The following is a 122169-nucleotide window of genomic DNA, read 5'->3' as shown; positions in this document are numbered from 1 at the left end:
CCCTGAGGAAAACTTTGATTCATTCATTGCTATAGGAGAGGAAGAATTTACTAAACTCGTTAAATCATCTAAATCTACAACATGTATGTTAGACCCTATACCGACTAAGCTACTGAAAGAGATGCTTCCAGAGGTCATAGATCCTCTTCTTAATATCATTAATTCATCTTTGTCTCTAGGATACGTACCAAAAACTTTTAAGATGGCTTTGACCTATCATACACATAACACACTATAGACTTCTATAATTCAATGTTAGGCTGCATAGATTAGGTCAGCCGGAAGCGGGAACACTTCCCATAAATCCTGATGTACTCGTTACTTCATAAGAAGGATGGCGTCTACGCCAATATTAGTCTCTCTGTTTATCCGAGGTTTACCGCAGTCTGCCAGATCCAGGCTGTATCCAGATCCGATGGTGGACCTGCGTCTGGACCCATCCATGATGCACCCTGAAGTGCCAGCCTCATCAGCCCTGTGAAGGTCTCATCGACACGACAGCCATCGGCACTGATCCTCAACAAACCCGTCTCCATACCGCCGTGATGACTCCGATCTTCAACCAGATGAACTGGATAATATTCTGAATGTTCTGATCCAATCTGACCTCTGACCTGTAATGCTGCCTGAATCATAATCATACACTGTTCGCTCGTTGGCCAGAGGAGAACTGAGCGACTGAGCCTGGGTTCTCCCAAGGTTTATTTCTCCATTCTGTCACTGATGGGGTTTGGGTTCCTTGCCACTGTTGCCTTGGCTTTTGGCTTGCTTAGTTGGGGACATTTAATATTCAACAATATTATTGATCTGCCTTACTTTTCAGGTGGACGATGACGCAATTTTCTTCTAGAAAAAAACTTTGTTGTATTATTTTCATGTTATCACGGTGAAGCTGCTTTGATACCTGTCTGTATTGTAAATGTACTGTATTGTATCTGTATTGTAAAAAGCGCTATATAAATAAAGGTGACTTGACTTGACTTGACTTCAATGCTGACCAGGACATCTGTAATGCAGTACTGTAGATCACCGGTCACAAACCTGTTCTCCGCTTCCCACTGAAAGGCTACCTTATTCTCCTGTAACTGTTTATCACCCTTTAAAAATGCTTGTTATTTGGCTACAGTCACACGTGTAACCAGAGTAACGAACATATTGATATCATTTCCACATCTCTCAAAAATGTATATCCCAGTCTGGGACTTTAAATCATCCCTTTACTGTTTCTGTGGGTTCAAAATACGCCATCTTTTGAAACATTTCCATACGTGTCCATCGCAGTGTTGTGTCCAGTGACGGATGAAGAGTCTGCAGAAACAGGACAGCTGCTGATCTCTGACTCTGATCAGGGACATCATGAGCTAGAAAAACAAGAAACCATTTTATGTTATATTTGCTGTCGGCCATAGATTATAACACACTTTGGAACACTTTTTTTATTACTTCAAATCTCATAATTTCGGCTATAAATGCCATAAATTCGACTTAATATGTCATAATTATAATTTAACATGTCAAAAACTTCTACTTTTAATGTCATAATTATGACTTTTTATACCATCATTTCCGTACGTCAGAATTTTGACTTGTGTTGTGTCATAATTTCAGTTTTGTAGGTTGCCCACTGAAACATCACATGCCAAATTAAACATAAAGACACGCATAAAAACAAATACCTAATGGTGCAATATATATTTAACAATTTCTCTGTTAAGATTATTTATTTTAGTATTGTGCCTGTGTTGCAATGACACCTAGTGGCGTAGATGCAACATCGACCAAAAGAAAAAGTTTTCAGTGATTAAAAAATACGCCGTCAGATATAATTAAATTACAATAATTACATTTGAATACATGATTAAATTAGGGCATCACAAAAGTCTTGAAATATTTACAGAATCTAAAATATGGAGCGTGTAATTTATATATATATATATCCCAAACAAATTTTATATGTTATTATTTTTCTTCTGGCTCTTATTCACTTATGCGCCACGTTGTTATGAAATGATTGGTCCATGAGGCCGCGTGTGTCATTTCAATGGGGGATACTATAGCCAATTTAAACTGTTAATCCATTATTTTGTTTATAATTACCTTTATAACGTATTCTGTCATAAAATAAATGAATTCGAAATACACTTCAATCATTTAAATGATGTTGGTACGTCGTAAAATCTACCTTACTAAACGGAAAACGTCCAGAGTTTCCCTCGCAGCAACTGGTACGGTCCATTGACCCGTGACGTCACGCCGTAGTTCCAGCTCTGGCCCCGCCCTCACGCTGCCTCGTCATCACTGACAGTACGGAACTCAACTCACTTCATCAGAGAATATTACAGAGCCGTAAACCTGTCAGATAGACGCACCATTACAGAGTCATAGAGTTTATTTGTGGAAGTGAGTTTAAAATACATGTTTTGTTGATGTACTGAGCGTAATCGTCAAGTAAGAGCAGCAAGGTGAATCGTTTATTTGGGTGAGTTTATCATTCAATCTAATTAAACATGAGCTGTACAGTTTTACTGTTTAGTAATAATAATAATAATAGTATTAATAATTTGTTAAATTGTGTTAATTATATGTTATCATTTTTTTAAATAGGTAAATATTAAATGCTTAGAAATTCGTTTTTCAGACAAATATTATCATCAACATTTCTGAAATGAATGAGTTGCGGTGGCTAAGCACATAAACAGCTCAAAAGTGTCCATCATACATGGGAACTCCTTTGAAAACTGTGGAAATATTAATAATAAAGAATGAATTGGTGTGTCCAGACTTGACTGGTTGGCAAGCTCTTTGTAGTGTAAGATAGATGATATTCAGGTATTACAGGTGTGCCGCGTCACGTGGGTGTGTTCATACAGGTGTCAAATAGTGAACACTAGTGTCCGGGTGCCTTTATAAATATTGATATAATGAGGACCTGTTAGAGCTGATAGTTCCTGATGTTTGTGTCTGTGTTTCTCAGGTATTGTTCCCACATGATTGCTCCTGTCTGCTTGGACTGATCCCTGTTCTGCTGACCCATAATGAAAGCCCTGATTCTCGTCGGCGGCTACGGCACAAGGTTACGCCCGCTCACGCTCACTGTGCCCAAACCACTGGTGGAGTTCTGCAACAAACCCATCCTGCTCCATCAGGTGGAGGCGCTAGTCAAGGTACAGTCGACACACACTCCTCCATACAGGCGGATTGAGCCTTCTCTGAAGCGTTACATTCATATGATGTTGATTGCTGGTGTGTTTGTGTTCAGGCCGGAGTCCGTCATGTCATTCTGGCTGTGAGCTACATGTCTGATCTATTGGAGCGAGAGATGAGAGCTCAGGAGGAAAGGGTATTTGATGAACATTCGTGTTTATGATAGCCGGTCACATGTGGAGAATATCAAAGTAACACAATTTCATTTGTGATTTTGACAGCTTGGAATAAAAATCTCGCTTTCACATGAAAAAGAACCTCTAGGCACTGGTAGGTGAACATCTTCTCATCGCTGTACGGCGCAGTCCTCAGCCGACGTGACCCTGTGAATCTGTGTCTGTGCTTTCAGCTGGTCCTCTGGCTTTGGCTCGAGAGCTGCTGACCGACAGCGAGGAGCCTTTCTTCGTTCTCAACAGCGACGTCATCTGTGATTTCCCCTTCGAGGACATGCTGAAGTTCCACCAACAGCGTGGCAGAGAGGGCACGATTGTTGTAAGGAATCGATTTCATTTGCAAATCTCAAATGTTGTGTAAAACATGGGGCCCGATCATACACCCGGCGCAAGTGTTTTCTGCTAGTTTCAGCCCGACGCAGTTATCATTTTCACGTCTTACGCCACGTTGTTTAAATGGCAAATGCATTTGCGCCCATCTGTGGCCCATGGGCTGCTGGTCTGAAAACGAGTGTGTTCAGGCGCATTGCTGGAGCGTTGCTATTATGAGGAACTGATATAGACTGAGCCACTGACCAACTGAAACCTGCTCTAAAGTTATTGACTCTAAAGTCAATGGCACAATATTTTTTATGTTATTTAAAGTGAGCATTAGTAATATGAGCCTATAGGCGGCTCCACAACGCACTTACACTCTGCTTATTACACACACTCTCTGCTTATTACACACACACTCTGCTTATTACACACACAGGGCAGCAGCACACAAACATGCGAAATATTAAAAATGAAAGGATCACAATGGATTAATATTGTGTACATAAAGATAGGAATCCGTCTTGTCCCTTAGATGGTCTGCTTGCTCTTTAACCTCACACACACACACACACACACACACACACACAGCTTTAACCTTGCGCATGAGCAGATCTGTTTGCGCTCTGGAGACGCGTTCAGTCTTTCCACTTGCAAATTCCGCCATGTAAATAGCGAATCCGCCGTGGCGCGAGCGCAACTGGCTTTTAAAGGGAATGGGAGATGAGACTCTGATTGGTTTATTGCACGTTACGCCCAAAACACACCCATTATTCATTAACCCTCTGGGGTCTAAGGTGTTTTTGGGGTCCTTGAGATGTTCTGACATGCCCTGACATTTTTGCTTTTTTCAGTTGCTTATAAACATATTAATGGCAAAGGTGTAAATTCACTCTATATAGCACAAACAGGGCTACCATCATATGTGAGCACCATGCATGTACATGTTTGTATTTTTGAGAGAATAATGTTTATGCATGGTTATTGAAAAAACTAAAGTTTCTGAAATAAGGCCATAAAACACATTCTAAATATGTGTCAATAAGACTTTTGACTAATGGATGTCATCGCCTAGTGTTTTTTCTTCAAAATGATGTGAAAATCATCCTGCCTAATCATTCACATAACACAATGCATTGATTTAAATTTTGCAAAACACTTTCTGTCTGGAAAGGCAATATGCGGAGTGGGCGTCAATGATCATGCATATTGGTTCGCACCTGGAGACAATGGGGCCCGCATACTTAATGAGCCATTCATTCAGGTGTGTCACAAGAAAGAATGCAAGAGCAACAGTTGGAAGCATCTCGTGTTTTTTTTATTTTTCCACAAATTGTGCTTGCAAATTGGCCTATAATATCAAAAGGAAAACATGTCTAGTAATTGTGCAGTTAATTCTCATACTGTATTTTCAGTTTTGGAATATTTATCCTCTCCCCAAAAAAAAAAAGCACAACACTTTGTTTTTATTGTGAGTATACACAAAAATAATGCACACTTAACAGGATCGATTGATGTATAACACAAGCATATAAGATAAAAAGTAATATTTTATTTTATTTATTTGTTTTCACTGATAAGGAAAAAAACGAGCCTATCGCGCCGGCGCGATAGCCGACCTCAGGGGGTTAAGAGAATAGGGACAACACTTTTAGACCATGCACCGGGAGCGCCGGGAGCGCCAACCATTTTCCCGTCGTTAAACTAGCAAAAGTGGATTCAGACACTGTGCGTTTTAGACCCTGTGCTTAGATCCTTAAAATAGGGCCCATGGTCTCACTGTCAGAGATTTGAATATGACTTAAACCTGTATGAGAAGTTTCAGAGATTCTTTCAATGAACAACTACATTTTTAGATCTTAACGTGATATACATTTCTATCTCTCTGAATTCTTGCCTCATACATCTTACATCTGTAAAGGACATTTCTCACCTGACTCTCTGTCACTCACCCACATTAACATCTGGCTGATGTTTCAGGTGACGAAAGTGGAGGAACCGTCTAAGTATGGCGTGGTTGTTTATGAAGGGGACACCGGGCGAATACATCGCTTCGTTGAGAAACCTCAAGTGTTTGTCTCCAACAAGATCAACGCTGGGATGTACATCTTCAGCCCTGCCATGCTGAGGAGGATCCAGGTCAGGACCGACTCACTGCACCAGGGTTCCTCAAACTCGGTCCTGGAGGGCAACTGTCCTGCAGAGTTTAGCTCCAACCCTGATCAAACACACCTGAGCAAGCTAATCAATGTCTTCAGGATCACTAGAAACGCACAGCTAGGTGTGTTTGATCAGGGTTGGAGCTAAACTGTGCAGGACAGCGGCCCTCCAGGACCGAGTTTGAGGAACCCTGCTCTACACCATCATCAGTTTAAATGGGCTTTTCAAAAACATTTAGTTTTTATTAGTAAAAACTGCGATCAATATATGTACATACAGCTTAAAGTAAGTGAAGTATATTTTTAGTACTGTAAACTACATTATTTTGCATTGTTGCGACAATTTCATGGCAATTAGGCACAATTTCATTACCAACTCATTGTACTGCCTTTCATTTATAATATGCACAAAAGTAAGGACTGAGTAAAGACTCTAAACATGACATGAAAGCATTTAACTACAGTGAAATAATTTTCTTGATCGAAGATCGAGTTATGATCATTATAAAAAATTGCAAGGTCAAAAAAAGGTTTAAAATGAAACGCATACATGGATGAATTATTCATATTAACATCAATAACATGCATTTAGAAAATGGATGGGGTGAATTTGCATTATTCTCTCTCCAAATACATCAAATGCCACTTCGGATGCAGTTTTTCTGCTTCTTCTGCAGTGCAAAAGTGGGTTTTGTTGATACTGATTTCACAGTTGCCCTAATTTACTGATTAACTGTAAGAATTTAATATAAAAGATGAGACATTTAATAAGGTTAGAAAAAAATACCCTTATAAAGATAAAAATGCCACTGGAAATCAATTTAAGGGGCAAATATTTAAAAAGGAATTTACCCCTTAATGGAAAAGTTAACTTCTGAACTGAATATGAAGAACATGGAAAGCTTTGGCCTAAACCAGCCAATTATTGACAATATCAAGATTGTTCGTCAATACATGTTTTTTAAAATATTAGGGTGAAATGTGACATGTTTTGTGTGATGTGCTCTATAATTTCAGGGTTTAATAGCAGGACAATCACAATTCATAACTAGTTGAACATTGTAGTAAGCTATTAAATGTAGTGATTTAATGGTGCGTTAAACAAAGCTAGGAGTTCAGATGTAATCCTCGGCTCTCTCCAGCAATGAAGAGCTAATCTGATTTACAGTATTTACATTAATGTGTTTGGAAGAATCATTTATCCAAAAACGACACACACCACATTCAAGGTAACTGTTTTTATTAGTTCATGCATTCCCAGGGAAATGAACCCATAGCCATCGCTAGCCCCATGTCCTGCTGTTTGAGCTAAAGGAACACACTAGCTTTTAATGTGGGTCGGTTGCTGTGTGCGATGACCAAGCACTTGTGCAGTTGTATGTGAAGGAGAAGTGCTGTCCCCAGCACATAACTTTCTTTATTCTTTATTCTGTAAATCCATCCATCCATTCTCAAAGCGCTTGTCCTCCGTGGGTTCTGTAGGCGGGATGCTGGAGCTTTTCCCAGTGAACTATTGGCAGGGAAACACCCTGAATGGATGGCCAGTCCATCGCAGGGCATAAGCGCAATAATGTAGACCAACGGTATTTAGCAAAAATGTTGTCGAAGTTCAAATTTTTGCAAGAAATGGTATTTTTGTAAATGTAATTAGGTACCTAGCTAGATAGCTAACCAGCTTGCAGTCTTGACATACAGGACATACAGGCTCTAAAAGTGCATCTAGTACAGATTAAATATTTGGATTAAATATATGTTCTAGAAATATTAAGTATTTGGCTAATTAATAGTTTTGAGATTAAATTAAAAATGAATTGCTGATCCTCAAAACCTTGAATAGGGCTGATTGATTTACTTGCTTCAGCCTGGGAACCACAGTTGCCAGTCCTGTTATTTTCCTCTATTCCTGTTAAGACGTGTGACTATAAGCCATTGTTGACCAATGAGAAACCTTGAATATTTCACACTTCTCAAGTTCATCAAGCATACATCAGTGTAGCTCAAACAGTGCTTCTGTTTGAATTAAAATTATTTTGCTTGTTTTAAGCAAACTCACTTAATTTTGATTAATTCCCCCGGAGTACAAGACATAATAATTTATGTTCTAATTTTACTTCCCTAGTAAATGCATCTTGATTTAAGAGTTTTTTGATATTTGGACTGGAAACCAGACATAAAATACTAAGTAAGAAAAGCATTTTCTGCAGTGATTTCAGGGAATAGGATTATTTTCTGAAAATAATAAAAACTTGTTTTAATTTATTGCTGAAGTTTTTCCAACATTTTCCTGTATTTTGTACTTCAGTTGCGACCCACGTCCATTGAGAAGGAAATATTTCCAGTCATGGCAGAGGAGGGACAACTGTACGCCATGGAGCTGCAAGGTAAAGGATCACACACACGCCTGACACACGCTTAATTAGAGCCATTCATAAAGCATATATAATGATACATTTAAAGGCACAGTATGTAAGTTTTGAGGCTAGTTTTGCAGCTGATGGAGAGCAATCCGACGGGACTCGGGCAGAAATCATGTTCATGGATGAGCTTATGTATTAAAGTTTTCTGAACATTACTGTGGTATGAAGCAGGGCGGGCCGAGAGTCTGGGATATTTTACGTTGCTGATTTTATTATGCTTATATGCCACAGTCGCCGCAGTCCCAGTCCTGTCTTTTTGTTGTTTATGCATATTTTATGATTAAAGATTAATGTTTAATGTCCACCTCCTTCCCTGAACTTGAACTTTGTTACCCTTATTCTGTTTAATTCACATTATTTTATTTTATTTTATTCTAATGAAATTGTCGCAACTACTCATAGAGGTCACTTTATTTGATGAATTAAAACAAGAGATTCAAACAATAAAAGAAAACCTTGGGAAAACCCAGAAATAAACCTTGGGAGAACCCAGGCTCAGTCTCTCAGTTCTCCTCTGGCCAACGAGCGAACAGTGTATGATTATGATTCAGGAGCATTACAGGTCAGAGGTCAGGTTGGATCAGAACATTCTGAATATTATCCAGTTCATCTGGTTGATATGATTTGCACCTCAGCACCACCGACTAGAATGTCCAACAAAATGTCGGAATAATCAAAAACCAGAAAAATATTGTCTCTAAAAATAATGTTCAATAGTTTGTCTTTAGAAGACCTGATCGGAAAAGAATGACTAAAACACAGAACAAACAAACAAAAACAAAAACAGGAGAAGAATGGAGAGCCAAGGTGGCGCCAGAACGGTTTTGTTGCTTACTAAGCTAATCGTCTGTGTTCCAGGTTTCTGGATGGACATCGGCCAGCCCAAAGACTTCCTGACAGGCATGTGCATGTTCCTGCAGTCGGTCCGGCAGCAGGCGCCCGAGAGGCTGCGCACGGGGCCGGGCTTCCTCGGGAACGTCCTCGTGGTGCGACAAATCACTGACACATGCATTAACTGGAGTTTACTGCTCCTTCAGTCTGACATGTCGATATTAATTATGTAGTCTGTGTCCACAAGGTAGTTGTAGCACAAAATAATCTCACTTTACACACTTGTAATATTTTATAGCTCAAGTCAGTTCACTTGACATCCATATTCATAACACACCCTGGCAAATATTCTCACCAAACAGAGCTTCTTTAATGAGGAAAGACATCAATCTACTTAACTGTTTGTCAAAATTATGTTTTATTAACATTAAATCAAGAATAAACTCGGACAACAGTAACATAATAACAGTATTAGGCTTGTGAGACTTTCAAATGGAAATGGAAAGGTTATGGGATGCTCACACAAAATATAAAAAAAAAGATATATAAGCTCTTTAAAAAATAATTTCTTGAATCTTTTTGTTAGTATGGGGACATCTATTCCGGTAAACACTACAGTCTGAGTTTTCAGGAAATATTGTCACAGTGGAGATCCATAACTACACACAATATGTCCAATACTAACAACATGAGTAAAGAAAGAGGACAGTTTAGGGACAGTTGTCACTGCCTTCAGTTGCTCAGATTTTTGCTCACTTTAAAAAATGGACGCAATAAACAAAGAATTTTCATTTTGAAGTGAACTATTCACTTCAAAGTATATTGCTAGGCAGGGGTGTCCAGTCCGGCTCCTGCAGGGTTCAGCTCAGTTACACACACCTGAACAGCTCCTCAAGCTCTTCCAGGCAGGAGCTGAACTGGAAGCAGAACATGCAGTGCATGTACTAAACATATATGCCATTAACCTCCACCCAGGACCCAACGGCTGTGATCGGGGACAACTGCACCATCGGGCCTAACGTGACGATCGGCGCTGGGGTGGTTCTGGAGGACGGGGTGCGAGTGAAGCGCTGTACGGTTCTGAAGGGGGCGCACATTCGCTCACACTCCTGGCTGGAGTCCAGCATAGTGGGCTGGAGCTCTTCGGTGGGACAGTGGGTGAGTTCACTCTTTCAGCAAGAGAGCCAACAACTGGTTTGATTCAACCATTGATTTTCTCCATAGCAATTTCAAAGGAATCCTTCTATAAAGATTTTCAAGTCAAGAACTGAGCAAACTCCAAGATGAATAACAATATTAAAGACTTTAATTCAAAGCACAAAAGAAAAAAACAATTCAAGTCAGCTTCATTTCTATACTTTATACAATACAGATCATTTCAAAGCAGCTTTACAGTGATAACAGGAAAATAATGATTCAGCGATGCGAAGAGAATTGCATTGTGCTGTAAAGCAGCTCTAAAAAGACAATAGGAAACAGTCATTTATTCAGTTTGGTCATTAATTGCCATCCATTATACCTCGAGTAATGGAAACCAGGATCAGTCGCTCAGTTCTCCTCTGGCCAATAATCACTACTCATCTCATAAAACATTGTGAATGATGTAATGGGGGGAAAAAATGAGGGAAACAAGTATAGATTATAGCAATCCTTTTAAGGATCAAATAAATGTATTATAAACATATTATAACACAAACATGGGAATGGGTGGTTATTACTGAGATGTTTTGAACCCTACTCTTGTTTTCCGTAATCTGTTGTACAGTAAGTAGATTCTGTGTGTGATTTGTATGATGAGGTTTGGTTCTGTACTTGTGTTGGTCAGGTGCGGATGGAGAACGTCACAGTTCTGGGCGAGGATGTGATCGTGAACGATGAACTCTACATCAACGGTGCCAATGTTCTGCCTCATAAATCCATCACAGACTCTGTTCCCGAACCGCGAATCATCATGTGAAACACCTTTCACACCCCTCACGAAGTGCCCAAGTGTGTGTGTGTGAGAGGTTCAGGCTGAGAATGAGCATGATGGGAAAGGTGTTGATTGTATCTGGATATCTGATTGTGCTGTTTCTGCAGGTAAATCTCATCTATAGTAGATGTTCTCCAACTAAAGGCTGCATCACACATTAATGACCCGTAAAGTGCTGCTGTTATCTCCCTCTGCATTGTGTTCTGTGTTACTGACAATAAGACCAGGACTCCCCTTCCTTTGGTTCATCTTGTTGATTTTGAGATGCCATTAGGCTGTCTAGTAATTATGTTGGTATTCATTTTCATTGTTTTTTGTTTTTGTTTAGTTTTTTTTATAAAGGGAGCCATGTATTGCTTTCTGGATAAAACTCTGTGCCTGTAGAAAGAATGACAAGTATGTTTGTGTATCAGATAACGCAGTGGCTGATGACTGTGAAGACTTTCACACCTGTAGTATGTACTAAATTATGCAAACCACATTTTATTCATCACTCAAGGTCACGCAGAAATGTGATGGATACTTCCTGTGCAGATGAACAAAGATGAAACAGACTCGTGAAGTCATGTCTCTGTACAGAGATCAAGATTTTTGATGTCTTTTCTATCAAAAGAAAATTATATAAACCCATGAAACATCTTTTTGGCGTTTTCTTTTGAGTTGTTTTTACTTGAAAGCAGTTTAAATACTTTTAACTTTTAAATGTTTGTAGTTGCTGCAGCTTTTGGGAATGTAAACGGAAATAAGACGGCAGTGATTCATGCACATGAAATGTAGATAAACCATATGGAGATGTCTTGAATGTCCTAGCAGCATAAAGGGCATTAAAAATCAGGTTGAAATCATTAAAGTGTTCAGTTGAAACTATTATAAGAATTATTTACTATTAAATTGTGAAATACCAAAACAATGTCAAGTCACCTTCATATATAGAGCGCTTTTAACAATATAGATTGTTTTTAAAAGCAGCTTTACAGTGATAATAGGAAATTACAGTAACAGATTGTTTGGGCTTTATAGCAGCTCTAGAATAAAGTTATTGTCCAGCTAAAGTTAGTTTTGATTGATTAATTTCTGTTGCAAAGATCATTAGTTATTAACTTAGATAACACGACACAACTCTTTTAACGTGCTCTGGCCGCTCATCCGCACAACAACAGTGCCTGGGGTTCGAGAACGCAAACCCTGAAATAGATGGTGCAAGGTGCAAGCCTTGTAAAATTTTGAAAAAAGGTTCTCTCTGCACAAACCTGTGAAAAACGGTGACGGCGTGCACATGCGTATTACGTGTTTAGTCTATAGGTATGCGCTTTTGAATATATATGTGCGCAGGCGACAGCGTGTAGTCTTTCTTTAGAACTTGACCTCAACAAATTACTTGTCTGGTCTTAAAAATGTCTAATACAGAATATTTATCGCTTCCACGTAGAGTTAAAGGGAAGGGAAGGAGGCCTTCACAGGGGAGAGACTAGTGGACACTTCAGGACTGCGTTGTCGTCGTGTCCAGGCGCAGGTCCTTCATCAGATCTGGATACGGCCTGGATCCGGCGGACTGTGGTAAACCTCGAGATAAACAGAGAGACTAATATTAGCGTAGACGCCATCCTTCTTATGACGTTATCTAAGGATCTAAGGAAATAGGACACCAGCATTATACAGTAATAATACAGTTTAAAAGAATAACATTAAGCATGTATGTGCACATCAAAGTTCACAAAAAGTTGCTCATTCTTTTAAAAAGATTCCATAGAACTTGTTTTCAGGTCGATGCATTTGCCTTTTTGGCTGCTTCTACAATTAAATGCAGAATTTGGAGTAAATCTCAGTATTTTGAGTGTTAATCATGATGTATCATTCCTGCACGAGAGACCACGGGCATTTCTAGTAGTTTCACGAGTTCACACTTACAAATAAGTCAGATAGAATAAATGCGTATTTGGCGTGCTGTCCGAGGAGAGGGCTCCGGGCTCGGTATTTGGCCCGAACCCAGAGTACTCCCCCGTATTCCTGGCTGTGAAAGAACAAGCCAAGAGTGAGGAGTCGGGGTGGTGGAGGGATGCTGAAAACTGTCAAGGAAGTTAGGTGAGTTGACAGAGTGAATATATATGCTTCCTCTCATGCTGATAGGGTAGACATGGTAATTGTTTGATGAGTTGATTGATTGATTGATTGATTGATTATTTGAACGTGCTCCTCCCGAACTTTGTTAATAAAACATCATTTAAAGCGTCTGAAATAAATCTGAAGCACACACACACTGACAGAAGAACGCCAGGCGATGAAGTCCATCTTCCTGACACTGAACGGACATGTGCGCGAGTGACCAGGAGGAGGCAAGTTAATCTATTGCATTTGACATTATAGGAACTCTTGAGTACTGACATACAATGTCATTTTATTAACGTGGATTTATTGCAATTGCCACAATGGATGCTGTGCAACGACACGTTTATAAGGAGTACATCACACGAGCCAGAGTGCTGTTATATATCAGCACATTTCTTCTAATCACATCAGCTCTGTAAACAAAAAGTTGACACAGAGTACCGTTTTAGACTCAGTTCAGTTAGTTTCGTCTAATCTCACATTCACGGGTGATGTAATGTCTCATATTCCTGCACAGAGGAAGCGGCCAGTCAGTCAGACAGAGGCTCTCAGTTCGTCAAACACACACACACACACACCTCACCAAACACTGACTGAACTCAGCTCTACTCCACAAAACTGGACTGAACTCAGCGCTACTCCACAGAACTTAAGGCTTAAATAAATAAGACTTAGTTTCTAGCACAATGGATATGATCGCGAGGGATCAGAAGGTAAGTTATCTGACTCACAATTTTCAAACAATTCAGCTCAACTCGTCAATGCGCGCTGAGGTTTTAACTGTACAAAATGGTGTTTATTTTCATTGATGAATTCACATTTGTTGAATTGCTACCACCACATTTAAAACTCGAGCTTTCTGTTTTGACCTTTATAAAGCGAAAAGAAACGCGTTTGCGCAGTAATTATGTTTGTTTTGGCCTCAGACACTGGGTGGGGGCTTTTGATTTGAGTGTTGATTCCCGTGTACAGTAACAGCCATACGAAAACAATAATGCGCCGGGTGTGAAGTTTCGATAAGATTTTATTTACTCATAGTATAGCATTAGGAACTTCTATAAACGTCCCGTTTTTGGAATTCATTTTGCGCCGAAACGAGACGGCTGGCAACCCTGGAGCTGAGGTCCGAGATCAACTGGGAATGATTAATCATATTCATAATCATAACACATGCTTTTGTAGATTTTTATTTGCCGCTGAACATTTGTTTAGTTCTTGAGTTAATTGGCATCTGTAGGCAGTCCAGGACACTCATAAACTCTCTGAAAATGTATTGAATACAAGCCAGTGTTGGCTGGGATACATGCATGAATACATGAATATGCATTAGCATGAATGACTGGGATATACTGTATCATCCTTTTTAATACCAGAGCTAAAGTAGGAGTGCAGCAAAAGTGTGAATGTCATGACCCTCTTAGAGACCTGGGAAAAGGAGGTGTACATATTTTCTTTCTTTTTTTTTCCTTTTGAAGAGGAATGTCGGAAGAACAACTAATGTTGAAATGTATCTTATTTCCCTCCATCAAATCAATTGCATAGAGCATGGCAATTTTATTTTACAAAGTTTGCATGCCTGTAACTCAAGAAGTATTAAAGGTATCTCAATATCCTTTTACATTCTGGTTCTTAACAAACTTTTCTTTTGGCATCTTCATAAGCCCCTATATGGTCTAATCCTAGAGATATGGGGATCTAATGTTGCTCCATGAGTAAATTGCTGAAATATGCATACAGAAAACCACTTTTCATGCAGCTAATAGTTACTTTTTAAAGTAACTTGTTTTTAAAGAGGAATGTCTGAAGTCAAAAGAAATATGTTGAAACTAGAAGTGTACCTTTATTGACAAGCAATGATGTAAAATGTTTGATTGTCTATAGATTGTTATTAATAATAAAGAAAACATGGCAATTTAGCTGGTACAATACCTTTATTTCTCTTCTGGATTTCAGACAGGTAGATCTATAAAGCTCCGGAAAGTTAATGCTAAATAACGATAACTACACTAGTGCAAAATATCGTTCTGTTTATTATAAGCGCGCTGCCTTTATGTGTCTGTCACTTTAAATGCTTGAGCTCTTTAAAGCGGGCTGGATTCTGATTGGCTGTCTAGTGTTTTTATCGTTTGTCAGCTGAAAAAAATCGTTCTGAATATGAGTCCAACAATATCGTTCCTCTGTGCTGTTATTGTTATAGTTGTTGCTGTGGACTCTGCTATTCTGTTATATTTTAAATGATTTTTAAAACTACATCGTTAATTAAATGAAATAAGATATTCCAGGATTCCATTTACCCAAGGTTTAGAATGACCAAGGATTAACTATTTCAAGTGTAAAAATCCCTTAAATTTTGCAGTGATACAGGTAATTATATGTAAACACTTTGGTGCTCTTTAGTCATTTTTGACCAAAACATTTTATGTTTTGTTTTTTTGTAAAGAAATTTGGTAAAGATTTTGGCAATTGCTATGTGAACACACACAAAATCATGGACATTGAGCTGAAAAAAAAAAATGGACGCATTGGAAATTAATGGGAAACGAATTTCACGTTTCACAAAGTTTCCCACAGTTTGAGTAAAATATGTTTTGGAAAATATATATTTCATATACAAATTTAAACTTTAACTTCACCTTTTTTTTTATTTCAGAAATAATCTGCCAAGTGTTGTCTTTAGAAAGAGACCAAACTCCAGTCTGTGCCACAAAGCATTCAAGAAATATCACAGTTTTAGTTTGAACTGTAATTTTCAGGTCTATGCTCAAAAAGTGAATAAATGGATTATAACTATTACATAAATAAAATTTCGTGCCATAAAATCTCCTAAAAAAACTAACAAATATTAAACAAAAACACTGAACTAAAATATAGTACATTCATTTTATTGAAATAAAAACATTTCAGTCATTTTTTACCTTTATCCTTGAAACTGATTCAAATATAGGATGTTTTGAATGCAGCAAGTTAATGCGCTTGAGTCTGACCATTTCAGTGTATTTTTGGCACTCGGGTATGGTTCAGTGTAGTTGTTTTGCAAAGTGACCTACATTTGGGTTTTGGCTACTGAAAATGTGTACAATTTAACAATTCATGCATGGAGCCATGTTGAGATCTCCATATAGGGCTTTAAAAATGAAGATTTTAAAATAAATCTAAAAGGATATTAAGATATATGTAATATTTCTTAAGTTACAGGCATGCAAACTCTGGGGGAAAAACAACATTTTCCCATTTTTTTGAACTGTCACCATTGGTCAGAATATGAACAAAATCAGAAATGTTATTCTGCTTTATTCAATGCACTATTTCCACCAGTCTCTAAATCCAGAGTCAAGGCCGACTTTCTGCTTGACCTGCACTTCACAACAACACAACCACTTCCAGTAGGTGTCCTACAACACCTGACATGTTTATGTTTGATGTGCCATGAGAAAATGACACAAGCTAAAAACCTAGTGTACTTTCTACTTTTATTGACTGTAGTTTAACTATTTTGAAATAGTTTACCAAGCTACAAACTAGTCATGATTCAATGATCTCTAGCTTCACCAGAACTTGAACTTGAAAGTGACCAAGTTCATCAACTTGGTGATGAACCTTGTTCAGGAAGCAAAGCAACTTGCGTACACGTTTTTGGCCGATGACGATGTATTTAGTTTTTTTTTTTTTAAATACATGCAAGCAAAAGATGATTGATGATTAATCTTGGATACAAGCGAGAGTGAGCCTGCAGTGTTTATTGTTTAAATGAGGAATATTGTGACGTGTTCGTTCTCGGAAGAAACTCAAGACTACAATGGAGGCTTTTCAGGAGTTCAGAAACACTGACACTGATATAGAGAAGAACTCCCGCTGGAGGGACTCTGGAACTTAGCAGAGTTTTTTCATGCTCAAACAGCAACATTACACGCTAATGAATGTTTATAGCATAAAAGGTAATCTTAATTTTAATAAATAGTATATTTATTCCTAATGCATTAACTAAAGTTAGCAAACTCAGTTTTTACCATTAAAAAGTAAACGTGTACTCGCCAATGTCCTCTTTTTTTGAAAATAAATGATATGGTCACAAGGTCAAAAGGTTTTAAAGGGCTTTAACGCCATGGTTGCATGCTTTGTTGTGGTCTGTTTATCTCTGTGTGCTGTTATTTTTGTCATATTAAGCTCTGATGAAAGATAAGCCCTCTGTATCGAGTGAGAATTGTGGTGGACAGCTTGTTATTATGGATTGTGTTTCAAGCTATTGTTGAGTGATTTAAAGTGAATGGATGTGGTGTTTGTCATCACCTGATCAGAGTTTCTGCTGATAGTTTCTCGCCGATAGACAAACACAGCCGTGAGAAGGGCTCACCCTTTTATTCATGCCATCACTATAAAAATGCCATTTTACTGTATTACAGGAAAAGAAAAGTGTGATAGTGTTTTATTTATGTCAGGATAAAGCATTTTTTCTATATATTTTAAGTAGTAAGAATTTGCTCTTGACATGTCCTTGAACTGTTTTATAAGATTCACCCAGAAGTGTGCCCAAATTATTCATTTTCACCATCAGACATGTATGTATTTTGTCTTTTTTCGCTTATTATTTGATTATTTCATTTTTTTATTTGATATTTGGAGCTAGTTTGCTGAATACATGAATCGATAATGTTGTATCAGTAGTCTTTATTTAATGTTGTGTGAGAAATGTGATATGATTGTGACAAAATTGTTTCATATGTTTGACAAGCATTAGTCTCAGTGGATAAAATAGTCTACGCACCCCTGTTAAAACAGCTGGCTTGTGTCATGTAAAGAATTAAACAAGTATAAATCAGAACTTTTGCACATTTAATGTAAAAACTACAATCTATGCAATGCAACTGAAAACCAAAATGACATATTTAATAGAAAAACTTGAAATAACTATAACTGCATAAATGTGAACTACTTAGCTAAGTATTTCATGTATAGCACTCAGTCTGTGCATGTGGAAAGGAGTGTTTTAGCCCGTCTTGACTCTTCTTTGCTCAAAGCCTCCAGATGTGTATGATAGCGAGAGCATCTCCTCTTCAGGCCCTCACAGACTCTCTACAGGATCAGTTCTGGCCTCAGGCGGAGCTGGTCAACATTCATCATTAGCTGAAGCCATTCTTTTGTACATTAAGATGTTCTGGATCGTTGTGAAGCTGAAAGGTTCTGGTTCTGGTTCTTGAAGCACTAAAGCCCGAGTCCCGGCTGAAGAAAAGCAGCCTGAAGCGTGATGATGCTCCTCCACAGATTTGCTGTTCTTCTACTTATGAGCCAAACATACCTTTCACAGATTTGGACAAAAGATCTCATCAGACCATAACACATTTTTACACATGGTTTGGAAAGACTGGTTTTTCCTAATTTTACCCAGGGTTTTTTTTAGTCAGAAAGGTTTCTTTTCTTCCCACAGGCCCCATAGCTCAGACAGATGGAGAATATGGGTCCTGGTATTTGATATCTGTCCTGTACGAAGCAATCAGCCGACCATGTTGCCTGTTGACAGCCTCCCTGACCAGTTTTCTGTTTGGTACATCAAATGCCTTTTGAATTTTTCGTAGCCTTCACCTTTGAGTGACACCTTTCAACAGTGACGTTGATGCTTCGCAAGCTCTTTGTTGCCAATGGCTCTTGTAGTAGCAGCAACAAGATGTCAGACATATCTCACAAGTTATTTGGAGTTAATTCAGCTGAAGACAGGTGTGCACTGTTTTAGACAAGCTTGACGATTAGTTCATTCTGAACACAGCCACAAACCCAATTATAAAACGGTGCACACTTATGCAGTTAGGTTGAGTTAAGTTTTTATTTTTATGTTTTTTCTCTGATATGTCACTGGTTTTCAGTCGCATTGCATAGGTTTTAATTTCCACATTAAAAGTGCAAAATTTCTAAAATGATTTTTCTTTGTTTAATTTTTTTTATATCATTTTTTCTTTCACTATTTCAATACACATGCTGAGTGAGAGTAACTAGGTTTGCTTAGTTTATTTGGGCTGTTCTAACCAGACAAGCAGGATCATTTGTTTGGCCAAACAATGGAAAATGGGGGAAGCTTTGAGTAATCCTGCTTAAAAACATTGTTCTGTCTAGGGCTACAACTAACGATTATTTTGAGAATCAATTAGTTGGCTGATTATATATTTGGTTAAATTGATTAACCGGATTTTAAAAAGGTTTAAAAAAAATTTAAACAAACAAACATGCCAACTGAATGCTATGAAAACATATATTGTATATATGCAAAAGAGCTATAAAGCAAAAAGACTGTTTAAATCCCTATATTAAAAATTAAGATAATAACAAAGATAATAAAGAAAAAGAAAAACAAACTCAGTGTTAACGGTAAAAAGAGGAATGTTTTGCAGGAACGAACACATTCACTCTGGACATTCTTTATCCTGTAATTACATGCTGTTATCCCTTTAGTTACCTCTCATAAAATACTTGAATTACATAAATTTAACGACCAACAACAGATTTTTCAGCAAAATTTATATTTTTGCCCTGAATATTAATTGTCTCCCTAATGCGTCCTGTCTGATTGACATGCATGCGTGTGCCGGCGCTCATTCAGTAAAGTCTGGACAAGGCCTTCGTGCAAAATGGAAATACTCGCGTGAATTTGTAACACTTACAACCCCCATTGCAAATCTGGTTAATTGGCAAAATGTACAGACTTTCAGCTGTGTGCAATGAACAAATAACAAACAAAAGTAATTGAAATAGCTCAACACAACAAATATTTCAAGTGGTTTTCCCAAATTCAACTAAAAATTCAACTTTTAGTGACTTCTGCAGTATAAGCATTATTCAACCCCCTGAATAGAATCTCTCACAACAGCACAAATCTGCAAAACAGGTGTTGTCTTAAGCACACGTGATGCAACTAATCAAGGGCTTCATTAGTTGCACCAGGTGTGCTTGACACATTAAATATCTGAACTGGCTAGGTTTGTTGAGTGTCACGTTTGACTGCATGTTAGAAATATGGCAAATAAGTCAAAAGAATGGTCATCGCCCTTCACAAACAAGGAACAGGATATAAAAATATAGCGAAGTCATTAAATGTTCCTAGAGACACTGTTGGGAAGCATAGTTCGCAAGTTCAAAGTTAAAGGAACAGTGTTTACACTATCTGGACGGGGCAGAAAAAGGCAACTATCAATGCCTGCAACCAGATTTCTGAGAAGGCAGGTTCAGAAAAACCCTTGAGTGACTGCAAAAGACCTGCAGCAAGACTTGGTGGCAACAGGCTACTACACCACTACTGACCCAAAAGCACAAGAAAAGTGCTCAAAATCATATAAATGAGCCACAGAAGTTTTGGGATTCTGTTCTGTGGAGCGATAAAACTAAACTGGATCTTTTCGGCCCTCTGGATCAGTGGTGTGTCTGGAGGACATAGAATTAAGCATATGCTGAAATGAACACTCTGTCTACAGTTAAACATGGTGGGTCTTGGTGATGCTCTGCGGCTGATTTATATCCTCTGGCACTGGAAACCTGCAGCGTGTGGAAGGAGAGATGGTTTTATTGAAGTATCAGGAAATCCTAGGAGAAAATGTCATGCTGTCAGTGAGAAAGATGAAGCTTGGGTGTCATTGGACCTTCCAACAGGACAACAATCCCTAGCATACCTCAAATTCCACCAAGGCTTGGTTGCAGAAGATGTCCTGGAAGAGTCTACAGTGGCCATCACAGTCCCCTGACTTGAACCCCATATAAATCTCTGGTGGGATTTGAAGAAGGCGATTGCAGAACGCAAACCCAAGAATATTACTGAACTGGAGGCCTTTGCTCATGAGGAATGGGCTAAGATACCTCAGAAACGCTGCCAGAAGCTGGTGTCTGGTTATACATCTAGTTTGCAGCAGCTCATAACAGCAAAAGGATGTTCTACTAAGTTCAAAAGATGCTTGCCATAAAGGGGTTGAATAATTTTGAGACTGCAGAAGTAGCTTTTTCAGTTGAATTTGGGGAAACCACTTGAAACATTTGTTGTGTTGAGCTATTTCAATTATTTTGTTTGATTTGTTCATTGCAAATAGCTAAAAGTCTGTAAATTTAGCTAATAAGCCTGATTTGCAAAGGGGGTTGAATAAATTGGATTAAAACAGTACAGATAAGGATATAACCATAAAATGAAATTGCGCTGAGGAAACACATCACACATTAAACAGCACACACATTTGTCAACGCACCTGACAGGCAAGCCATGTTAAACATGACGCTTATGCATTACCTTGAAGCTTAAATTAAAGAATTCTCATGTTTTGAGCAGCGTGGATCACGTACCTTTCCAGCATCAGCTCACTTGGTTTCCGGTTTACTGTAAGCATTGAGACAGACCCTGTCACCCATTAATTTACCAATGTGTCTGCAGTGCTGAATGGTTGCTGTTTAATGCAGTTTGGAGAGAAGCGCCAACACAGGAAGGCAGACAAGGCCACCGTCCTTTACTCTGTGATGTGTTTTCAGTAGTCTAATGCTTGTGCAGCTTGCTCTTCTAGCCGCTATGCTGCTGAGCTTACGAGGTCTTCCGTTGCATGAGGTACTTTTGGCTGAGGTCAACGGCTGCTTGCAGCTGAACTGGACCTTCGCTATCAGCACGGCAGGATTTTATGAGATCCCCATAGCAACATCTCTGATGATGCAGCGTTGAGAGACCGACTCAAAAGGGAACATCTCCGGTAGCGTAACCTCGGTTCCCTGAGAGGAGGGAACGAGACACTGCGCACGCTGTCATGTTACATAGCTCAGTCTGTCAGCTGCACTGTGCTCCAGTCCAAAGACTCTGAGGCAATGGCGCTCAGTGCCGCTTTATAGTGCCGCGAGATTTCATAAGGCTTTAGTAAGGAGCAAGGAGGGGATAACCCCATAGCGAAATCTTCGTTGGCGCTGTGTCGAGAGGCAGATTCTCAGGGAACCAAGATTACGCTAGGTAACCGGAAACGTTTTCCATGCACGTTGGGCAGACGCTACTAATCGATAATGACATTTGTTGTCGATTTCATTATTGATTATTATCGATTAGTTGCTGAAGCCCTAGTTCTGGCTAATGGCACAGAAATTACACAATTCTTTAAACAAATTAAATTGAAAATGAATCTTAACCTCAGAATCATTTTAATTAATCTGTTTCATGAGATGTCTCTGCAGTGAGTTAAGTAATTTGCTATTCTGTGAATAACTGCTATTCTGTGAATACTTTGTCCTTTTCCTCTGACCTCTCTCTCTTTCTTCTTTTTTCCCAGATGTTGGTGGGGCCACTGCCAGTAGGAAAGGGTGCAGCATGTCTGACATGTAAAGGGATCTGCTCTGGATTCCAGCCACATTCCTGGAGGTAATTTATTCTCTTGACTAAAGATGAAAAAAGAGAGGAAAGGGCTTCCACGCCTGCCTCAGTTCTCTGGATGTGTATGTGGAAAACTGGATTAATGAGTGTGAGTTGTGAGTGCTTCTGTTTCAATTTTCATGGGCTCAATATTTTCAGAATGTCACGACTTTGGTGTTTGCCTAATCTGTCTAATATTAATTATATGATAAATATATAATACTATAAAGACTGTAATTTTTTAAATCAAAAAACAAATCTACTTTACTGCTATGGGGAGACTTTCCTGGGGCCTGTACCAGTGACTAGCTGAACAAAACCATGGTTGCAAGATTGGTTTTGATTTGACAAAACCAAACACATCCAATGCTGAAGGCGTTTCCCATTGCTTCAACGTTATGATGCAGCATTGAGTTCCCTCAATAAGGGACGATTCAATATATGCAAAGGGTCAATATTTACAGTGTTGACCCTTCTTCTTCATAACCTCTGCAATTCACTCAGGCATTGCAGCTTCTGGGCCAACCCTTATGGAACAAAAATATATGGGAATAACTGCAAAATATAATGCAACATATGACATAATATATTTCCATATATGGGAAACTAGTGCTTAGATTTTTCAATATACTGCAGAACAAAACATCAAAGGATGGTCAAGTTATGAGTTAAATGTAGAATTGAGTGTTTATATAGAGGTCTATGTTTTCAATTGGATGACTATTGGATGACACTTGGTTCCGGTGTGAGAACGCTGAGTGCGTCTGGCTCACGCTTCACGCTAACTGTTGTTTGTCCTTCTTTTTTGTTTGAGTTTCTTCTGCTTTGTTTTTTTAAAAAAAAAAAGTAATTCTTTTTGGCCAGTGGAGATTTTATCCCGCTTTCCAACCATTGGGATTCTCCGGTAACTTTGTCACTCTTCATCTCACCTGCTGCGAGCCTTTGCTGTGTCCGCTGGGTTATGGTCTGCCAGTTGTCTGCCTCGTTACTGTTGGTGAATGAGTCTCTGCTGACTGTGATGGTAGTGCAGACCCTCTGAACGTCCGACACCTCTGGCTGAGTGAGTCTCCACTCTCTCTGCTGACTGTGACGGTAGTGCAGACCCTCTGAACGTCCGACACCTCTGGCTGAGTCAGTCTCCACTCTCTCTGCTGACTGTGACGGCAGTGCAGACCCTCTGAACGTCCGACACCTCTGGCTGAGTCAGTCTCCACTCTCTCTGCTGGCTGTGACGGTAGTGCAGACCCTCTGAACGTCCGACACCTCTGGCTGAGTCAGTCTCCACTCTCTCTGCTGACTGTGACGGTAGTGCAGACCCTCTGAACGTCCGACACCTCTGGCTGAGTCAGTCTCCACTCTCTCTGCTGACTGTGACGGTAGTGCAGACCCTCTGAACGTCCGACACCTCTGGCTGAGTCAGTCTCCACTCTCTCTGCTGACTGTGACGGTAGAGCAGACCCTCTGAACGTCCGACACCTCTGGCTGAGTCGGTCTCCACTCTCTCTGCTGACTGTGACGGTAGTGCAGACCCTCTGAACGTCCGACACCTCTGGCTGAGTCGGTCTCCACTCTCTCTGCTGACTGTGACGGTAGTGCAGACCCTCTGAACATCCGACACCTCTGGCTGAGTGAGTCTCCACTCTCTCTGCTGACTGTGACGGTAGTGCAGACCCTCTGAACGTCCGACACCTCTGGCTGAGTGAGTCTCCACTCTCTCTGCTGACTGTGACGGTAGTGCAGACCCTCTGAACGTCCGACACCTCTGGCTGAGTCGGTCTCCACTCTCTCTGCTGACTGTGACGGTAGTGCAGACCCTCTGAACGTCCGACACCTCTGGCTGAGTGAGTCTCCACTCTCTCTGCTGACTGTGACGGCAGTGCAGACCCTCTGAACATCCGACACCTCTGGCTGAGTCAGTCTCCACTCTCTCTGCTGACTGTGATGGTAGTGCAGACCCTCTGAACGTCCGACACCTCTGGCTGAGTCGGTCTCCACTCTCTCTGCTGACTGTGATGGTAGTGCAGACCCTCTGAACGTCCGACACCTCTGGCTGAGTGAGTCTCCACTCTCTCTGCTGACTGTGACGGTAGTGCAGACCCTCGGAACGTCCGACACCTCTGGCTGAGTGAGTCTCCACTCTCTCTGCTGACTGTGACGGCAGTGCAGACCCTCTGAACATCCGACACCTCTGGCTGAGTCAGTCTCCACTCTCTCTGCTGACTGTGATGGTAGTGCAGACCCTCTGAACGTCCGACACCTCTGGCTGAGTCGGTCTCCACTCTCTCTGCTGACTGTGATGGTAGTGCAGACCCTCTGAACGTCCGACACCTCTGGCTGAGTCGGTCTCCACTCTCTCTGCTGACTGTGACGGTAGTGCAGACCCTCTGAACGTCCGACACCTCTGGCTGAGTCGGTCTCCACTCTCTCTGCTGGCTGTGACGGTAGTGCAGACCCTCTGAACGTCCGACACCTCTGGCTGAGTGAGTCTCCACTCTCTCTGCTGACTGTGACGGTAGTGCTGACCCTCTGAACGTCCGACACCTCTGGCTGAGTCGGTCTCCACTCTCTCTGCTGACTGTGACGGTAGTGCAGACCCTCTGAACGTCCGACACCTCTGGCTGAGTGAGTCTCCACTCTCTCTGCTGACTGTGACGGTAGTGCAGACCCTCGGAACGTCCGACACCTCTGGCTGAGTCAGTCTCCACTCTCTCTGCTGGCTGTGACGGTAGTGCAGACCCTCTGAACGTCCGACACCTCTGGCTGAGTCGGTCTCCACTCTCTCTGCTGACTGTGACGGCAGTGCAGACCCTCTGAACGTCCGACACCTCTGGCTGAGTGAGTCTCCACTCTCTCTGCTGACTGTGACGGCAGTGCAGACCCTCTGAACATCCGACACCTCTGGCTGAGTCAGTCTCCACTCTCTCTGCTGACTGTGATGGTAGTGCAGACCCTCTGAACGTCCGACACCTCTGGCTGAGTCGGTCTCCACTCTCTCTGCTGGCTGTGACGGCAGTGCAGACCCTCTGAACGTCCGACACCTCTGGCTGAGTCGGTCTCCACTCTCTCTACTGACTGTGACGGTAGAGCAGACCCTCTGAACATCCGACACCTCTGGCTGAGTCAGTCTCCACTCTCTCTGCTGGCTGTGACGGTAGTGCAGACCCTCTGAACGTCCGACACCTCTGGCTGAGTCGGTCTCCACTCTCTCTGCTGACTGTGACGGCAGTGCAGACCCTCTGAACGTCCGACACCTCTGGCTGAGTGAGTCTCCACTCTCTCTGCTGACTGTGACGGCAGTGCAGACCCTCTGAACATCCGACACCTCTGGCTGAGTCAGTCTCCACTCTCTCTGCTGACTGTGATGGTAGTGCAGACCCTCTGAACGTCCGACACCTCTGGCTGAGTCGGTCTCCACTCTCTCTGCTGACTGTGACGGTAGTGCTGACCCTCTGAACGTCCGACACCTCTGGCTGAGTCAGTCTCCACTCTCTCTGCTGACTGTGATGGTAGTGCAGACCCTCTGAACGTCCGACACCTCTGGCTGAGTGAGTCTCCACTCTCTCTGCTGACTGTGATGGTAGTGCAGACCCTCTGAACGTCCGACACCTCTGGCTGAGTCGGTCTCCACTCTCTCTGCTGACTGTGATGGTAGTGCAGACCCTCTGAACGTCCGACACCTCTGGCTGAGTCAGTCTCCACTCTCTCTGCTGACTGTGATGGTAGTGCAGACCCTCTGAACGTCCGACACCTCTGGCTGAGTCAGTCTCCACTCTCTCTGCTGACTGTGACGGTAGTGCAGACCCTCTGAACGTCCGACACCTCTGGCTGAGTGAGTCTCCACTCTCTCTGCTGACTGTGACGGCAGTGCAGACCCTCTGAACATCCGACACCTCTGGCTGAGTCAGTCTCCACTCTCTCTGCTGACTGTGATGGTAGTGCAGACCCTCTGAACGTCCGACACCTCTGGCTGAGTCGGTCTCCACTCTCTCTGCTGGCTGTGACGGTAGTGCAGACCCTCTGAACGTCCGACACCTCTGGCTGAGTCAGTCTCCACTCTCTCTGCTGACTGTGATGGTAGTGCAGACCCTCTGAACGTCCGACACCTCTGGCTGAGTCGGTCTCCACTCTCTCTGCTGACTGTGACGGCAGTGCAGACCCTCTGAACATCCGACACCTCTGGCTGAGTCAGTCTCCACTCTCTCTGCTGACTGTGATGGTAGTGCAGACCCTCTGAACGTCCGACACCTCTGGCTGAGTCGGTCTCCACTCTCTCTGCTGACTGTGACGGTAGAGCAGACCCTCTGAACGTCCGACACCTCTGGCTGAGTCAGTCTCCACTCTCTCTGCTGGCTGTGACGGTAGAGCAGACCCTCTGAACGTCCGACACCTCTGGCTGAGTGAGTCTCCACTCTCTCTGCTGGCTGTGACGGTAGTGCAGACCCTCTGAACGTCCGACACCTCTGGCTGAGTCAGTCTCCACTCTCTCTGCTGGCTGTGACGGTAGAGCAGACCCTCTGAACGTCCGACACCTCTGGCTGAGTCGGTCTCCACTCTCTCTGCTGGCTGTGACGGTAGAGCAGACCCTCTGAACGTCCGACACCTCTGGCTGAGTCAGTCTCCACTCTCTCTGTGACTGTGTCGTTGTTTGCGGGCCGCGTATTTGCTCCTTAGACGGGGTTAGCTGATTTTGTGGGTGTGTTCGCTACCCGGTTCAGCTGTTTTATGAGTGACAATAAGTCGGATAATGCTGGCCAAGAAGTTTGCTTTTCTTTTCCTCTTTTTCCTCTTATCCTCTTCGTTAGGGACATTTACAGCATGTCATTAATGCACTCATCATCTGGATTAACCCCCTGGGGTCGGCGGTATCGCCGGCGATACCAGCTCACTTTTTTTCTTATCAGAACAAAAGAAACTCAAAATAGTCTGTTGATTTTGATTTTATATGTAAGTTTTATACATCAATCAAAACACTTAAATGTCTTCTTTTATTTGTGTACACTCATAATAAAAACAAAATGTTGTGTTTTTTGTAAAATAAAGAAAATAAACATGATGCGCGTTCTGCCGTCTCTCTCAATGTGAAACTCATTCTGAAACGCAACAGAAAATGACCTGTAACTCAGCGAATGAAACGCATGTCTATACAATGCTTGGAGTCTCTATTTTTAAAGTATGTAAATTATATAAAAAACAAATATTCTCTGTTTAAGTAATCTGTATGAAAGCAGCAGCATGTACAGTTTCTCAAATGCTTCCTCATTAACTCTATGACCACGCCCACGCGCGCACGAGCGATTGACATGCAAATGATCCACGCGGAGAAACGCAGACCTGTAAACGCCCTCATCACCTCAAAACAAAAAATCAGAAACTTTGGTAACTTACTCCTCTCTGCTTTTCATGAGTTTGGAAGACTGTGTTTGTGCTGTGCTGTGCTGTTTCACTTGGATTTACCTCAGAAGAATTAGAAGAACGCGATTTGAAGATGAGACGATTTTTAAGGTAAGACATGTTAAACTGGTGGTGCCAGATTAAAATGTATGTTATGAAATGAGATTGTAGTAAAAACATGAACTAAGCCTAATATCGTACATGTGTGTATCTATAAATAGACAACATGTTGAAATGTGAACTAGACTGGTAGGCAATACATGTCTGACACAAGGATGTTTTTATATTCTATAATAAAACACAGCATGATAAAAGTAGGCTAGTATGAATGTATACTATGGTGAATATTATAATGTTTAGATCCGTGTTTACTGTTAAATACTGTGTTTGTGGATATCTGTTCAAACGTAGATGTATAATATGGTAACAATAATTAGTTTAATAGTTTTGAACGGCTTGATCACTTCAGTAAATGTTGTCTGCACGCGTTTGAAAAGCAAAATGTGCCAAACAATAGGCTTAATTTTTTTCTAGTTTTTTTCTAGTTCCCTATAGTTTCTCTTGATATCAGTATGTTCAAAGCGTTTTTTTTTTTTTTTTTTTTTTTTTTTTTTCAGGGACCAGATGCCCAACTGAGGAGTCCTGTTGACTTCAACATTCACATAAGTCTCTGTACATGAACATGGTAAAGTGAAAAATCAAACACCATGGAAATGAAAGGTATGTACTATGTTTCAGGAATGGCACAAAGGTGTGTGACTGGTTAAGTCTCTGTCTTTAGTTCAGTGTGTTAAATTATGTGCTTTTTTTGTAATTTGTTGTGTATATTTGGATTATGTTGTGTTGTAAATAAATCCAAACAATCAAAAAGCCATTCTTTTCTAAATCTCCTCATTCTTTGTGCAAGGTTGCTCAGAATGATAGGGCCTGATAGCTCCTAATAGGGCCATTAGGGGAGGGCCTTTGTCTTTCTCAGGTGTGAAAAACATACATATTAATAATGTGATCACACCTCCCGCATAAAGCTTTCTCACACAAAACACGTCTTACAGTTTTTAAATCAATATATTGTCTTATCTGAATGAGCAGTCAGGGTGATTTTCACATAGTTTTGGAGCAAATATTCTAGGCTACGTGATACAATTTTCAAAAGTCTTGTGAAGAAATAATCAGTATGGGTTTCATGGCCTTATTTCAGTGACAATTTGTTTTTGTATTTTCACAAACCACGCATAAATGTCATTATCTCAAAACTACAAACTTTTACATACATACTGCTGATATATTATTGTAGCAGAGTTTGTGCTGAATACAGTGTAATCAGACTTTAGCCATGAAAATGTCAAGTAACAGAAATAAGCACAAATGTCAGAGCATGTCAGAACACCTCCAGGGCCCAGAAAACACCTCAGACCCCAGAGGGTTAAGAATCCTAAACTGGGATTTATGAGTACTGTCGCTCACTTGGGATTCTTCGCCAACCTGTTTTCTGTCTATCTGGATCAGTATTCTGTCATTCACAGGACTTCGTCTTCGGGTCGCTTGAGAGACACTGCTTCATTAAGGTCCATGGTCGGGGAGGATTGTCACGATATTAAATCTGGTCTCTCCCAAAACTTTGTGCTTCTAAACTGCCGTTCACTTCCTCAGTGATTTAATTACTGATACTCAATTGGATATGTTGCTCTTCATGGAAACCTGGCAGCTACCAAATGACTACTTTCATCTAAACCTCCTTATTCCCTCTGGATATAAATGTTTATCTAAGCCACGTCTCTGTGGTAGGGGTGGTGGTCTAGCAGTTGTCTTTCGCAATGCTATGGAAATTGTCCACATGGAACACATGGCTTTTAAGTGCTTGCTCACACCTCTCTGCTGATCACATTAATATATCGTCCTCCTAAATCTCTGTCAGATCTTTTCTCTGAATTTAATGAACTAATCGCTCTGGCATATCCTCTTATGTTATCCTGCTCAGTGATTTCAATATCCATTTTTTATTAATTATCGCAATGTTAAATCTGTTGATCCTCTGTCATTCTCAGACTCCATTAAAGCTACAATATGTAATTTTTTTGGGTGCTAGGGTCCACTAACCTCTTAGGTCTTGAGATGCTACAAAGGCAGAGATTGATGACGCAGAGAATAAGCGGAATCATGGAATTTGTCGTCATGCTGTAGGATTACAAATTTAAGAATATGTTTTAGATCTGCTGATCCTACTTCCTTACATAACATCACATAACAAACTAAGGTGAACTATACTGTATTGGGCATTCAAGGTGAACATGAGGGCATCCATTTACTGATTAGATTTAACATAGTTTCCTTTGAAAGGGTTTTGTTAGTCTTTGATCTTCCTACTGAGAGTTGAACTCAGAAAAAAGAAAGGAAGCGGAAAGAAAGTCTGCAGTATGCGTGATGTTTGACGTGGTTGACGGGTAGGATTCATTTCAGCCTGCGAATATTAAAATTCAGCTCTAAGGTCCCCAGGAGGTTTTCAGCCTGAGAGGAAAATGGCGGAGGCAAGCAGTCGCTCGGCAGGTGCTGCTGCACCTTTCCTAAAACAAACTGGGAGACCGCCAGATAATGTTTTTGCAAATGGAATTTCTGCATCTTGGAATTCACGCATGAAACACACTAAAACAGAGAACTCATTACATCTCTGGGTAACTCTGTATGTGTTGTTTCTCCTACTGACACAATTGTGGGGAACTCGTGAACGCGAACGCCATACTTTGCTGCAGGCCACGGCACTCGCAAACATTGTCGTGCCAATGCCACTTGCTTCATGGTGCCAATACACCATATACTCAAACGTTTTAAATGACGGGCGTGCATGTACCCGTAGCGCGCTGCGCGAGCGGCGCTGCTCTAGAGGGACGGTACCAGCAAGTCGGACTCGAGGATATTCTGTCTTTCTCTGCACGGTTCTGCTTCTATGTGGGGATATTCATCTAAACCCCGGGCCTGTGGATTATCAAGATCGTGTGGACGCTCTACAATCAGCTGTTCCCATTCATGGGGTGGAAGCGCCGCTGACCCATATTCAAGGCTTCAGCGTGGGAAAACGAGGTAACCCCCTGACAAACTCTGCTCCTAAGTATCCTAAGAGAAAATATTAACATCAGTGATCCACGCTAAGCCAGCAGCAATTGCAAATACTGCCGCCTTACTTAAACAGCAGCAAATGAAACTGTTTCAGACTGTGAATCACGCGAGCGTGTTATGGAACCCGAAAATAAAGCCGAAGGGCATTTTCAGAGGACACTTAAACATCCGCAGCATTGTTTCAAAGACTGAGCAGATTGAACATTTGTTAACGGACTCAAATCTTGACTATCTTTGCTTAACGGAAACTTGGTTGACTCCTACTATCCCCTCTTCTATAGTGAAAGTGTCGGGATACACCTTGTATAGACGCGACAGAAACAAGGGTAAAGGCGGCGGTGTGCTGATTTACGTAAAAGATCACATCCAAAGTAAACAACTGGACATCAGTGATTGAAACTTGGAGTGTGTGGGGACTACTATTACTTTATCTCCTCAAATGACTTTCTGTGTATTAGCAATTTACCGACCTCCTAAAGCTACTAATGATTTCTTTATGTCTCTTGGTAACTTACTTAAATAATGTGATGGAAAAGAAGTCATTCTTTTAGGTGACTTTAATTTAAATAGGTTTGAGAAATCATGTAGAAACAAACTTAAAGAAATAACAAAACCTTTTCAAATGACACAACTATTAAGTAAACCAACTCGTATAACAAGATCTTCTCAAACCTTAATAGATTTAATATTGACAAATAAACCCGAGAGAATAATTAAAACTTATAATCTAATCACAGGCATGTCTGATCACAATTTAATCCTAGTAGCTAGAAAATTGATAAAAACAAGGTGTAAGAACGAAAATCCAATGAATAGTAAAATGTGTATCGCATTCATTCCAAAGAAAGATTTACAACTGGTTGAAAAAGATTTAAAACAAAGTGGGCAGACATCCTGGAGAAAAAATCTTGTGAACAGGGCTGTCGTGATATTATGTTTGCTGTAAATAACATCATAAGCAAATATACAAAAAATAAGCAAAGAAAGCGACATGCGAAACGAAATCTGCCATGGTTCAACAAAATTATTTGGGATATGATGAAAAGCGAGATGTGGCGCTAAAAACATTTATAAAATCAGGACTAACAATGGATCGATTTGCCTTTACAAGTCAAAGAAATAAAGTTACAGCTGAGCTTAGAAAGGCCAAAGCCAGTTTTTTTCTTGAAATCATTAGAAATGCACAAGGTAATAGTAGAATGATATGGAAAACTATTGATAAATTGATTGGAAAAGAAAAGTCAAAATGTGAGAATATTCGTCTCAACATTAATGGAAAAATTATTGATGATTCTTTTGCAATAGCAACGAATTTTAATGAATATTTTTTAAACATTGTCCAAAAACTGGCTCACAATTTTCAAATTGTTCATCCCCCTCTCATAATCAGTGACAAATCTGATTTTAATCTTAGCTCAATAACTAAAACTAAAGTTGAAAAAATAATTACTGACCTAAACAGCAGCAAAGCAAAAGATATTTATGGACTTGATACTTCTTTTCTGAAACAATATAAGGACATCTTCTCTGATCCGTTGACAATAATGATCAATCAATCGATCAGTGAGGGTATTTTCCCAGCAATCCTAAAACCGGCGATTGTCACCCCTATATTTAAGTCTGGAAACAAACATGACATGAACAATTATCGTCCAATAAGCATCCTCCCAGCTGCGTCAAAAGTGCTCGAGAAGACGGTGGCGGAGCAACTTACCACCCACTTTGACTCACAAGCTCTCTTAAATCCAATGCAATTTGGTTTCAGACGGAAATACTCGACAGACTCTGCCTGTTGCTACTTCCTGGAAACTATATATGTGGATCAGGGAAGGGTGGTGGGAGCAGTCTTCCTTGATCTGCGTAAAGCATTTGATACTGTCAATCACCAGATACTTTACAGTAAATTAAATCAATATAGTCTCTCTGAGCACACCCAAAACTGGATAAGATCTTATTTGAGCGACCGACATCAGTGTGTACAAGTGAATAACATCCAATCTGCGTTTAGAGCCACCTCGATGGGAGTGCCGCAAGGGTCTATTTTGGGACCCTTGCTTTTTAGCATCTATATAAATGACCTCCCTAGAGTGTGTTCGGACGTTGACGTAATCATGTACGCTGATGACACGGTGATCTTCACTTCTGGGGAAAACGAGCTGGAGGTTGCTGACAAATTATCAAAAGAGATGCAAAAAGTTGCAGAATGGATGCAGACGTCCTGTCTGACTTTAAACATAGATAAAACGGTCTCAATGTTTTTTTCAAATAAACGTAAATTACAACTAACTCAAGAAATTCAAGTTAATGGACAAAAAATTAAAAATGTAAATGAAACAAAATATTTAGGTCTAATACTTGATTCGAACCTTGGTTTTAAAAGTCACATAAAAAAACTTGGTAATAAATTGAAATTTAATTTGATGAACTATAAACATATCAGAAATTCATTAACTAGGGAAGCCTCAAATATATACCTTAATACTATGATTGTCCCACATCTTCTGTATTGCATGTCTAGTTGGTCTCAAGCGTGTAAAACATCGTTAAAATTACTTGAATCGTTATATAAAAGGGCAATAAAAATTCATGATAAAAAGCCTCGCCAGTACCATCATTGTAAAGTACAAAGTAAATATAACATATTGAGTTTTGAAAACCTCTTTAAATATAATCAAATTTCTGCTCTATTTAAAATTATCCATAATATCGCTGCTCCTCCTTTGAGAAAATTTGTCACACTAAATTCGGAGAAAATTTCTAGAGCCACAGGGTCGACAGCCAGAGGAGAGTGCAGCGTTCCAAGACGTAGAACCACATATGGTCAACAATCGTTCTCTTATAAAGTGAGCCTTTGGAACACTCTTCCAAACGAAATTATTTCATGCACTAACTATAGTACTTTTACACGCTTGACCAAACAGTGGTTATTATCAAAGCAAACCAGTGCGTACTGAATGACTGTGATATGAATGATGTAAACTGTGAGTGAATGAGTGATAGATTCCTGAAGTGGAGAGTGTTTTTATGATGTGAGTGAAGTAATGCTTCCATGTATTATTCTGTATATATTTTATGAATTTTTGTAAGTATAATATCAACCTGTACAGGGACATGCGGGTGGAAATTAGCATTTTTTGCTATAACCTGGCACATGACATCTCTTCTTTTTTAGACTAATGTTGTTTGTGCATTGTCCCTGATCAAATAAAAAATAAATTCAAATTCAAACTGTGTGAATGTTTACCTAGTCTTAGTTCTCGTGACCATGTGTTGTTTATACAATTTGGGGGGTACCATTATCTCAGTTGGGGGTAATTGCCTCTATTGTCTTTAGATGATTAGATTTAGTGGTCATCCCTAAGGCTGTGTGTAAGGTCAGCACCTTTAAGGACAGCCCACTGAAATGCCTTTAAGATACCATGTAAAGTTACATTAGTTAGACTTGATGAACTACAGACTCTGAAGAATAAATCTCTTCTGCTTATAAGATCCATCTCAAGTCTCCTGGTCTTGCTTCGATGAAGGAATAAAAGTTTCCAACAATGCCGATGGATCTAATAATGTTTATGGATGAGTGAATACATTCATGTTTTTTAACATGACTGTGGTATGAAGCAGGGTGCGATTGCTAATGAGAGACCAGCGTCACTGGTCAGCGCCATGCACGAGTCCCACGGATATGAAGGAATGAGGACATTTCATTCTACCGAACTACACGCAAGTGCTGAATTACTACTCACACAGGTCAGTTTATTTGACGAATGAAACTTGTGAGATAACACAGCGCTTTTTCACTTGGTCTAACGTTACACTAACATTGTAAAACAGCATTTGAGTGTGTTGAAAGTTATAATGTTATTCTATGTGTTAGTTTGTTGGCTGTATGAGACTAGCAGTTAGCTAGATCAACATTAGAATACAGTACTGATCAGACTGTAACATTTCATCATGTTGAGCTGTATAACATTTATTTGTTTTATGTACATTTGCTCACCTGTCTAATAAAGTACATACAAGAGCGGCATCTCCGTCAAGTCGTGAAGCTCTGTCAAGTCTAAATTTGACGCAAAACTCGAAAACGCCACACCGATATTGATCCTCGTTTTATTTTTCCTTTTGTCCCAAAGTCTGCTTGCCACGATCCATAATGTTTGAACGAAACAACAACAGCGTGACGCGGATATTAACGTCATTGACAGGCGACAAGTGACAAGGGACTGGCACTATTTAAAATTGTGAATTTCACAATTGAAAGAAATATATAACACTGTGCAAGTGGTTTTTGGATATTTTGATAAAAAAATCTTACATATTGTACCTTTAATGCATCTTCTCTCTCTTACTCTGATTTCTCTTGTCCTTCTGCTGTTTTCTCAACGTACAACTCTGCTATCTCTGAAGCCTTGATTACACCCCTATGATAACTAAGCTGCTACCTTCATCTCATGCATCACCCTGGTATACATCTGATCTCCGACTGCTTAAACAAATTGGCTGCTGTCTCGAGCACCAATATAGGAAACGTGGCCTGGAAGAGCATTACCAAGATTTCTGCGCTCACCAGCTGAAATACAAGTCTGTTCTTAATGCCCCACGTACAGCATACTGCTACTCCATAATTGACACTGCTAAAAGTCGATCTAAGTCGACATCATTTTCAACTGTTAACAAACTTATTAACCCTTCAACGCATCTTATTACTGGCTCAATTGACCTTTGCAACTCCTTCCTCCACTTTTTTGGAAAATAAAATCAAACCTATTAATGAATCTTTTTCATAAAACTCATCAGAAGTTTCCTCTAACTGGTCCTTACCCAAGCCCATAAAGCACATCCTCTAGCTTTACTCTCACCAGCCCATCCTCTGGTAGTAATTGCTCAAACTAGCTCATCTACTTGGCAGTTAGATCCAGCACCTACCTCACTTCTTAAAAGCTGCCTGTCTGTTATCACATCTCCTATTGCTCATTTGATCAACTGTTCTATTTCTTCCGGTCTGTCCCGCTATCATTAAAACGGCTGCGGTCACTCCTATTTTAAAGAAACCAGGGCTAGATTCTTCTGTTATGAATAACTTCAGACCTATATCTAATCCTCCATTCATTTTTAAGCTGCTTGAAAAAGTAGTTACCTCGCAGTTATAAGCTCATCTCTATGCTGACAATCTTCTTGATCCCTATCAATCTGGCTTTTGGTCACAGCACTGAAACGGCATTAGTAACAATTATTAATGACCTCCTGCTGATTATTAATGACCTCCTGCAGAATCTGCTGATTCTGGTTGTCTTACTGTTCTTATAATGCTTGACTTAACAGCAGCTTTTGACACTGTAGGTAGTGCTTTATCTTGGTTTATATCATATCTTACTGATAGACTTTTTTATTATTGTCCATAACTTCAAATCTTCTGTGTGTTCTCTCTCTCAAGGTGTCCCTCAAGGCTCTGTTCTTGGACCACTTCTGTTCAATATTTATTTGTTACCTCTTGGTCACATTATCCGTAGTCATGGTCTCAGCTATCACTGTTATGTTCCATCTCTGCTTGGCCACAGCTCGCTCCATCTCTGCTGTTCCTCTGGACATACTGAATACCTGTATTGCGGAAATTAAAATATGGTTACATAGCAACTTCCTAAAATGTAATAATGACAAAACTGAGGTTATTGTTTTTGGACCACCATCCCTTTTAAAAAGTCTGAAATGAGTTTATCTATTGATGGGCCACATTAATTCCATCTCATACTGTTAGAAATCTGGGTGTAATATTTGATTCGTCGCTTACATTTCAATCTCATATAAGTTCTATTTCCAAGACAGCGTTCTACCACCTTTGCAATATTGCCCGACTGCGACCTGCTCTCATCACTGAAGAGATTGAAACGAATTCATGCTTTGATAACCTCTTGTCTCGACTACTGTAACTCGCTTCTTGGGCTGCTTGCCTGCTAAAACAATCCCTAGACAACAATATGTTCATAATTCTGCTGCCAGAGTCATCAATCAAGTCAAGAAATCTGATCACATTACCCCTTTGCTCTATAATCTTCTTTAGAATAAACCTGTTCCTCTCCGCATTCAGTATAAAATTATCTTGTTAACTTTTAAATATCTTCATGGACTTGCTCCCATTTATTTATCTGAACTTCAGCACTATTATTCACCTCCTCACTCTATCTTATCCTCTTCTCATCATCTGACTTAAAACTTACTGTACCTCATTTTTGTCTTTCAATCCTTCAGTGCTCTGGCTCCGAAACTCCGGAATTCTCTTCCTCTAACTTTACGTGACACTTCTACTCTAACTTTACGTTACCTCATTCAAATCTCAACTAAAAACATATATTTTCTTACAGTATTTCCAACCCTCCTCTGTTTAGTGTTCTGCTGTTTTGGTACTGTAAATTTATGTACTATGTGATGCTTGATGCTGTGTTTTTGTTATCTTCTTGAACAGCGACCTTGAGTTTGGGAAAGGCGCTTTATAAATAAAACATATTATTATTATTATTGACGAGGCACTGCCTCTACTGATAAGCCGTAGCTGGTACAGTGCCTAATAAACTACAATCTAATCTTCATTTTTGCAGAAAAGCTTGCACACAGTGCCACTGCGGTCAGGAGGAGCATGTATCCAGCTCCGACAGCGAAGACGACCGCAAGGTGGGGCGATTGCTGGCAGAGTCTCGCTATGCCCATCTCACAGCTAAGGTTAAGGGAGGAGACGGCATGAGGGTCTATAAACGCAACCACATGATTGTCACCAACCCAGTGGTCTCCCGTAAAGACCCAACATTCAACACAGTCACCTATGACTGGGTCCCACCAGGCCTCACCCAGAAACTGGTAAGAGAACCATGAAAGCTCAAACAAATCAATGCATCCTTTATATTTAGTAGTTTATCATGGTTGCGGTCAGGCGGTGGTACTAGCTGTAATGTGAAATGAACATAGCTCATGACATGCTCCTGGTGAATACAGATGAGCTACTGATGGTACCAGTAATGAGCAAGACAACCAGGGTTTAGTTGGTAAATATTCCTGGTGGTGCTATTTCTCCAGCTTCTGAAATGTCTAAGTCCTGAACCACAAGGTGAAAAACAAAAATCACAAGGTGTGCTTTAGTTTTGTGTCTTGTGAGGATAAAATGTGGCTCCTGGAATTACCATGAAATCAGAATCTTTAACTTTTTCAGACAACGGCACAACACAACAGTATACTTCTACCACAGTTAACTCAACCCCTCCTATCTGATTTACTGAAGACACGCATTTAAATATTAGCGCTGAAAAGGCATGGACACATTATATATATGTTTTGTTGTTATTGCATATGCGTTTGTAGGCGTTTCCCTTTTAGACGGAAAATTTATGTGAAGAGAGTTTTTAAAATACCATTCAATGTGATTTAAGGTTTGCGCTAGTCAATTTACTGGTATTTGCACCATTATTTAAAATCAGAAAAAAGCAGTCTTAGCCCATTTTGTGCTTGTCATGCTGTGATGGTTGCTGTAGGAGGACGCACCGCTGACGAGTGTAGAAGGGAGAGATGTTTCTCCACTCATGCTCATTTATTAGGAATGCCTCTGCTTATCTGCGACCCTATGCTAATTTGTGCTGCTCTTGGTAGATTGCTTTGGTCATAATGGACATTAGCTGGCATTCCTGAGGCCTCCCTTGGTGTTTTTATCTGGAAAAAAAAATCTTCTAGAGGCAAGACATGAAAAAAATAGCTTGCTAACAATTATGTGGTGCCGACCTTGATCACAAAGTACCACTATCAGTAAGCAGGACATCTGATCTTAATTAAATAATGTATATTTGAGTGAGTTTGTCAACTGACCAGTCTGAAGGATTTGTGAGATACTGATAACTTGCAGAGCCTCTTGCTGTATTATCAACACAGGGGATTTGATTAACAAAAAATAAATGAGCTAACAAAACTACTAAAAGAATACTATGAATGTAAGTAAAGAGCATATTTTATATTTAAGTGACCTGAATTCAGTTGGATGTTACTATATAGAGTTACATTATCTTATGAAAGATAAACTGATGATTCTCATAGTAAACCTTATAACCTGTCTTCCACTGGTTGTGCTGGGCTACATTGAACCAACTCAATCATTTGGTTTCTCAGTCCGTACAAGTAGTGGTCGACCAACAGTGTTTTTCACAAATAATGAAGTTCTTCAAAACATGAATAAAAAGTAATTAAACACTATAACCAACAGTGCTAAAACGTGCCACTTTTATAAAATATCCTTTCCTAATACCTTTGTCTTTTTCTGGTTATTTTACTGTGGTAGGCAGATTCTTCCCCCTTATAATAAACACTGTACAATGCAATTCAAAAAATTTGAAAACATTGTATAAAAATGTTATACTGTAACTCACATTATAATTTGTTGTTCGGCAGAAAGAATATCTATCATCCAACAGTTTTAATTTTGACTGCCAACTTTTTAAAAATGTCTATTACAGAGAGGAAAAGATGAAATTGCAGTACACTCATCACCATTTAAATCATAATGTATGAACAAAAATAGATTTAAAATCAGTTGTAAGGCCTTAAACACTGAGCGATCAATTGTAGCACATAAAATATCAATGTTCAGAACAGTACAAAGAATACAAAAACCTTTAGAAACTCACACAAGAGTTCATTACACACCAGAGATGGGTTAAAAAGAGAGATTAAAAAGAGCCAATCTCTCTCTTTAGTGTTTTGTGATCACCAATATTATCAAACCGTTTACCTCACCTAGTGCACTGAAATAGGTTAAGATAGCGAGCTAACATGAACTACATTGTAATCCAATTCCATTGAATATGTTACAATTTAAATGTAAATGCACATAGTTCTAAAGGGGGGCATCATGCCCTACCTTTAACACAGCTACATTCACTCAAGTTGCTATGCTGATAATATAATTTGTAAGGAAAATTTGCATTAAATATGAAAGTATTTCCGGGGAAACTTTTTCAAAACAAAATAAAATGCACACACAAAAGCACATCTCTTTGCAGGGCCGCGGCGCTCTCGGCAAATAAACTGCTACATTGGAAGCATTCAGAACTGGCTGGAACAAAACATTTTGCTGACTGAAAAATATTTTTGTGGAAGTGCAGACTGTATGAAATGAATCAAACAAAAAACAGTGTTTATTAACGAGCAGTAGTTTTATCACCACGCATGGGTCATCAGTAAGGTGCATGCTGAATTTGGTCCCCCAATTATAGTACATTTAGTCATGGTAAGCTATTTTTCCTTTTTTATTAAGAGTTTTAGAAGGTGACGCGGCAGTGCAGATCACACCTGTATGTTCGTCTAAGCGGACACCCGAAGTCTAAAGTAGCCTATCTGTGTTTCGCTCCATCTCGGATCGCGTGCATAGAAAGCCACCTGGGGAACAGCGTCTCTTTCGCGGCTCAATACACTTTTAACTCTTTTATAGTATCTAGCACGTCGGTCAGGAGACTGTATATTACGACAGTCATGCTACATGATTTGACTGAATTTGATGTTACGTAGAAAGGGCGACAGCGCACCGCTCCAAAGGAAAGGAACGGAATGCATCATCGTGTTTCACAATCGCTGCCTGTAAGACAAAATCAGAAACTAAACTAAAACACAGCCCTAGTCATTAAAACAATTTGAGAGCCCCTGGTGGTTCGGGGGCCCTACGCAACTTGCGTGCTTTGTGTATAGGGAGGACAGGCACTGATTGTACTCAATACCCGCAACCTCGCACAAAATTTTAGGCCCTGTAGATATAGCCTACAGATCTGGTAAGCAGAACCTGCCGGTTTAGAGCCAAACCGTTAAGGTTTTGTGGTTAAGGTTTTGTATGTGCAATAGATTTGATAGGAGACAGGAGACCGATTACTCTCTCCCTATCCAATCACGTTGATGCATATAAATAAAATTGTACATAAAATGTATTTAGGTAAAAGTAAAAATACACAATTTTAAACTATTTAAAAAGTACTCTTTCTGATTTTTAAAAAAGAACTACTTAGATTAACAGGAGTGTTTGTAATCCATTACTGCACACATCTGGCGGTAGGCTGTATTGATTTTAAATATCTGAAAGACTTTGATGAAGGATCATGAAACTGTGATGCGATCAAGACCTGGAACTACTTCGCAGCAGTGGAGTTAAACAACAATCCTCAACTATCTCGAAGGTTATTTATTCTAAGCATTAGCATTTCTTGTCAAATGTCAGTCTGATGTTTTACAGGAATTTGGCTGGTGTTTGGTGAAACATCCCATGATAAAAATAACCCTCTCCATGAGCTAAAGGTATGGAACAGCCTTGCTTTATCATCTCACTGGGCACATACCTCACATTTGACTTAATGGAAAGAGCCGCATATAAATTTGTCCCACTGATCTCACATGCATTTAAGGGGATCATTTCAATTGCAAGGTACTGTAGGAGGGGTGGAATGAAGGATGCCAGACTAGGTCGGGATTTGTACGGTTTATTTTGATAGCAGAATGTGCTGGCGTTTTCCACCACCTCCAGGGAGTACAGCAGCTCACAGGGCCAGCTTTTCTTACACAAACTTCTTATATAGTCCAGCAGTGGACCATTCAGAGTAGGCCAGGGCTCTGGAAATAAGCCCTATACTTTATTGTCCACAATTGGCTGCCAGGAAGCATGCCACCTGTGCGCCTACTAAAGCCCTTTCATCTTTCGTTTTTCTCTAAAATCTAGCCTTTTGGAGAGCTTTGTATGTATAATTGTTGCATATTTCCAGATAAATAGATTTTGATCCACAAATACATTTAAAGTGAACGAAGTACGAGCCAGAGCCCCCTGCAAAAGCAGAGACATTGGGATAAAAAGCCTCAGCCCACCGCAAACCTAAAGCCACATGAGCCATGTCTGACCAGGTGTGTGAGCCAGCCCTTATGTCTTTTATGGAGCTTTTTCCTGAAGCCACGTTCATCCCATTCATCCCATTACGAGCCTGTTACGGATACTGATCAGGTGCAAGAGCCATGCCATGTCCGTTCCAGTAGGTGTTATAGTGGAGTATGAGGGAATGGAGTGTAGCCCCGCTCATACTCCCGGGTCGAAGTGAGTGTGCAGAACTCAGCCCTCGTTGTGATATGTGCAGAATGGGAAAGGACAGTGAGACATATGTACATGCTATAATAAAATCAATCTGTGCGATGAACAAATTTACCTCAGTAGCACGTGTGCAATACAGTTTTTGCATGTGTGTGAAACAAAGCTTATTGTTTGTGTTATGTGGGTGTTTGTTGTGTGCTTGTTTGTGTGTGAGGTTAATCTAGGACTGCATGATCAACTGAAATTAAACTGAGACCGAGATTTGGCTTAGTGCGATTATGAAATCGCAAGGTTTTAATTAAATAAATATATGTGCAGCATGTTTCATGGTGAAGCACACTGCCATCAGAGCGGATCGATCGGTTTGCAGTAAATGCTGCTCCATCTCTGCAAGCGCTGCGAGTTTGAGTCACTTATAAGCAATGCGCCAAACATCTTTCCAAACTTGTAATGAGATCCGTTTACAAACTTGTCTAACAAAAGAGAACATTTAATGACAAGTTTTTGCTCCAAACTTAATTCATAACATCAGTCATCAAGTGTTAGAAATAACTTCCTTTTGTGATCTGATGTGGCTTCGTATCATATGAAGCAGAAATGCTATTATTTTATAGTATTTTGTTTAGGGATAAAGGCTTATTATGTCGATTAGCATTGCATTACAAATATACTTTATTCTGTTACACTTTATAATAAGTATACAGTAATAAAGTATTTACAAATCATTTGCAAACTATTAGTTTAGTTAATTCGTAGTTAATATATTGTAGTCTCTATAGTTTTAATATATTAATATACAAATAGTGAGTTTTTCATTCATTGTCACTGTAATATTGTTTAATTAGCTCATATGTAAAGAATTAGATAATGTTTTGTTGTGCTTTAACAACTTATTAACTGTTAATAGTTCTCACTTTAGATTAGGTCATATAAAATGTGAAAATGTCATTGATTAAGTGGCTTGAAACAACCTTTATTAGACAAGAATTGCATTAGTATTAAGTGTTCCTTAAAAGTATAGCCAAGTCTAGTCAAGTCCATGCGCGTAATTTGCACGGGGGTTACGGGGGTCATGACCCCCTCAAAAATCAGATCCAGCTAATATAACCCCCCCAATATCATCACATCATTCAGATTAAAATAAATATGAAATATTCAGAATGAATAATTTTGTTCGTTTTCTTTATTAATTTCATTTGCCAGCAAGAAATATAGTATCATATTTTAAATAATCTGTAATGTACCCCCCGCCCACCGCCCACTATTTTGCGCAGTCGCTGGGATGAATGGTTGGAGAAAGCTGACGGTGCATGCTACCGGATGGAAAGATGAAAAGTACACTGAAAGGCAGCCAGACAACGATTTTTCATTGTTGGTCGACACCAGCCAAAAAGAGGAAAAATCCTGACCAAACGGAGGTACCCCTATTGCTAAGTTAGCTAAGTTAGCTCAGCGTTTCTTAAAGTGTGGGGCGCGGGCGCGGCCCACTGGTGGGGAATAGAGACATGACAAGTGGGGCGCGACAAAGGTTTTGTGCCCATCTTTTTAATTCCTTTATTTATTGGCCATACACTCAAAACAAAACAAAGACACATTTAATTGTAAGCCTTACTTAACCTTTTCACGCGTAAGTTTAAAAGTTTTTCAAGGCGACCGTTATTGATCGTAGTAACTTATCACTTTATGGTTACCATGGAGACGCGTCTTTCATTGCTTGTCACACCGCAGCCGCTGAATGACTGATGATCTGCTTCTTTTTCTTTTTTTATTAAAAATTTCACAAATTTGCTATAGCAGGATATATCTGATATTCCGATTGTCAAATATGTGCAAGTGGATGTGTTTTGTTGTTCAAACACCTTTATAACGATCGCGTTAGTTGAGCTGTATGCGCAACGTATTTTAGGTATCTTATTAAAATACCTACAACAATACGTACATTATTAGGAATTTACCACCTCCGGCTCAATTTGAGATTATTATTATTTTATTTTTTTTTCCTTTTTTTATTTATTTTTTGTTCTTTTTGCATTGAGTTTGCAAAGTGACAAAATAAATCAAAGCACAAAACGTTAGTCCACACTTGTATTTTCTCAATTTCTGACTTTACGTTAAGTAGCCTAAATCAGTAAAAGTATCACAATGTATTTCTAATACAGGAACGGCAAATTAGCATGTTACCTTTTACACAAGAAAATTATTCAATAAATAAATAAATTAATAAATATGCCGCGAGTTTAACATGGTTAAATGGTAGACCCAAAGTTACGCCCTTGGTCAAGTCACCTTCATTTATATAGCGCTTTTAACAATATGGACTGTTTCAAAGCAGGTTTACAGTGATAATAGGAAATTTAAGTAACAGAGATTGTTTTGGCTTTACAGCAGCTCTAGAATAAAGTTATTATCTTGTAATGTAATTAAAAACATGTCATTAAATGTTCTCTTTTGTTAGACAAGTTTGTAAACGCATCTCATTACAAGTTAGTTTTGATTGATTCACTTCCGTTGCAAAGATCATTAGTTATTAACCCTCTGAGGTCTGAGCTGTTTTCTGGGCCCTGGAGGTGTTCTGACATGCTCTGACATTTCTGGTTATTTCTGTTACTTGTGACATTTTCATGGCTAAAGTCTAATTACACTGTATTCAGCACAAACTCTGCTACAATAATATATCAACAGCATGTATGTAAAAGTTTGTAGTTTTGAGATAATGACATTTATGCGTGGTTTGTGAAAATACAAAAATAAATTCTCACTGAAATAAGCTCATGAAACCCATACTGATTATTTCTTCACAAGACTTTTGAAAATAGTATCACGTAGCCTAGAATATTTGCTGCAAAACTATGTGAAAATCACCCTGACTGCTCATTCAGAGAAGACAATATATTGATTTAAATTTTTTACGACGTGTTTTGTGTTAGAAAGCCTTATGCGGCAGCTCATTAATATGTATGGCTTTTCTCACCTGAGAAAGACAAAGAACCTCCCCAACGGCCCTATTAGGAGCTATCCTAATATAGCTCCTAATAGCCCTGTCATTCTGAGCAACCTTGCACAATACTGTAAATGAGGAGATTTAAAAAAGAATGGCTTTTAAATTGTTTGGATTTATTTACAACACAACATAACCCAAAGATACACAACAAATGCCAAAAAAAAAACACTTCAAAGACAGACCTTTGTGCCATTCCTAAAAACACTGTACATACCTTTAATTTCCAAGGTGTTTGATTTTCACTTTACCATGTTCATGTTCCGGAGACTCATGTGAATGTTCAAGTCAGCAGTACTCAGTGGCATCTGGGCCCTGAAAAAAAAGTGAACATACTGATATCAAGAGAAAGGCCTGCACGATTTTGCAAATAAATATTAGATTTTTCTGGTTAAAATTGCTTTTTAAAATTCACAAAATACACACACACACACACACACACACAAATGTTTCCAACAATATATAATATAACAAACACCAGGTTTGTTGTGCCTTGTAGGCATAGGCTATGCGCAGTGCTGGGTAAAATAATAATAACAATTGATAGCAGTATAAATCTTCCAAAATATTTCAGTAACAACCAAGCTAGAGAAAAGTATATTGATTATCATGTTACTTCAAATGTTTCCATTCGTTATGATGATATGAAATGAGATAATAGTAAAAACATGAAGGAAACGTTTGGTGTGTTTTGCTTTTCAAATTTTCAAATGATACATTCAAACGCGATCGCGCAGCAAAAATATGATACATTCAAACGCGATCGCGCTCAAATATAAAACATTATGGTTACCATACATATCTACGTTTGACCAGATATCCACAAACACAGTAGGCTTAACAGTAAACACGGGTCTAAATATTATAATATTCCCCATATATCTAGCAACAGTTCAACTGCAATGTGACATTTATGCAACAATAACAAACTAATATGTAAAAAATTCTTACCTTAAATCTTTCTTGTCTTCAAATCGCGTTTCTTCTTCTTCTGAGGTAGCCTAAATCCAATGTAAGCTCTGGCGCGTCTTTCAAACACAGTAAGGAGTAAGTTACGAAGTCTCTGCTTCTTTGTTTTGAGGTGATGAGGGCGTTTACAGGTCAGCGTTTCTCCGCATGGATCATTTGCATGTCAATCGCTCGTGCGCGCGTAGGCGTGTTCAAATTAAATTTAATGAGGACGCGTTTGAGAAACTGTACATGCCGCTGCTTTCGTATGGATTACTTAAAAATAGAATATTTGTTTTTTATATAATTTACATACTTTAAAAATAGAGATTCCAAGCGTTGTATAGACATGCGTTTCAAGTCTGTGTGACAAACATTCGCTGAGTTACAGGTCATTTTCTGTCGCGTTTCAGAATGAGTTTCACATTGAGAGAGACGGCAGAATGCGCATCATGTTTATTTTCTTTGTTTTACGAAAAACACAACATTTTGTTTTTATTATGAGTGTACACAAATAAAAGAAGACATTTAACAGTTTTGAATGATGTACAATACAAGTATGTAAAATCAAAATCAACAGAGTATTTTGCACTGATATAAAAAAAAAACGAGCAGATCACGCCGGCGTGATTGCCGACCTCAGGGGGTTAACTTAGGGGGTGCTTAACACGACACCGTTCTAACAGAAAACCCATAACGCGCTCCGGCCGCTCATTTGCACAACAACAGTGCCTGGTGGCTTGAGAACGCAAACCTTGAAATAGATTCCAAGGTGCAAGCATTGAATTTTTTTAAAAATGTTATCATCTCTGCGTAAACTTCAAAAACGTGAATCTGTGAAAACGCTGACGGCTTGCACATGCAAATTACGTGTTCAGTGTATAGGTATGCACGTTTGCATATATCTGTATGTGTGCAGGTGCGTAGTCTTTCTTTACAAATTGACCTCACCAAATTACTTGTCTGTAGAGAGGTAAAGGGAAGGGGGCCTTCACAGGGGAGAGACTAGTGGACACTTCAGGACTGCGTTGTCGTCATGTCCAGGCGCAGGTCCTTCATCAGATCTGGATAAGGCCTGGATCCGGCGGACTGCGGTAAACCTTGGGATAAACAGAGAGACTATTATTAGCATAGACACTATTCTTCTTATGATGCAACGAGTACATCAGGATGTATGGGAAGTGTTCCCGGTTCCGGCTGACCTCATCTGCAAAATATGCCCCGCTGCAGAAGTACAATAACGGCACATCATTCCAGGAAATCCCTATCGCTGTAGCTGAATAAACAGAAGACTGAAATGCTTTGATTAAACCTGACTTATAAATACACGACTGCCTTATTCTGAGTAAGAAGGCACATCATCTCACAGAAGGATGAGCTCAACTGTCGTTATGAAGTGAGTTTGGAGTAAATGTATGTTATTAAATGTTGTCTTTTGTTGGACAAGAGGTTCATAAATGATTCTCGTGTTTGGAAAGATGTTTGACGCGTGTTGCTTTTTCAAATGCACGTTATAAGTGACTCAAACTCACAGTGCTTTCAGATGGAGCAGCGTTTACAGAGCCGTACATAACTGACAAGCTGCGCATAACAAATAATCGTGGCCTTTGCGATTTCAAAATCGCGATAAGCCAAATCGATTTAAGTGCGATTACATGTAAATTGCGATTAATCGTGCAGCCCTAGATCGCAAAAGACGCGAAGGACTATAATGCGTTAAGAGCTCGCTCAAGTACTGCGGAGCTAAACCATTTAGTGCTTTGTAAGTAATCAGCAATATTTTAAAATTGATACAATGTTTAATAGGGAGCCAGAGCAGTGTTGACAGAACGGGCCCAGAACGGGCTAATATGGTCATACTTCCTGGTTCGGGTAAGAACTCGAGCTGCTGCGTTTTGGACTAGCTGTAGTTTGTTTATTAAGCGTGCAGGACAACCACCCAGTAGAGCATTACAATAATCTAGCCTGAATTGTGCTATGAACTAACTGAACTAATTGTTCCGCATTTGTCATTGAAAGCATATGTCGTAATTTAGATATATATTTTAAGATGGAAGAATGCGGTTTTACAGATACTAGACACGTGACTTTCAAATGAAAGATTGGTATCAAAGAGCACACCCAGGTTCCTAACCGACGACGAAGACTTAACAGAGCAGCCATCAAGTGTTAGACAGTATTCTAGGTTATTACGTGAGGAAGTTTTTTGTCCAATAATTAGAATCTCTGGTTTTTCAGAATTTAGTAGTAGGAAATTACTAGTCATCCAATTTTTTATATCAGCTATACATTCCATTAATTTTGTGAATTGGTAAGTTTCGTTAGGTTTTGAAGAAATATAGAGCTGAGTATCATCAGCATAACAGTGAAAACTAATGCCATGTTTCCTAATGATATCTCCTAAGGGTAGCATGTACAGAGTGAACAGCAACGGTCCTAGTACTGAGCCTTGTGGTACGCCATACTGAACTTGTGATCGATGAGACATCTCTTAATTTACTACTACAGTCGGATAAGTAAGATCGAATAACACTGATAGAGAGATACAACCATGATCGGATGATAAGAGTAAATCATTTGTGACTCTAATGAGAGCAGTCTCAGTACTATGGTACGGTCTAAATCCTGACTGGAAATCCTCGCAGATTTCACTTCTTTCTAAAAAGGAACATAGTTGTGAAGATTACCGCCTTTTCTAGTATCTCTGACAGAAAAGGTAGATTCGAGATCGGCCTATAATTGACTAATTCTGTAGGATCAAGTTGCAGTTTTTTAACAAGCGGTTTAATAATAGCCATCTTAAAAGTTTTTGGTATGTATCCTAATGACAAAGATGAATTAATGATATTAAGAAGAGTTCAGGGAACAGACACAGTCTCTATATGATATCATTTAGGTGAAAGAGTCTCTATGTGATGGGATTTATCTGACTTCTGTGATGTGAGACCGCTAACAGATGGTCGGTTTAGCCAGTCTGTCTGCTTCCTGACCTGAGCCCTAGTTTGTCATGTTTGAGGCGGCCGCCCCGTCACCGGGAGTCCAGGATAGTTTTGACTTGGTAGATTTGACCTTCTTTAGTGTCGACAGGAGGAGGAGGCACGTCATCAGCACCAGAACCTGTGGGAGAGGGAGTGAGCGAATTACTGTATGGTTTGAGCAAGGAGACATGGAAAGATGGTGATATTCGCATATATATATGCATCTTTTCTTTTTTTTTCAACTCTATTTTAATTGTGTCCAAAAAAACCCACACAAGAACAATACAGAACAACTTTTTCCCACCCCAACATATACAGAAACTTAACAAAAATATAATTTACAATTAAGAATGAATCAATAGGACTTCCAGTCGGAACATCGTCAAGATGGTCGCATAGAGAGAGAGCTCCCGGTTGAGCCAGTGCAATTAGAGAAATTCCCCCATACAAGACAAATAAATAATTTCATAAAAAACACAGACAAGGGGGCAAGAACCATAACACCACTTAGAGCAATAAAAATCGCCCGAAGACAGGAGGTGAGAAGGACGGGGCGCAGCAATATTAGCAGCTAACAGGTTTAAGCTAGCAAACAACGTGGGGAAATGGCCGACTTGGAACTGATTCTTCGAGAATTAAAGGAGTTTCGCCAAGAAAATAAAGAACAATTAGAGACAATAAAAGAAGAAATTGTGAAGGTGAATACCAGACTGGACGAGGCAGAAGGGCGAATTGAGAAAGCAGAGGAGAGGATCCAAAAAACAGAGGAAGTCATCACTGCTATGCTAAAGCTACACACCAAGCTGGAGGACAAGCTGCTGGATCTGGAAAGTCACTCCAGATGCGATAACATTCGGATTTATGGGGTGCCGGAGGGAACCGAAAAAGAATCAACAACGATGGTCTCATTTGTGGAAAATTTACTCCATGAGGGTCTCGAGTTAACTGATGACATGCCCGACCTGCAGATTGAAAGAGCTCATCGGTCGTTGGGACCGGCGGATGCGCAGCCACGCTCCATCATAATTAAGTTTTTAAGTTTCAAAACAATAGAGTCATTACTCCGCAAGGCATGGCAGAAGAAGGGGTTTACCTGGCAAGAAAACCATATAAACCTGGATCACGACTATCCACCTCTGATACTTAAAAAACGAAGAGAATACTCAGAGATCCGCAAAGTGCTGAAGGAAAATAAAGTTCAGTTCCAGACCCTCTTCCCAGCCAGGCTGCGCGTGAGACACGACGACGGAACCAAAACCTACGATACTATAGAGGAGGCTTCAGAGGACCTGCGGAGAAGAGGCTACACTGTAACAACAACCATCAGACCGCCAGAGACACTCATGGAACAGGTGTAGCGATTATCCTGGAAGAGAGTAGACAGACGAGCGAGGAAGGATACACTCAAAGCCGGACGGGATTCAAGCTACAGGGAGAAACTCCGAGCCTTCAGGAGATCATCACCGGCCCCCTCCGGGACCTAAAGGATTTAACCCAAAGTTTGAGGACGACGGAGTTAATTGTGAAATTTCTTGAACTGTATTGTAAATAGTGGTGGAGTTTCATGGCAGGATTGACTGGTTCGTTCGGGACTAACTTTTCATCTTTGACCCCCCCCTTTTTTTTTATTCTTTTTTTTATTTTTTATTTTATTTTATTTATTTTTTTTCTCCATGCGACTGTTGCAGGTAAGGGCCTCTCCCTCCGGAGTGAGGAGGGGGAATTTTCCCTTCGAGCCACCTTGGGAGGCTCAACAGGGTCAGATTAACAGACCCCTACATAGGGAGTCACACGGACAAATTGTGTTCGGTTTTATGTTTATTAATATGTTAGTCGTTCATTCCCTGCCGGTTCTTGCAGGGAGGGGGAAGCGCACTAGGTTTCTGAGCGAGATGAAGGGGGGAATCACATAGATGCAAAATAGGTCTTTAAAGATAGCATCATTTAATATGAGGTACTCAATCCAGTTAAGAGAGGGAAAATCTTATCAAAATTAAAGAAAGATAGAATTCAGGTAGCTTTCTTGCAAGAGACACACCTTAATGACACTGAACATGCCAAATTGAATAAATCAGGATTTAAACATGTTTACTTTTCTTCCCATGGATCGGGAAAGAGGAGAGGAGTGGCGATTTGTTATGGTTACGGGCAAAATAGAAGGAATTGTGATGAGTCTCCTTAACGTGTATGTTCCTCCGGGCAGTGACTGGTCCTTTTATAAACAAATAGTTGATCTAATGAAATGACAACAAAAAGTCAAGGGATTTTAATATGTGGCGGAGATTTTAATATCCGATTAAATCCGAAAATTGACTCATCAAATGGGAAATCTGGCACCAAAAACATTAGCAAAAAATTAAATACGTGGTTGCGTGAAGTGGGGATTGTGGACGTGTGGAGAGAGAAACCTAACGAGCCGAGACTACTTGCATTACTCACCCGCTCACAATGTCTACTCGTGCATAGATTACTTTTTTATGCTTAAAGGAGATCTTGGTAAGGTGGATAATTGTGAAATAAAAGCTAGCACTATTTCAGACCATGGTCCCATTTATGTCAGTCCATCTGAATAATAATAAGAAATCCACTCTCTGGAGACTGAACTCAAACATTCTGAATAACCCAGTTATTAAAGATAAATTGAAAAATGAAATTCAGTTGTACTTGGATATTAATGATAATGAAGAAGTGACCCCACCTATTCTCTGGGATGCATTAAAAGCGGTGATTAGGGGCAAAATAATAGACATATCCTCATATGAGAAGAAAATTAAGGTAATAAAACAAAAAAAATTGGAGGAAGATTTGAAGAGACTACAGAAAGAACACGCAAAGTCAAAAAAGAAATAGATTAAATAAATACTCAGGAAATTCAAAAAAAGCTCCTTTTCACAAAGCAACAATACTATGAGGTAGGTGGGAAATCACTGAATAGAACTATAGAACAAAATAAGAAACTCCGTAACAAATGAAAAAGAAACTAGTCTGGAAAAAATCCAGCAGTACTTCCTAAAATACTATAAAACATTATATTCCCAGCCACAGACAAGCAACGACAATCAGATTGATACCTTTCTGGCCCAAATTAATCTCCCACAGATCACTGATGAACAAGATGAAAAATTTATATATAAAATAACAAAAGAAGAAATTCAATCAGCAATCAGGAGAATGAAAGGGGGGAAGTCTCCAGGGACCGATGGTTTTCCCACAGAATGGTACAAAACAATGCAAGATCAAATAATTCCAACATTATTAAAAACGTTTAATTGGGTTTTAGAAAACAAAAATACCCCCCCCTCATGGAGAGAGGCAATGATCTCGGTCATACCTAAAGAGGGAAAAGACCGATCGGATTGTGGGAATTATCGTCCTGTAAGTCTCTTAAATAATGACTACAAACTATTTACCTCCATAGAACTGATTTTACCAATATTAATACACAAGGACCAGACTGGCTTTGTTAGACAAAGACAGACCCAAGATAACATCAGGAAAACACTGCACGTTATGAGACAAATCACACAACAAAAACTGGAGACACTTATATTAAGTTTGAATGCAGAGAAAGCATTCGACTCAGTGAGGTGGTCATTTTTATATAAAGTACTTTCAAAATTTGGTTTCCATACGAGTATAATTGACACATTTGCAGCTCTATATAACAAACCAACGGCTAGAATCAAAATCAATGGAGATCTAACCAGTTCATTCGTTCTGGAAAGACGAACGAGACATGGGTGTTGTGCATCGCCACTCCTCTTTGCCTTGTTTATACTCCCAAAGACACTCCCAAAATTGATGAAATTACTAGAGGAATTTGGTTTCATTTCGGGTTATAAAATTAATATCAACAAAACTCAAATATTAAAATTTAACTATGACCCACCATCCTCAATTAAGACCATGTACAATTGGAAATGGGATGCTGAATCTATTAAATATTTGGGTGTTTTATTACCTAGGGACATAAATTACGGCGCATTAAATTCAAAGATAAAATCTGATATACATAAAAAGGGAATAACATTCCATCTAAGTTTAAGCTCCCGGATAGAATCAATCAGGATGAATATTCTTCCACGGTTACTATACCTTTTTCAGTGTCTGCCAGTCAAAATACCATCTAAGCAATTGGTGGGATAGATTTAAAGGAAAAGGGCCAGAATTAAATTTAAGACACTGCTATTAAGAAAAGAGAAGGGTGGAATGGGCATTCCTTGCCTACAGGATTACTACCATGCAGCCCAACTGAGACCTTTAGTCTGCCTGTGTTCGCCAACATACACTGCAGCATGGAAAGAAATAGAAAGTACGAAGCTAAACAGAATCCCAATAACAGCCCTACTAAGTGATAACAAATTACTAGAAGAACAGGAAATCCTGGACGACTCTATAACAGGCAGCTCTCTGAAGTCCTGGCAGAAAATAGTCAAAATTTGCAGATTAGGAGAAGCATAAAAAATTATGAGATGGTGTGCCTATGATTCAGACTTTGCACCAAACAGGATCGATGGCAGATTTAAGATATGGTCAAACACATGGCGGGAGTTCTGCTGGAAAAACATTGCAAGATTCTTTATCACACCCATTCAGAAACGATACCAGGGTAGCGGAGATGCCTGTTGGAGACTTTGTGGGTCTAATGGAGCCAACCACTTCCATATTTTTTGGGACTGCCAGACAATTAGACCTTACTGGGAATAGATCCACAAACATATAAACAATGTATTTAATGTAAACATTCCATTCAAATGTGAAACTGTGTATTTGGGCAATCTAGGGTTCGAAACATGGAATATTAACGATAAAAAATTGCTGGCGATACTATTGGCAGCCAGTAAGAAATCTGTTTCGAGGAAATGGTTAAAAGTAGATCCACCCACCATTGATGAATAGATTGAAATTGTCTATGAGATTTATGTTATGGAAAAGATATCCTTTTCCCTCAAAGTTGAAAAAGAAATTTTTTATAAGATTTGGACCAAATGGACTGAGTATGTAAAACCAATCAGATCTGATTTCATTTGACTGTACTTGTGCTTTGTGTAGACCTGCCCTCTTTGTGTTGTTTTAAGTACCTGAAGTGGTGCGCATCCCGGTTTCATTCTGCTTTGTTATTGTTCCTAACTGAGTAGTGGTCCGTAAAAGGAAAACTCAGAAGGGCAATATGGACAACTCATCTAAACTTTCTGAATTCATCCCTGCCTATGTACTTGAACGCCTAAAATTGTAATTAATGTATGTGACGGGATTTTGCCTTTCCAAATAAAAAGATAATATCAAAAAAAAAAAAAAAAAAGAATGAATCAATAATAACAACTAAAGTAAATAAATAAAAATAGATAACATGTTCAATTATTTGTGTATACATAAATATATACATACCAATACATGTACTGTATATACACATACAGCAACCAAACAAATAAAATAACAATAATGATAAAAGTAATAATAATAATAATAATAGTAAACGTTGACAAAATTATATTATATCAAATTAAGGGGGTTAAATCATAAAAAAAATTAAAAAGGGGACGAATTTATCACATCAGAAATTTACTCACAGTTATTATATTTGCCATTACACTTTATCTATTTGTTAACAACATTATGTTAACATTATATATGTTAGTTTTTTTTTTTTTCCAAAGCAAGGTTGGTAGACATCTCTTTGATCCACTGTGAGGAGCAGGGTCTTTGAGTACTTTTCCATGCAAAGGCCCGTTTGACTTTTGACTTGTATTAAACTGAAATCTATAAGCTTACATTGGCTTGCATTTAGAACAACATTTACAGGGTAGATATGTAACAAACACAGTTTAGCTTCCAAGGGAATACTCTCTCCAATTAGTTCACAAATCACATCAAAAAACTTCTTCCAGAACACCTGCAATTCTCTACATTCCCACATACAGTGAAGGAGCGTACCTATTTCCTCATTACATTTTGTGCAGTTATCTGGGATATTAGGATTAAATTTATGCAATTTAACTGGAGTAATATATGTCCTGAGGAGCCATTTATATTGAAGCAGTCTGCACCTACTATTGATAGATTCAGTTTGAGCCAGAAGACAGGATTTCTCCCATTCTTCTATGGAGATTTCCACTTGTAGATCTTTCTTCCATGCTAAAAGATACGACTGAGAATTTTCTTTTGATCCAACCAATAGTGTTTTATAGAATAGGGAAAGAGTTCTCCTTTCATATGCTTTAAAAAGTGGGGTAGAAAGTGGGGGTTTCAAATACGTTCTTATACAAGAATATACATAACTCCTGATTTGCAAATATTTTTAAAAAATGTTTCTGCGGGAAATTGTATTTTGTGACTAACTGTCGAAACGTAATTAGTGAACCTCCTTCATGTAAATCCTTTAATGTATGCAGCCCTTTTAGCATCCAGTTTTTAAACCCCATATCATTCCTTCTTAGGTATAAAATCTTTATTCCCCCAAATTGGTGAAAATACTGAAGTTGTTATTGTCTCCTCCAAAAAAGAATGAGCCTCATACCAAACTTGCATGGTGTTTCTGAGAAAGGGGTTAAGAGTGTCTTTAAGTGTTTTGATTTGCGCTGAATATACATATATGAGTATAATGAGAGCGGTAATCCATCCTTTTCAATATCAATCCAGGCTGGATTATTTGTTTTCGAAAAATAAAACATGGCTGTTTGCAGCTGTGCTGCCCAGTAATAGAATTTAATATTTGGCAATTGAAGCCCCCTCGATCATATGGCAAGTAAATGAGAGACAGACGAAGACAAGGATGTTTATTGTTCCATATAAACCTAGTAAAGGCTTTCTAAGAGTAGAAAAAAAGTGCAGGTATTGGAAGTACCATAGACATAAGATAGATTGAAAAAAATATAAGAATTTTGGTAAATTGACATTTTGATAATACTGATGCGTCCTATTAAGGAAATGGGCATTGAGCCCCACTTATTAAGAGACTCTAGGACTCTTTTCAGTAATGGGTCAAAGTAAGATGGGACTATATCATTTATATTAGGCGTTATTTTAAAGGGGTCATATAATGGTACATGCACTTTTACAAGTTGATTGTACTGAAATATGTGTTGACAGTGCCTGTACACAACCATCATAAAATGATAAAAATCCAAAAAAAAAGTGTTTTTTTTTTTTAAATCTCCTTGTTTGTTTGACACTCTCTGAAATCAAGCCGTTCGATTTCGTGACGTCACAAAATCGACGCCCCTCCCACGATTGTGATTGACAGCAGCGTTTCAACACAGACCCGCCCTCGCTCGTGAGTGAGCTGTCTGTCATCATAGTGCATTGATATGCTGGAGAAGAATGGCGTCTAAGCGATTGTTCTTGGGTGTAGCCTAATAAGGAACACAGCAGTCATTTTGATGTTTTGATGGAATATTCCCAAAGCATTGACGCCGGGGTTCCCTCGCGGGGATTCTCCACGATCAACGCAAGTCATTTCACACCAGACTGCATTACAAACGAGGGCCAGTAAAGCTGGTTTTGCTAAGAAGCTGTTCCTGAAAATAGGATCCATACCAACTATTCGTGTTCCTGCTGCACCTCCAGAAGAACTGAAGTGAATGTAACGTTTTATTAACCTTTATATTAATATTAATATTTATATTAATCTTTGCGTATCGCTTGCTGCACGCTTCACGATGAATGCGGCTGTTTACACTCAAGGGTACATTACGCCATGTTTTCTATGTACGACGATCTCAATATAATTCATTAACCCACGTTTATAATGATCAATGCGTTATGGTTATTGTGTTAGAAACGGTGTACACACAGAACAGAGGGCGGGGTGAGCAAAGCTCATTATCATTTAAAGACGTATGCACTTAAACGGCGTGCTGAAAACAGAGCTGTTTTTGACCAGGTAAAATTTGTGTTTTCTTACAATACTAATGAGAATTTTTAATTAAAGTATATTACAAACTTTTAATTTAGACCCTAAAGAATCATATTAGCTTGTACAAAAATGGCATTATATGACCCCTTTAATCCCCATATAGGTGAAACCTTTTGGATGCATTGGTAAATTGCGCAAAGCTTAAGGGGACTTCCCTCTCCTGGCCATTTAACAGTAATAAACTACTCTTACTATTATTAACTTTATACCCAGAAAACCTACCAAATCTACCCAGAATACTAGTCAATGTGGTGATGGATTTTTTTTAGGTTTGTTAGAAATAGAACTATGTCATCTGCAAACAATGCCTTATGGTGCTCTCTCTCCAATTTTTACACCCATTATCTCTGATCTTTTTCGAATGATCACAGCTAGGGGTTCAATCGCAAATAAAAACAATGGAGACATTGGGCATCCCTGCCGCGTACTTCTCCCCAAACTGAATTCGAGACCTGATTATTTGTTAACTTGAGCTGATGGATCATTGTACAGTCATTTCAACCATTTTAAATACCCATCTCCCAATCCAAATCTTCTAATTGTCTCAAACAGGTAGTGCCACTCAATCCTGTCGAATGCCTTTTCGGCATCCAAGGATAGAATCGCATGGTCTTTTGCATTATGTTTCTTATGTATTACGTTTAATATTCTGGGAGTACTATGAAAGGCTTGGCTTTCCACAACAAATCCATTCTGATCATTCATAATGATTTTTGGAATATACACTTCAATCCTCCTAGCTAGAGCCTTGCAAATTATTTTTGTATCACAGGACATCAATGAAATAGGGCGATATGATGCTCTGTCTATAGGAGGTTTACCCGGTTTCAGCACAAGAGTAATTATTGCAGATCTTAAAGATGGGGGCAGAATCCCAGTTTTATATGATTCATTAAACATTTCCAAAAGGTGCGTTTGCAGCTTCTTAGAAAATTTAAATGTATAAAATTTATAAAATTTCTACAGGTATTCCATCTGGGCCTGGAGCCTTTCCACTATTCATACATTGTACAGCTTCCAATAATTCCTCAACACTTAAACTATTTTCCAAATTTTTTTTTTTGCATCTTCAGTCAATTGGGGGAATTCAAGTTCATCTAGAAGTATCCAAGCATTCGGAACTATATAATTTTTCATAGTATAATTTAAAAGCATTATTAATTTCCAATGGGTCAGTCAAAGTTTGTCCATTATCATTATGTTATAGAGTGTATAGTGCTGTTCATTTTTATCTTTTTTATTCTCCATGCCAATAATGTCCCAGGTTTTTCACCTTGATCATAGTATGATTGTTTTAACCACATCAATTTTTTAGCTATTTTATTACATTTACAGTTACATTTATTCATTTAGCAGATGCTTTTATCCAAATCGACTTACAAATGAGAACAATAGAAGCAGTTAAACTAACAGTAGGATAACAAAATGCAAATGCTATGACCCTTCTCAGTTTAATCTAATGCAGAATTTTTTTTTTTTTTTTTTTTTTATAGTTATAGAACAGAATAGAATAGAGTAGTAGAGAAAGTGTTAGTATTACTGGATCAGGTGCTGTCGAAAAATAAGCCGTTTCTTAAAAGTGGCTATGGACTCAGCCGCTCTGGTTGAGTTAGGCAGATCATTCCACCAGCAGGGAACAGTCATGGTAAAGGTCCAAGAAAGAGATTTTGTGCCTCTTTGAGATGGCACCACAAGACGCCGTTCACTTGCAGAGCGCAAGTTCCTGGATGGCACGTAAGTCTGAAGTAAAGAGTTAAAGTAAAAGGGAGCAGAACCAGTGGTTGTTCTGTAGGCAAACGTCAGTGACTTGAATTTGATGCGAGCGGCAACTGGCAACCAGTGCAATTTTGTGAGGAGAGGAGTGACGTGTGCCCTTTTCGGCTCGTTAAAGACCACTCTAGCTGCGGCGTTCTGGATCAGTTGCAGAGGTTTGACTGTGCAAGCTGGAAGACCGGCCAGGAGAGCGTTACAATAGTCAAGTCTGGATAAAACAAGCGCTTGGACAAGGAGTTGAGTAGCATGTTCTGATAGGAAGGGTCTGATCCTCCTAATGTTGTACAAGGCAAATCTACATGACCGGGCAGTTCTAGCAATGTGGTCTGTGAAGTTCAATTGATCATCAATTACCACACCAAGGTTCCTGGCTGACCTAGATGGAGTTATGGATGACGAGTCTAGCTGAATGGTGAAGTTGTGGTGAAGTGTTGGGTTGGCCGGGACCACGAGTAGCTCTGTCTTCGCAAGGTTTTGTTGAAGGTGGTGGTCCTTCATCCAGCCAGAAATGTCTGTCAGGCCGGCTGAGATGCAAGCAGCTACCGTTGGATCGTCAGGCTGACGATCCGACGGATTACTAGTGTCAGATAGCAACTCCATTTTGATACTTTTAATGGCTTCGATCATATCAGTGGATTGTTTAGCCAAATCACCCTTTTTAGCGATTGAATGGCCGAAAGAATAGCATCTGTAGCCACATTCTCAAACTCTGCTCGCTAGCCGCTTGTTTGCTAGCTTGATCCGTGGGTTCAGAGTCATTTTGAGATTGTGATTTCAGTTGTTGCCCTGATTTTATATTCTTTGGTGGCATAATCTCTCGTAGATCACATTCCTTAACTTTAAACACCAATGGGTAGGCCTTGTTTTATTTCACGGTTCTTTTTGAGAGAAAGTTAGCGACAGCTCAAAGCAGTGTGGCTTATAGGCTACACGTCATAACCACTTGCCAAATCACCATCTTTCCATGTCTCCTTGCTAGTGTTGTGGAAGATTGAAGTGACTTTGTTGATCTGCCTCTGGATAGTGAATGGACAGATGTAGCAGGGACTCAGCTTTTTACAGGGCAGTCGAAGACTGATGTCCCTGGTGGAGAGCCAGACCTTTTGTCCCACATGGTACTGGGGTGTAGCAGTTCTTCTTGCAATCGGCCTGACTCTCGTGTCTCCGAACTGCCCACTAAAGATGAACATGAGCTGAGTCCCAGACCCTCTCACTTTCCTCAAACCAATGGTTCACAGCTGGAACTTCATAGGGCTCACCTGACCAGGGAAACTGGGGCAGTTGGTAACCGAGTATGCACTGAAATGGTGTTAATCCAGTTGTAGCTTGTCTCAGAGAGTTCTGAGCATACTCGGCCCAAGGAAGGAATTTGCTCCAGCCGTGTTGGTGTTGGTGTCAATATGACCGCAGATATTTACCAATCTCCAGAATCTTCCACTCGGTCTGGCCGTTGGACAGAGTTGTACCCAGATGTCAGACTCACTGAGACTCCCAAGTGCTGTAAGGCGGCACGCCATACCCGTGAGAATGAATCAAACTGACACGATATCCTCAGGAATTCCGAAGTGATGGAAAATGTGTTGGAACAGCGCCTCAGGCTGTTAGTAGACTCCTTAGTGGGGTCAGTTTACAAGCTTTCGAGAAGCGATTAACCGACTGCCAAGATGCAGGTGTAGGTGTCCAGATTGAGGGAGATCTGACAAAAAGTCCACTCCCAAATGTGACCAGCGCCTCCGTGGTATGGGTACCAGTTTCCCTTCAGGCAGGTGATGCGAAACCTTCGACATGGCACAGATTGAGCATCCTCTGGCGTATTGGGAGACATCCTTGGTCATACTAGGCCACCAGTAACGATTTCTGAGGAGCGAGAGGGTCTGTTGGCTGCCTGGGTGTCCAGAGTCCGGAGAGGTATGGAGTCCATGAGGGGCAGACGAATGGATGTTGGCACGTAGATCCGGCGCTCGGACCTCCAGGGCAGAGCTGGTTCGTTGCAAGTAGTTTCTGCAAAATCAATTTCTTTGAAAAAAGGCACATTGATGGAGTCTCGGAGGTTCCCCCTGCCGCTGAGATAGTACAGCTCCTACCTGTGTACCTGTGAGTGGATAAATCCTTCCTTTAGTTGGAGTAGAACCAGCCAGCAGATCGATGGCACAGTCCCATGGCCAATGAGATGGTAATTTGGTTGCCAGCTGCTTACTGAAGACATCCTGGAACTCAGGACGTATTTCTTGCTGTGTTGTTACCTCTGAACTCTCAACAGTTGTGGAATTAAGACAGGTTCTGAAGATGTGGTGACTTTCTTGATGACTGGTTTCTTGACAGGTTTAATACAGTTCTTTAAACAGCTCTCTCCCCATTTCAGGATTTCTCCCCTGGTCCAGCATACCGTAGTTGAGTATTGAAGCAGCCAAGGGCGTCCCAGGATGACATCAGCAGTGGATCCATCCAGCACCAGAAAGAGATCTTTTCTTCATGAAGATTTTCTATGCGTGGCGTTACTCCACATTGCACAGATGGACAGTGTCGACTTGCATGGGTTCTGGTGCTGGAGTTGTGACAGGTGGTGAGGCGGACGAATGTGAGTGAGCGGGTTGATCCAGCAAACAGGCATACAGGCGAAATGTGGATTGAGCGTTGAATAAAGCTTTCCAGACCAATGATGTCATCATAAATGGCCATTTGTTGACGAATGGTGGAATTAAGTCCTTGACGGTAAGCTGTTATTAATGCAGCTTCATTCCAACCACCTGTCGCTGCTAATGTGCGGAATTTCACAGCATAATCTGCAACAGGAAGTTTAGCTTGATGTAAACTGAAAAGTTGATCATGCACTGACAATGGGCTCACCGTTTGGCCAAACACCTCCTTGAACTGGGTTGGTAAATGCTGTCAAGGAATTCATCATGGGTCCACTTGCTTCCCAGATGGAATTAGCCCATTGCAACGCTCTGCCGGATAGACATGAGATGATGTATGCTATCTTTGCTTGATCCTTTGGATATAACTGTGGTTGCATCTCAAAGAAGAGTGAGCAATGGAGTAGACACCCACTGCACTTATCCACCTCGCAGAAGCAGACAACGAAGGTGATGTGACTAATGGTAGAAGTGTTTGTCTGACCACTTTGTACCAAATCAGAGAATGGGTCAGGAGATGGATTCTGGACATCACTAGCTTCTGCTACTTGTTGCATTGTTATGTCTGGTCTTCTGTCCCAATAACAGATACTCCCTTTTTTTTTTTTTTTTTTTTGTCTGGTGTCATCTATGTATCATGGTTGTTTTCCTGTTCTCCTGAATTTCTATGCCCTGTGATCGTTTGGATTGTTGGATTAAAGTCTGTTTGTTTTATATTCTCCTGCTTTGTGTGATTTGTGCATATCGTGACATAACTAAATTGCCACTGTTTTATATCAGTATTCCAATATTACCATCTTAAAGAGAAAAGTCTTCATGCATGTAACTATTACATGTCTCGTATCAAACCCTCAGACACACCGCCTGCACACAGAAGGTAGGGAGATAAGTTGGGCACTCAATTATTTGAAAATGTAGGGTTTTACACCATTCCTTGCATTGGTTTTTGTTTATTTGATATAGAAACACTATACCCTAGTCAAATAAGATTATATGGACCTAATTGTTAATTTGAAATAATTAAATAATTAGACAGTATTTACATTTTTTACTTTTTCACTGTTCTCTGTGAACAACTTTTCAACAAACATTTAGGAACTAGTTCATTAGGAACGAAAAAAAAATTGTTCAACAATCACTGAATATTGAACATCAATGGTTGAACATTTTATGATGGGGGACAGTAAATCATATTGACAAAAGGTGCCCATTAATATTCTCTGAAGAGTCTTGTCTCATTTGAAAATTCTGTCAATCTAAGTCTAGGGAATTTTGGGAGTTTTGATTGTCCGTTTTAGGAAAACCATCAAGCCCGATCAGTTAGAAAATCAAAGAGCAGTATGTTGACTTTCTCAAGCCAACATAGCATCGTATAGGATGTAACACTGCTACCATTTCACACTTTTCCTCAGTGTGAGACACAAAAAAATGTCACCGGTCAATTTTCTTTTGATAATTCTCTATAAATAAATTAGTACATATAAGATATTTTATGTTTTTCCCTTTTTTTGCTATTCTCTTACATAATTCTGTCTTTTTGTCAGGCGATGCAGTACATGGAGCTTCTCCCTGAAGAAAGACGACCCGTGGCTGGCACAGAAGGATCGTTATATCGTCACAGGCAACTGTTCAGACAGCTACCTTCCTATGATCACGACCCTGCATACTGCCACAGCCTGTCCGAGATGGAGCTGAAAGCTATGGCTCAGTTTGTGAAACACTATAAGGAGGAATCCTTAGGAGTGGGAGAAGTTGCCTTGCCTGGAGAAAAAGGTACAGCCAAGAAGAATGAAAATGCCCCCGAGGAACAGCCAGATGATGAGAGCACTAATGGAACAGCACAGTCTCCTCTCAGTGAATATGTAAGTTAGTGAAGGATTTGCAGATGGTTAAAGGAGAACTCCGGTCAATTTTAACATTGAGCTCATTTTTTTGTACATTTGGAGTGCTGTCAATACAGAGAACAACGACAAAAATCGGTGTTGCCTACACCGTGTTATCCTCTTTTTAAAATTTGCACCCTGTTGACTTAAATGGGGCAAGTTTAAAACCTGCTTTTAGCCTCTTAACATCCTTGATGTGTCATTACAAGTGCACAGGTCATGTGAGTGATTCCTTCGGAGTGAACGCGGGTCAATCTGACTGCAGTAGATGTGAAAGATATGAATAAAAATGATGTTTATTCAGCCAGCGCACATACCTGTATTTACATCCTGTTTTCGGTTGAAGTCCAGAGTAGTCGATTATCGAGTTCACGCTCGTGATCATAGGTACTAAACCAATGCGCGTGAACTCGACAATCGATTACTCTGGACTTCGACCGAAAACAGGATGTAAATACAGGTATGTGCGCTGGCTGAATAAACATCAATGTAAAGGATGTAAAGAGGCTAAAAGCAGGTTTAAAACTTGCCCCATTTAAGTCAACAGGGTGCAAATTTTAAAAAGAGGATAACACGGTGTAGGCAACACCGATTTTTGTCGTTGTTCTCTGTATTGACAGCTCTCCAAATGTACAAAAAAATGAGAACCGGAGTTCTCCTTTAACAGGGTAAACTAACCGGAGACATCAGTAGTGCCAACATTAATAACAATCTTACAGTATTTACGTTTAGCATTAGCCAGCACTTTTAAATTTGGTAATGAGCAGTGTTGGGTGTAATGCGTTACAAAGTAACGCGTTACTGTAATTAAAATACTTATCCACTGAAAAGGTAAAGTAAGGGATTACTTTTCATTTTTAGGTAATTTAATTACAGTTACTTATAATGTACTCGCGTTACATACTGTAAATTAGTTCAACAGGTTTGCATAAATCAATATTGAATTTAAAATCTAAATGTATCGCCAAAGGTAAAAGTGAACGCTGCCTCTTTAAAATCGTTAGCTGTAGTGCAGTTGTGTGTGACGAGTTCGCGGCGCGCTAGTTGGTTACGTTGTCTGAAGTGGAAGATGTCGGCAGAAGCGAGTGGCTGTTTTAGTAAATGGAAATATTCCAATTATTTCAATTTTTTGACACAGGTAGACAAGAACATTACGGTACAATGTAAGCTATGTCCTGGGGAGAAAAAACTATCGGCCGCTGTCAACAGCACAAGTAATCTACTGAAGCACCTGACAAGGCAGCATCGACGAACACTTTTGAGTGATCCATGTTCGTCGACAGATAACGCTACGGCAACCCCTGTTAAGCAGCCAAAACTTGATTTTACACAGGTGGTGCAGAAAGTGTCTGAAGGTGAGCTTAAAAAAATGATTGCAGGCTACGTAGTGGAAGAGATGCTACCTCTGCGTACTGTAGAGTCTCCGTCTTTTAGGCGCATACAAAACAAAATACCTGTGTGTGGCAAAAAAGCAGCCCTGCCCGATCGAAAAACGTTTTCATCTTACTTAGATAAGTGTTACACTGACATGGAAATCGAGCTAAAAAGGACATTCGAGAGTTTGGAATATATTTCCACGACTGCCGACATTTGGACGAGCCATAACAAAAGTTTTCTCGGAATGACGGCACATTGGATTGATTTTACTTTTCTACGCGGACACGCAGCATTAGCTTGTAAAAGAGTTAAAGGGAGACACACATATGATGTAATCGCCAATGAAATCGAACAAGTCCATTCAGCTTATGGACTTAACTCTAAAGTGACAGCAACTGTGACAGACAACGGATCCAATTTTGTCAAAGCATTTAGAATGTTCGAGCAATCAGATTCTGATGAGGAGTCAGAGGAAGATGAAGAGGTGACATTTACTGATGTTGCACAGACTCTCTCCACAGACTCTGATGGACAGTTTTCTCTCCCTGCACACTTAAGGTGTGCATCACACACACTGAACTTAATTTTTCATGATGTTGAGAAATGGCTAACAGCAAATGAGTCCAAAGTCATCTACAGAAGTGCTATTTCAAAGTGTTCTGCACTGCGAACCGTTCTTCTGAGGCTTCAGAGTTAGTAGATAATTTTTTCAAGAAAAAACTCATAGTGCCTACTTACACACGATGGAATTCATTTCAGGATGCCCTGTCCAGGATCACTGACATTCCAGTTGCTGAGTTAAATACTGTTTGCGCTCAGTTTGGAATAAAATGCTTCAATGATCGGGAGGATCTGTTCCTAAAGGAATATTGTATTGTGTTGAAGCCACTCACTGTAACGCTAGACATATTGCAAGGAGAAGATAACTGCTATTTTGGAACCCTTCTTCCAACTCTCGAGATTCTAATGTCCAGGACGCTGGCACTGCGGGATGAGCTTAGGATGACAGCATCTCTCCCTGATGTCATTGTTCAGGTAATCTGATATTTATACAAAGTGCTAGATTTTTGGTTTACCCATGGCTTAAATCCATTTTTATATTATCTGTCATACTCTTGTATAATGTGAAGTGTCTGATGTATTTTTTTTTTCCTCATAGGCTATCAAGATACGCTTTTCCTCTATGATGGACAATAAAAAAGCTCTCCTGGCTGCAGTCACTTTGCCCAAATTTAAGTTACGCTGGATCAGAGAAGAAGAGGAAAAAGACACTGTTAGGGCAATGCTTACCACAGAGTGCCGTGGGTTGCCTCTTGAAGACCAACAGCATAATGATCAACATCACAAGAAGCATGCTGACTCCACTGATGACTTTTTTTCATTTGAGGAGGAGGATTGTACCTACTCTGCTGAAACCGAGGTCATGGAATATTTGAAATCTGCAGGGTCTGACCTGGGCGTTCTTAGACAGTATCCCAGGATTAAGGCCATTGCACTGAGGTACAACACAGCCACACCATCAAGCGCACCAGTGGAAAGGCTTTTCAGCCTGGGCAATCTTGTGCTCACCCCCAGGAGAAACCGACTGTCAAGCAAACGTTTTGAGAGACTTACATTAATGAGATACAACCACTTTTTCAAAAAGGAGGCAGCACAGTCAGCTGAGCACTGAGCAGTAGAAATTAGTTTTTGTTGAAAAACATATGACTGCATACAGTATGCATGAAATATGTTGCTCATTGCTTTGAAATATGAACTATTTACAGCTTGATTAATTATAATAGTAATTATATTTTTTGTTGTTCAGATATTTTTTAAAGGAATTCTGACCGTTAACTAAAGGTTACAGTGAATTAGAAATGAGTTCATTTTGTTGAAACACATGACTACATATAATATTGTACTCGTTGTTTTGAAAGCAAGTTTCATGTTTACAGCTTGATACATGTCATTTAACTTCTCTTAAGTTTACCTTTTTTGTTATTCAGATATGTAGCAGAGGAATTCTGTTTAACTAAAGGTTACATTTGTTACTGAAATGTTAAATAAAGCTAAAATGCTTTAAAAGGATAAACTATTCCATGTTTGACTCATATTTAATTATTAAGAGTTTCATTTTTACTGTCTATCTATCCGGTCGAGGTTTATAGGGATTTTAAGAAGTCATTTGTTTAATTACTTGTTGAGTAATTCAATTACTTTTCAGACAGAGTAATTAGAAAAGTATTTTAAATACAATATTGATGATGTAATTAGTAATTAGTAATTAATTACTTTTTTGAAGTAACTTACCCAACACTGGTAATGAGCTGTTTAATGTCAACTGAGGCTAGCGCACCCTTACAAAAAATAAGTATACTTCAAGTTTTACTACTACTTTTAAGTATACTTGTAGTACACTTACACCGTGTCCTAACTACACGCGACTCGCAAATAAAGGTATCTTTTCCACGTTAATCAGAGTTTTTGTCCTAACCAGCCGCGACGGCGACACGAGACGATTCTATTTTAGAAACGGTTTCTATTTTTCTGCGATGTCGCGGCTGGAACAAAGAGCGGAAATGATAATCTCAGGTACTGTTTATGTGCTTTATTTAATGTTAAAGGTGAACTATGCAGTTTTTTTTTTACCTTAACTGAACAGCTTCGGAGTCATTGGAATGGTTATATGACTTTTTTCAGGGTTGAATGGTGGTCTTCTCGCACCCCCCTAGCGCCTTTGAGCACAAAAAACACCCTTGCAACTTTGGGCCGGCGGGCAACAGTGTTGTCAAATATCTATTCCGAAGCTGTAGGGGGAGCTCTATAGAGAAACCCGCGAGCAAAAAGCGAGAAAACAGCGAAGAAATTGCCGAAACTGCATAGCACTGCTTTAAAAGCATGTAATGTGACTTTGAATATCATTTAGTGATACCCAGCTTTGTAGCCGTAAAAACAACAATAAATAATTCACCTCCGATCTTGAAATTAAACAACTGGAAACAAGAACGTTCAAACTGTGAACAAACAAGTGTATTCTTTGACAAAGATTGTTTTAGTAACTCAGTATGTTTTTTTTTAAATAATGTTTTGGTGTAATATTTGTGAATTTAATTATGTACTTATCCATTTTCTTGTGAGTGCCGTCAAGATTACTCTCTGGTGCTGTGCACTTGCCGCGAGAGCCCGCCCACATGCTGTTCTGATTGGCTGACTCCGCCCACACGCTGTTCTGATTGGCTGTGGGTTTTGATTGTCACGTCACTTCTGGTGTGGACAGTCAAATTGCTGGTTGCTGGAATCTTATTGCATTGTATCTGATTAGGACACAGTGTTATACTAATATCATTGTACTAGAAGTATACTTGTAAGTGTAAAAGTAGTAAACTGAGTACACAACTAGTTTACAATTCAGGTTTTCGTTTGTACTGCAACGATACTACAAGTGAACTTATAGATATACTGATAGTTTACTAGTCAAATACTTGTAGCACATTTTTTTAGTTTATGAAAGTACACTTTGAAGTATACTCTCAGTTAACTACTAGTTTAGTAGTTTTATACTGCGAGTATACTTGTAAGTTTTCTTTAAGTTAATTTAACATCATACTTAGTTTACAATTTATATGTTATTTTGCACTTTAAGTGTACTACCATGTTCCTATTTAGGTATTAATTTTTTTTACTTGAAATATACCTTTAACTGTTCTTTAACACTTTCCCTGCCAGTGTTTTTTTTTTTTTTTATTGCCAGCCACCGCTAGCATTTTTGATCATTTTCACAAGTTTCATGGCCCACAAAATATTTTGTTGTATGAATAGCGATCCCGGTTACTTAACTGTAACCTTGTTCCCTGAGAAAGCGGAACGAGATGCTGCGCTGCTCAGCACATTGGGAACGTCTTTAGTCGTGACCAGCTGTGAATATTGAGTGTAACACGTCGATAGAATTGACCCGGAGGTAATATAGCCTCGGTCGATGACGTCATTGGCGTGCACCCGCAACACGAGGTTATAAATAGATGAGCCACAGGTGCTTCATCAGGATATTTTGTCTGAAGAGCAGTCCTGGGACATCTTCAGCACGGCAAAGTAGCGCAGCATCTCATTCCGCTTTCTCAGGGAACAAGGTTACAGTTAAGTAACCGGGATCGTTCCCTTTCGAAAGCTACAATCGATGCTGTCCTGCTCAGCGCATTGGGAACGAGAATACCCACGCCGCCATGCTTGAAAATGTCTGGACCCCCACGGTTGTGCAGGTGTGCTCACAAGAAGGCAAGAAGGCATCAGACATTAGCTTGTGACGTTGACTCAAGGACATGAGAGCCCGGAGTGGCATGAGCATCCAAACTATAAAATCTTATGAATGTGTGCGGAGAGGACCAACCTGCCGCATCACAAACCTGTTGTAGGGGGGCCCCCCTTGCCAAAGCACTAGAAGAGGCAACCCCCCTGGTGGAGTGAGCCCTAAGACCTATAGGCGAAGCTTGACCGCACGCCTCATAAGCAAGAGCAATAGCATCCCTGACCCAATGAGACATGGTCTGCTTGGTGGCAGCTGCTCCTCTGTTACTACCACCATAACAGACGAACAGTTGCTCTGACTTACGCCACTGGCTAGTGCGGAGGATGTAAGCCTGAAGAGCACGGACTGGACACAGTCTATGAGATTTCTCCTGCTCCGGCGTTGTGAACGGTGGAGGACAGAAGGCTTCTAGAATGACCGGATGTACAGCCGAAAATGGAACCTTAGGCAGGTAATCAGGATGAGGATGCAAAATCACTTTCACCATCCCTGGGGCAAAGTCTAAGCAGGATGGAGAGATAGACAGAGCCTGCATATCCCCAATTCTCTTCAAGGAAGTTAATGCCATGAGAAAAACCATTTTTAGAGTCAGAAGTTTATCAGACGCTGATTCTATAGGTTCAAAGGGGGTTTCAACTAGAGCCCTGCACGGGCCAAAAACTCCAGCCCTAGCCCGGCCCTGGCCCGTGGTGTTCAAGCCCTACCCGACCCCAGCCCGACAACGCCTGCAATTTTTTCAGCCCGAACCCGACCCGACCCGAGACCAACATCAATCACTTTTAAGCTCTCTCTGACGCGCGCGCTCTTTGACGCGCTCTCTCTCTCTCTGACGCGCGCTGTCTCTGCTACACACGCAAACACACGTCGCGCGCTCTCTGATGCGCGCTGTCTCTGCTACACACGCAAACACACACACATCGCGCGCTCTCTGATGCGCGCTGTCTCTGCTACACACGCAAACACACACACATCGCGCGCTCTCTGATGCGCGCTGTCTCTGCTACACACGCAAACACACACACGTCACACGCTACTAAGAGGTAAACTTTTATTATAGGCCTGAAACATCATGCCCAAAAATATTGGACAAACCGTCCATTACACAGAAGCATAAACATGAAGGGAGAATATAGTGCTACGGGATCAAACCGCAAAAATAAGTAAATAAACGGCCTACCTTTCTTTGCTTTTCAGTAACTGAAGTGTCACCTGTTTAATGCACGTGAGTGACGCGCGCGCGTTCGTGTATGCGTGTTGCGTTTGTGTTACTTTCTAAGGTGATGTATAATATTTATAATATAATCAATATAACAATATTTCATACACACTTCGTGACGTGTGCTCTGCTGCACGTTAATTATATACACAATGAGGAGAGAAGCTAAAATAAGCCCGAGCCCGACCCGAGCCCGATCTATAGCTAATCTATAGGACCTATAGCTAAGTCCCATGAAGGGATCTTGGTTTTTACGGGAGGCCTCAGTCGCCTGGCCCCACGAAGGAAGCGAGAGAGCAGAGGGTGTCTCCCGAGTGGCGCCCCGTCTACCAAGGCGTGGCAAGCCGAAAGAGCGGCCACATAAACCTTAAAGCTGTAGTCTACGATGTTGAAAATCGGTCGAGAAAGCCTGAGAAGTTTTAAAAAACTCATCCCGCCCCTCCACACACACCCCCTCCCCTCTGTGCTACCTGATCCCTCCCACCGGGAAACGACCTGAACAACGTCACTCAGTCAAGCTGTGATCACCGGTAGTAAACATCGGCGCATCTTGTTCAAATTCCGATCGGCTCGAACAGACCCGCTAGGCCTACTGAAATATATTCAAGCACTTCAAGAAATATAATTACTTTGACCCGTTATAGGCGATGCTAAACGGCTAACATTCCAATGCCGACCGGCAGCATAAGCATGTTGTCAGACTGATAAAAAGCTATTTATGTAACACCTCACACCATAAAAGTATAAATAAATGCTTACCTGCTCAACAAAAAGTCAGCCGTGTCAGCGTCGGTTTTTTCGGTTTGTTATTTCTCCATTGCTGAGCTGATGCTACTTTGCTAGCTACCATAGACTGTCAGCTGCTTGCCCGCGAAATTTCATGTCGCAGGAGGGGGGCGGGGCGGGGTGCGGTGGGGTGGAGACGCGAGCGTCAAGTGGAGCGGGGGATTGGATGAGAGCAGTTGACCAACGTAAGCTGTCCGGCCGGGTTATTAATAATGAACAATCTTTGAAATCGTAGACCATAGCTTTAAGAGTTGCAGGGCATGTGCCTGTTGATAATTTCTCTTGCATGAAGTCCAGAACTGAAGCAACCTGGCAGTTGACTGGATCTACATTGTGTACCACACACCATCTTTCAAAAACACCCCATTTACTGGCATAACTTTGTCTAGTGGAGGAAGCCCTAGCACTTAGAATGGTCTCAATAACGGCAGGCGAAAGCCCAGTGTCCCTCAGTTGGTTCCCATCAGCGGCCAAACGTGAAGATTCCACAGGTCGGGCCTGGGATGGAATATCGTGCCCTCCGCCTGAGACAGAAGGTCCCTCCTCTCCGGAATCGCCCATGGCGAGCCGTCGAGGAGAGATATTATCTCCAAGAACCACACTCTGTTCGGCCAACGTGGCGCTATCAGCAAGAGGCAAGACCCTTGTTGGCGAACTCTGGCTAGAACTCCCGGGAGCAGAGAAACTGGAGGAAACGCATACAGGTGCATTTTGGGCCATGTGTGCGCCATCGCATCCAGACCATAGACTGTAAAAAAATATGGACGTAGTGTCCGTGACGTCACCCGTAGGTTTCTGAAGAGCATTTTTGAAGCCTAAAGTGGGCGTAGCCGTCCGTCGCCATCTTGGCCTTGCGTCACTCCAGGATAACAGAAAATAGGCAAACAGGCGGGGCGTGAGTGGAGCTGAGCAGCCTGGCTATCTGAAATCACCTAGCTCGACGTGATCGAGTTAGCTGATAATGTAAAACCAATTAAACATTCCTATTTTTGCCCTTCGAAATATTATAATAGTTAAAAGACGTGGCTACAAGTTAGACTGTGTATTACTTCGAGAGTGTTTGTGTGTGACAGTGATTTATGTGCATACATGTCCGTCACTCTTTCATGGTCCGTCAGCGCGGCATCGCTCAAGTTCGTAAAGAGCTTTATTCAGTCCATTTTAAATTCTGATTTTGGCCGTCTCTCAAATGGGTTAAACCATAGATATATTACCTTTGAAGTGCAAGTAAATGCGCTAGAAAATCCGCGCTCATTCATGTGCATTTATTGCACGGACGGAGAAAGCGCCGACGCCTGCATGATTTCATCTGACGGTAATTTACATAAGCATATTATAATCCATCTGTTCGGTGAGAGCAGAACGAACGAGCATTTATTGACGTTTTAAATTTGAAAACCCCAAAAAGCAACGAAATTGTCAGACATCCATTAGTGCATGTTCACAGAGGAAAACAACTGAAATACAGCGCTGGTTGTTCTCTCGAACGATAACGACGGAATCCAAAGACGTGGGCTTTGTACCCAAGTATTAAATTGTATGAAATAATCCCGAAAAAAAGCACAAACACTGCAGAGATGGCAAGTTCAGCAGCTAACATTTGCTGAGGTGAAGTGTGATGACTAGTGTCGTGGAAATTACTTTCACAACTTTAAATAATAATTGAAAGACAGCTGGAAATTTCAAAAGTTATAAAGATCTTTATTTCTTGCAAGAAATTGGCTGTTCACACATCAGTCAGAGTCTGATATGAGAAGGCCCTGACTTCTCCTTTTTGCCAAGCTTATATACCCTTAACACATCCTGGTCTGTCTCAAAAGATCGCCTTGGTTTACCTTAAAAGGCAACACGTCTTGTTCGAGATCTCTTCTAACATAAATTCTATCTAGACAGAACAATATCAAGTCTGCAAAAGTTTCCTGGAAATTAGCTGCTGCTCGATTTCACACATTTTGCCTATCTCTATTTTCATCAAAGCTGCGCACATACTTTTCACACTTGAAGTACACAATAGGTCACTTTGAGTACTCATAGTCTCTTTGCTACCCAGAACATTTTGCCCCTGCAAGCCTATATGATTATATTTCTTTAAATGCTTATAAGTACAAATACATGTTCAACATTAACACAAGTTGCACACATCTGAAAGTAAAAAACACGTCTAAATGTAAAATTTCCATTACAATCCACCCCATGTTCATTCAAAGAACATACACACAATTTGACATTTACTTCTCCTATAATCATAGTAATTTACAACAGGTAAATTTCCCCCATGGTCATTTCATTTCTTAGTCAAACTCATGTTCGCTCTCGTTCTCGTATACCTCATCTTCAGGCACTGTAACCTCAACTTCATCTTCTTCCCAACATTCTAATTCTAGCAATCTAATTCTATTTTCAGAAAAAAAACTAATCATACCATAGTACATTGTCTTTTAACTTTGAATCAAGCTAAATTTTGAATCACATCGATCTATTAGGCCTTTAACAGGCTGATACCTGCTGATTAACCATTTTTCTTAACCTTATTTTGCTAGCTTTTAATTCAAGTAGGCGATTGTTTTACTTAGTCAGATCTATTTAAGGATCTGTGTAATAAAATCTAACCAAAAAAGTTCTATAATTTTCATTTTTATCCTTAACACAAATATCAATAATTGTATTATCTTGTTTCAAACAATGTCATTAATTTTAAAATTAACTCTCACCCAGCTGTTGCCATGAGAATAGCTTTAGCTGCTGATGTGCCATTTTAATCATTAGTTACCAATCCTAAAATCCTATTTTTCCAGAATTAACTGATGGACATAACATGTCCTGCCTCTATTTGTTGGCAATGCGGAATAGTTCATAATGGATCCATTGATCCAGGTCATTAAATCTGTAACTTCATTCTGAATTAAAAAGCTTTTTAGAATTTTGCTTTGAGCAAATATTCTATTTCACTGAAATGTCTTAACTGTTTAGATTCATTTTAGTTTTTAAATTTAACATGTTTGGGTTACATTGTTCTTGGTCTAGGTTTTAACTTTGTGCCCCCTACATAATTATTATTATTATTATTATTATTATTTTTTTAACATGTTGAAGACCTTTTTCAACAAAGCAAGTCCATATTTCATTTCTGGAAGCCGGCTAAATAAGCAAGTACTGTTACTGTATTCCTAGATAGACTAGACCTGCAGTCACCTATCAGATATCAAATACAGACATTAGACAATACATGAAAGGAACATTTCAATAATCACACTGGTAACTTCTTTAACTAATAATAATCCAGAAATTAAATATGTTTCCCAAAATCAATCTCCTTTTGAAAGTTTTTTTTTTTTTTTTGCTATTTTAACAAATGGAAACACCTAAAAAACATTTAATTTAGTCATTCATTCATCGCTATAGAAGTTTACCCTATTATCTATTCGGACCTAGTCCAGCAAAGTTACTTATCCTCTCTTATTAGAGAACAATTATTACCACTATTAATTATTTAATTTTTTTATTTTTTTTTAGCATCTATGATATCTGAATTAGGGTTCTAAACCCCTCAAGTTTCTTCAAACAATAGTCCCTAGATTATTTATTATCTTTACAGTAATGTACCTATTTAGAGTCCTATACTCTACAGAATTAAGATATTTTCCTCTTCTTAATTTACGTGTACCTGAAATGTTCAAATTAATTAGTAATTTTTCAAATCATGAGATCTATATCAATTCTCAGTCGTATGTTTGATTGAACTGAATAAAACATCAATTAACATCACACACAATTAATTATTACACTAAGCTAAAACCATTAGTTGGTCCACATCTTCCTCCAGATGTGTTGATCATCTCGTTGCCCCATGGACGTTCCATCTTCACCAGGGTGATTCTTTGCGAAACGTTGCAATGGGCTTATCCCACGTTGGCAAGGGAGGAAAAGTTACTAGCACTTCCTTTGTCCCTCACTTTACGCTTTGCGTTGTCGTTGGTGTCGGCGTTTGGGGTTGCTGAGGCTGGTTGGTGTAGTTTAAGTCGAGATGCTTGGACGGAGGTGTCACTGCACCCCAGATGGGACCTTGTTTGTGGAGTGAACCATTTCCTGGCTGCTTTCACCTGTGAATGGAGACCTTAAGTATTTTTGTTAATTACAACATCATGTATCATGTCGCCGGACTCATCTGCTTATCCGACCTGTCATCCTTTTTGATGAGACCTGTAAAATTTCATGTCAAACAGTGACAAGACAATACTTTATACATTTGGAACAGAATCAGTTCTGTTCGATGAGATCCATCATGACATCCTGTAAAAAGTTAAATATGGGGTAGACAGGACAAGCTTGCTTGCTCTCTGCCTTCCCAAAGTTATACGCTGCGCGTGTGGCATTGTTTATTTCTGCCACAACAATAACCCAGCTCAGGATAGTTAGCCAAAATCATCCATGGTTGTTATTTTGTTGGGTATATTTTCTTCCCTGTTGGGTCATATTTTAACCTGTTTAGATACAGCTGTTTTGATTGACATCATTTATGTCTCTGAACACCATAATTCACACACTCACTTTCACACACTCCACACACCCTTCTCTGGCCAGAGATTCATTCATTCATTCATTCATTCATGTCTGCCTTAGCAGTTTATGAACTGAATGGGGAACATATATTTATTAGGAGTGGAATACCACCAAATATGAACGGTAACAAAGTTCGACGACGACAGAAACTACTGAACGTTGACACACTGTGGCATTCCCCTTGCGACAGTGTCTGAACGTTAGGACATAAATGCTCAGTTGTCCGATGCAGTCGTCATGTGTTTGAGTTTAACACAGTGAACGTAAACCTAACTTTTCACAATCAAATAGATTAAACACTTTTAAATAGAAATCGTATAGACCTACAATTGCAGTTGAGAGAATCCGTTTTAATTTCTCAAATGCAATTTGTCATTCTTTGCACAATTTCAATTTTCCACTTTTTGCTGTTGCTTATAAGCTATTTAAAAGAATATTTAGAAATCTTCACACAATCTTTGATCCATGGACAAAAAAAAACATTTCTATCTCGTACCCCTGGTGATGACAGCATGTGATTTCAAAAGTTTAGAATTAGAAAACATTGTTTCTATTAAATCTAACAATTATCCCAGTTAACATAAACCATTGACTCTTAGAATGTCATGGATCAAAAACATTTTTCCACACTGTCTTCCAGGGATGACGGGATACAAATTCTAGACGCCTTCATATAGAAAGTATAATATTTAAACACGTGCAATTCATATAGTACTATTTATTCATCATTTTAAGAGCACCTGGTTGCTCGGTTTTATATATCTCATCTACATAAATACATAATTAAAGTCTAACTCATAAAAGTTTATTTATGACTCAAAATTTCATAATTATCACAGAATGCATATTCCTACTATTATGATTTATAATTTTATCAATTTCTTCATTGTACTATCACACATAACTTCAACAGTTCTGATTCCCTTAATATTTTTTCTTAGTGACTGTTTGTAAAACCCTGTGCTCTCAGATTGCCACACATTTTTGTCAGTGGTTGGCCACCAATCTTTTAGTGATTCACATTGTTTCACAAAAAGCCCCAATTCTCTCCACTCTGCAGTCAGTGGTTTAGCTAAAGAGATGTGAGGGACGGCCCCCTCCACATCATACAGTGATGCTTGGCTATCAGTCAATTCAACCTTCACAGCACACCATTTATCTGACCAAACTAACTCTGAGGTTTTCAGTTCCTCAATCTCTAGTTCAGACCATTTTTCAGCAAAAATTTCATCTGGCTCACTGCTAACATGACATGTGCAATGCAAATCACTTTCTTCCATGAAATCATGGTCAGGAGGCATCCTATTTGTGTCTTTGTTTTGCAGACCACACTGAGGAGTGCTCCATTCAAAAACATATAATGTTTCAGTTGGCATTCGCACCATACTCATATCAGCAGTGAGGCCACTGTCATCACAATACAAGTTCAGCTTTAGTTTACACATCAAATCTCTTCCCAGAAGATTACAAGGACAGGTAGTAGTTACAAGAAAAGCATGAGAAAATGAGCGATCACCAATCTGACAAGACAAATCTGCTGTATATGGTTCCTTTACCAGATGCCCTGTGGCACTTCTGGAGGTTGCCCATTTTCCAGATAATACAGTTAAATCAGGCAATTGTTCATTTTTAATTCCTGAGTTCGTCACTCCACTGTCAATTTAGAACTTAATTTTCTTTCCCTCGACACTAATGCCAATCATTTTTAATTTTGCAAATGCTTTATACATTTGTTCAGTGTCAGCAAGCGAATTTTCTTCATTGCAAGAAACAGCAAGCACATTTTCTTCATTGCAAGGAGCAGAAAAAGAGATAAGATTAGACATATTTACCACCTGGGAGTCAGACCCTTCACCGTCGCTCCCCTCCCCCTCCTTCTTTCAATCTCCTTGTGGCTCTGGTGGCTGTTGAAATCCTCTCTTCTTTGGAGGATCCGGACAGTCATTTCTCCAGTGTCCTTTTCGCCCACAATTATAACAAGCTTCAGGGTCCATTGCGGGTTGGTCACCCATTCCACGTCCTCTTCCTCCTCTGCCTCTTCTGCCACCTCTTCCTCCTCCACTTGAGTAATTTTCCATCATCAACCCTCCCATCTTCAGCAGAGCAGTTGAGTGTCTTTGTCAGTCTTTTTCTGTTTGTTCTTGGCTTGGTTTCTCAGCAGCTGTTGTTGATGCATTGCGTGTCGTCGAATTTCTTCCATCCGCGCTTGGTGGTACCCCACACAAGACGTTTTGACCTTTTTCCCTATTTCAGGGTCCAGACCGTCCAGAAAAACAGTTTTCAGATATTCTTCATACGTACTTATCTTTGATTGTCTGGCCTGTGCTTCTCTTTGGGTTGGTGAACATTTACGAACTTTGCAGATGGAGGAGTGTAGTCTGGAAGAGCAGAGGGCAGGGTGATTGAACCTAGCAGGCTTCGATATGGGTGTTTTGGTGGTCTTGCTTGCAGACTCGTTCCCTCTTCTTCTTTGCCTTTTCAGGATCTTGACCTCCCATTGCTCCTGGTTGTCTTTGTGGTTCGTGGAGGGCCACTGCTGGTGGTGGTTGGTAGGGGGAGTAGGGAGCCGGACAGCGGTCGTCCTCAGCCAGGCGGGTTTTCATGCATCTCATTTCCTCGGAAAAATTAGAAACAGAGTTTAGTAAAGTTTTTCTGGCTTCCTCTGCCTTTGTCTCTCTACTATTTGCACTCTCTAATGGTGCTAATGCTGCGTTTATATGTCTTCTTTGTCTGGTAATTGCCTCATTTAACCATACATCTACAATTCGACCATCAAAGTCATAATTATCTTTTTCTGTATATTTTTGGACTTGCTTTTTGTCCAATTTTCCTTTGTCTTTTGCAGATGGCTTACACTCAGACATTAAACACACATTAAATCCGTACAATATTATTAACTGTGGTATCCTATGATGCCACCCCGTTCCATTTTTCTTGGTCATGGAACAATAATTCCCTTTTGAGAAATCCACTGTCTCCAACTCTTTATCATTAACATTACTCATTTTTGCACTAATTTTACTCAACAGTATTTATATTTGCGTATTTAAATTCTTCCCCTGCGTGGTCACCACGCACTATATTTACTGTGTTAATTCTTCCCCCCAGCGTGGCCACCACGCCTGCCTAAATCCGTCAATTTAGGACTTTCAAAATGCCCACATCCGTCGATGCTAGGTCTTTTTCCCAAACAAGTGCCTTCTTAAATGTTCGAAAATTACTATCAGGCTTATTTCAAACAGCACCTTGTCTGGATGTTTGAGAAATTACTATCAGGCTTATTCTCAAACTCTGGCCCTTCTGGGAAAACAATTAACACATGGCATTTGAGAAATTACTATCAGGCTTATTCTCAAACCCTGTTTGGGAAATTACTTTCAGGCTTATTCCAAACTCCTGACCCTTTTAGGAAAAATATTCAATACGCAAATGATTTTCTTATTTACTCACGTAAATAATTTTCCCTCACCGTGCTTTTGCAGCTTGGTTCTTTTATTCGGGATCGCGTCCACCTAGGCCTGCCGTGGTGTCCACAATTCTCCCGTCCCTTGCATTTTTAGCGTTGGGGTATCGGAGCCAGAGACTTCTTGTCTTTGGGATGTTCAATCAATTGCTTCGTCCACGGAGGTCATCAGCTTTGCGATTCCCATTCCTCGTCGCCATTTGTCGTGGAAATTACTTTCACAACTTTAAATAATAATTGAAAGACAGCTGGAAATTTCAAAAGTTATAAAGATCTTTATTTCTTGCAAGAAATTGGCTGTTCACACATCAGTCAGAGTCTGATATGAGAAGGCCCTGACTTCTCCTTTTTGCCAAGCTTATATACCCTTAACACATCCTGGTCTGTCTCAAAAGATCGCCTTGGTTTACCTTAAAAGGCAACACGTCTTGTTCGAGATCTCTTCTAACATAAATTCTATCTAGACAGAACAATATCAAGTCTGCAAAAGTTTCCTGGAAATTAGCTGCTGCTCGATTTCACACATTTTGCCTATCTCTATTTTCATCAAAGCTGCGCACATACTTTTCACACTTGAAGTACACAATAGGTCACTTTGAGTACTCATAGTCTCTTTGCTACCCAGAACATTTTGCCCCTGCAAGCCTATATGATTATATTTCTTTAAATGCTTATAAGTACAAATACATGTTCAACATTAACACAAGTTGCACACATCTGAAAGTAAAAAACACGTCTAAATGTAAAATTTCCATTACACTAGTAACAGCAGACAAACGGCTAGCACTGACAGCGGCAATCCATCTGTCACTCAAGTGGCCACTGGCCACACCCTTAAATTTAAATATTAATCAACTAAACGGACGAGTTATAAAATAATTCACCCCCCTCACAGTTGTTATGAAGGGCAAAATTAGCTGTATAGACCAAAGCCACATAGAGATCCAGGCTGTAAACATGTTTTTTTCTGCTGTAAAGTTGGTAATTTTAACATGAGGGAGATACAGATTTGACTCACTCCTGCAGCCAGGCCAAGCGGCCAGTTAATGAATTGCAGTTTAACTCACTTCCGTGTTGGTTTCAAGAGAGAGACGGGGAGGTTGCCGCTTGATCCAGACCCAGGGGGGCTTGGTGACTCAGAGAGAAGTAGAGGGGACATTGCGCTGTCTGTTGTGAGGCGAAGAGGTCCACCTCCGCTTTGTAAAATTTGGTCCAAATCTGTTTCACTACTTCCGGGTTGAGTCTCCACTCCCCCGTCGGTAGTGTCTGTCTGGACAGTAAATCTGCTCCCACATTCAAATGTCCTGGAATGTATACTGCCCTGAGTGACAGGAACTTGGTCGCACGAAGAGACAGATCTGTGGCTCTGCGTAGTTCAGAAAACGCTTCCTCATCGATCGTACTGCCTGCACTCAAGTCCTTCAACAGGTCAGCCTGGTACGCCTGTAACACTGCCATAGTGTGCAGCGCAGCACCAGCCTGACCTGCAGCTTGATAAGCTTTTCCCACGAGCGCTGATGTTGTTCTACACGGCTTCGTGGGGAGGGTAGGTCTCTTTAACGATCTCTCGCCAGGTGAGAGATAGCCCCGCGAGCGTCTCTTCAACCTGCGGCATCTCCGTATACCCCCGCGACTTCGCACCCACGATAGTCGAAAAAGTCGACGTCGAGGGCACAAAGACACGGGAAGTATATGGTTTACTCCATGACTTAGATAGTTCGTCATGGAGGTCCTCGAAAAAGGGGAGAGACTGATGTTTTGGTCCCTCCCCCCTGCCACCGGACAGAAACCTATCCCCTAGCTTAGACTGTTTGATGTAACGTGAGAGAAAAAGATTTTGAGAAATTAGAAATTTTCTGCACACTGCCTGTTGAAACTAACTCCTAACAAAGATCTTTTAGTCAGCAGATGAAAAGTATAGAGAGAGAGTTTTCTGACGCACACATGCACAGAATGGTCTGAAGACAAAAGACCTGATGATGCACCTGTGGCTCATCTATTTATGGCTCATCTTAGGCGTCGCATCTACCGCCCAGCTCTACCTAGCCTGATTCTTTCCAATGTCCGCTCCCTGGCAAACAAAATGGATGAACTTTCTATGCTCATTCGTACACAGAGAGACTTCAGGGACGCCGCCGCTATCTGCTTGTCTGAGACCTGGTTGGCTGAAAGTTTCCCGGACTCCATGTTACAAGTAGCCGGCTTCTCTCTACACCGTGCAGACCACACTGCGTGCTCACAAAAACTACGTGGAGGTGGGGTTGGCTGCTACATCAATAGCAACTGGTGTTCGGACTGCAAAAACTTGTCACAAACCTGCTCTCCAGAGTTGGAGTCTCTCACTGTGATGTGTAAGCCCTTCTACTTGCCTCGTGAGTTTTCTTCTGTTGTCCTGATGGTTATTTATATTCCCCCGGACGCCTCTGCAGCAACTTGTGGATAATATCACGGAGGTTGAAAACAACAATCCCGACGCTGCCATGTTTGTGCTGGGTGATTTCAACCATGTCTCCTTGAGGAAGGCACTCCCCAGATACAAACCCCAAATCCAGATCGCTACCAGGAAGGATAGTTGGATCAATGCTATTCTCCTATTCCTGAGGCATATCATGCTGTTGCCAGGGCCCCCTTGGGTGAGTCCGACCACAACACTATTTTTCTTATACCAAAATATCGCCAGAAACTTAAAGTGGCGAAACCAACTGTCAAACTTTTTAGGAAATGGTCCCCACAAGCAATAGACACATTACAGGACTGCTTAGACTCTCCACGGTATGGAGTAATTTTTGGTCTGATGGTCAGGATATTAACATATTTACTGATACCGTCACATCCTATATTTAATTCTGTGAGAGTGTTTGTATTCCTACAAGAGCTGTTAGTAGTAGTAGTAGTAGTAGTAGTAGCTTTATTGGTCACTAGTCACAGGTACCAGCGAAATTCCGCCATCAACCTGTCCATACAAACATACATACAATATGACAAGGGGGTAGACAGAACAGAAAGACAGAGCATTGAGGAAAAAAATACAGCATAACATGAGGAGAGGTGAGGAGAAAAAAAAAGGCAACCCCCAGACTATGCTCCTGTAAGGAGTACAGTTTGGGAACAGTAAAAAAACCTCAGCAACATTAGCACATAATCAGTACACAACATGAACACAAGACTTGCAACAGGGGAGGGGAGTGGGGGGTGGAGGTAACCCAGCACAGGCAAGCAGCCATCCGGTCCTGCAGCCATTCTCGGCGCTGGTCACAGACCCGCCTGTCAGACTGGTGGTACAAAGCGTCGAAGGCGAGGGATGGGGGGTGGGGGAGGGTGATTGCATATCTGTGTATATGTAAGAGTCCGTGTATGTGTAGGCCTCGAGAGTCGCTACGCCTGACATCCTAATCTAGGTGCCTCAGTCGGCAGGATGTCATAGCGATACACAGCAGTTGCCATGGAGTCAACCTTGATCAGGTCCCAGACAGAGTCAACAATGTGTCAGTAGGTGTCAGTGTGGAGTGGGGTAAGGAACGCAAGAGCGTCTCGCTGCAGTGCTCTCACCAGAGGGAGTTGTTGTTGCAGCAGCAGCCAAGGCCAAGGCCAGTGCTGGTAGAGGGGGGCCGAAAGCAGATAAGATAGGGATTGTTTGGTCTTGGAACGAGTAGCCGCATTCCAATTTACACAGCTCCTGGTCCATTTGGGTCTCCGAAACGATCCATTTGCCTTTGCAAAGCTGTAAGCTTCTCCAAGATGTTATCAATATTTTGGTTCATAGTCACCAAAGTCACAGTCTGAGTGCTGACAGCTCTGCCCACTGCTTCAATCATGACGGGCAGCCTTGTGGGGTTTTGGACAGCTGTCACCGTCTTCTTAATTCCTCGATAAACCAGGGCAATGCCTAATCCAAACAGCAGAAAACCTGTTATCATGGTTCCGAATAGGTAGATATCTTCAATGTCCTCCACGGAAAGAGCCGCCAGACACACGACCCGCCACTTCTCCCACGCGTCCATCGTGTAGCCAGCTGCGAACGTCCCGGCAGGGCAGTCAGGTTCCCCCGAACCCAAGCTTCTCGTCGAGAAGATGGTGTCAATTGCGTTGAGAGACCAGTTGATCAAATCCATAATTTCTTAGTTTGGAGAGCAGTGCGGAGAGAGTCTCTCAAAGTACAAGACAGTAGACTAGACGAGACGAGAGGAGCAAAGCAGGGGAGATAAGGGAGAGGAGGGTAAGAAAATGCGACGCCTTCGTTGAGAGCCAAAGAGAAGTGTTCATGTTCATGTTTTTAATAACAGTAAGCCCTGGTTCAATAATGTAGTGAGAGTGCTATGTAAGAAAAAACAGGCTGCTTTTAAGAGTGGTGATATGGTACAATACAAATTACTGAAATATGAATTTCAGCGAGCTGTGTTGACATCCAAGGCTTCCTATAAAGCTAAGCTTGAAAATAAACTATATGCAAATGACATCAAAGGTGTCTGGTGTGGGCTGCAGGACATTACTGACTATAAGATCAAACACCATGCCCCAGTTAGTGACCCCTCTCTTCCTGGGAGGCTTAATGACTTCTACTGTTGTTTTGATAGCGGAAATCACCTGCCCCTTCCCCCCTGCTACAGAGAGCAGGGTGACCCTCCACCCATTATCTCTGAGCATGATGTAAGAATCTTGCTCCGTCAGCAGAACATCAGGAAGGCGGCAGGGCCTGACGGTGTAATGACTGCTACTTTAAGACACTGTGCTGATCAACTAACATCTGTCCTTACTTTTATCTTTAACTGGTCTCTTCAACTTGGTATTGTGCCTGCTTGTTTTAAATCTGCAGTGATCATTCCAGTTCCAAAGAAAAATAGAATCTCGTTTCTTAATGATTATAGGCCTGTGGCCTTAACTTCTGTCATTATGAAAGTGTTTGAGCGTTTGATATGTAAACACCTGTCCAGTATTTCACTTGACCCCCACCAATTTGCTTATAGAGCAAATAGGAGTGTTGATGATGCAGTTTCACTCTGTTTGCATTCTATTCTTCAACATCTGGAGTTAAAATCTACATATGTACGTGTCCTCTTTGTGGACTTTAGCTCTGCGTTCAACACCATCGTTCCTGTGAAGTTGATCAACACTTTACAGGAGCTAGGTGTTAGAACATCACTTTGCAAATGGATTTTCAACTTTCTATGCGATAGGAAGCAGGTGGTTAAAATGGGTGATTACGTTTCACAATCAAAGTTTTTGAATACTGGCACCCCTCAGGGCTGCGTCCTTTCCCCACTTCTGTACTCTTTATACACACAATTCTGTCAATCACACACCAGTTCAGTTTTGTTGTTTAAGTTTGCTGACGATACCTCTGTAGTTGGTCTTATTACTAACGGAGATGAGTCTGACTACCGCAGAGAAGTGGAGGGGCTGGTGAAATGGTGCGAAAGCTATAACTTGATTCTTAACATCTCAAAAACCAAGGAACTGGTTGTGAATTTTAGAAGGACCCCTAGTGCCCTCCCTACGCTTTCCATTAATGGGGTGGAGGTGGAGAGGGTCACTTCCTTCCAGTTCCTTGGGACCACAATCCAGGAATCTTTATCATGGGAGCTTATCACTAATATTAAGATCAGTAAAGCTCACCAGCGACTCCACTTTCTGCGGCAGCTCAAAAAGTTTAGAGTCAGCCGAGTTGCCATGACCCACTTTTATAGGTCAACTATTGAAAGCGTGCTCACTTATTCCATGCTTGTCTGGTTCGGTCACACAACTGCTCAGGACAAAGCTAGGATGGAAAGAGTAGTACGCAGAGCATCAACAATTATAGGCTGTAGTCTCCCTTCACTTTCTTCACTTTTCTCCACCAGAATAATTAGAAAGGCTAAAAAAATCATAGCGGACCACTCTCACCCCGCTCACCATCTCTTTAATCTCCTTCCATCAGGAAGAAGATATAGGAGCATTAAGACTTCCACATCACGTTTCAGAGACAGCACTTACCCTCTGGCTATCAGACATCTGAACTTGCACTGACTGCTAGCAGCACTTTATCACTGTATGCACTGTGCACTTTCTCTGCCGAGGGGTATTGTCTTTTTTCTGCGGGGTTTTGGTCTAATGTCCTACTGTTTGCTGGGTATTGTTGGTGAACATTGTCTGTTTTTTTGTACTTATGATGTTTGTCTTTTAGGTTATTTACGTCTGAGAGTTGTACCAAGACAAATTCCTATCAACTTGTTGACATGGCAATAAATTTATTCAATTGATATAACCTCGTGTTGCGGGTGCACGCCGATGACGTCATCGACCGAGGCTATATTACCTCCGGGTCAATTCTATCGACGTGTTACACACAATATTCACAGCTGGTCACGACGTTCCCAATGCGCTGAGCAGTGCAGCATCGATTGTAGCTTTCGATAGGGAAATTAACATGCAATTTATCAAAAGAAAGAATAGACCCACTGCTTTTGAATTCTAGCTTAATGCTTTCTTTTTTTATCAACATTTGAATGTGGGTAAATATCATTAAAAAGCAACATTTTGAACAAAAAGCTGAGCAAATCTAAGTTTTGTCAAAGACAACGTCTGGATTGGATTGGGAACAATTGTCAAAACATAGATGGAGAAGATCGAGTCCATTAACATCTACAAAGCTTCACAGTCATTTCCTCTTATTGGGTTCGACATTTAATTCAGTGATGTGTGATTGCGTTAATTCACATGTGGATAAACAATGAATGCTTCTTCGCCTGTGTTTTGAACCAGAGATTCTGTACTAGAAGATGCGTAATAGCGCCCCCTAATGTATAACAGTGAAAACATTGATAACCTGAAAATTCAGTCAGTGGTGGAGAAAGAGTAAAGTAGATTTAAAGTTAATTCCAATGTACACTAGGACTAGCCTACACAAAAATTCCGATACTCTAAACATATCACTTTTCTTTATAAATCAATATTTTCAAACAATGTAATTTTATAAGACAGTATGTAATGTGAAAAAAGTATTTAATTGGCAACTCAATCAAAAAAATTAACTTAACTACAAAGCCAAGTATACTTAGAATACTTAATTAATTATCTCGATCAAAAGATTAAGTACAAGTATAGGCCAAAAATACTTGTAATTTTAAGTGTATTTCTAAAAAGTACATAAAAAGTAGACTGAAAGTATACTTTCTTCTTTTTAGTTTAAAAGTAGTATACTAATATCATACTGTCAAACTTCTTTTTTGTAAGGGCAGGGTTGTCCAATCCTTGTCCTGGAGGGCCAACGTCCTGCAGAGTTTAGCTCCAACAATCCCAACAAGATTCTGATTTTCCAGAAGCCCTCCAGTGGCCCTCCAGGAGTAGGACTGGACACCCCTGGGCGAGGAGATTATGGAAATCTGAGATTCTCATGGCAAAGTTATTTTTCGTTCTTCGCTTTGAAGTAAAAAGCAGTTTGAAATATGTGAGCAGCAGTTTACTGTTAGCGGAGATCCTGACGCCACCCACGCTGCTGAGAGTGACGTTTAGATGAAAGTGTAAATCAAAAAATGACAGTGGGGTTAAGAAAGCATCAGATCACAGTGGATTTACCAGCCAGTGTGAACTTCTCCGGAAAGTTTCAAAATCCCAAAACAAACATAAAACAAATGTTGTTTTGGCCTGATTTTGTTTTAAATGACTTCACACCAGTTTGTTCTTCGATTTTGCTTGAAGTACAGGGTGGGCTATTTATATGGATACACCGTAATAACATGGGAATGGTTGGTGATATTAAAGTCCTGTTTGTGGCACATTAGTATATGTGAGGGGGCAAACCCATCTTGAGGAGTTTGCCCCCTCACATATACTAATGTGCCACAAACAGGACTTTAATATCACCAACCATTCCCATGTTATTACGGTGTATCCATATAAATGGCCCACCCTGTATATCAGGGCCCTAAGGTTTCTTCAGCTGCATAATGAAGTTCCCACAAACCAGAAGTCACACATCCAACTCCCTTTCCCAGCTGACCTCAAGGGAGATGTTTTACAAGAACATTAAGCTGTTTGGGAATCGTGAAAGTAATCCAAAGGAGTTATTGTTGCACAGAAAAGATAATACTTCAAGCTATGAGAAATTAGCTGTTCTCCCAGCCTAACTGGTCGTGGAAGTTGTTGGAGAGAGCAGTAAGTGCTGTCCTCTGAATCCTGGTATCAGTCAAGCTTAAGGTGCCCAGCTATTTGGGTGGTGAAGGCTGGAATAAAATCTACTTTGTTTACAGCTGACCTGAAATTTCATAGCCCCACAGAAAGAGAGAGAGGAGTGCTAGAAGAGGTGCAGTCAGGAAGCAGGTTAGTTGGATTGCGTCGAATTCTGTGTATGATGTTGGAGTGTTGTAGCCTGGAAATCCAGACCCAAATCTAAAAGATTAATGGTCTGGTGTTGACTAATGATGATCGCCCAGCTCGAGGGGCGGCACCAAGCATGCATTTGAAAATCTCACTGCACGCAATTGGATAACACTACGACCAATCACAACAAGCCCCATACACTTAGCTACCAGCGGCGCTAACTGGTAGATTAGACTCTTGCCATATCCGGTCGGCAAAACAGCAAAAACGTCCTTCTTGCAAAGGAAGGATTCGAGCGCCGTCTTCTGTTCCTGTTTTAGATAAAAAGCCAAGTCTAACTCGTTCATTGTAGCGGCCAAAGCCGTTTCAAACAACTGGTGTTCATCCATAGCCATCTTGCACTGTTTACTAATGACTTCGACGTCACAGCGCTGTCGTCATCTTTAGCTCGCCTCTGGCCCGCCTATATCAGATAACCCGATGTGATTGGTGCAGCTCGGATACAAGGGCATATTTAATGAGCGTCATCACTCGACGCCAGAGTAACTCGCTGAGCAAATTCAGTTTGTGCTCTCGCGAGAACTCTGGGTTTCCAGGGTAGGAGTGTTGTAGGAATTTATTGAGAACACAAGCTAAGAGAGGAAGAGAGAGGTAGAATTGGAAAGGTAGAAGGAAAAATAATGTCATTGGGTCTCCTTCACTAATAATCGTGTGGATTATTTTGGATTTGTACGAACAAGATTCATAACGTGCGTATGCACATGAATTTTTTTCTTAATCTCATTTTATTGTTAATGAATTTGTAGTATTGTAAATGAGCGGCCGTGTGCGTGCACAAGGGGTTGTGGTTGTCTCCGGAGGCAGTGAAGGAAGTGCGTACAGCCCATAGACTGTAAAAAATATGGACAAAGCGTCTGTGACGTCACCCATAGACTTTCTGAAGAACGGGTTTGAAGCCGTTTATGGGGGGTATGGGCGGCGCCATCTTGGAAAATCTTGGGAAATCCTAACCCCGCCCACCTTCTGACGCAGCGCGCGTCACTCAGCTCGCTCTGCTACTCCGGTTATCTCTGTGTATATTTTAGGCAACGAAATATGTTATAAAACACCATACTAACTCTTTTCGTTTTCATTTAAAGAAATCTTAAACATTATAGCCACACAAATGTGGTTCAGGCAACGCGTATTGATTATATTCAACTGCACATAACGTTTAGCCTGACTACGTCAGACTTCCTACTTCCGCTAATTTCATTTCGCTCCTGTAGTCAGTCTGAGATAGCAGCGTATCTTTCAGTTTTCCACCGGCCTGAAAACAGCCGGGCCAATCAACGAACAGAGGGCGGGCTGAGAGCCGTGACGTAGACGCTGATTGTACCGTGGTGGATGCGTACTTGCGTAGATTTACTTCACATAATCTGCAAAAGTCGTTCACAGCCATGTTCACTCCGGTATTTCGCTCGATGGTTTAGTTTTTGCACCATACATGTGTTTACAGTGGAAGTTAGATGCGGCTGAGCATGCGCATAACACACGCCATAACCAAACGTTATGTGATTGGCTTACGGGTAACCAATGATTTTAAACTTCAGACAAGCGCCCCCCCGCGAGAGAGAAAACACTTCTCTATTATGCTATTCCAGACTCTCTCTACGAAGCAAAGTGAAGTAGCAGAGTCTGGTATTACCAGGCTACATAACGTTTGCCTATTTATGAAAAAACAAAATATAAAACACAAACCTGCCTCTTTTCATTTTAAATATAATATAAAAATATTAAACATTTTATGGTCCAGGCAATATGTGCATTTGTACTAAACAACAGATTTTGCAGTAAACAACATTACAGATCATCTTCGTTGTATTAAAATTTAAAATGACAAAACTCAACCCAGTCTCTTTTTGTTAAATTTCAGTTTTATCAATATTAGCCATTATAAAAGTATAAGTAAAAGGTATAAGAAGCTATACAAATAAAGCAAACAATTCAGTCAAACAAACAAAGTCAGCGCTCTAGTCTAACCATACATCGGTAAAGTTAAATAGCTTATAAAGTTATGAAACTTCCCCTCAGCCAAAACGATTGCCCAGGGAAAAAATTATAGATTCACGAGACCAAAAATCGCCCATTAGATATACAGAAGACGAATTATATGTCATGTTTAACCACTACGGAGACGCCAGAGTCCGCGGCATTGGCGGCAAACCTCAGAACGTCTAGCCGAGGAAAGGTTGCCCCAGGCGGGGTACATGAACGCCGAGCGCCCGGTCATCGCTGGATCAACTGGATACAATTTTCATAAATCTTTAAATAAACCACAGATTTGAGCTTTAAACAACTACATTCTTGCCTGAAAAATCTTAAAACTACATTTCATGATACAGAAACGTCTCGGTTACGTATGTAACCCTCGTTCCCTGAGTAGGGAACGGAGACGTTACGTCGGATGACGACGAATGGGGTTTCGCTTAGAAATCCTATCACCTTCGAGTATATAAAACGAGCCAATGGCAAAGAAATGCCATGGGTCTGCGGAATTTGCATAGCGTAACTCCGCCCCACCCTGGGGGTATATAAGGAAGTGCGCTGGCAAAATGCAGATATGTCTTCGCTGAGGAGCCGAGACTGAACTCAGGCGTTCCAGCGGTACAGCGGAAGTGGCAGGGAGACGTAACGTCTCCGTTCCCTACTCAGGGAACGAGGGTTACATACGTAACCGAGACGTTCCCTTTCATGTCACTCCGAGTTACGTCGGATGACGACGAATGGGGTTCCCAGTGTAATCACGCCACCTCTCGACTGTCTTCCAGTGCCCTGCGTAAGTCTGAGCTCCCTGTCGTGAGACTAGCACGGACGAAGGAGTCCTACTTAACACAGGAATACCAAGGTACACTGGGAAGCATATCCAGTGGAAATATGCAATTATGCCCAGCCCGAAGGGGGGGACTTGGGATACACATATGACCCCGAAGGGCTGCATATGGAGAATCACTGGTGTGCCCAGCCGCAGGTGGAATATTTCAACCCCAGGGGTGGCAAGGTGGCTTGCCAAGGGAAAGACACATGCTCAAAGAGGCTTACAGTGGAATACACATGTGGGGGTCGCCCAGAGGGGGAACCATGCACATGGAGGCACCTAGCCAAGCGCGAAAGCTGCTCAGTTGCATAACCTGAGCAGAATCTCTTACCGGCTAGTTGAAGCGAGTACATGAGAAGAAACTGGCTCCACTCGGAGATTGTAGAATCTCGCGAATGTGTTAGGTGTCGCCCAGCCTGCAGCTCTGCAGATGTCTGTTAGCGAGGCGCCATGCGCTAAAGCCTAAGAGGATGCCACACTCCGGGTGGAGTGGGCCGTCACACCAAGGGGGCATGGTCGACCTTGCTGCTGGTATGCCAAAGCAATGGCGTCCACTATCCAGTGAGACAACCTTTGCTTGGAGAGAGCCTTTCCCTTCAGCTTCCCACCATGACAGACAAAGAGCTGGTCTGAGGTCCTGAAACAGTGCGTTCTGTCAACGTAGGCACGGAGTGCGCGTACTGGACAGAGCAGTGCCAAGGCTGGGTCTGCCTCCTCCAAAGGCAGCACTTGCAGGTTCACCACCTGGTCTCGAAAGGGTGTGGTGGGAACCTTGGGCACATATCCAGGCCGGGGTCTCAGGATCACGTGAGAGTTAGCCGGTCCGAATTCCAGGCACGCTTCGTCAACCGAAAATGCCTGCAGGTCCCCTACCCTCTAGATGGAGGCCAATGCAACCAGGAGCGCTGTCTTCATTGACAGGAACTTAAGCTCCACTGATTGCAGAGGCTCAAAGGGAGCACTCTGCAGGGCAGTTAAAACCACTGAGAGGTCCCAAGAGGGTACGAGGGGAGGACGAGGAGGATTCAGTCTCCTGGCTCCCCTCAGGAACCTGACGATCAGGTCGTGCTTTCCCAAGGACTTACCATCAACTGCGTCGTGATGTGCGGCAATGGCGGCAACATACACTTTCAGGGTGGAGGGAGACAGCCTTCGCTCCAACCCTTCTTGCAGGAAGGAAAGCACGACACTGATGGGGCATTTCGTGGGTTCTAGATTTTTAGAAGAACACCAGTTGACGAAGAGGTTCCACTTCAACGCATAGGCATGTCTCGTGGACGATGCTCTAGCGGAAGTGATGGTAGCCACCACCGCTGGTGGTAGGGTACTCAAACCTGCCTCGTCCCGTCCAGGAGCCACACGTGGAGGTTCCAAAGATCGAGACGAGGGTGCCATAAGGTGCCCCGTCCCTGAGAAAGCAGGTCCTTCCTCAGAGGGATTGGCCAGGGAGGTGGTGTCGCGAGGAGTACTAGTTCTGAGAACCAGGTGCGGTTGGGCCAATAAGGGGCAACCAAAATGACCTGCTCCTCGTCCTCCCTGATCTTGCGCAAGGTCTGCGCAAGGAGGCTCACTGGGGGAAACGCATACTTGCGGAGGCCCCGCGGCCAGCTGTGCGCCAGTGCATCCGTGCCAAGCGTGCCCTCGGTCAGGGAATAAAACAGGCCGCAGTGGGACGAGTCGTGGGAGGCAAACAGGTCTACCTGTGCGTCCCCGAACTGATCCCAGATCAGCTGGACCGTCTGGGGATGGAGTCGCCAATCTCCAGCGAGAGGCCGAAGCCGAGACAGCTCGTCGGCCGCCTGGTTCAGGTCTCCCGGGATATAAATGGCTCGAAGCGACCTCAGATGCTTCTGACTCCATATGAGGAGGTGGCGGGCGAGTTGTGACATACGGCGGGAGCGCAGACCACCTTGACGGTTAATGTACGCTACAGTCGCGGTATTGTCTGATCGGACTAATACGTGTTGACCCCTGAGCAACGCATGGAAGCGGTGCAGGGCAAGACGTACAGCCAACAACTCGAGGCAATTGACATGCCAAAGGCGCTGGGGTCCTGTCCAGGAGCCCGCGGCAGCATGTCCATTGCACATGGCGCCCCAGCCCGTGGTGGAGGCATCTGTTGATACAACAACATGCCTGGAAACTCGTTCCAAGGGCACTCCGGCCCCGAAGAAAACTGAGGTTCGACCACGGGGTGAAGGTCTGACGGCAGGTCGGAGTCACTGGGACTCGGAACGTGCCGTGATGCCATGCCCACCTCGGGACTCATATGAAGCAACCCGAGCGGCGTGACTGCGGCTGCGGATGCCATATGCCCCAGGAGCCTCTGAAATAGTTTCAGTGGAACCACACTTTTGCCCTCGAACTGACGAAGGCAAGTCAGCAGTGACTGCGCGCTCGCTCGTAAGCTGCGCGCACATGGCAACCGAGTCGATCTCCATACCGAGAAAAGAGATCCTCTGCACGGGGCAGAGTTTGCTCTTTTCCCAGTTGACCCGAAGGCCCAGACGAGCTAGGTGCCGGAGCACTAGGTCCCTGTGTTCGCAAACCTGGTCTCGAGAGTGAGCTAGGATCAGCCAGTCGTCGAGATAGTTCAGGATGTGAACCCCGTGTTCCCGAATGGGAACAAGGGCTGCCTCGACGACCTTCGTGAAGACGCGAGGAGACAGGGCTAGCCCGAAAGGGAGAACCGCGTACTGGTATGCCTGCCCCTCGAAAGCAAACCGTAGAAACGGTCTGTGTCGAGGAAGAATAGAGACATGGAAGTAGGCGTCCTTCAGGTTGATTGCTGCAAACCAATCCTGCGGCTGTATGCACTCGAAAATGCGTTTGGCCATGAGCATCTTGAACGGCATCCTGTGAAGGGAGCGGTTCAAGACGCGCAAGTCGAGGATTGGTCGTAACCCACCGGATTTCTTTGGTACAATGAAGTAGGGGCTGTAAAAGCCGGACCTCATTTCGGCTGGAGGGACAGTCTCGATCGCACCCTTCGCCAGTAAGGTAGCGACCTCCGCTCTCATAACCGGGGCATTGCCACCGACCAAAGTGAAGCGGACTCCCCTGAAGCGGGGAGGAGACCGCGCGAACTGAATCGCGTAGCCGAGCCTGATGGTCCTCGCGACCCAGCGGGACAGCCTGGGAAGCTCTAACCAGGCTTCCAGGATCTGTACCAGCGGGGTCATGCGGACCACAGACGTACCCTCGGTGGTGCAGGGGCACGGTCATTAGCCGCGTCCTGCCAGAGGAGGCCAGGGGAGGACCAGCGTCCCACGGGGGCGTGCTCTGGCAGGGAACTGGCGACAGAGGGGGACGAGAGTGGCGAGGCTCGTGAGCGGCGCGCACTGTCATCCGGACACTCTGTGTGCTCAGAGATGGGGAAGTGAGTTCTTTCTTTAACCACATTAGGGTGCTGCCCGTCGTGGGACGAACAGCGGGGTGGAGAAAACCAAGGATTCTCAACATGCATCGCAACAGAGCGTTCAACCTGGGGAACCCCAGTGTACCCTTTGGCGGCCGCCTGATCGAGAGGAGGCAAGGCGGAGGAGGTCGCCGAGCGATCACGGGAAGACAATGGTGCCTTCCAGGACCTCGTGACCTCCTCATGCACATCCGGGAAGAAAGGCATTGGGGTTGCGCGCTGGCGAGGATCAGCGGCAGCACCCAAAAACCAATCGTCCAGCCGCGAGCGCACCGGACAAGGTGGCGGGGACCACTCAAGACCGATGGCCGCGGCTGCCCGGGAAAGCATGGCAGTCATCTCGGGATCAGACTCGGGCAATGCTGGCACACCCGAAGGTGGCAGCACAGCCGAATCCTCACTTCCCAAGGACTCTTGCCTACCTTGTGATGCAGCGATCGACATCACATCTTCCTCTGGAGCGCCAAATGAGACCCGCGGCAAGTCAGAGGACTGTACCGCGGGCTCATTCGAAACACTCGCGGGTTGCACGGCGCTAGAGGACGGTGTGGAGTGTGGAATAGTCGGCGCTTTGTTCCACACCGTAACCCTCAGGTCACCCTGGCCGCCAGCCGAAGTACCAGCTCTCGTGGAGCCAGTAGATCGGGGTGCGGATGAGGGGACTCTACCATGAAGGTCATTGAGTCTCGACCGCAACCGTGCGATGGGCATGTTCCCGCAATGGGAACATGACTCATCCACAAACGCTGCCTTAGCGTGCTCTACACCCAGACACACAAGACAGCGATTGTGCCCATCAGAGTCAGAAATGAGAAGACCGCAACCAGAAGTGCACGGGCGAGGCATATTTAAAAAGACGTGCCACGTGCATGCTCTTTTAGATAGGAGATTTCTCCACAAATGCTGAAGCGACCAGGGAGAGAAAACACACACACTGGCAAATCACTGCACAGATAAGCAGGGAATGTGCACTCGCTGGAACTCGCTGTCACACCAACTCTTAGAGAGAGGCTCGTTTCGAAGAGAATGAAGAGATGAATCTCAGGATTGGCTGTGGAGTGAAGTACATCAACTTGGCTCTGAAGCGAAAACATATCTGCATGTTGCCAGCGCACTTCCTTATATACCCCCAGGGTGGGGCGGAGTTACGCTATGCAAACTCCACAGACCGATGGCATTTCTTTGCCATTGGCTCGTTTTATATACTCGAAGGTGATAGGATTTCTAAGCGAAACCCCATTCGTCGTCATCCGACGAAACTCGGAGTGACAACGAAAGGGAACAGTAGTATTATATGTCAACTGTATTAAAAAATGGCGCTTCTTATGTTGTCATTCTCCGTGGCGCTGCCTTGTCAGCTGTCAATCAAAGTTAACCACGCCCTTATTGTCATACATTTTATATCTAAATACGATCTAAACTAACGAGTTAGAAAAAAATTCACCCCCCTCACAGTTGTCAGGCACTCGGAAGCTATCGAAAAATACAATAAAAGTCCATGGGACCAACCTGTAAAAACATGAATTTATGCTGTGAAAACGGACATTTTAACATGGGGGCTATGGACATTTGCTCCCTTTTGGGGCCTGCCTCTAGCGGATTTTCGATGTATTGCAGTTTTTCGCACTTCCGGGTAGGCTTCATTTTTCAGATCAGAATGTTTCCGCTTGGTACAGCCACAGATCTAGCCCTCCACGGCACTGAACAGATAGCCCACACTATTGGCCGTTCAATGGCTACAATGGTGGCGACGAAGAGGCATCTGTGGCTGAATTTACTGGGAATTAAGGAGAAAGACAAACTTTCTCTTTGATGCCCCGGTCTCGCCCTCTGGACTTATTTTAACTGTCTATGAGAGGGTTAAGATGCTTCCACGCCAATTGGAAACCCTTCCAACAGAGCTTCGAGCTGTACCTGTTAGTGACGGGCTGGAGAGGGATAATGACCGCCGGAAAATTGCATTGCTTCTCACAGTGGCAGGCCGATCCGCGATAGATGTCTTCAACACGTTCCAGTTCTCTGTGGAGGAGTAAGATAAGTACGATGTCTAAGACTACTGTACATCGAAGAAAAATGGTTTTCGTAATAGGATGCAGAAAGAAGGAGAGACTATTGAATAGTACATGACAGATTTACGTCTGAAAAGCCAGTTGTGCAACTTTGAGAGTTTGTCTAATTTGATGATCAGCGATCAAATTGGCATTCTGGATAAGAATGTAAGAAGATAGTTACTCAGTTACTTGCATCTGCCAAGCGTCAGAGAGCAAATTTGCAACTCAAAGCAGCAAAGAAAAACACTGCAAACCGAGACGAATGGACAGTAAGGACTATAACAGATGTGGTAACAACCATGCACCACATAAATGCCTGGCTTATGGCAAAGACTGTCACAAGTGTGGTGGAAAAAAATAATTTTGCAAGATTCTGCCTGACTAAAAAGAAAGTTTGAATTGTAGAAAGAGCAAAGGACAACAGTGAGGATGAGCAGTTCTTTGTGGAGGCTGTGGTGGATGAAGTGAGAACCAAGGACGAGTGGAGGGCTAATTTAGATACCTGTAGCCTTTAAACTGAACACGGGGCAGCAGGTGAACCTTCTGCCAACAAAAGGCTTCTTTCTACAAGACAGAAAGATAAGAATACAAACTTATAATGATGAGCCGAATCCTACAAAATGGGTATGTAGGTTCACACTGACAGCAGAAACAGGACAGTCTGTGACTGTGACGAGGCTTCGTTACGTCATAACTGTTTCAAAACGCTTGGAAATTTCAATGGTTCGTCGCTGTGGGGCGATGATCTCTGTGAACCATTGAATCATGCAGTGAACCATTGAACAAGTCTTTATGGGTTTTAACTAATCTCTGTATGTAATTTAATGTATAAAAATGTATATCAGTTTTATACATTTGTAGATGTTTTAATGAGACATTTGTATAATTAAAAGGAAAAATTGTAGTTATTGGACTCTTTATTTTACGGTTTAGCTGAGCCATCTGTAAAACAAACAAAACAAGCCTTGGGGAAATGTATACAGTGTCTACATGTGTATGGCCCCGACTACACTGCTTAGCAGAATCAATTTCTTTTGTAAATTAAACCAGTGTTTCTCAACCAGTGGGTCACGAGGCTTTCTCTGTGTTCTCGGTGTTACACTGGCACAGACATCGATGCCTTGATTGGACTCATTTAATAAAGATTTTTGAATGTTGTTATCTTTGATTTGCACTTTAGTTACTATAGATACAAGAATGGAAAAGGTTGGTTATTGATTAATACAGTAGCGGCTTGAATACTGCATATACGTTGTTGTATGAACCAGACTGCGATTAAATATGGTTGTCAAAACACCGACTGTGTAAACCGATGCAGTGCCGTCGCCAGACCTCAGTCTTAAGGGGGGCATATGAAATGCATGGGAGGGCACAATTATTATTAGCCTACAGTAGGTATATTTATAATAATCGTATACTCTATTCGCGCAGCACGTAATCATCACGTTAAACATAACCAACAGCAATATGACCAGGTAGCCTATGGCCTACACCAGGGGTTTTCAAATTGGGTGAATGTGAGCCTCCCCTTAGAGTAGGTAAGGACAACCGAGCCCCCCCCTTCCCCAAAATCCCGTCCGCCTGCCCTAACCCACACACGCCTCTGCAGTAAATGCCATCTTTTGTGTGTTCCTGGCAATGATGAGTTTCAATAACAGCTGATAAAATGTAAATATTATTTTATTTCCACAACTTTCTTAAAAGTACTTTCATAAACGATTCTTTGCAACAGCAAATAATTTCCAACTTCATGCAGGCCTAATTGAGGCTACTTTTAAAATCACTGAACATCAGTAGGCCTAACCACAAGTCAACAAAACATGTTTAACATGTGCAATCGGTGCCAAAGCTACCGCCGGCGACACCTGACGGCTGAAATCGGCACAGTGTGTCTGGGCTTTAAGCGCACATTTGAAGGAGATGCACATCATCTCGAACAAAATCAGAACACAATGGACAGCTCTCTGATCAATGAACGACAACGCTGTTTGTTCACGGAACACATAACATTTAACAGTCAACTCCAATGAAGGCATGTTATCAGATCGAACAGATTCTTTTTTTTTCTTTTTATATATATAGTTATAAATATAGCTGCGAGCTGCGATGACGGGCCCAAGATGGTGGCACCCACACCATTTAGTTACCCTAAAGGCACCGGGGTGGCGGTGACACCGGCTACATATTTAGGCTACATATTTAGAAGACGCTTTTGTCCAAAATGTACAAAAAAGGAACAAAGCAATTCGTCAAATATCAGTCATAATTCAGGTTATACAATAATAATAAAGTGCTAAGATTATCACAAAAAAAGATTTTGATGCACGTCATTCATATTAAATTGTATATTCCACCCCATACCCGCTACAATTGAGAATCACTTTAAGCATGCAGACGCAGTTAAGACAATTTGATGTATTCCACTTAATACACAATAAAACAATATACAACAAGATTCGTTAACAGCGTACCTCCTGGTGTTCTTCTAAAATGAGGGCGAGCCACAAATCCGTGAGTACAGTTTACAAACCCGTGGGAACGGATTGTGAAAGCGTGGGCACGGTTTATTAATTTGTGGGTACAGATTGCAAAAACTGAAGGCATGGTTTGAGAGTCTGAGAGCGCGGATCAGAAACTCGTGGGTACGGTTTATTAATCCGTGGGCACGATTTGTTAAACCGAGGGAAAAGTTTGAGAATTCGTGAGTACGGTTTATAAACTGAGCGGACGGACTGCAAAACCGTCGCCACGGATTGTTTTTTTTACTCACACAGGTGACTTCCCAGGCTCCGTATCCTCCCTTAATGCTGACTTCTGTTGACTTGGGACAAGGAAACGACGCATTTTAAAGGGTTAGTTCACCCAAAAATGAAAATTCTGTCAGTAATTGCTCACCGTCATCTTGTTCCAACCCCGTAAGACCTTCGTTCATCTTAGGAACACAAATTAAGATATTTTTGATTAAATCTGAGAGCTGGCTCACTCCTCCATAGGCTTCTAAGACATTATAACTTGCTGGCCCAGAAAATGCATTAAAGACATCATTAATATAGTCCAAGTGGCTACAGTGGCTCAATCTTTTAAGTTTATAAAGCGATGAGAACTTAAACTTAACATTGAGCCACTGTAGTCACTTGGACAGAATTACTGACAGAATTTTCATTTTTGGGTGAACTAACCCTTTAAAGCTAATACTCGCACACACAATTTAGAATTATCAATATCAATAGAGCTGCATACAGTTATTTTTTCTTTGCGTGTCGCGCCTCCCCTGTGGCTCTTTGGCGCCCCCCAGGGGAGGCGCACCTCACCTATTGAAAACCGCTGGCCTACACCACATTACATAGACGCAATGTTATGAATATCCATAAAACACTTGAATATACAACATATTAGATGTAACACCAGACGCATCTCTCAAACATTGCATTTTAAAGCAGTCAACATGGGATATGCATTGCCATGAGAGACACACGCACGCACGCACATACACACGCACAGAGACTTTGAACCTACCGGTACTTTGAGTTAGATCGGGCCCAAAAAAATGAAGCCCGACCCTTCCCGAGCCTGTGCACGTTGTGCCTGACACATTAACTGTAATTATGAGCCCGAGCCCGATTTAAACCCGACCATTTTTTAATACGTGGGCCGTTATAACCAGGGGTGGCCCATTATAATTGTCACAATTAAAGTATTCATTTTATTAAATTGAAGAAGCACAACATCCAGCATTCAATCAAATATTCTTAAAGATTTATTATTATTAATAATGTTATTTCAACATAATATCTCTTGTTTCGACATAATATGTGTGCGTGCAACAAGCAAGATGTGCATTTGTAAATCCGGTGATGTGTGGATTGATTTTTATAATAAACTAGTGTTTTCTGTGTCAGTGTCGACTGCAAAGATGAAGTTGACGATCGCCATCTCCGTAGTGAACGCGCAGAGAGACATGCACATCATGGATTACATAATCAGAGAGTAGTAGCCTATTTCTTTTCGTTTTGAATTGTTTCGTTTAAAGACATTTCAAGCTTTCTTTAGATGTATTTCTCACGAAATTCACTTTAAAGAAAGGTTTTCTACAAAACAAAACTTAATGAAGTAGTCAAAATCATGTCTGACCCACTCTATGTCTCCCGATATACTGCGCATCCTATCTTACTCGTGCTGTTTACTTTTCATAATCAACATAGAGAAAAAAAATACAATATAATAAATTGTATAACATAAAAAAAAAATAACATTATAATATTTTAACAAATATGAAACTAAACAGGCTTATTTAATGGCTACAACACGTATAGTAGGCCTACTATAGTAGACTCTCTATTTGTACAAATTGCTGCACATTAATTTAATTCTGAATTTTGCACACACAAGTTGAAAGGCATTTGTTTGTGCATAGTAAAACATTTATCAACATTTATCAAGTTCACGGATAATTGTGCGTGCATTTATTAATTATTATCTTAATGAATAATGCAACAATGACGAAGCATGTAAACCGCGTTGTTTGTTTATTCAGAATGGAATGGATCGCAAATGGATCCTTTATATTTTTTATGGTTTAATGATAAAGAATGCAACATTAATGCAACACAAAATTAGCAACTATGATAATATAAAATTAAAATTAAAGTAATTTTTTTAATCTGTGCCTCAAGTGATCAATGCACAAGCATTTTTGGGTTGCGGGCCCGGCCCCCTATGGCCCGCCCATAGCGACGGGTGTGAACCGATGACTTTCAGATGCAAAGATTTGATCACTTTCCTATGTCTATAGGATTTTTGACATTATACCCAATCCCTTCAGTCATACAGTACACCTCTCCTCAATAAGCAACACAATATGTGCTATCATTTATGCCAATTTTTTTCAGAAGAAGAAAAGGTTGTAAAGTTATAAAAGTGATAGACTTGCAAATATGGAAGTAAAATAATGACAAATGTTTTTGAAACAAAAAAGCTTGTTGAATTGCACTAAAAAAATATATGCATTGCATTAACCCTGTTTGCATTTTAATGCATTGTATTTTTAGGTCTTGCATTTTTATGGTCTGAAATTCAACATGGTTGTATATTTAAGCTTTGAATATTTCAATTTAAAACATTTCACACACATTTTTATTATTAAAAATTCAATAATCCATATTCACCATTCAGATTTCACTTCCATAATATTCATTATGTTTAAAAATACAACCTATCACGGATGGATAGGGTTGGATGGACTTCCAAAAAAAAGATATCCATCGACTCCCATTATAAGGCTTGGAAGAGCCAGGACTTTTTTTTCAATATAACTCCGATTGTATTCGTCTAAAGAAGAATGTCATAAACACCTAGGATGGCTTCAGGGTGAGTCAATCATGGGCTAATTTTCATTTTTGGGTGAACTATTCCTTTAAGTGTCCTGACCGCAGGGGAATCCTGGAGAATGATCTATGAGGGAATCCCCAGTTCTGCAGCACAGCGCCATGATATAAAGTTAAGAAAACTAAACAACCAAGAGAAATATGTCTACTACCTCAGATTTAACGTTTTATCTGAACATCAGCATCTGGGGATTAACATAATCTCGTTCACGGTAGAGAAAGCTGCTTACATGTGCAAAACTAACTGTGAAGACTTAAATGTGTAAACAGCTTTTGTGTCTTTATCAGCTTTTCCATATACTGGTCCTGATAATCATCACACACACTAACACTTACCGCTTGCTCCATTTCTGTAAACCCATTTTTATGAGTGAATGACTCTCTCACCCGTTGCTCGTCAACAGCCGCTTGCGCCCCCTGCTGGTGAACTAGACCAGGGGTTTTCAAACTGTGGGTCGCAGATTGGGAAGAGGTGGGTCGCGCAGTCACTATTGGCTGCAGCTAAATTTACGTTTCATGAATGACACACACACACAAACATTTTGCACGATGTACCAACGTTAAATAGAAATCGCTATGAGATCGCATTACACAGGAGAATTCAAATGTCACGAAAGGCGCTGCGTTTCCCAAAAGCGTCGTATGCCTTTAGTAGATCGTAAAACCGTTGCCACTTATCTCTACGATCAGCTTAGCTCCCGATGCTTTAGGGAAACGCAGCGGAGACCTGAATCAGCCTTTCGTGACATTTGAATTATCCGGTGTAATGCGATCTCATGCAGAATGCAGAGCAGTGATTGGAGTAAACGAGTTTCTTCTTGTTAATAATGCGCACATAACCGCGCCGCTCTGAGACGCTGAAATTGTTAACACAACATGTCGCAAGCGCGTGCATGAAACAAATCGCACTGATTTCTCTGTCGTCTGTTCAACACAGCACTGTTGTCTTTCAGAGATATGGTCGTCGTAAGAGTGCGTTGTTTGCGTTCCCTTGCATGCATTTTGCTACAACGCAAAAAATATAGCCTATATATAAAAAGTATTTCACATGTACACACACGAGCACGAAAGTGTTTTCTGCGCTGAACAACGCAATGAGTTTAACAACACTCGCAGCATAAATATTACTATTGAAATTCTAGGTCATGGGTCTACTGTCAAATAAAATTATTAGTCTATTATATTTTTTATATTCTGATTTTTGTCATATCAAACCTTTGGTTATGATTAAGCTTACTTAATCTTTTTTCATTTCTTTAAATTTGTTCTGCCATGTCTGGTAAATCAGTAGAGGCAGCAGACAAAAACTACTCAGTATTCTTCACATTATTTCAACAGCCATTAGGCTGTTAGGCTCTCAATTTTTGATAATGTGCCAAAAGTTTGTATTGCAATTAAACTTGTCATTCATACTATAACAAGAAAAAAACTGCTCCAAAGAGAACTAACGCCTCCCACCCCACATTCATGCTTTAAAATTATTTTATATTTTGGTGGGTCTTGAGATAGATTATTCTTGTCTAGGTGGGTCCTGGAATGGAAAAGTTTGGGAACCCCTGAACTAGACTAACAGCAAATATTCCTGCCGTTCCCGGATGTCAAATGTTGAATTTTCTGTCGAATTTGAACCACTGAATTTGTGGAAGCGAATCAGTAAAGCGAAATAAAATGGACCGAAAATTGCCTGTCGATTATTATAGCTTGTATTTTTAAACAGAATGAATATTTTGGAAGTGAAATCTGAAAGGTGAATATGGATTATTGAATTTTTAATAATAAAAATGTGTGAAATCTTTTGAATTGAAATATATACAGCTTAAATATACAACCATGTTGAATTTCAACCCATAAAAATGCAAAACCTAAAAATACAATGCATTAAAATGCAAACAGGGTTAATGCAATGCATAGTTTTTCAAGTAGTGCAATTCAACAAGCTTTTTTGTTTCAAAAACATTTGTCATTATTTTTCTTCCATTTGCAAAAAACACTTAAAGGGCATTTTACAAGGTAGCCTATGTGCAGGCGACAATCTTTCTGTTTTTAACGGCTTTCATGTGTGCACAAATTTGGTAACCAACAATGATGACCACTTGCTATAGTGAGTGAACACGTTTTGTATCGGAGACAATTGCTGTAAAAATATTCAGTGTTGTAAGTGAAAGCTAATTAATGAAATAAACTGACATTTATCAACTGTGACCGTTTTCTTGGTCATCTGTGTTAGTAAGTAAATAACTAGTATTATATTCTCCATTTTGACCTTCTTTGTTAGCCTGTCTCCTTCATACCTGATGTTTACGCTGTGCGTGTGTCTCGTAGTACTGCAGTGGCTGTGGACAGCGGGCCGCTCAGGACAGGCCTGTGGTGTATGCGGACAGGGCAGGCTACACCAGACTCTGGCATCCCTCCTGCTTCATGTGCTGCGAGTGTGGAGAGCCGCTGGTGGACCTCATTTACTTTTGGAAGGAAGGAGCCCTGATGTGCGGACGCCATTACTGCCAGAGCATCAGACCTCGCTGCCTGGGCTGCGATGAGGTAAAACACTTTCATCTAAAAGAAAATGCAATAAAAGAAAATAAGGAAAACTGAACATGATATATTCTTTAGCTTGAGATGCATATGTGAAATAAGCACCTATGAATTCTGTCTGTCTCTTTCTTTCTTCTGCAGTTGATCTTCTCAGAAACGTTCCTTCAGGAGGCCAATGGCCATGCCTGGCATAAGGAGCACTTGTGCTGTTGGCTGTGTGGACAGAGTATCAGAGTTCAGTGTGGCTGTGACAAACGCCCATCAAAATAGTTCACAAAACAGTCAAATACTCCAAAATATCACCCTGGCAAATAGGCAATGAACACTTACACTCACCTAAAGGATTATTAGGAACACCATACTAATACTGTGTTTGACCCCCTTTCGCCTTCAGAACTGCCTTAATTCTACGTGGCATTGATTCAACAAGGTGCTGAAAGCATTCTTTAGAAATGTTGGCCCATATTGATAGGATAGCATCTTGCAGTTGATGGAGATTTGTGGGATGCACATCCAGGGCACGAAGCTCCCGTCCCACCACATCCCAAAGATGCTCTATTGGGTTGAGATCTGGTGACTGTGGGGGCCATTTTAGTACAGTTGTCATGTTCAAGAAACCAATTTGAAATGATTCGAGCTTTGTGACATGGTGCATTATCCTGCTGGAAGTAGCTATCAGAGGATGGGTACATGGTGGCCATAAAGGGATGGACATGGTCAGAAACAATGCTCAGGTAGGCCGTGGCATTTAAACTAGGGTTGTGCCGATGGACGATATCCATTTGACCGACATCACGATGGAGAGCCACCATCGTGATGCCACGCCCCCCCAAATTTGTACCGGCAAAAGTGCGTGTTCAGTGCTGTTCGCGAGTGTCACGAGTCACCGGTCCACAGCAATCAACTAACCGCTTACGTTTCTGTGGTAACCTACAGCTCCAGCACTGGGATTCAAGCAGCTGCAGCTTGTTTAAGGTAATGGCGAAAATCATTTTAGAACAGCAGCGAAAATGTAAAAGTAGGCTATATAAACTTTAATAAATCCTTTTATTGAAACGGGTGCTTTGCTGTGCAAAGAGACATTTCGAAACATTTCACCCGCTGACCGCTGGTACTTTCACTTTTTCACTTATATATTATAAATGTGTCGTATTGTTGATAATCCGTGCGGATTTCAGTTGACGATTCTGTTTAAAGTTATTAATAACAAAACATGAATGAATGAGAAAGAAAAGAGCAGGATGTGCTTTATATTGAAAAGAAATATTAAAAGCGCGTTAAGTCGGATGCTGTGCGCACGCTCCGAGCGCAACACGGACAAGCGCTTTGTCTTCGGTTGCGCGCCTAAACTGCCAAATAAACACAGAAAATTTTCAAAATGCCAAGTCGAGTATTCCCGTAAACACAGTAGATGTAAGTAGCTACTATGTGCATTCTCTCTCTCTCTCTCTCTGTTCGTGATGGTCAGTTGCTCTGTTCCGTAGCATTAAGAGGACCCCGACGATATCATCGTCCATCGCAATGTTTTACTGTTAACATCGTCAACTGCCAATTTAGGGACATCACCCAACCCTAATTTAAACGATGCCCAATTGGCACTAAGGGGCCTAAAGTGTGCCAAGAAAACATCCCCCACACCATTACACCACCACCACCAGCCTGCACAGTGGTAACAAGGCATGATGGATCCATGTTCTCATTCTGTTTACGCCAAATTCTGACTCTACCATCTGAATGTCTCAACAGAAATCGAGACTCATCAGACCAGGCAACATTTTTCCAGTCTTCAACTGTCCAATTTTGGTGAGCTTGTGCAAATTGTAGCCTCTTTTTCCTATTTGTAGTGGAGATGAGTGGTACCCGGTGGGGTCTTCTGCTGTTGTAGCCCATCCGCCTCAAGGTTGTGCGTGTTGTGGCTTCACAAATGCTTTGCTGCACACCTCGGTTGTAATGAGTGGTTATTTCAGTCAAAGTTGCTCTTCTATCAGCTTGAATCAGTCGGCCCATTCTCCTCTGACCTCTAGCATCAACAAGGCATTTTCGCCCACAGGACTGCCGCATACTGGATGTTTTTCCCTTTTCACACCATTCTTTGTAAACCCTAGAAATGGTTGTGCGTGAAAATCCCAGTAACTGAGCAGATTGTGAAATACTCAGACCGGCCCGTCTGGCACCAACAACCATGCCACGCTCAAAATTGCTTAAATCACCTTTCTTTCCCATTCTGACATTCAGTTTGGAGTTCAGGAGATTGTCTTGACCAGGACCACACCCCTAAATGCATTGAAGCAACTGCCATGTGATTGGTTGATTAGATAATTGCATTAATGAGAAATTGAACAGGTGTTCCTAATAATCCTTTAGGTGAGTGTACATCCAACAAGAAAAACCATCATCGATCATCAATATCAACAATATATTATTTGATTAAAAGTCTTGAACCTTTTAAAGGGGTCATGAACTGAGAAATCAAATCTTTTGACATATAATTGTGCTATAACAACATGTGGAGCAAATGTTTCAGAATTTAAAAACTTTTGACGCAGGCTTTGTGGACAGACTTTATGGAAAGATTTGGACCCAACAGTAATGCAGCAACATGTACGTTAGTTGTAATGTCTAATCTATCAGTGATTTCTGATCTCAGACTCTCTCTGTTTAGTCATTATCTCGCCAGTCAACCAAGCCAGTGACTGAAACGCCAAACTCCAGTTATAATCAGTGATGCTTGTCAACACTGCATAATAAATCTCATTTACATAGTTTGCACTCTTTCTGCACTTTCTGTATATTTCATGAAAGTGCAGAAATCGTGTTGACATTTGTGAGATTGTTGCATTTGTGCGCTCAACAGACTGTGATCGGCTACAATACAGCAACCTTTTGCAATGGGAGTAGATCTAAATATAATGCTATAATCAACACTTTTAGTTATTACTTATTTCAGAAGCTGTAAAAGTAAAAACATAGTTAAAAGTTTTCAAAAGAGTTCCACATGTATAATACTTATTATATATGCAAATATGTTATCCAGTCATAGCAGTGGACTTTACATTGAAGGCATAAGAGGCACTCATTTAAATAAGAGGGCTAAAATTAGGCCTTTAACTTTTAAACGATGTTTTAATTATAATGTATTTGATGTGAAAATCCTACTAACATTATAAGTGCACATCAGGAAAATAGAATAATAAGAAATGCAGTTCATGACCCCTTTAATAGCACTAATCTACAAACTGATGGAGATTCATTAATAACTGACAATGATTTTTTGGCTGAATGGCAAAGGACTAGTTTCTCAAAATATCATGATCATTTCAATCTCCATGGCTAGTATCAGGCTGCCTTCCACTATTTTTTCTACAAAGATATTATGCACCAGAAAACCGTAGAGTTTGATGGGATGCTTAGTCACTGATGTCAACTAGTACAAATCCCTAAACTGATACATCTGCTTATTTTGATATCCAAACTATGCATAATGATATGGTTACTTGCATTTTACTATTTGCATTTAGTAATATGATTAGAATAATGGCGTTTCAGTGCTAAAAACAAATCAAGGATTTTGGGAATAGTCATCATTTTAGGAGATAATCTCATAGTAGGCCTTTTACGAGAATAAATAGTAATGTTTTGAGATTAGCTCAATGTTTCAAGATTAAATTTGACAATTTTACTAGTAAATAAAAAGTGAAATGCTGTCATCTGATGCTGTGGTAATGCAGATTTCTTTTGGCTACACATATTCATTGTGCCGCAGCTTAAACAAGTAAATAAAACAGTATATTTCACTTTGAAAGGAATAAAAAGATTACAGATTTTAAATCTGAACTCCTAGATGGGACATACTGTAGATCAGGGATGGACAAACTCGGACCTGGAGGGCCGCTGTCCAGCCCTGATCGAACTCAGCCGCCTGTAGCTTTAGTGATCCTGAAGACACTGGTTAACTGGTTCAGTGGCCCTACAGGACCAAGTTTACCCATCCCTGCTGTAGATATTTGAGCATATATCTACATATCTGTTTAGATCAGGGGCTCTCAACTCTGGCCATTGACGTCCACTGTCCTGCAGAGCTTAGCTCCAATCAGTGTCTTCAGGATCACTAGAATGTTACAGGGTTGGAGATAAACTGCAGGAAAAGTGTATCTTGAGGGCCGGAGTTGAGAATCTCTGGTCTAGATGGTCAGTTTTATAGACTTTACAGCTGAATTATCCATGGCACAATCTGTCATTATTACTCAAGCTGGTTCAGGCATGTCTACACCAGAGGTGACTAAAGACAATCAAGCCTATTATAATCAGTGATGCTGTCTACACTGGACGCGGTACAGTGACTCATCAAACCCGCCAATAAACTGATGTTTGTGACTAGCACAAATGGATTTGCAATGATGGCTTTTCACGTCTAGTGTGGAAGGTTTCCAACGTCAGCTGGAAACCTTCCACACTAGACGTGAAAAGCCATCATTGCAAATCCATTTGGACAACGGTTGCGTCCAGTGTAGACACAGTCAAACATGACATCTTTTTATTGTATAAGTTTTCACAATATGTTTTCAAAACACTGATGATTTTAAGGGCCGTGTCACCTCATTTCAGAAATCATGAGAGATATTATTGGCTGAAATGTGCAGTGCTGTGGCTCCTCAGGGTTTAGTTGACATTCAGCGGTGATGATGATGTAACTGTTGTAAAGAAAAAAGAGGTTTGAGACAATGTCATTAAATAATCACATACTCTGCTTTCCCCCAGACATTATACAACAGTATATCCCCAGAGTTGATTAATAATATCAAACTATCACAAAATGGCTCCGTTTGCATGAACAGATGCACATTAATTGGAATGTGATTTTAAAGGGTTAGTTCACCCAAAAATGAAAATTCTGTCAGTAATTACTCACCCTCATGTTGTTCCAACCCCGTAAGACCTTCGTTCATCTTCGGAACATAAATTAAGATATTTTTGATGAAATCTGAGAGCTGATCACTCCTCCATAGGCTTCTAGGTGACCGAAACTTGCTGGCCCAGAAAAGTTATTAAAGAGATTGTTAATATAGTCCAAGTGACTCCAGTGGCTCAATCTTAAGTATATCAAGCGACGAGAATACTTTTTGTGCGCAAAAACAAACAAAAATAACGACTTTATTCCACTATTCATTTCCTTCTCTCTGGGCCTCTAGTTGGTTCACGTAGTGTTTTTGCGTCGCGCGTCTGTGTTACACGTCACCACGTAGGCTCACAATTGGCCGAAGCTGGTCATGTGTGTGATGCGTGTTGACGTGCAACACAGTCGCGCTACGCAAAAACACTACGAGGCCCAGAGAGAAGGAAATGAATAGTGGAATAAAGTCGTTATTTTTGTTTGTTTTTGCGCACAAAAAGTATTCTCGTCGCTTGATATACTTAAGATTAAGCCACTGTAGTCACTTGGACTATATTAACGATCTCTTTAATAACTTTTCTGGGCCAGCAAGTTTCGGTCACCTAGCAGCCTATGGAGAAGTGATCAGCTCTCAGATTTAATCAAAAATATCTTAATTTGTGTTCCGAAGATGAACGAAGGTCTTACGCGGTTGGAACAACATGAGGGTAAGTAATTACTGACAAAATTTTCATTTTTGGGTGAACTAACCCTTTAACATCACATAAACAACTCCTATTGGTTTTTATGAGAAAACTATCTTTTATCGCTGTCACAACATATTTCAATATTTATTCATCGTCTGTTAGTTATCAATCAGATTTCTTACCATAAATAATTAATTGAACACATTTGAGTGATTACAGAAAAACAATGGAGGAACAAAACACTCACCGGAGTTCCTCGAAATAAAAGTATGAAAAATGTTTCCCCCGGATTTCAATGGGAAACTAACTTTAAAAACTCTTTTCTTACACTCTTATTTCACTCTTTTATAATAGTTACGCTCTGAATCAACAGTCTTTTCCTCTGCTCTCTCTCTCTCTCGTTTGTAAAATAGCTGTTTCCTTACTCGCCCTCCTGTGGGGAATAGTAGGTACTACTTTTTTATTTATTTTTTATTTTTTAGTAAGAGTCTGTGAAACACCTTTATCTAAAGGGGTTACAAATACACACATTCAACACTCAACCAAAAATGTAGAATGACAAAAGGAAAATGATATATTTTTTGTAACTATGGATTTCATATTGTCTGCAGGTGTAACTGAAACATGACAAGTAATGCAGTTTTTGTAATGCAATCAATGGTTAGTACTTTGAGTCATTGCGCTATGATTGACTATATGGTTTATGTTGGATAGAAAACTAGTGCTAATGTTTTGACAGAATTATTCAGTTTTGAGTTGGGTTTGCTGTGTTTTGATATATTGTGTCAGTATATGTAGAAAAAAGCTTTTTAGCATTTCAAAATGTAGAGTTTGTATTTATTAAACAAAATGGTTTTGGGCAGAAAATTAGAGTTAAAACACTAAACCCCGTTCTCTGAACCAAATTCTCAATAGCCTAAACCAATTTGTCGAATAAATCACTCTTTCTGTAAAACATTAAACAAGTTCAGGTAGTTAAAACACTGTTTGCAAATCTCATGCACTCTTTTAGCAAAACTCTAAATACATTCTCACTCACTAAAACACATTTCACTCTGTGATACACTTATGTTTCAAAATGTAGGCAGGCTAAAGTTAAACACAACTACAACACAGTTGTCATCGTTTACACTCAACGACTCAAAATTGTTCACACTTATTTCTAATGATGTGACCAAACCTACTGTAATACATAACACAAGTCAGTTCAGAGTCCCATAACTGACTCAAAATGTTGCACTGAATTTTGATACCAACAATGGATAGAAACAATATATGAGGGAGAGGAGGGAGAGGAGGAAGAGGCGGTGAACAAGGAGGAAGAGGACGAGGAAGAGCAGGTGTGTATAGCGTTGTCAAGGCTGGATCTTCTTCAGGGTTTTCCCTTTGCCTGCAGAGACGACAGAGTCCGTGATGTGGAGAAACTCCTCGGCCGGACCAACATGAAGACATGATGCTGAAGCAGAATAAACCTCTCTCTGACCTTGAACTCTTCTGAGTGACTGTAACATGCTCTTCATGTAGAGTTTTATACTCGAACCTTTTTGGCTGTTGCCGTTGGGTCACTGTATTGTCACAGTATATGCAAGTGCTGAATATACAGACATTCAATACTACAGAATATTCAGTACAACACTATACTTGCAGTGCATACAGTATACAATTTATTCACCTTACTACTGCAAGATGTCATTACTATACTTTTTTACGTAATTGCAAAATTTGTTTACTTTGTTACAATATACTTTTTTTCTGTAACGGATTCTGCACTTGATTCTGTTCTCCATTTTTTGATGTAGTGTCTATAATGAGTGTTTATAATACTGACAGCATGAATTATATTGAAATATAAAATCTTTGCGGAATATTTACAATGAAATATAATAATATTTTTTCCAAACACGTACAACTAATTACAATTTCAGTGGAAAGCCAACCCAGGTGTCCTATTTTTTCTTCTTCTTTTTTTCTTTTGGTAAATCAGGATGTCTTCAGAATGATTTTGTTTGGAAACATGGATCAAGGAAGACAGTGATGGGGAAAGAAGAGTGTCAGAGAGAGGGAGAACTAGAATCTCATAAAACTGAACATCCATACTATTCCATACATCCATCCATCTATTCCATACATCTATTCCATACATCCATATTCCATACATCCATACATCTATTCCATACATCCATATTCCATACATCCATACATCTATTCCACACATACATTTATTCCATACATCTATTTATGGGGCGCCGTTTGTAAAGTGGCTCACGGTGAAAATAACAGCAACATTTTGTCACATTTAGCTTCAAACAATGTTTAAAAAACTGGTATGAATTTTTGATGTTCACTTTTTAGCACATTTACAACAATATTTGTCAACTTAGAGATATTTTAAAAAGTTAAGTCTAAATATTAAATGTTACACCTAAATGTTAAATCTAAATGCTAAATCTAAATTGTTAAATCTAAATCTAAATCTAAATCTAAATGTTAAATGGACTCTTGGACATGGATTATCGTGATAATATCTACCTAAAATAATAAACACGTTTGGAGAAACTGTAGAGTTTCGTGATGACAGAGTGATGACATGACATTCAGTCAATGTGAGCCCCCTCGTGGCTGGCTATTATGGCTACTGGTCATAAGTCCCGCACTTTTCATAAAAGTGACACTGGCCTACTCTTCAAATACAGTTTCTCCAAACGTGTTTATTATTTTAGGTAGTTATTATCACGATAATCCATGTCCAAGAGTCCATTTCCGGATGAGATGGTTTTTATTCGTTATTTGACACTATAAACCATGCTATGAACACACACTGATCTACTCGAGCTTTTATTTTGGCACTTCCAACCTTCCAACCAGCATTTTGAATTTGCATATTAGTTAAATATTTAGTTTCACCCGAAACATTTAGATTCAACATTTAGATTTAGATTTAACATTTAGATTTACATTTAGATTTAGATCCGTCTGAAAATCTTTTTGATACACAACCTTTACTTCATCAAAGGTTGTCATAAATGTTAGGCTTCAGATGCATTAACAGTTGTTTTCTCTAGCAATGCTTTAGAACAGTGGTCAAATTAATTGATAATAATGACTAATCATTAATCATAAAAAATAGGCCTACATCTTATCAGTTTATTAATGTTATCATTCTATGTAATCTTTTTGTAAACAAGTGTACACAAAAACACACTGGTGTAGATGGGTATACCAAAAAAATAAGGAAAGGTATTTATAAATAAAATATTTGAATAATATATTAAATATTTTATTTGTCCTGCTGTATTAATTTTGTCCTTGATCCCATGTGTTTCTCTTGTCTAACATTCTCATTTTTACAGATTAATATGAATAAAATATGTAATTTTAAGACACTTCATCTTACTATAAAAGTAATTTCGAGTTTTCGAATGAATGAATGCTTTAAAAAACCTCAATAAATTTTACACAGAAATATGTTGAGGCAGATGTTTTTGTTTATCATTATTTAAACAGTCTAGATCAAATTTAGGATAGGTAGATATTAGATAACTTTATGTATATTGTTTTATATTATAAAAATTATATATGAATGACAATACTTTTTATTTATATGTCCATGTCCCACCACACCTGAGAAACTTCTTTTCTGAACAATATTTCTATGCAATTTACTATTGTACACAGTTTTGGCCAATTAGCTATGGTGATGTTTTAAAAGAATAACGTGTCTCAACCACAATTCAAATAAATAAACCTCCTCATCTTTGTTGAATTTGTCATTTTGGCTGTCAATGTTTAAAACCTTGTATGAATTGAAAAAATGGTTCCTCATGGTGTTTCTAAAAAAATAAAATAAAAAAAAGTCCTTCTTAGAGGGGCACAGAACTTCACAATCATAGGTGTTTAGTAACTAACTTAGTGATTTCTCTAATAGTCTCTTCATGATCAAAACATACTACTTTTACATGAGGTCTTATACTATATTATACAGTGAGATTTTTATTTGCCCTAGGTGCCAAAGCCCAAAGCCACAAAAATAATGTGGGAAACACATTAGGCTATATGATGATCTACAAAAAATACTAATTTAATTACCTTATTATTAAAATACATTATTAGGATTTTACCACCTCCGCCTCATTTTGAGCCAGGAAAAACCCTGGTGAGTTACCCATTGATGGCTCTTTAGCCAGAAATATGTTAAACTGGTCAAAAATGGACTAATATATGGTTGATGAAACATCAAAAGAAATCTATAAGAAAACATGGTAAGTAACACTTATGACTCTTTGGCCAGGAATATGTTTTCTAGGTCGAATATGCACTACTGTGTGGTTGATGTAACATCAGAAAAAGTCTATGACTATGAGTATATAGTCTTACCCTAAAGACTCTTTGGCCATAAATATGCTCAAAAGGTCAAAATTGGACTAAAATCTGCATGACGTAACATCAGAAGGAGATTATGAGGATGTATAAAAAGTTAAAGTTCCAGGATCATTTGATAAAAACATGTTCAATAGGTCAAATATGGACTATTGTGTGGCTGATGAATCACAGAAGGAGTCTATGAGAATGAATAGTGAGTTACCCATTGATGGCTCTTTGGCCAGAAATATGTTCAATTGGTCAAATATGTACTATTGTGTGGCTGATGAATCACAGAAGGAGATTATGTACCAAAGCGACTGAGAAAAACTGCTCGGCCATCTAGTGGTAATAGTCATGAAATGACTATTAGGATTTTTTAACTGATCTTTGCATGCAATGCAGATTTATTTTGTATTTAGAATGTGTAGAATGTTAAAATGTAATTATTGTTAAAGTTATTAAGAAGTAAATAAAAACTTGAACAACTTCTTATTTTTTTCACTTCTAATTTTCACACTTTTATCATAGTGACCAGTGGTGTTGTAAATACCTGAAGAGTTACATATGCCAAGTAAACATCCCAGACAGCATGGGGACATTGATACAATGTTGAGTTTTGATCCAAACCATCATTTTGGTTGAGACTGACATTTCAGTGTTTAAAGTGTGTTGGATCAGCATTGAAATTTTGACGAAAGTCAACAGCACACATGGGTGGAGACAGTGACACTGAACTAACAGTGATTTGTAGTTGATGAGCACAAGATCATTCAGGCATGTATCTCTGCAGAACACTAGTGGGTGTTTCTCTATCAGTGGGGCGTTTTCAAACCACAATGGGCATTTTCAACCGCTTTACCCGATATGCTCTAATCCACTGGGGGCTTGGTTTAGGGGTGGGCCTTCGTGATTTTAGCAAGTCTGTTAAAAAATGGTTGAAAAACAATTATTGTAGTTTGAAATTGGCCACTGATTGGTAAACGCCCATTTTGGTTTTGCATGCGCACTTCTCAGTAGTGTAATGCTTCCTCATTAGAGAGAAAGCATAGGTGCATCCTATACAGAAGTCTTGTTTGTTGAAGCACCTGACATACTTACATGACTTCTCCAGCACAGTTTCAAACAATGGTGCATCTACATTCTTAAAAAATGCACATTGCTTTACTAAAGCAATGTGCATTTGTAGTACGACTTTCCTGACTAAAGTTCTAACGTCATTTAACACATTTCTTGAAGTGCAGGAGACATGAACATGAGCAAGAAAGTTACACTGCAAACATAGCCCATGTCTTGCATCCGTCAGTGCTTGCATGCACATTATTGCTCCTTTAGTAGGAATGAAGGCCAACAAAGATGGACAATTAAAAAAAAAAAGAAGCACCCTCCTGATAATGCTGACATTGTTGTCGACAGCATAATCACCTGACCTGGGACTTATCACTGCTTAATCAGGTAATCATTCATATTCCTGAATCTGTATTAAATTTGAGAAATGTAACTGATTTCCATTCTAGCTTGTTTTCACTGAAACACAATAACAAAAAACATCTTGTGTTTATTAAGAAAGTGACTGACATGGCTATTTTGTGATATTTAAAGAGATTAAGGTCTACATATGGTGAATCTGCAGCTTCAAAGGGATAGTTCAGCCCGAAATTAAATGCATGTCATCATTTATGAATATGAATTTTCCTGTATGAATTTCTTTCTTCTGCTGCACACAAAAGAAGATAGAGTGAAGAATGTTGGTATTTATTTTCTACTATGGAAATCAATGGCCACTGTCAACTTTCTGGTCACCAACATTCTTTAAAATATCTTATTTTGTGTGCAGCAACTTTTTTAAAAAGTGAATCATATTGTGTTTAGTAAGTTAACATTCTTGAATGTGACTGTATATGGCAACTGAATTGACTTGTTCTTGAGTAACATCATGCTTCTTTTTCAGATTTCAGAGAACCCAGAGGAAAAGAGGCAGTAGTCTGATGTAAGACAGATTTTTAAAAACCTGAACTGTTGGACCACCTGTAGTTATGACATCAGACTTCTGAAGCCAATTTTATTTTTAAAGGTTGAAATACTTTTGTCCTATTTCTCCCCCTTTCTTTTTTAAAGAATGATCTTTTAATATATTTTTGTCATTGATTGATTGAATAAAATAAATTGACTCAACTGCTAGAAAGGTGTCATTTATATTCTAAAAGGTTTTTGCCAAATTTTGAAATGGTCAGGACATTGTTGTTGAAGTATTGAAATATTAATGTCGTTTCAACATTAACTTGGTACATTAGATGGCAACATTGTTTGACATTCCTTTTCAGTTGTATTTTCAGTGTTTCAACAAAATGTATTTAGAATCAACATCACATTGTAACATTGATCAAACCATATTACCAAAGATTATTTCTGTTAATTTCAGTGTTGATTCAACAGCAGTGATGTAGATTCAACATCATAGTGTAACGTTGATTCAACAATATTACCAAAGAATATTTTTGTTAATTTTAGAGTTGATTCAGCATTGGTGATGTAGAATCAATTATAGTGTCATGTTGACTCAGTAGCATTACAACTGATTTTTTGTTCAACAGTTTCAACATTAACTGAGGGTGCAAAAGTGATGTTGATAAAATATCACTTTGTAATGTTGAATCAATACTACTACCGTTGAAATCTCAACATTGCTTCACCATTAACTGAGGGTGCAAGTGTGATGCAGAAACAACATTACTTTGTAACTAGTGTTAACGCATCAACACTGACTCAACATTGTCTCAATGATTACATGCTATCTGGGATACATGTAAGTGGCTACATGTGGTGTGACAGAACTTCAAGACCCTAGGCATAGTTGTCTATAAAAATCTCATACAGCAATAATGAGGACAGCAACATGAAAACAAATAAGAAGAACCCGTCAAAGTCTAGAACTCTTGATTAGTTTGATTCCATAATAACCCAATGGATGAATTGCAAAGCAAGTGCATATTGATTATCTGGAAGGCAGGCTTCACGAATAAACAAGGTATGCAAAGTGGTGCAATGGATCGCTGGGTCCTACCACCTTGGTGAAAACTTGCTGGGACCCAAAACTTGTATATATGCCTCTTGCAAAGGCTTCAACAGAGACCATTGGGGAACAGGCTTTGAGCCCATAGGAGATATCTTTTCCCTTCACAGAACATCACCCGTTTTGCTAAGATTAAAATAATATCAGATTTGTCTTATTTTAAATAAACACAAAAAAAACAGAGATGAAAAATTAACATGAGTAAGAAATGTTAATTTGCTTCATCTAGTGGCAATAGTCATGAAATGCCATGTTATACTACTTTTGTCCACAAGAGGTCGGCAGAGACACCCAATGCAATGCAAACCGTTTAGTTTGCCGATAGCGCTGCAGATCATCATAATCCGCGGGTCGGGCGGGCTAAGTAATAACAACACAGATAAATCATTATAATGTGTTAAGTTTAATAAAGTCATCACGGTAAAACGCAATGAACGTGCGTCACTCTTTTACTTTCGTTTTCAACAACGTAATTCTCCTCAGGGAAAACCAGTCAAGGAGGGACACGTGAAAGAGAAGTGTACTTGCCCAACCAGACAAATGCCCTTATTAAAATAATTTTTAACATAAAAAATAAATAAATAAATAACTAGGGAATGAGGATGATTCTGATTTTATTTCAGTTCAAAACGATTACAAAAACAGACCAGTAGGTGTCGCACTGTGTCTGCTGTGTGCGAGCTACTGCATGGAGATATTCATTTATGTTCTGCAATTAAAACACTTTCCATTATTTTCATTATAACTGTGCTTTCACAAATCACGTTTCTTAGCACTGCTGCTTAAGCATTAGCCTACTCACCAAAATGAGCTCTTTCTACTCATGTTGATTGTATTGCATAAAATAACATAACAGATGAACATAGCCTAACCAAACTTAACCATAAAATAAAGCCTAAAGCCTAAACCTAAAATTAAAAACTAACTAAAACAATCCCCGAACTTATAGTGTCCTTCAAAACATTGACAATCTCCCCCATCCCTGTAATTTCAACAAAAAAAAAATTCTTGGAACATCTCATCCCTGCACTTTGGGCAGTGCGGCCCATGTTCACCATAAAAACCGGCTCCGGCTGTATGATCTGGACCATTTCTGGAAATGGCTCGGCTTAGGTTAAATCAAGGATGGTTTTAATGAGCAATAATAACATACATTTTTTTTTTAAATTGACGTAAATTCCTGACCATATCTGATAATGTAGGACATCGACTATAGGCTATTGTCAAAACAAAATATATGCGGTAAATAATAATTAAATAGTGTTGTTTTGCACAGAGCATTCTTTAATATTTATACCATATATTTAGTTGTCATGAAAATCATTCTTTACATTTATGTATTTTAAACATGCATTCGCGCTTAAGCTGACATAGACGCGTAGTATATTTTTTAACGTAAATGGCGCGATCTGTGCTTCGGAGAATGGTGGGTCTATCATTGACCCTGATGAATTTTGTCATATTCATTCAAGTATAATAGTCTTATTCATTCATATTCCTCATATTCATTCAAGTATAATAGTCTTCTTTGAAATGTGTTCCTTGAAATGTTTTGTTTACATTCCAGATTGATTATAAAGGCTAGTTGCTGTCAGCAATTAGGCTAGGCATATTGGTAATGATAAGCAGAATAGCCTATACTTAACAACTGCCATCATTATTTGATACAAGACCACACTATGAGAACACCTAAAGTTTTGATAATATTTATGGAATATAATTTATGGAATTCTACTTTTACATACATTTTTCAGATAAAGTTCATGTGATGCACAGTTCACTTCTCCATCATCTCTTGTGATATCTGTCATTGCACTGTCCAAATGATATATTGAGCTGCAGTCAGAGGGACTGAAAGCAAACAAAAGTGGAATGCTTATGCTGATTAAGACACACAGGCTAGGTGTACAGACACATTCTCATTTCTTAATTTTATTAATTTTATCTTAATTGACACGTTACATCAGCAAATGGTGGTGATCACCTGACTGGAAACATCACAAACTGCCATGGGATGTGCACGGCCCAGGACCAGAGGGCTCTGCAGCGGGAGATTAAAACTGCTCAGGAGATCACTGGTCCCCATCCCCGGAGCATCAGTGATGTCGTTGAGGTGAGGTGCCTATACAGAGCCAAAAGGATACTAAAGGACAGTATACAGCCTGTTCATCCTGCTGCCTTCTGGGAAGAGATATAGAAGTTTCTGCTGCCGCACCACCAGACTGCAGAGCAACTCCCCCCCCCCCCCCCCCCCCAAGCTATCAGACTCTTAAACTATAGTTCATCCTCAGCACGACTCCACTGATTATAGTTTATTTCTGTTTACCATTTTTATAATTGCTTCTATATTAGCCTAATAATGTCTGCTATGTACCAGAAGGGAGTTACAAACTCAATTTATACTTTATACTATTATATATATTATATTGTGACAAAATATACCCACCTACCTTAAAGAAGAATAAAGTGAATGTTTTGGAAAGGCCAAGTCAAAAGATATGACCTTAAAATGATTGAAATGTTGTGGAAGGATGAGAAAGCAAGCAGCTCATGTGAGGAAACCCACCAACATCCAAGAGTTGAAGCTGTTCTGTACAGAGGAATGGGCAAAGATTCGTCCAAGTCAATAAGCAGGACTGTTCAAAAGTTACTGGAAACGTTTTGTTGTCGTTATTGCTGATGTAATCAGCGTTGACAGCCTGTTTTTAGTAATGTAATTATGTTTTTGGAATTTCTTTTGAGGACCTTGTAAAATGTTCTTACCTTAGGGCTTAACAAATGTTCTGCAGCCATTGATTGTACATGCAATGCATTTGAAAGCATGTATGTGCTATATAAAGTTTTAAGACTTGTATGGATTCTCTTCACTTGCATGACACAATCAGAGTTTTGTATGTTATACAAACTGGAATGTAGAGAAGAAAGATTCACACAGTATATAGCACACTGGTAAATCATTATTTTGGCCAGATGGCCTAGGATTAGGACAAGTCTGATGTGATTTTGTTGTCTGATAGAAGCTGATAGCAGTGTTAAAACAGAAGCAGGTTTAACTCTGGGCTGGGTGAATGATGATGATGATAACTAGGCAAATAAAATCAAAAACCAAATAAAATGAACAACAATAAATACACCTGTATCAGTAATCTTGATTTAAAACAGTTACCAAAGACACCATACACTCAGTCATTTAAATACTGCCACCTGCTGGTAGAAAGGGGGAACAGTGGTCCATTACGGTGGAAACCACATTAAATATAAATTTAATTATATAATATAGCGCTAACAGTAACAACTCTGCACACACAATAAGTTCTTAGGATAACCTATATTACCAACTGTATTGAGCCAAACAATGCGCTCATTAAACGTGACTGGTGATGTCTGGATAGGCACGATATTAAATACCTGTAATAAACTACTGTTATTCCGGTCCAGGTTTATATAAGCCTATTTATTAATTGATTTTTCTTCTTCTAACGTTACTCTGGTATAACGCTAGTTCTGCATATTATGACCGTTCTAAAAGCTTGGCTTTTATTTTGATAGGCCATATTTACTATTACTTCCGGGTCACGTGGCCAACCTGTCTATGTTTTAATGTAGATCTTCAGGGATTCATAAATTTTGGGGCATCTCGCCCGGGGGGCGGGGTTACGTTCTGCGTCACTTCTCTCATGCGGGTTCTCGTCGACCAGGGTCAGCGCGCACACAGGCAGGCACAGAACTAGCTAGCGAACCTAAGTCATAAATCTAATAAGTTATGTTTTTTACAACACGTTTTTGATGGAAAAGTGATGTTTAATTTCCATAGTCTTTGTTTAGTGAACGAAAGCGAAATCAGGAATTGCGGTCTTTCAGTTTGTTTATCGTTGCCTAGCTACCAAGGGTTGTACAAGATGTGCTGTAGCCTTAATTATTTACAATGGCCAAGTCGCGTTTCATATTAACAGATGAATAGGCTTCGCTCAGTTTATTAAATACATCCAACCTGAAAATCACGGTAGGACTGTGCAAACAAAGTAGACTATCTGTCTAGCATTGCCATGTCAGTGTATTGATTCATTGTCCCATCATAGTTTGTAAGAGACATTTCAGGTTGGATGTATTTAAACTGAGCGAAGCCTATTCATCTGTTAATATGAAACGCGACTTGGCCACTGTAATTAAGGCTAAGTTACAGCACATCTTGTACAACCGAAATGGTTAGCGCTTTTACCAAATATCACTTTTCATAAGGTATGGACAGTGCCAAACAAATTTTTGTTTCATAATAAAATAGAAGAAATCCATTTTAAAAATATTCACCGTTATTACCCTTGTAATAAATATCTAAGTAAATTTTACAGTAATATTTCCCCACTATGCTCTTTTTGCCAAGAGGAGGAAGAATCTATTTTACACTTATTTTACTTATGTTCTTATACTAAACAATTTTGGCTTCAAATTTCAGCTTCCATATTTCTTGCATTTCATCAGTTATGTAATATTTCTGTCAGTAAGGTTATTTTTCACTCTGATGTCTCTGAAAATAAAAAGCTAGATGATATATTAAACTTGTTCTGTATGATGGGAAAATACCACATCCACAAAGCAAGATACCTTAAATTCAAACCTAGTTGCAAAATTTTTGCTTATGATTTAGTTATTATTGTCTTCACTTCAAAAAATCCCCTCCAATAAAAAAGCTTTGAAAACATCCTGTATTATAGAACAAGTTTTATGTAAATTGTAATTGTATTTTATTTACTGTTATTATTTACTTTCATTTTCTCTGTATCCCCACATGTTCATGTTCATTGTTTTGTGTTATTTCCATTGTATTGATTTATATTGTAATGCAATAAAAAAAAAAAACATCTTGTACAACCCTTGGTAGCTAGGCAACGATAAACAAACTGAAAGACCGCGATTCCTGATTTCGCTTTCGTTCAAAACAAAGACTGTGGAAATTAAACATCACTTTTCCATCAAAAAACGTGTTGTAAAAAAACATAACTTATTAGATTTAAGACCTAGGTTCGCTAGCTAGTTCTGTGCCTGCCTGTGTGCGCGCTGACCCCGGTCGACGAGAACCCGCATTAGAGATGTGACGCAGGACGTAACCCCGCCCCCCGGGCGAGATGCCCCAAAATTTATGAGTCCCAGATCTTCAAACGGAAAAATGGAAAAAGGAATTTCAAAAAACCAAAATCGGACCGTTATTTGATTTTGGTTTTGTCATTTTTCGTTTTTGGATTCAGAACCAAAAACGGGAGAACGGCTCTTTTTTTTTTACAGTTTCTTTGTTTTTGGTTTGAAACGACAAACGAAAAACAGGTGGTTTCTCGTTATTTTGTTTTGTGGTTCAAACGAAAAAACAAACTATCACTAAGGGTCCGTGTAGTATGTTTTGATAGTATGTTTTTTTCGTTTGTCTTTCAAAAAAACAAAAAAAAAAAACACTTTGTAACCAAAAACAAAGAAACGGTAAAAAAAGAGCCGTTCTCCCGTTTTTGGTTTCTGAATCCAAAAACGAAAAACGACTAAACCAAATTCAAATAACGGTCCGATTTATTTATTTATTTATTTATTTATTTTTATATTCCTTTTTTCATTTCTCCGTTTGAAGAGCTATATCAAAGCCCCTCATTAGACTTTCTCTGGCTATATTAAAAGAAAGACAGGTTGGCCATGTGACCCGGAAGTAATAGTAAA

At 40.3% G+C, this 122169-nt stretch overlaps 2 protein-coding genes across 2 annotated transcripts; both read left to right on the top strand.

The window, feature by feature from the left end:
* The first annotated feature begins 2294 nt into the window (after positions 1–2294).
* On the top strand, positions 2295–11569 carry gmppb (GDP-mannose pyrophosphorylase B). The gene is made up of 10 exons (XM_079889710.1): positions 2295–2479; positions 2975–3164; positions 3260–3340; positions 3426–3474; positions 3554–3696; positions 5673–5831; positions 8154–8232; positions 9127–9254; positions 10075–10257; positions 10925–11569. The coding sequence occupies exons 2-10, from the start codon at positions 3036–3038 to the stop codon at positions 11054–11056; spliced, it is 1083 nt and encodes a 360-aa protein (XP_079745836.1). The 5' UTR covers positions 2295–2479; positions 2975–3035; the 3' UTR covers positions 11057–11569.
* Positions 11570–13714: 2145 nt separating this feature from the next.
* On the top strand, positions 13715–107235 carry lmcd1 (LIM and cysteine-rich domains 1). The gene is made up of 6 exons (XM_079889648.1): positions 13715–13890; positions 22444–22532; positions 37613–37868; positions 62901–63218; positions 103254–103469; positions 103605–107235. The coding sequence occupies exons 1-6, from the start codon at positions 13864–13866 to the stop codon at positions 103731–103733; spliced, it is 1035 nt and encodes a 344-aa protein (XP_079745774.1). The 5' UTR covers positions 13715–13863; the 3' UTR covers positions 103734–107235.
* The last annotated feature ends 14934 nt before the right edge of the window (positions 107236–122169 follow it).

The sequence above is a fragment of the Squalius cephalus genome, assembly GCF_949319135.1.
Source record: "Squalius cephalus genome assembly, chromosome: 13".
NCBI lineage: Eukaryota > Metazoa > Chordata > Actinopteri > Cypriniformes > Leuciscidae > Squalius > Squalius cephalus.
Note: the sequence above shows the minus strand (reverse complement) of the source record. Positions and strands in the feature narration are given on the sequence as shown.

Excerpts from the sequence above, each read along its gene's own strand:
- gmppb (XM_079889710.1), top strand. The coding sequence starts at position 3,036 with ATGAAAGCCCTGATTCTCGTCGGCGGCTACGGCACAAGGTTACGCCCG. Across the intron at positions 3,341-3,425 it reads TGAGAGCTCAGGAGGAAAGG|CTTGGAATAAAAATCTCGCT; the intron begins GTATTTGATGAA and ends TGATTTTGACAG. Across the intron at positions 8,233-9,126 it reads GTACGCCATGGAGCTGCAAG|GTTTCTGGATGGACATCGGC; the intron begins GTAAAGGATCAC and ends TCTGTGTTCCAG.
- lmcd1 (XM_079889648.1), top strand. The coding sequence starts at position 13,864 with ATGGATATGATCGCGAGGGATCAGAAG. Across the intron at positions 22,533-37,612 it reads TTCCAGCCACATTCCTGGAG|AAAAGCTTGCACACAGTGCC; the intron begins GTAATTTATTCT and ends TCATTTTTGCAG. Across the intron at positions 63,219-103,253 it reads AGTCTCCTCTCAGTGAATAT|TACTGCAGTGGCTGTGGACA; the intron begins GTAAGTTAGTGA and ends TGTGTCTCGTAG.